Source organism: Pongo pygmaeus, chromosome 16 (assembly GCF_028885625.2).
Source record: "Pongo pygmaeus isolate AG05252 chromosome 16, NHGRI_mPonPyg2-v2.0_pri, whole genome shotgun sequence".
Classification (NCBI taxonomy): domain Eukaryota; kingdom Metazoa; phylum Chordata; class Mammalia; order Primates; family Hominidae; genus Pongo; species Pongo pygmaeus.
This window is the reverse complement of record NC_072389.2, coordinates 45,541,133-45,663,028: the sequence shown is the minus strand read 5'-3', so window position 1 is coordinate 45,663,028 and position 121,896 is coordinate 45,541,133. Positions and strand designations below refer to the sequence as shown.

Below are 121,896 nucleotides of genomic sequence, written 5' to 3'. Positions count from 1 at the left end.
CCAGAAGGTCGCATTTGTCTCTCCTGTTCCTCTCCTCTCCTCTTCCCCCCACCCTCCTCCCCACACCACAGGTGTCCACTTGTGGCTGTCAGGATGCTCTACGGCCCAGCACCCATTTTCTGCCTCGGAGGAGAGTAGCCAATAAATTAACCACATCAAGAGCACTATCTGTCTCACACTCCTCCAGGGCAGGAACTGGTAAAAGTCAGCTGGGCTCAATTGGGTTCTTTGCAAATGAATGAAAGAACTGAGGAAGGAGAATGTTTGCAAATACCCCTGACTACAACGCCACCTACCCTTCCTCTAACTTCGCTTTCCTATTCCTTCTTCTCTCTACCCCTACTTTCCATAAGCCTTCCTCCTTTCCTCCCTCCCATTTGGGAGGCAGACAGACCTGGGTTGGACACTTTGGGCAGGTTATTTATCCTCTCTGTGCCAGTTTCCATGTCTATAAAACAGGATGACCCCACCGGCACGCGGCTGTTGTGAAGATTAAATGGGGTGAGTACAGCAGCCGGCCCCAGTGTTCTCCAGGTTCTCCAGTTCGTGCTGCAGACCCCAGTTAGGGGGACTGATTAGCTGCTGTAGGTCTGGAGCCGCTAAAAGTCCCAGGCAAGGAGGAAAAAGAGGGTGCAGTAGGGGGGTCCTGAGGGGTCGGAAGCTCAGAGAAGGACCGACTCATTGGTAGAGGAAGTAAACCCAGAGGTCAAAGGGGCCCTGCCCAGAGGTAGCAGTGATATCCAGTGCTGGGCCAGACACAGTGTCCTGGCTTCTCCCTTGTCCCCACAGGCCTCTGAGGGGTCAGGTGTTCAACCAGCATCCAAAAGAACATCCACTGAGCCAGGTGCGGGGATGGGCCCTTTTATTCATTTTGTCTTCATTAATCCCCCCCTCTCCTAGCAATCTACATGAGATAGGTGTTTTTATTCCCACGACACATTGGAGAAAACAGAGGCTCTGAGAGATAGGCAGCTGGTGAGGAATAGGGCTGGGACTTGATCGGTCTAGGTAAAGTCCCCAGAGCCAAGGGGACTATGAAGAAGGACATCTGAGCCAGACAGGGGGTCAGGTAAGGCCTTCTGGAAGCAACATGGCCTGATGAGTCATAGTGGAGAGCCATAAGTGCCCGTAGAAGCCCCCTACCCCAAATACGGGAAATAGTGTTAGTTTTCCTCTCATAAGTCCAATCAGTAGCAAAGCTAGCGACAGGTAGCACCTGCAAGGGAGCCCTCCCTGCCTCCCTTCCTTGGGCCCCACCTCTTACCATAGCCTCAGGTCTCTAAAGTACAGCAGTTCCCACTGGGAGTGTGTGAAATAGGGCTAACAGAGAAGGCCCAGCTCTGGCCTTGCAACTCTCCCTTGGGCCTAGCAACTCCTGATGGGCCTGGGATCTCTGGAGAGCAATGGGGGCAATGGGCCATACTGAAGTCTGTCCTCTGCTCCTCCAACTGTATTCCTTCCACAACTTTCTTTGGACCTAAGTCAACAAGAGCCTGACCCTCACTCAACCTCCTTGCCTTCCTTCCTTGTAGTGCCAGAAAAAAATCTCCTTGCTCACATAACAATTTTCTTTTTCATTCGAAAATGGCCCGGGGCCAGGCGCGGTGGCTTATGCCTGTAAACCTAGCACTTTGGAGGGGCCGAGGTGGGCGGATCATCTGAGGTCAGGAGTTCGAAACCAGCCTGGCCAACATGGTGAAACCCCATCTCTACTAAAAATACAAAAATTAGCCAGGTGGGGTGGCGCGTGCCTGTAATCATCCCAGCTACTTGGGAGGCTGAGGCAATCGCTTGAACCCGGGAGGTGCAGGTTGCAGTGAGCCGAGATGGTGCTACTGCACTCCAGCCTGGGTGACAGATCGAGACTCCATCTCAAAAAAAAAAAAAGAAAGAAAATGCTCTGGGGGACCTTCTCATTCAACTCTTATTGAATAAGAGGAGGAGGATCCTGTATCTCCTACCCACCTACTTTTTTAGGGAATAATCCATGTAGGTATGCTCTGGACGTGAGGCCATTCCTAACTGGGCTTGCCCTGTGGTGACATCCCAGAATCTGAGTCTGTGATCTGGTATAGCCTATTAGAAAGCCCCCAAAGTCTCCATGGAATGGCAACGGCCCACTGGACCAGCCCAACCAAGTTATACCTTACTTTCTCTATCTACAGGCTGCCTCTCCTTACATGGGAAGACAGACATCGAGGAGATCTGCTGGGCCCACAGGAGCTCCAAGGGAAATCACAGAAATGCTCGCCTTATATATAAAACTGCTTTATTAAAAATTCAGCTATTAGGAAAACAAAGCCCTTACAAGGGTTCTATCAAAAAGTACAAATTTTAAATAAATGCATCAAAAAAATGGCAGCCAGATATACCAGCCACAGTCACAACCTCAAAGGCCTTGTGGGGAAGGAAGGGAGAATTAGGGAGGAGGTTCCGAGAACTCAAGGAAGAGGCTGGGCACAGGGGGTCTTTGGGTGCCTGCAGAGCTGGGTCCTGGAGCTACCAGGCAAGGACCCTGCTTCTGTTTTCCTTTCCCTGGAAAAATGTAAAGAACTGGCAGGTGTAGGAAATTTTGAGACTGGGGCAGAAAGGCACAAAAGTCATTTATAAGGTATGATTGCTCACTCTAGTCCTGAGGCACATGGGGTGGATAAATGGGGGATCAGAGCCACAGGGTCCCTGGCTCTGGTCATGCTTGCCCCTGGCTGGTACCATCTCTGAGTTTGGCCACAGGTTAAATTAAGGTAGACCAAGTGGACTGCATAATCCTGGCAGCCTGAGGTCTGGAGCCAGTCTTTAGATCAGATGTGTTGCTTCATTGGCAAACTGGTGTCTGCCCCCCAAGAGATCCCCCCAATGAGGAGCAGCAGGTCTCCTGCCTAGCCCTGTCCTCTGAGTCACTGTGGGTACCCACCCTGGACAAGGAACTTCTGAGGGCAGTCTCTGCCACCCAGGATCCTGAGAAGCCCCAAGCCCCAGAGCCAGAGTTTCTCCGAATGACAGGCAGAAGCACAGGAAGCTGGCGTTGAAACCAGTCCCCACCAGCTGCTGGCCCCACACCCATGGTCACTGCTGACACGCCTCCTTGGTGACATTAGGCAGTGGGTAGGCAAAGAGGGAGAAATCCAGGATATACTTAGGCAGCACATCCTGCAGCAGGGCCCGGGGGGCACTGCACAAGTGGTAATGCAGGCTTTCGGGGCTGGCTGGCCGGTACCAGGCCTGGCGAGCTGGAAATCGGACGTGGGGTGGTGCCCGTACCCACTCCAGCACCTGATTGGCATCAGCCTCCAGCCTCTCATAGGAGCCCACAAAGTCATAGTGCACGGCACAAGGCTGGCACAGGTGGTACACGGGCATCCAATGCTCATTCATGCGCTCAGGGTCCTCATCTACCAGGTATCTCAGGAACTCGGGGAATGTGACATCGTCGCCTGCAGGGCTGGGCCCCGCTCCAGCCCTGTACCGCCTCACTATTTCAGCCCCATAGCGTTGCTGGTACTCTCGGATCTCGCCAAACTTGTTGCGGTAGGCAGAGAGGAGGCGTTCCAAGGGGTCCCGCACAAACAGGAACTTAAAGTAGTGCTGCAGGCGGTAGCGAATCTCCTCAGGCCGCAGGTCTGCCAGGAACACCAGGTCACTGCGGTGGTCCATCTTGAGGCGGACGTCCACGCTGTCCAGGACGCCTGCCAGCACCTTCATCACCCGCTTCCAGTTAGAGCAGGCCACCTTGGGGACGTAGCAGTAGAGGAAGCGGTAACGGTCACTTACGAGGATGTGGCGCAGCAGGGTGCGCCGCTGCCCCACCGGCAAGTCCCAGGGGTCCCGGGGCATGCCTGGCTGTCCGCACACCGCCCGCAGGGTCCTGTTCCGGACGTCCTGCCGCACTTGCAAGTCCGCGTCCCCAGACCTCAGGGACAGGCCCCCAGGCTTGGGGGCTTTCCCGCGCCAGGCTGCGCCCTCGCGGCCGGGCGGGTGCAGGGGCAGGGGCTTCATCTCGGCCAGGATGCCCCGCTCGATCATGAGCAGCAGCCCGCTGGAGGCCACGATCACCGCGAACATCAGCATGGACGGCAGCAGCAGGGGCGGCCCCCCCAGCCCCGCCCGGGCCCTGCCCAGAGGGGCCCGCCTCAGCGCCCGGCCCAGGGGCTCGGCGCCATTTGGGGCCGCCAGCGGGGTCAGCGGGCGGGGGAACATGGTGCTCCCGGGGTGGGGGCCTGCGCGGGCCCGGCCGATCCGAGGGCGGCCTGGGAGGCGGGCTCGGGCTGGGGGCGGGAGCAGGGTCTGGGCCCGGAGCGAGTTGGGGAGGGGAGGGCAAGGGACAGCCCTGGCGCGTGTAGGGGTGGCCGGCTCCCGGGCTGCGGCGCCGAAGCGGGCGGCGGGCGGCGGGCGGCGGGCGCGGCGAGGGACCCGGGCCGGATGTCCCGCCCGGCCGCTCCCCACCCCCGGCCTCGCAGTGACACAGGCGCGGGGGCGGGCCCACGCCGGGGGCGGGGAGAGGGGCGGGCGCCCATGCGGGGCGCGGGCTTGGGAGGGCGCACGCGGACCCCTACCCGGAAGAGGGCGCCTGAGTCAGGGCCACCGCTGTCCTCTGGGCTTGGGGACAAAAGCTCCTGAGACCTCGAAGGCAGAAAAGACTCGAGGCTGCTCTCGTGCAGCGTGTGTTCTTAGGGAAGTGGACAAGGGGGATTCACCACAAACTCAGGCCTATCCTAGCCCTTCCTCCAGCAACGGGTCGAGAGGCAGGGAGGCGCGCAGCGCTCTCTCCGGGTCCAGACATGCCGGAGGCTGGTCTTTTCAACTGGAAGCGGAGTCCTCGGTGTGCTCCCCCTTGCCACCCTTACCTCCCTCCGTCCCGCAGGTCGTGGCCACTCCAGGAAGGAGAAGCAGAACTCTCAGACACTGACCAGGGTCTCCATGGTGACCCTTGTGTTTAGCAATACCTGGGGACTGTCTACAGTGCTTGTCCACTGGGTAATGCTGAAATGTCTGGAAATGGAGTCTCCCCTCCTCTGCCTTCTCCTCACTAGGCATGAGGCAGTCGGATAACTGGGCACTCTGGGGAGGGTCTGACATATTGGTCCGTCAGCTACTGGTGTGGCCAACACACATCTGGAAGGGTGAGGAGCTGGGGGCACAGAACAGCAGGGAAACAGCACGCAGTCTCCTTGCCTGGAGCTAAATGTGTGCTTCATGGCACCAGGCTGGTCACTTGGGCGGACAGCAGACCCGAAGTGCTTTGGATGTCAGCAACCACCATTTCCCACCGGGAACCCGGCTCAGCAGCCAGACTTCGTCCAGCTATGTGCTTGCTGCCTGCAGAGAGCCAGCGAGGCTCTGAAGCAGCAGAGGAATATGATTAGAGCCCAAGTGTACTGAGGACAGCGCCCACTAAGTGTTTGGTATTCATTATCTCCTTTAGTTGTTACAGCCACCCTGGCAGGGAGCTAGTGTGGACATTCCCTTTGTACAGCTGAAGTAACAGAGGCTCAGGGAAGATGTGACTCAGTATGGGTGGTTCTGAGTCTAAAACCTAAATTTCTAATCACGGCCCTTCAGAGATTAAAGGAGCATATCATGGAATGGCTAGAAGGGAGGAAGCAGCTGACTCGAGAGCAGACTGTACAGAGCAGGTGATGGAAAATAGAAGATACCAGTGGGAGAATGGAGCTACCAGTGATCAGATGAATTCAGAAGGGTGAGGGGACTTGAAGGATGAGGTGATACTAGAGGGCTCACTGATGACCCCACAATCCCAGCAACAGGAAAAGCACACAGGATGAGCCAGGGGAAGGAACGGTAAAGCCTTGCAGCCTTCCAGCTCTCCAGGGCAGGCTCTCCACATCTGATTGCCCAAGTGCACCTGCAGGCTACCACCTGTCCATTTGCTGCACCAGAAGTTTGTGTGAAGGTTCTGCCTTGTCTACGCTGCTCCTTGCTTCCAATAATCCTAAAGGTATACATTTCTGGTGATAGGATTTTCTATTAAAATCATATTTTCCAGTAAGTATGTCTTTTAAACCAGGAGAGGAAAAAAAGACCTTAGACCTTTAAAAATTTTTTGATAATGTGGCTACGTGTGCTCCCTTCTGTGTTACAGGGTAGTTTTCTGTGTTAGCAGTCAGGGTGAGGCAGGGGGAATCCTTGGGCCTGGTACTTATCTCCATACCAATTTCTTGTCTGTAAGATAAGGACAAGCTACCACTCGCCTCAAGGGAGTCTTGTGGACAGCACACTGAGGGCAGAGCTAGAAAAATCCATGGTGGTGTCTGTGCCACCAATAACTTCTGAAAAAATGTTCCTGCCCACATGCACCATGCCTTAGCAAAATGCAGAAGAGGGTTGGGGGCGTGCTGTGGCTCCCAGGAACCTCTATGGCCTTAGAGCTGCCCCACCTGGAACATGGTCAACACTGAGGCTTCCAGGCTGGGACCGGGGCTGGGCTGAAGCAGGGGTCAGCTGGCCGCAGACCCTTGGCCCCATGATATGGCCTTCATTTCCTCGGCAAGCAAGAAGCACCAGCTGTAAGACACTGAGGCCCTAGGACAGTGCTGGCCAGTTACCCAAGGTGATGAGGAGGGATGCTTTTTTTTTCTTTTCTGAGACAGGATCTCACTCTGTCACCCAGGCTGCAGTGGTATGATCACGGCTCACTGCAGCCTCGTGCTCTTGGGCTCAAGCAATCCTCCTACCTTAGCCTCCTGACTGAGACTATAGGCATGCACTGACATGCCGGGCTAATTTTTAAATTTTTTGAGACATGGCCTATGTTGCCTAGGCTGGTCTTAAACTCCTAGGCTCAAGTAACCCTCCCGCCTCTGCCTCCCAAAGCACTGGGATTACAGGCAGGAGCCACTGCATGAGGCCAGTGATAAGAAGGTATCTTTACCATGTACCTACTTGGGGACCAATTTCCAGGTCACTGGTCAGGTGAGGGCTGGCAACCGAAGTATTTCACACAGACCTAAGCAGGCAGCTGTGGCCACCACGAAATCAAGAAGTCAACTCCAAGTTCCCAGTCCCTCTGTCTCCTTTCCTCACTCTCTTTTCCCCCTGCTTCCCTGCCCTCTTTACTCATTGGCCTTGGTGAGCATCCATGCCACAGGGGTTAAGAGGGACCTCTGAAATAAGAATAGTGGGTCTCTCCACACCCACACACCAAAAGATGACAGGACACACAGGAAATGATCCTTTTCTAAATCAATACAATTTCTCAAATTTATTTTTTTCTTAAAGAAGTACTTCTAATCTCTGTCAAAAGGGAGGTGAGGAAAGGTCCTTCCTCCCTTGTAAACACTGAAATACAGATCTGGGAAACCAGGATCAACACACACAAAAAGTGCATTTTACAAAATATCAACTAAAATATATTTTACATGGATTATGCTTCCATTGAAGTTCTACCAGCTGCATTTTCAGGTTCGAAAAAATATTTCCACATCTAAGAGATTTCAAAAGCGTTTAAGTTCAGGGCAGCAGACCCTACCTCCTGGGAAGAGGGCCTTGGTCTCCTTTCCTGCTAGGTGAGGCTGGGCTCCTTGGCAGCAAGGGCCCAGAATGAGCAGGCTCCAAGGCTGGCTCTGCAGAGCCCCCACTGCCACTCTGCCAACCTCATTTACTGCCCCATCCTCCCAGACAGACACCTTCCTCCAAACAGCTTATTCAATATAAGGAGACCCAAGTCCCTTCCCTTCAGGTTTGGAATCAGGCTTCCCAAGCATAAATTCACCTCTGAAGCCTCCAGGCCTCACCCAAACCCAATGACCAATCAGGAGCAACTCATCTACTAAGGGACAGGGCATGGCAAGTCAGGGGAGCCCTCAGGGTTCATTTCCACCTCCCTCTGCAGCCCCTGCCCAGCTGTCCTCACCCAGTGCCACCTCCTCAGCCTGCTGGGTTCGTCTGCCCCTCTTCCCTAAGGGAAGACCCAGGGCTGCAGTTCTCAGCCCCAGCCCCTGCCCCCAGGGGTATGCCCTTGTGGAAGTGCTCAGCTAGCAGGTTCCCAGCGCCAGGCCCAAGCCACACTGCACTCCACTCCCTCTCCCACCATACTCCTCTTTGGTACAGATAGGAAATAACCAGGCTGCTCCAGCCCCCTCACAGAGTCTCAGGGCCAGGGCCAAGGCCTAGTCTCCACAAGGACAACAGGGGACTGAGCCTCTTAGTCTACTCTGGGGAGCAGCATGAGGTGAGAACAGGGCCTCTGGGCAACAGGAACAAACTAAAAATGCAAGTCCTTAGCTCCTAGAGCAAGTGGCTGCAGCTCAGCAGGTCTGTGGACTGATACAGTGTTGATTCTTGCTGGGATGTAAATTAGTGCAATCTACAAAAGACTAGGGAAAGGGTGGCAGGGCAAGGGGAGCCACAGCACTCCTTTGGTTTGATTTCAGGTGGGTGTGGCTTGAAGAATCATGTGTGAAGTTCTGCAAGAGGTTTCCTGGAACCTCCATGTGTAAGGCAAGAGGAAAAATCTTCAACAAATCAGGTAGCAATTTTCCTTGCCCCCTGCCCCCAACCCTCTCCCAGCACCCATCTTCCCTCCCAGACGTGACAAACCCCACAATGATCAGTTAACTTTCTGGGAAGCCAGACCCGCTGGGTGGCCCTCTCTGGGAGGTGGACAGGAGACTCCCACAAGTGGGCCACACCCATGACTGTGAGAGGTGGGTCAACTTGTCCCAGCACCAGTTGCTACTGCAGGGCAAAGGAGGAAAGCCAGAGAAAGGCCTCAAGTCTAGGAAGAGGAAGTCAATGCTCTGGAAGCCAGACTCTGGCTCTCTATGCCTCAAAGGAACAAGCTCAGAGCTGTGCTGGGATCTAGGAAAGCCTGGTCCCAGGCTGAAGGGGAAGCGGCGGATCACAGTGGGTGAGGTAAAGCTGGCCCCCACTCCCCCTTTGAGGGCCCGGGGGAGGCTACAGAAGGGCCTGTTGGGTCTGGTTCCTGAAAGACCTTGCCCCTCCTTCCCGCCCCCACCCTCCTTGGGCCCCATTTCCCTCAGGCTTGGCCCAGCCTCAAAGAAGACTTCTTCGGAAATCTCCACCCAGGGGAACCACAGAAGGTACCTTGGGCCAAGCTGAGAGTTCTGATGCTTTTCTTATACCCTGGCCTCCCCAGCTCCCTCCCCTGGAGCCCAGAACCCACAGGGGCCCCTGCCCTCCCCCCCAAGAAAACCACAGGCCAGCAAACTTAGGCCTCTGTGGCCCCCTAACCAAGTGCTGTGCTTCAAGCAGTGCCCCCTACCCCGAGCCTCACTTGCCCATGGGTAGCCCCAGCATGGGCATGAGGAGGCTACTGGGGGTTCTTAAGGATGCGCCCGTGGCGGAAGTCATAGACATGGCGGCAAAGGAACACCAGCTCAGGGTCCGTGTCCTCTGGCACTGTGCGGTGGGGTGGGGTGGAATAGTCTGCAGAGGGGGGAACCAGTGCTGTCTTTCGGCTGGGGAGACCTTCACCTCGGCGCTTGGCCATGGCACAGAACCTGTAGAGAGATACCATTCACTATCTTTACTCCAGCCACTTTTGCAGGAAGACCAATTCCTTTCCTCCCCTACCCTACGCTACCCTACCCAGAGAGCTAGGCTATCCTAGCTCCCCAAGGGGTGGTACTGTCTCTACCCATCCCAAGGGTGATGTCTGCTCTGCCAACCACCAGGCTATCTTCTCTCACTGGAGAACCACACTTGCCAGGGCCTCCCTCCATTCGCCTGCCAATTCGCCTAAATTTTTTCCAAGAGCACTAATGTTACCCCCCAACTCTGCTCCAACCATTCTACCTCAGTGTGGCAACACAATTGTTCTTCTTTCTTCCAAAAAATATCAGATGGTAGAGGCAGGCAATAAGGAAGTAAGTTCTGGGAGATTAGGCTCAGTGAGTAAGATCAGGTAGAGAGCAGAATGAGATCCTCTCGGGGAATTCCAAGCAGCCCCAAATATGCCTGGGGAGCCTGAGGGAAGAGGCCAGCCAGAGGGTGCAGGGAACCACCCACCTGCAGTACTCGGCAAAAGTCAGGACATAGCACTTCTCCTCAATGCAGGCCACACTGTTCTGGTCCTGATGTCGCGATGCAAAGACTTCATTCTGCAAGGGCTCAAAGGGAGACAGGTAGAGGTTGTTACCAGGGCTGGAAAGCACCTCATTCCCAGAGCAAGGCAGACATTAACCCCTCTGCTGGGTCTGCTGACCTGAGACGACTCCAGCAAGCTTCCCTGGAAATTCAGCCTAAGTATGCCTCACCTACTGCCTCCAGGCATTCCTCCTGAGTCCCTTCCAGGTCCCCTCCTTCTCCAGAAGAGCCAGGTATCTGCTCCAGCCCCTGATTGTCACTGACCTCCCAAACCCCAGCCCTGCCTAGTGTAGGAGAGGGGAAATGTTCTTCATCTTTCTAGTTAGATGGAAAGTCCCTGCAAGGGAAAGTGAAATAAAAGGTGAGCCCAGGGCACACACAGATGGCAGTCACCTCTTTTAGCACACAGCTTGGTGGAGAGCCTATGGGGTGTTAGGAGGCGTCTTTCCTCCCCTCCCCTCCCATACTACAGAAAATACCAAAAGTGACCAGGTATGCAGCTCCACCTCACCTTTCCTGTTGCCAGGAGAACACATCCACTTGCTCCCACTGGCACCTGCTACCTCAAGGGTTCCCTTTCTGTTCCTCTTTTTAAGACAAAGGTTATTATTCCCTTTGAAACATGAATTGGGGCGGTGTTGGGAAAAGAGAATAAATCCCGGGCCCTTTCCCAGGTTCTCTGGAGTCCAAAGTGACAAGCACAGGGATCTGACTACAGCCCATGGCTACCCTCCCCCTACCACGTCTTAGTGCCATAACCTTTCCCTCTGTCTCTCCTGCCCTCCCTGACCCATCTGCCAGGCAGCTCACCTCGTGCATGCTGGGACTGCGGCCTCCCTGTAAGTGCTCAGGTCTGTAATACCACAGGAGGCTCATCATCAGCTCTCCTGGGGGGACAACACAGTGGTTATGGCTTGAACTGGCAACCTGAGTTACTTAGACAGGCAGAGAGGCTGGCTGGCTGCCCTGGAGGTTCATCCAACCTCAATCCTGCAGGCTCCGGCAACCCATGTCCCCTGCCCCAGGCCAAGCATTCAGAGGCCTGGAATGCTGTTAGGCATGGAGGGAGAAGGGGGAGAAGGCACTGACAGGTGAGGTGGGGGGACAGGTGCCCAGGCTTTGCTGGCTGGAAAGGTTAATGAGCTGATCCAACCCAAGCCACAAGGTCACCCACAGCCCTCGGCAGCAGACAGACCCCAGCCGAGTGGAAGGCAGACTCTGTGCCAGGAACACGGGGAGACTCATGCCAGGTCAAACTCCAGGCAGGGGCCAATCTGGGGCCTACAGTTCTGCTGAAGGCAGCTGCCCCTTGGGTCCCCAGCCAGAGGGAGAGGTACCTGACTCGGGGTTCTCCCAGAGGGCAGAGATCTTGGCCACATAAGGTGTGGAGGTCTTTCGTGGGCCTGACTTGAGAAGGACAGTGTCCCGGACTCGGATTGTCTCCCCATGCCGCTCTACCGCCTGGTAGCTCTTTCGGATGGCTGGTTCCGGCTCATCCTAGGCAACAAACCAATGACACAAATAGGCTTGCAGGGCCACACTCAGAGTAAGGACAGAGAGAGGGAATGACATCCTTTCCACGATTTCCTCAAGGTAGTCAAACCCACTACCTTGGTTTTGTCAAACCACTATCCTTTTTTGGATGGGGCTGGGGAATTCTCATGGTTGGAGAAAGGATGAGAAAAGGGAACAGGTGTGGAAAAGTGGCCTGAAGCTTCTGGGGCTGAGCTCTGACCACCATACCCTTGACAGCTGACTCTCACTCCAAGCCCTCCAGTGCTGGGTAAGTGCTCATACTTCCTAATGGAACAAGTCTCGGTCTGAACCCTTAAACCACTGTTATAAGGGGCACAGCCTTTGACAAATTATTTAAAGTATTGCTAAGCCTCAGCTTCCACATCTGTAAAATGGGATTAATTATAGGAAGATGGGATATATACCACATAGGGTAGTGGTGAGGATTAAAGGGCATAATACTTACAAAATGCTTAGCTCAGTTCTGGCATCTAAGAAGTGCTCAATACATTTTATGTATTTATGTATGTATTTATTTTTAGAGACAGGGTCTCACTCTGTCACCCAGGCTGGAATGCAGTGGTGCAATCATAGTTCACTGCAGCCTCAACCTCCTGGACTCAAGTGATCCTCCTGCCTCAGCCTCTCAAGTAGCTGGGACTACAGATGCATGCTACCATGCCTGGCTAATTAAAAAAAATTTTTTTCTATAGAGACAGGATCTTGCTATGTTGCCCAGGTTGGTCTTGAACTCCTGAGCTCAAACAATCCTCCAGCATCAGCCTCTGAAAGCTCTGGGATTATATGCATGAGCCACCTTGCCCAGCCTCAATAAATTTTAGTTAATATTCTTTTTATTTTTAATTAATTAATTAATTACTTTTAAAAGCCAGGGTCTCACTCTGTCACCCAGACTGGAGTGCAGTGGTGCAATCAGCTCACTGCAGCCTTGAACTCCTGGACCTAAGCAATCCTTCCACTTCAGCCTCCCGGTGCACACCACCATGCCCGGCTAACTAATGTTTTTACTTTGTAGAGATGAGGTCTATATTGCTCAGGCTCGTCTCGAACTCCTGGCCTCATGCGATCTTACCACCTCCACCACCTAAAGTACTGGGATTACAGATGTGAGCCACCGCACTTGGCCTCTTTTCATCATCTGAGATGTTCTCTGTGTCACTAATTTTCTCTGCCCATTCCAACGTCCCCTATATAGACTTATCCAGAAAAGTTCTCCATTGAAAGTCCTCCATTTTACAATCCAGGGTGTAAGGGACAGAGTGAGCAGGGAGGGGAGGGGAAGACACTCACCGAGATGGCAGCCACCAGCTATGACTGTGTGTCTCCTGACCTTCCTGGGGTGTCTGGTACAGGATCAGTAGGGGGCTAGGGAAGCAAGCTGGGTGGGCCAGCATGACTGGTTCATGGGGTACAAGTAAACTGGAGTCCCTTGTCAGCTCTCAGAGTAGCTAGAACCAGGTGCTTCTAGCACCTACCTCACTGCAGGTCATGTGTCCCCACTGCCTCCCTCCCTCTCGTCATCAGCTAAGAGCTGGCACTTACCAAGACATACACAGCCCTCTCACAGGCAGCCCCAACAGGTACCCAGCCATTAGTGCGGCGGCGACGGCGGCGGCGAGGGCGTGGGCGCTGGACACGTGGCTGCTTGGGGTGGCTAGGCCTGCGGGCAGCCTTGCTCCTTGCAGTGTGCCTGCAGCTGGAGCCCGTGCGCAGACCTGACTTAGAACCGCTGGGAGGTTTGGCGCTCTGAGGGCACGCACGGGCTACTGTCTGGGGCTCCGAGGTGGGTGTCTGAAGATGGGGGACGGGCTCTGCTGCAGGTGGCACACTGGGTACAGGGCACCCCAGGAGTGGGTGGGCAGGTGAGGCTGGGTGGCCAGCTTCCGGGAGAGGAAATTCCAACTGGCCCAGGGATCTGCAGCCTTCTAGGAAAGGGAGAGAGTGGTCAGGACAGGACAAGCAGTGACCCCCATCACCCATCTGCTTTCAGAGCCTGCTCCTGTCTTAATTCTAAGTGTGCAACCAAAGGCCACTGAGGTGGCCAATGGGATCAGAGGCCTTTTTATGGTGGACTGTCAGAGTGACTCTCTAAGGGGACAGGGGTGTTTCCTCATCTTGGAGATTGGCCATCTCCCCTTTTAGTCTGAAAGAGAGGTGGTTGGAACATCCTTTTTAACTCCGAACTTTTTTTTTTTTGAGACAGAGTCTCGCTCTGTTGCCCAGGCTAGAGTGCAGTGGTGCTATCTTGGCTCACTGCAATCTCCTCCTCTCGGGTTCAAGCATTTCTCCTGCCTCAGCCTCCTGAGTAGCTGGGATTACAGGTGCCCACCACCACACCCAGCTAATTTTTTTGTATGTTTAGTAGAGATAGGGTTTCACCATGTTAGACAGGCTGGTCTCAACCTACTGAGCTCAGGCAATCTGCCCGCCTCAGCCTCCCAAAGTGCTAGGATTACAGGCATGAGCCGCCGCGCCTGGCCCTGATATTAATTTTCTAAGGCTTTCATAATGCTTGGGAATAGGTGTTCTGGAATCAGACGCCTGGGTTCTGCCACTTACTAGCCATGTGACTTCAGGCAAGTCACTCTGCCCCTCAGAGCAACTGGCTGGTTTTCTTACGAACACATTAACTCATTTCATCCTTACAAAAACCCTATGAGATGGGTATCATTACCCCCATTTTATAGTTAAGAAAACTGAGACACAGAGCAGTTACTGACTCGCCCGTAGTCACATGGCTAGGGAAGTGGGGGAGAACATTTCACTCCAGGCAGTCTAGCTTCGGAGTCTGTGCTCAATTACATGCCAAGCAGCCTCCCACATGTAAAGCACTCAGAACAGTGCCTGTTACATGGTGTTTACTGGTGTCCTTATTATTAGGGAGAGGGGATAAGGGTCTAGACTTGGGGAATGGCACAAAAAAAGAAGGAAAACCCCAAGCAGCAGCCCGTTCTCATGTCATAAGAACTCTAACTCAAGCCACAACCTGAAACAACCAGTCTGGCCAGGGCCAACTGGTCTATAAAGTTGTTTTATAGACCCCTACAAGAAAGGATGTCAGGGGAAGGGAGATCTGGAAGGTCCAGCCCTCACTTCCCCAGCAGCAGGGCAGACCTGCTGGCCAGCATGTCTCATTTCCACCCAGGAGGCAGGCAGGGAGCCTGAAGAGGCAGGTGACAATACCTCTACCAGTTTAGGGAAGAGAAATGATTCTGGGAGTGTCTCAACAGCTGGAGCATGGGCCTCTCAGGTGTCTGGGTCTTGTCCGGCAGGCAGACACCAAAGCTGTGGGTCCTCATCGCATTCCATCCATGTCAGGGAACTCTGCTTGTCTGTTCTCATGGTGTACCCTCTCTATCCACACCCAGCAAAGTGATGCTCAGTCTGGGCACTTCTCTTTTAAGGCCTCTATAGCCAGGGCAAAGCTGCCCTGTGCAGTAGGTACCACCTACTGAGCCTGGTACCTACCACCCTTCCCATGAATGCGGAACTTGGCCAGCATGCAGAGAGTACTGGTTTCTAGAAAGTAAGGAATTCTAGCTTTCCTCGAGGAGGGTAGAAGGGCCGTGAGAACAATTTGGTAAAAGTCCTAATTCCAGTATCTAACTTGCTCTTCAGAGTCTAAGAATGGGTATCCCAATGAGGAGAGAAGAGAGGCCTTCCTGTGGCCTGTACCCCTGCAATGCTACCTAACTGCCAGACCAAGAATCTCCATAGGTAGCCTGGGCAGAGCAAGGCTGTCCAGAGCTATACATGTTCTTGGGAATGCTCCTCGGCTTGGGGCACAGACTACAGGAGTTCTCACTTCTGAAAGCCCCCTACCTTCCAGTTAGCAGCCAGACCCCAAGGGAGACCCCCGCTCAGATCAACAGCCCAACCTCCTGGGATGCCATTTCTCTGAGACTCCCCAGTACATCTTGGGCCCAGGAAGCCTCACCTGCTGCAAAAGGCATTTTGTATGGGCAGCCGCCACAGGTAGTGCCAGCGCGGGTGACAGACAGGGGCAACACTCTGAAGATGCTGTAGCCATTCACTCCAGTGTCCTCGCTAGAGCAGTAGCGAGAGGAGCCCCAGGGAGGGTGCTGGAAAGGGGTGCCTGAGGGCACTGAGCTCGGAGCTAAGAGGAGCCCCTCCTCGTGAGGTGCAGCCACTGGGGACAGCTTGCCCTCAGGAAGCATGGGGCAGGGCGAGTAGCCCCCACACTGCAGCCCCTCTTGGCCACAGTACTGGTAGAAGCTGCCTAGTGCAGTGAGCTCAGGCCCAACACACAGGCCATTGTAGTCAGCGGGGTTGCCAGTCTTCGGCAGCGGCGACAGCTGAGGTGTGGGGAAAGAGGGCTGATGCAGTTCCTGCTTAGGGGCAGGTGACTCCTCGCCTGGGCGCCCAGGCTCCGGCTTCAGAGCTGCCTGTCCACCCATCAGCAGGGGCAGGTGAGGGCGCAGCCCCAAAGGGCTCTCCAGAGCCTTGCTCAGGGGCTGATGAGATGGCTGGACGGATGGCCCACAAGGAGTTGCAGATGGCCATGGCTCATCAGGGCAGCCTTGCCAGCCGGGTGGGCCTGCAGCCTCCCCAGAGCTGGCCCCCTGCCAAGCCTTGGGATAGTTCTTGCCATTGACCTTGGGCCACTTTGGCCTTGGGGCCTTGGGTGCTGGGGGCTCAGTGGAGCGCCCATCTACTTCTGCATGGGCACGAGGCAGTCGCAGGGGTAGCTCCCGCTCCTGGCTCAGTTTTAGGAAAGCAGCTGCGTTCAGGCTAGCCAGTCTCTTGGGAGCTGGGTCTCCATCTCGGCGGGGACCTTCATCTGGTGCTGGCTCTGGAGACAGGTCCCGACTTCCTCCTCCAAGGTCCCCCAGCCGGGGCCGCTTCTTGGAGGAGGACCAGCCCCCAGTAGCACGATCACGGTCACGGCTGCGGTGGGGATCCGCCGCTCGATTGCGGCGGGTGCCTGCCAGGCTGCTGGTGTCCTCTCGCTCCAGCAGCAGGTTATTGAGAGCTTCGGCATTGAGGGAGGCCAGGCGCCGCTTGCGGGGCTGGGCAAGGCCAGGGTCTTCACTGGATGGGGCCGGGCTGGGGGGCTTGGGCAGGTCAGGTGGTAGCTCATCAGCCTCATCTGCACTCCGGGGACCGGCCACATTCTCCAGGCGAGTCAGCAGTACTTTGCAGGCCTTGGGCTTCTCAGGAACCAATGGGCGCTTACGAAGTGGGTAGTTCTTGCGGCGCCCTGTAAGTTGACCTGGGCTCTCGGGCATGCCTGGCTCCACACCCTCAACCCCCTGCTCCATGTTGCTGTCTTCCATCTGCAGGGGCTCTCGGCGGCCAGTGGGGCCCGAACTCAACATGGGAAGGGACTTTCTCCGAGTGTGTGTCATGGAGTACTTCCAACCTGCAGGACAGAAGGTGGGCAATGAGAGAAGCCCTCTCTGGCCTGCTCCTGCCTGCTTTCTCTCCCACTGCAGCCTACCCAGCCCCAGGTGCAGTGATCCTGGCCTACAACTACCCTGTCTCCAGTATGGATTTTCCCGGGACTCCCTTTCCAGAGTGTGAAGGTGCAGTAGAATCAAGCTACCAGCAGCTGTGCAAGGACTGGTTCCTCCTCTTTCCTTTCAGCCTAGGGTATCTCTGAACTAAGCCCCCGAAGAGCCTAGGGAGCAATGCAGACCCCAGGGACAGGGGATAGGAGGAGCTGGTGGCAAAGCTCTTTGTTCTCTCCCCCTGTCCTTCTCTCACTAGATACTCATCACAGGATAGGAAGAGGCTCTGAAGACAGAGCCTCCCAAGATAGGGGACTGGGTGGTAGAAGTCCATTTATTCTTTCTTCTTTTTTTTTTTGAGAGACGGAGTCTTGCTGGAGTGCAGTGGCGAGATCTTGGCTCACTACAAGCTCCACCTCCCAGGTTCACGCCATTCTCCTGCCTCAGCCCCTCAGGTAGCTGGGACTACAGGTGCCCGCCACCACGCCCGGCTAAATTTTCTTTTGTATTTTTAGTAGAGAGGGGGTTTCACCGTGTTAGCCAGGATGGTCTCGATCTCCTGACCTCGTGATCTGCCTGCCTCGGCCTCCCAAAGTGCTGGGATTACAGGCGTGAGCCACCATCCCCGGCCAGGAGACCATCTATTCTTCCAAAAGTATAACCAAGGCATTAACAACCCCCTCCCCAAACGCAGGGCTTCTGAGGTTGGCCACAGGAGGACAAGAAGACAGACAGTGAAGAGTTGAGATGGGAACCTGCCTGCTGGGCCATGAAGGCAAAGTTCAGTCTCTGAGGACTCCTCCCCTGGCACATAAAGCAAGACCGCCACAACCTGGGTCTAGCTGGAAAAGCTCTATCAAGGGTGAAGGCCTGGCTTTGAGGGGCCTATGGTGGAGAAGTTTCAGCTTTGAGGGGCCCATGGTGGAGAGGTCTCAGCTTTGAGGGGCCCATGGTGGAGAAGTCTCATTTGAACTTTGGTTCAAATTCCAGGCAAGAGCAGCCCAAAGGGTGCCAGTACCCAGGGCAAGGGTAACAGTAAGGCCAGGATCAGCATATTCCTGGGGGTAGAGAAAACCCAGGGACTGTGCGTAGACCTGCCATACAGCTTTAAACCCCTGCCGGCCACAAAGAGTTGGGAAAAGAAAGTATCAAACAGAAGCACTAACACAGGAGACAAATGAGCTGCCTTGTTAGTTGTGCTTGGTTCTCCCTCTTTATAGGCAGGGGCAGGTTGCAAGAAGGTGGGGAAGAGTCTCAGGAAGCCCAGAGCCCCTGACAGAAAATGCATATGACCAGGCATCATCTCCTAACTTTGCTTGGCAAAACACTCCAACATATACCTGCAGCAGCCTGGGCCCCAGTGCTGAGTGAGAGGCCAGAGCTGGCTGTGCACTGGAAGCTGGCATGGCCAAGACAATGAAGAACTGCAGGGGGCGGTGGTCAGAGACTATGGAACTGTTCACTTCCTACCACTCAACCCAAAGCACAGGGGCTGGCAAGTAAGGTGCCAGACAAGTTCTGTCCCTCGCCAGGCACTCCTGCGACCCATCCCCACCCAGCAGACCCAGGTTTTTCAGCTTAATTTCCCCACTTCTATTGCTGTTCACACTCATTCTACAGAGGAACTGAGAGCAGTCCCTGCTGGGCCAGGATTTAACCCTGAAAGTCTCAAGCCTGAGGGCTCCCAGGGATTCCTAAATCTTTCCCTGTTAGCTCCCATGGCCTTGGGCCAGTGGGTGGGGTCACTGGACACCTCCTCTCCAGAGACTTGCTGCATTAATTGAGAAAGAGTGCTCAGAAAACCAGGCTGAGGGTGGTGTGGGCAACCTTCACCCCTGAGAAAGGACATGGAAAACTGGAAAGGAGAGGCAGCGTGCCAGCTTTGCTCTGGCCACGTGCGGGGACTTGCCACTGCTCAGAGACCAGGCCCCGGGCAAGATAGAGTCACAGAAGGCAAACCCATTCATTCCTGAAGCACAGACGGAGAGCTCCTAAAAAATCCCAGGCATCTGCTAGGCTCCATAAGTCTCTTTCCTGCTTCTAATCAGGGTGACCACCCGTCCCTGTCTGCTCAGCAGGCTTATTGGCAATGCCGGGCGTGGTGGCTCATGCCCATAATCCCCACACTTTGGGAGGCCCAGGCGGATGGATCATGATGTCAGGAGATCAAGACCATCCTGGCTAATACAGTGAAACCCTGTCTCTACTAAAAATACAAAAAAAAAATTTAGCCGGGCGTGCTGGCATGAGCCTGTAGTCCCAGCTACTTGGGAGGCTGAAGCAGGAGAATCACTTGAACCCAGGAGGTGGAGGTTGCAGTGAGCCAAGATCGTGCCACTGCACTCCAGCCTGGGCGACAGAGTGAGACTCCATCTCAAAACAACAACAACAACAACAAAATCCCATTTCTTATAACCCACAGGCCCTTCTCTCATATCCAGGCACCCCTGTGCTGGAGGTGGAGGGGCATGCTACGAGAAGCAGCAGAAGCACATCAGTATTTCCTAGGGAGCCCAGGTCCAGCCCTCCCCAACTCCCAAAGGGCCTGGAAGTGATGGATAAGTGAACAGACCATGCATTTGAGCAAGGGCCAAAGCCCCTCCACAGGCCCCAAGTTACCAGAGGGGCTGGGCCTGGGAACGGCTGGGAGCCAAGGTGGAGATCACCTGGGCTTGTCGTCTTTGAGGATAAGGACACAGTACAGAGTGAGGAGAAGGCGGTTAGGAAAGACAGCACAGGGAGGTGCCGTCAGGCCTGGCTACTGGAAGCGTTCTTAGCAGGGGGATGATTGGCCACCCCTGACCTCCAGCTGGCTGGGAGACTGGCTGCATGGGCAGATGGTCCTCAGATCTTGGGACAGTTGTCCCCACTCAGTCTTCCCCTCTCAACACACAGAGGTCCCAAGCAGAGAGAGGTGGGAAGGGAGTCAGTGCCCAGAACCTTTGAGAATCTGTTCCCTGTGGACTAATCTTGCTCTTTAACCTCTCATTCAGCTTTCCAGTCCCTCAGGGACACCCACTACTCCCCTGGGGGGTAGGGTGCTGACGATCCCGGGAAGCCTCTGAATCACAGGGTGCGAGTCACATTTCCAAATCGAGCAGAACAGCCTCCTGCTAGCCTCCCTAAAATCTGCCAAATCCCCTGTCACTCGCTAAAAACACCCAAGGCCATCAAAAGCACATCGCAATACAGCTCCCAGCTTTCCTGTGGTGCAAAGTCCAGCCACTCAGCATCCTAAGGAGAGGCTGGGGTCTCCGCTGCCTGCCTCTCGCTGCACTCCATTCTGGGGAGAGCATGTGTGAGTCATGCTTTGAAGTCAGACGAAGAAGCAAGAAGCTCGGCTGCAACTTTTTCCCTGGGGTGGGGCTGGGTGGAGGGGCTACAAGCCTGCCAGGGCCCCTCCAACCCACAAGGGATGGCCCAGCTGCAGGGCTGGTTGGGGAGAGGGGATCCCAGCAAAGTAGTAGGCTTGGTTCCCCTCTCCCAGCCCCGCCAATCCTCCTGCTGCCCCTCCCACTTATGCAGTAGCCACCCAGAAACTTCCAACCACTGCTAGGGGACAAGGTGCGCTGGGATCTCTCAGCACTATCCCCTCCTCTCTGGGAAGCTGTGTCCTCCCAGACACGGGTGGTCCATGCCCTCTTGGGAAGGTCTCTAGGAGGGATTCCCAGGGCACTTTCTTGACACTAAAAGATGTCAAGAAAGCTCTCACTGGAGAAAACCAGTCTGATTGTCCCTAGCTCTGACACAGCTGCCAGGAAGGATAGTGGCTGGCTGGTGGGCATCCAGGCCAAAGACCCAGAGAACCACAGGTTGAATCCCAAATCCTCAGAAGTGTACTCTAAAGGCAGTAAACAGGCCACCTTCACCTCAGGGGCATCAGGATCTCAAAATCGAGGGGGAGGTCAGGCCCAGCTAAACTGTCACAGTAGGGTCTGGGTGTAGTCATCTCCACAGAAGCAGAAAGGGACAGACAGATGCCCTGCTCTGGCCCTCAAGCTGCAGCAGCACCATACACCAACCCCACCAGCATGAGCAGAGCACAACCAAGGTGCTTCATGCTGGGCTGAAGGTTCAAGGGAGAGTCAGAGGCCCAGGGGAGCATGGGGTGCTGGCACTGCTCTGGGGAAACAAGGGTGAGGGCCTGGAAGGGCAGGTCACAGCCCAGATCACTCCCACAAGCAGAGGCTGCCTGGGGCAGGAAGTGGCCCTCAGTTGTGGTTGCTGCTCTCCCCTTACCCACCCAGCTCTGGGTTGCACCCCGCACACCATCCTGAGGGTTTCAGGACTACACTTTAAATTTTGCTTTTCAGACTTCTTTGGTTTTTCTTTTTTGTTGTTTTTTGTTTTTGTCTGAGACAGGGTCTTGCTTTGTTGCTCAGGCTGGAGTGCAGTGGCGCAATCATGGCTCATGGTAGCCTCGAACTCCCAGACTCAAGTCATCCTTCCATCTCAGCCTCCCGAGTAACTGAGGCTGTAAGCGTGTGACACCATGCCCAGGTAATTTGGCAAAGACAGGCTGCAGGGGGTTGGGGGGGGCGGGGGTAGAGGGCCTCACTATGTTGTCCAGGCTGGTCTCAAACTCCTAGGCTCAAGTAATCTTTCCACCTTGGCCTCCCACAGTGCTGGGATTACAGGCATGAGCCACCACACCCAGCCCGGTTTATTTTTAATGAGAGGGAGGGATTCAGGGGAGCCTTAGATAAGGGCAGATCAGGTCATCTGGGTGAGGGCTGGGAAGGACCCTGCACCATTAGAAGCCACCTCCTTCCAATTACAGATAAAACCACAACTGGAGCTGAGTTAAGCATTGTCCTCCTCTGCATTCTCCCTTGGAATAACCCCTCCCATCCATGAAAGGAATAAAACACTTGTCATGAGCACTGAATTTCTTGAATCTTCTATCAGAGAAGAAATGTGGCAAGAGCACAAAACTAGGCTCCTTTTCACTTAAAGTTAGTTGCTGTTACTTTATGGAGAAACAGGTGAAGCTGCTGAAATTCTTATGGTAAAGCCAGGTAAAGACACAGCTGGTAGTGAATCTCTTAAAGAGCTGGTAAAGCAGAAAGAACCAAAGCATTGAGTCAGGCAGACCTAGATTTAAATGCTCTGTCCCTCCTGAGCAATGTATTTAACTTTTCCAAACTCCAGATCCCTCATCTAAGATGGATATACCAAAAAGAGTCTTCCCTAGGAGCGGTGGTAAGCAGAGGCAGGCAGGTCAACCTCCCCCATCCTTCCAACCCGACAGAGGGCAGCTGGCCCTGGCTGGCCATTCCCCACAGCAGGAGCCCGGGACAGATTCCTCCTACCCCAGTGAGAAATCTGAAAACCCAAGCTTGCACCTGAACTTTGCTCTGCCACTATTCCACTAAAAACACCTAAGTGCCCACCCCAAGGGAAGATAATGATGATGACACTCCTCCTTTTCCCTTGCAGGACCCAGTGTGGGGTGAGTTGTGGGGGGTTCAGTTTACAACTCAGCAAGAGGGCCGGGTGTAGTCATCTCCACAGAAGCAGAAAGGGACAGACAGATGCCCTTGCTCTGGCCCTCAAGCTGCAGCAGCACCATACACCAACCCCACCAGCACGAGCAGAGCACAACCAAGGTGCTTCATGCCGGGCTGAAGGTTCAAGGGAGAGTCAGAGGCCCAGGGGAGCACGGGGTGCTGGCATTGCTCTGGGGAAACAAGGGTGAGGGCCTGGAAGGGCAGGTCACAGCCCAGATCACTCCCACGAGCAGAGGCTGCCTGGGGAAGGAAGCGGCCCTCAGTTGTGGGCCACAACTGAGCAAGAGGGCCGGGGCAGAAACTATCCCAACAGACCCTGAACAACAGCTCTGTGCCTCTAAGAAATACTCAACTCTACAGGGAAAGGCCAAGCTCCTCAGATGCTAACGGCAGGGTTAGACCCACAACGTGAGGTCAGAAGGTGTGTGTCCTGCCTATCTGTGCCACCTGAATGAGGCTTCAGTGCAGGCACCCATGCAGAGCAGAAGTCTCACCTCCACAACACAAAGTTGCAAGGAGCACTGTCCTCAAAGAGAGAGAGAGCAGGCGCCTCAGCCACCAGCCCTGCCTCCTCAGTGCCCATTCAGCCTCACTTGCTGCGGGCACTCAATTCATTCTGCAACCAGACTGGCAGCCTAAAAACACCTGGGCAAGAAGCACGAAGTGCAGCTCAAAGGAATTGGCCTGATCCATCTGGACACAGGCTTGCTTTTAGACTGCCCTCGGGTCTGGTGGCAGGGGCTGAGGACAAGAGAAACAAGAGTACACCTCCCATATCTAGAAGTTGCTATACAACACACAGATCCCTGAGTGAGGAGAGTGGGCAAGAGCATCGTGTTTTAATCATACCAGTGTTCTGCCTTACGAACTTTAACCTGACAAATTGGAAGGTAATCACATGCAATAAAAAACTAGTCTTTAGAGGCTTTCTTAAAAGGCACATGTCCCTACTTTAGGCAATGTGCCTTCCCCCAGCTTCTTCCCAGTACACAACTCATGTGTGCATAAGGTAGACCTGCATCCACAGGTGCTAGCCCAGCTAAGCCTGCCCCTCATTCTCAGGCACACAGCACCTCTTGTGACCTTTGCCCATTCAACCAACATTTGCTGGCCCCCCACAGCAGAGGGAGACCCATGTGGGGCTGGAAGCCACTTCATGCCACTGCTAATCCTGTGTGGCCTTAGTCAACGGCTTGAACTCTGAGCCTTGGTTTCCTTGTCTACACAGCAAGGTTGCTGTGAGGATTAAGTTAAAGAAGAATGTGTGTAAAGTGCCTAGCAGAGTTCCTGGAATACAGTAGGTTCTCAATACAAGCTCATTTGTTTTCTCTTTCCCCTACAAGCACCAGACTAAGTGCTGGAAAAAAATGCAAAAGACTAAGAGTTGCAGCATGGGCTGGTAGGAAGACAGAACAAGATAGTGTGACAAGGGCTATAATGGACTGCTCAGAGCTTGGCTGAGGGGTCCCCCCAAGGCAGCTTCTCAGAGGGTACATATGACCCTTAGACACTTACTGAGGGCCTACTTTATGCCACGTGTACCGTGGGAACAAAAGCCCAGTAGGGAGTGGGCAGCACTCTGAGAAATTCATTTCATAAATGTTTGGATGCAGGATGGGGTGACAAACAAAAGCTAAAGTCTTTTTTTTTTTTGAGATGGAGTTTATGCTCTTGTTGCCCAGGCTGGAGTGCAATGGCGCGATCTTGGCTCACTGCAACCTCTGCCTCCTGGGTTCAAGTGATTCTCCTGCCTCAGCAGGAGTATCCCGAGTAGCTGGGATTACAGTCGCCCACCACCACGACCAGCTAATTTTTGTATTTTTAGCAGAGACGGGTTTTCACCATGTTGGCCAGGCTGGTCTCAAACTCCTGACCTCAAGTGATCTGCCTGCCTCGGATTCCCAAAGTGTTAGGATTACAAATGTGAGCCACTGCGCCTGGCCCAAAAGCTAAAGTCTTAAAGCAGGGAACAAATGCAACTTTTCCCAGACTCGCCCCTATTGGCTCCATGTAGGATGACTCCAGGCAGGGGTTGGGGGGCACCCCTTAACTCTGGGCTAAGGCTCCCTCAGACCCTCCCATCCAGATGCCACACTGCCCAGGATCAGCCAGAGGCAAACCTACACCTGCAACAAGACCCATTTGCTCTGAGCAGCTAACAATGTGGGAGAAATAAAACAGGAATAAAACAGGGGACAGGGCACCCCAAAGCTCAGCAACAGGCCTCAGCAGAACCAGGGAAAACCTTGTGCTACTGATGCACCATTCTTCAAAAAACATGAATAGCTCACCAGCCTTCTCCAAGCACCTGCCCAGGAATGGCAAAGAACGTGTGTTGGTTCAACCACCAGGACATTACATGGACCAACAACTTTGATTTCTAAAATGGCTTGCCAAGACTACAGGTGCTAGCTCTAGTCCTGAACAGAAACTAGCCAGCCAGGCCAAGATGGAGCTCTGCCTCCAGCCTCCTCAGCAGAGCACTAACCTCCTGAATGAACCAGCTGTGAGGAACAAGATCCAAGACCAGGCCTCCCCCACACTCCACTAGCAGGAGCAGAATCGCAAGGCAGATACTATCAGAGTTATGGGCACCCTACCCAAATATCCCTCACTTAACTAGTTAAGTGGCTAGTGCCACCTCCAATAGGATGCCAGCCCTATGGGGACAGGTAGGCTCTGCCTTCCTTAACAGTAAATCCCACCCACATGACTTAATCAGAGCTTAGTAAGAATAAATGAAGATCTGGCTGCCCACCTGCCCCACCCGGTGTAAAATCTTTATCCTAGACTTAGAGCACCACTTGGAGCTCAAGACAAGAGCCCTCTGACCTCCAAACTCTCCTCCATCCCCAGGAGTCCACTGTGCATCTTCAATTTAATCCACAGTGCAACAAGGTTACAATAGGAAATCTCTTGTATTTTCATGGCACAACCCTCCTTCATTACCATCAATTTTCATTTTCTTTTCTTTTTTTTTTTTTTTGAGACAGGGTCTTGCTCTGTCACCCAGGCTGTAGTAGTAGTGCAGTGGCACAATTATAGCTCACTGTAGCCTCGAATTCCTGGGCTCAAACAATCCTCCTACCTCAGCCTCCCGAGTAGTTGGGACTATAGGCCCACACCACCATGCCTGGCTAATTTTTAAATTTATTTTTATTTTTGTAGAGACAAAGTCTCACTATGTTGCCCAGGCTGGTCTCAAAGTCCTAGCCTCAAGTGATCTTCCCATTTCAGCATCCCAAAGTGCTGGGATTACAGGCATGAGTCACCATGCCTGGCCTCATCCTCTTTCTTCTCTCTCCCAAGTTGCCCAGCTACCTCTGGAAAGCATTCCACTGGCTGTGGCTGCCCCTAAACCACTAAGCAAGTGAATATAGTACTACAGACACTTCTATCTAGGCAAAGAATGTCACAGATAGGTGAAATCAGGAGCAAAGAACTAAAGTTAGCATTATCAGTCCCCAGACGCCCTAAGTGTGCAGGGTTGGAAATTTCTGATTCACTGCAGAGGTGACTACTGTAAAAGGATGGTCAATGTTTGTCAAGCACTCACTATGCACCTGGCAAGGTCCTAAGATAAGCACACTACATTCACTATCTCATTTATCTTCCCAACAGCCTTATGAGCTAGTTGTTACCATTTCATCCTAACAAGGAAAAAAAACAGGGACAAAGTCAAAAGGAAGGCTGGGCGCGGTGGCTCATGCCTGTAATCCCAGCACTTTGGGAGGCCGAGGTGGGTGGATCACCTGAGGTTGGGAGTTCAAGGCCAGCCTGACAAACATGGAGAAAATGCAAAAATTAGCCAGGCGTGGTGGCACATGCCTGTAATCCCAGCTACCTGGAAGGCAGAGGTTGCGGTGAGCCGAGATCACATCATTGCACTCCAGCCTGGGCAAGAGTGAAACTCCGTCTCAAAAAAAAAAAAAAAAAAAAGAGTTAAAAGGAGATGGTGGGTGGGTGTGGTGGCTCACACCTGTAACCTATAATCCCTGTGCTGTGGGAGGCCAGGAGGTAAGAGACCAGCCTGGGCAATACAGTGAGACCCTGTCTCTACAAAAATAAAAAATTAGTCGGGCATGGTGGTGTGTGCCTGTAGTCCCAGCTACTTAGGAGGCTGAGGTGGGAGGATTGCTTGAGCGTGGTAGGTGGAGGCTGTAATGAACCATGATCATGCTATTGTATTCTGGACTCGGTGACAGAGCTGGCTCTTAAAAAATAAAATGTTGCTAGGATTGAGGACAGAGGAGGCGATCCCAGCATCTACACCAAGGCCCACACTTCCTGCACTGCAACACACTGCCTCTACTTAGGGCATCACAGGACGGCTGCTGGATCACAGACCAAGATGCAAGATAACTTGCACGTTCAGTTTTATTTTTCTGTGCTTTAATTATTGGCATTACCACACATTATTAGTTTTCCCACCACAGAGGAACTGAAGATGTACTCCAATTAAATGGCATCTATGGGCTAGAACGTAAATACAATTAAAAAAATTTTTTTTGAAAGAAACTTTTTTTTTTTTTGAGATGGAGTCTTGCTCTGTCATCCAGGCTAGAGTGCAGTGGCGCGATCTCGGCTCACTGCAACCTCCACCTCCCGGGTTCAAGTGATTCTCTGCCTCAGCCTCCTGAGTTGCTGGGACTACAGGTGCACACCACCATGCCCGGCTAATTTTTGTATTTTTAGTAGAGACGGGGTTTCACCATGTTGGCCAGGATGGTCTCGATCTCCTGACCTCGTGATCCGCTTGCCTCCCAAAGTGCTGGGATTATAGGTGTGAGCCACCGCACCTGGCTGAAACAAACATTTTATATCCTAGAAAAAGGTGGGATGCTAAGAAGTCTGGGCTAAATAAATGAATAAATGAGAGAGCTTCAAAGATACAATGTCCTGATTTTATAGTAAATCCAGAAAAAGGTAACCCCCAACCATGCATCTACCCAATATCTCTTGTCTCAGGTGAAATTCCCTTCCTCCAGCCCAGACTGCAATGAAGACTAAAAACTGGTCATCATGCTCTAAACTGTCATCTTAACATGCAAAGACATATTAACTGCCCCTTGTCTACCTCCCTCTGGGCCAAATAAATTCAAGTCCTTTCAATTTCTCTGGAGATCATCTCTCAGTTATTCAATCATTTTTATTTTTATTTTTATTTATTTATTTATTTATTTAGGAGACAGAGTCTTGCTCTGTCGCCCAGACTGGAGTGCACTGGTGCGATCTGCAACCTCTGCCTCCTGGGTTCAAGCAATTCTCCTGCCTCAGCCTCCTGAGTAGCTGGAATTACAGGTGTATGCTACCACGCCCCGCTCACTTTTGTATTTTTAGTAGAGACGGGGTTTCAGCATGTTGGCCAGGCTGGTCTTGAACTCCTGACCTCAAGTGATCCACCCGCCTCAGCCTCCCAAAGTGCTGGGATTAAAGGTGTGAGCCACGGCACCTGGCCTCAATCATTTTTATAATTCTTTTTTACATTCTAGCCAATGTGGAAACCCCTCCAGGCACAAAGCAGGAGACACCCCTCACTACTGAGGAAGGCCCTGCTGGCCCTGACTATGGTGGAAACGTGACTTCACCCCCCCTTCTGGCATACTTGTTAGGATCTCCTGGCATCAAGCGGCACCCTAATAATACCTTTCCCACGATTTCTACATAGGTCCTCTAAAAAACAGTAATTCACCTTTAAACCACCTGGCCACATGAGAATGTGATTAACAATTATTCCTAAACATTGTGGACAGGTAACCAGAGTTGGAGAAGGGTCTGTGTGGGCTGCCCCTCTCCACTGCACGCAGGAAGCTGAAAAAGCTGCACCGATGGAGGCTAGGAGTCCTCAAAAGGCATTGGAGATGGAATAAAAGTAGGAGCCATCAACACCACTCCAGGTGAGATCCCTGGGGTCAAGAGAATGGCAGAAAGACAGGTCCCATTCTCTTTACCCAAAGACAGGAGGTCAAAGCACCTCTTTTCCCCAAACCCACTGGAAAAGGAACACATGCAAGAAAAAATATTGAGACCCAAGTTCCTGCCTGACATTGATAACATGACTAAGAAAAGTCACCTGTTTTTTTTCATTCAGCTAACTTGGTCATAGTGCTTAGAAATAAGTTCCCAATTCAAATCAGCAAGGCTGAGAGACAACCCCCTTTTTTTTCTCCTGGTGGATTGGGCCTGCAGAGGATCTTAAAGACAATGTTATTTTTTTGTGTTGGGGGGACACTGAGTCAAGTGAATAGCCATCCTTGCAGGTGTTTCCCACTGGGAAAAATGAAATCTGATGACCCCACTCCCACCCACAGGGACACAACACAAAGTCCTGGATGTGACTGTACTCCAGGGCCTGCTTACCAAGTCACCTGGGGCAGGACACCAACACCCCTGTTGGAACCCCAGGGCTGGGCGGGTGTTCAGTGAGGGTGCTTGTCAGGCCGTCTGGCCCTGAGCAGACCATATGCAGCCTCACTGCTGCTGGTGCTCTTTCTCCTCCTCCTTTTTAGCCATTTGACTGCTCATTAGTGGCAGTACCAGGAGGTGGGCAGGGGAACATAAAGGAGCTGAAATTCAAACCAGCCCATTTTACACCAGTTAGGTGCCTCCCATAAAACCGGGCAAGATTTCATCATCCAAGACCTCCCTGTCCTCTGTCCTGTGGAGGTCTAAGCAGCCTGAGGGGTCAGGAGCTACACAATCTCCAGACCCCAGGATCAGGAGCCTCTACCTCTAATTATCATGAGCTCTTGACTGCACATGGTATTTTCTGTCACTTCAGGGTTAACAGGCATTTCCAGCCATGAGCTGGCCCATCAAGTCAAGGCCAGGAAACCTGCAGAGCGGGAGTGCTGGGGCTGCCCTCAGAACCGAAGCACACTCTCCTTGTCCCTCCAAAGTCCCCAGCACAATGGCAAGTTCACAAAGGAAGTGAGCCTTTCCAGACTGTGCTAGCAAATTCCCATAAATACTTGGGTCGGGGTAGTACTGCTTATGTAAAATGCTTCCCCATTGAGAGATGCTGCTTTATTTACATTCTTCACAACCCATTCATAAAAAGGAGGCCCTTTAATGTCGGGGCTGTTCGTATAATGCTCCATAAACTCGGCAGCTTCGCCTGGCAGCCTTAGTTCAACACAGGCTACTTCTCAACTCCAGAGACTTTTTTTTCTTAAGGTTTTTTTTCTCCTTAATGACTCACCTTGCGACAGGGTACCGAGGCCAGATGTTGCCGGAGCAAGGCCAAGAGGAATAAGAACAGATAAAATGAAAACACACAAGTCCTCCTGGATGCTGGAACAGAGAGGTGAGGAGGAATGAAAATAATTTTGAAAATTCCCCATAGAACTCCAATTTGAAGTACGTATGCTAGGAGGCTGAATTCCTTCCAGGTTTACTAAAACTTCCTTTCTGGATGTCAAATGCTCCCCAACTTATACCTCTAACCAGAGAAGGTGTGAAAGGATTTTTTTTTTTTTTTTTAACCCAAAAGGAGCTCTCTCTCCTTTTTTTTTTAATTTGCACTGGGGATGAATAAATAAACAGAAATTTTCTGTTTCTTGATAGAAGTGTTTCAGGGGCTGCTGGCTCCAGAAGGGGCACAATTTGCTCAGAGTGAAGAAACTCAGGCAATCCCCAGAAAGAGAGGAAGGACTGTGTTCTAGGACACACAGCAAACACAGCTGAGGAGCTGAGAAGAGAGCCCAGGAGATGCATTCTGAGGTAGATTTTCTCCTGCTACAGTAGAAGGAGGAGAGAAGTAGTAGGGATTTTTTTTTTTTTAATTGACGGGGGAGCGGTCTGCATTGCCATGGCAACTGTGAGGGGTGGCCTTCCCGCGTAGAAGGGAAATGCTGGTCCATTAATCATCAAACTGGGGCACAAAAGGGAGGTTTGGGGGAAAGAGGATGGATGCAGAATGTATTTTTTCACTATCTAGCCTCTAACCAGTCACCAGTCCTCTTTCCCGTTTCCCCCATGGTCCAGGGTTGATGGTGAACAAAAACAGAAGCCTGAGAGAGCAGGGATTGTAGCTTTCCTTTATGAGGGGTCCAATGTGGGGCTGATTGTGCCTCTTATGTTGGTGATACCCCCATAAACACTTCTTCCAAACCAGCCCCAAAAGTCCCATCTATGGGCCAGACCCAGGAGTATTTTTCTTTTCTGTGCTCAGAATTGTGTTTTCTCCCTCATTTGCACCCGGTTTGAAAAGAGATAAAACATATGGATTCATTTAGCATGAACAACAAGGAAAACTGCATAAGAGCAGCAAAGCCGGATAGAAAGAATGGTGGTCCGGTGAGGGAGGAGGAAAACAGGATTACAGCCCTTTTCCAATGTCTATATGGTATCACATAAGCAATCCATAGGACTCTTCACCAGCAGAAATATCAGAAACAGCAGTTAAATTTCCCATTTACAGCACCCCAAACATGCCCTATCCATATGCCTTTGACAGAAAGGTCTGGAAACCTCCAAGGACTCCAATATAAGCATTTCTGGAGAAGATGAAAGGAAGGTCTCCCCCTTGTTCCTGCCTAACTCAGCAACCAACCACATTTATTCACTCAACAAAAATGATGTGCACAGCACTATACAAGAAATACCAGAATATTCACACACACCCACTCACACACACACACACACACACAGGTTTAACACTCATATTGTTCCTGTCCTTAAGAAACTTCCAAACTACAAAACCACTCAAGAGGATACCACGTTAGAAAATCCAGAGTCATGAGCTCAGGCGTGGATGACTACGTTGGCCTGGAGTGGTCTGAGCAACAACCAGACTAAGGACAAGTGGGATTCGAGGGGGAGTAAAGGAAGGGGAGCGGCAGCAGAGAAGATTGCAGGAAGAAAAAATGTGCATGGTATGGCTAGGGAAGAGCTGGAGGGAACACTGTCTAGGGTCAGACTGCAGGGAATGGGGAGCCATTGCAAGTCTGTGAGAAGGGGAGTGACACCACGAAGCTGTGTTTTAGGAAGAATGACCTGGTAACTGCATACAGACTGGATCAGAAGGGCCAAAGGAAGCAGGAGGGAAAGGAAGGCTATAACAACAACACAGGCCTGACTTGGGGACAGCAGGGCAACAGAAAGGAAGAAAGAGGGAGATATCAAAAAGAACGTAATCACTGGCTAAACTCTCCGGAGCAAACCCTCCTTAACACCAGATCTGACCGGGGTGAGTCTCCTGCCAGGTAAGAGCCCTACCAAAGAGGGAAATGCTATTTGGGCAACTCCCCTTCATATTCCAGTGGCCAGACCACGTCATCCCCTTCTGACTGCCACCAAAAGAAATCACATGCCGTGTAGCCTCACAGAAGGCACAAAGGCCTTGAGATTCATCATCACTCTCTGGATTTTAGACATGCAATTAAATTATCTCAGAACAAACTTTAGCCTCCTGAGTGAGGTAATACCTCCCTTTCTCACAAGCCTCAGCTCCATCCAGGCTGGGGTCTAGATCATTCTAGGGAGGTGGCCATGAATAAACTCCCATGCCCATGCTACCCCTCTGACGAGGCAGACAAGCAGCTTTCCCAGGTGGGATTACAGCCAACCACAGTTGAGAGCGGCTTCTAACCAGCCCTACCTGAGGTGGGACTCGAACTCAGATTCTCAGGAAAATCCACATTCTAAAACAGCCTGAGTTTCCCTGTCCTTATGATCCCAACTCTTCTTTTGGGTGTGGGGTTCACACGGAGGGCATGGGAGCTCTGAATGAGTTTTTACAAGCAGGTAAACAACATCCAGCTCACAGCTGGTCACCGGTGGAGTTGGAGGCACTCACAGCTTAAGCCAGTGGTTCCTAAGGGTCCTCCAAGCTGGCCAAGGACAGTGGTGCCCCTCCAAGACATGTGGTCCCTCTGGGCCTTTTTTCTCCTTTTTTTTGTGTGGAAGACAGCGAGGTGAAGAGAGTAGGGAGGAAAGTCTCAGGTGGCACAAAGTAAAAGGACTGGAAACCTTTTTATTTCATTATTAAATTCCTGCCTGGATTTATAAACTCAGCTTCTCATTTCTCTAAGTGGGTACCTTCGTGGTAAGGAAAAGTGCTGGAGGCAGCTGCGGAGGGCTGGCGGGAGCCCACGGAGGGGGGGTGTCTCTTGTCCTAATCAAACTAGTCTTCTGCACTTCTAACACTGTCGACAATGGGCGACTAGGAGATGTCCCAGGTGGGGTTAGACTTCTGCCTGTAGGCAGACTCTGCCTGTTGAAATACCCCTCATTCTTGACAGGCTCTACAGCGGCTCACCGGGTCTGTCGCCTCGGTGAGTAGCAACCCCGTCGCCACCAGCCAAGGCACATCATGAGCATACACCCCCACCCCTGCCCCTCGGCCCCCGGCAAGTAGACCCCACTTCCCAGAGCCTCGAGGCCAACAGCGAGCGGCTAGAGCGGCAAGCCAGTGCCGCAGCTCCTCCCGGCGGGCGCCCCGGCCCCCGCAGTCCCCGGGGCAGAGTCCGGCCCCGTCGCCCGCCCCTCGGAGTGGGTGCCTCGGACCCGCTCCCCTCCCCGACGCCACCACCTGCGCCCGCTCCGGCGCCGCCTTTGTCCGGCGCTTCACCGCCAAGCGAGCCCCTCGGGCCCGACCTGACCCGGCCCCCAGCCCCAGAAGAGAGGCGGCGGAGCGAGCAGGGCAAGACCAGGCCGGGCCGCGAGCACAGGGTCCCACTGTCACTTGGAGGCGGTCTGACAACTTCGATTGCCCCCGCCCCACCTCGGACTCGGCCGCCGCCCCGCAAGGTCCCCGCAGGGCCTCCCGCGGCCCACACTCGCTTTTCGAACCGGTCCCCTTCCGTCTTCGGCGCCTCCCTTCCTCTCAGCCCGATCGAGTCGGGTCTATACTACTCCCCCCCCGCCGCCCCCGGCCCGGCGCGGCCCTCATCCCCTACCCCCCATCCAGCAATAACCGGTCAGCTCCCAGCGCGGGAGGGCGCCCCCCACCCTGAGCGGGCGATCCCGCGGCGCCGCCCCCGGCCGCGGCCCCTTGCCTCGGGGACCGCGATGGGGGAGGGGGCGCGGCGGGGGCCTCGCCGCCCGCGCACTCGGAGGCGAGCCGGCTCCGCGGCGGCGAGGAAAGACCGGCGTCCTCCCGCCCTCCGCAGCTCGGGACACCCGCGCCGCCGCCGCCCGGCCGAGCTGCCACCCTGCGGCCGCCACCCACCCCGCCCCCGGCCTGCAAGGCGGGCGGCCCCCGGGGGCTGTCACCTCGAGGCGCGCCGCGTTCCCCGATGGCGGGACCGTGGTGCCGGACCCAGGGGAGGGAGGTGGCGCGAGCGGGCGGGCGGCCGCACCTGCTTCGCGTCGTCCGTCCGTCCGTCCCTTCCCGGGCTGGCGGGGGCGGTGGCGCTGCGCGCTCGGTGGGGCGCGCTGACGGGCGGCCGGTCCTCTCCCCCTTCGCTCCTCTGCCTACCTCGCTCGCTTCCTCCCTCCGGCTCGCCCCTTCCCCCTCCTCGACCCCGGCCCCTGACTCACCAGAACGGGCGGCGCGGACGGCGCGGCTCTGGGCGCCCGCAGGCCCCGGCCGGGCTGGAATCCGGCGGCTGGAACCCCCCGGGGGCGCTCAATTCCCGGGCTCCACGCTGCTGCGTCAGCGCCTCCTCCTGGGGGCCGGGGCCGGGCGGGCGGAGCGGGGACCGCGGCCGGGCGGGGCCGTCGGGGGGGGCGGGCGCGCCTGGCCGGGGCGGGCGGACGGCTGGGGCCGGACGGGCGGGGCAGGCAGCCGGACGGGCGGGCGGCGGGGGCCGGGCTCCGGGATCCGCTACGCCGCTCGCGGTTCCCCCACAAACTCCCCGAGAGCGGAGCCTCCGCCGCCCTCCTTCCTGCTTCCTCGTCTCCAGCCAATCAGCAGCGCGCCCCTCGGCCAGCTCCGCCAATCAGCCGCCCCGCCCTGCGCTGGCTCCGCCAGCCAATCCGGCCCTCGGCTCCCCCTCCCGGTCTCTGACCAATCAGAACCGTGGGTCGGTCGTCCCAACGCAGGGGGCAGCACGAGGCGGCCGGGGGAGGCGGTGCGGGGAGTGGTGGGGCCTGGGGGGAGGGGTGCGGTGCCAAGGGTGGTGGCAAGGGGTGATTTTCTTTGCCGGCTTCTTGGATTTTTCTCTTCGTCTTCAGAACCTGAGTCCGTATCCCACGGTGACTCGACCCCAATCCCCCAGCTGCTAGCCCCCCGGAAAAATCTTATCTCCCCCCGCCCTGGCCATCACCCCTCCGCATCCCCTTTCCCCCAAATCCTCCCCAGCACGCGCTGGAGAAAACTGCGGGCCGAGGAACACCCCATCCTCGCCGGAGGCTGCTGCCCGCAGGGCAAAGCTTCGGGAAGACCAGCCGAAAATCAAGCGAGAACAACCCCCCCTTTCCTGCAGAAAGGGCCCCAGACTCCTGCAAAAGGGCCCCGACTGCTGAGAAGCCCCTCCCGCCCTTGCCTCATCTTTCCGACTTCCCTGCCTGCCACGTCTCCTTTCCTTTCCAGCAAGGTCGGTCCTGGCTCGGTAACCCCTCACCCGCATCTCTTTTTCCTCTTTCTGCCCTTCACCTACCGCCCCCAACCCCAGCTCCTAATTCACCCTCTTCAGAAGCAGAGTGTGGAGCCCTCATCCATTTCCAGCTGACAGCAGAGCCTGGTCTGTGAGTCCTTGACACCCACACACCCTCTTCCACCACCGCGGGGAACATCAGAGCTCTCCGGGGGAGGGAGAAAGGGGCGGGCAGCCTGACAGGAGCGGCTGGACTCCCTCCCTCGCGTCCCCAAGCTACGGGAGAACCAAGTGTAGACACTTACCTGGCTTCCCCTAGTCACCGAATGCTGTGGCTCCGTCTCTCACCCCCACAGACGTGCCTTCCCAAGCCCGAGCACGCTCGCGGGGTCAGTGGGGTGGGTGGGCACAGCGGGCTGAGGTCACAGAGAGAGATGGGAAGTCCCTGTTAGGTGCGGGAAGGAGCTGTGTCTTGGGCACCTGGTGGTGCCAGAGCCCGCCTAGGACTTCACTTCACTAAGCCCGGGATATGCACACAGTAGGTTCTCGAGAAATGCTGAGTTCACCCCTGAACAAAGCCTCATTCCCAATTCAGGCGGGGGAGGGGAGCTTTAGGAGGTAAAAGGAGCAGCGGCAGAAAGGGTAGTGTCAAGTCACCAGAGCGCTGGAGCAGCCCAGGGAGGGGCTGGGCCCCAGGAACGCCTTGGGCAGAGAGAGGCACCCAGAGTGCTGAGGCTGCCCAGGCAAGCAAGGAAAACCCAGCCTTGGAGTGTGGCCCAGGGGCTTCGGAGGGGCGCCTCCTGCACCACACACAGCGCCCAGCCTTTCGTAGACCTTGGGACTCCAGCGCTCACCCAGGCAGCCTTTTAAGACAATCAGGGTTGCTAGCCAATATGGCTGGGAAACAACCTCCCCCAGAAGCAGTTCCCCATCTGCCTCCAGCGCTGTCCAGGGGGCCCAGACTGTCTTAGCTGTTTGGGGGGACACATTTAAAGGAGGGACCTCCTCAGCAGGGAAAGTGTGTGAATGGAAGCTAAAAGCTAAAACTGTGGCACGGAGATATCTTGAAGGTCCAGGTTCTCCCACTGCCACTTCTCCCACCTCCCACCCTTGGGGAAAGCAAAACCCCCAAAGCTGTAAAAGTAGGACACTGAAAGATTTCTCCCCTTCCTGGACAGGACAGAGGTTCCCGGCAGCGCCCGCCCAACACACACCAGGCCAGCCCTACTCCCCACCTCACAGAATTACCCCTCTCCCTGTCCCAGTCTGTCCCATAGGCAAATTAACCCCATGGTGGCCCCCACTCGTCAGAGATTGGTGGTGGAGGGTACAGCAGTGGTGGCCACGGGAGCAGAGCCATGCTACAGGCCAAGTCAGAAGAGAGGCCGGGTTCCTGTCTGCAGCCCAGGCGGCGCTGACCTTGGCAGCCACTTCAGGCCTGATAATGGGCAGGGATGGAGGCCGGGAAGGCCAGAAGAGGAATGTACCTGGTGGCAGGGAAGGAGACCCAAGTGGCAGGAAGCCCACGTTCAGCCGAGGAAATGGTAGCAGGACGAGGTGGCAGGATTGGGTGTCTTCCTGGTGTTGGCATTAGGGGGCCCTGGGGTGAGCAGGGGAGAGTTGTCTTATCTGGGGTCTCGGTGGGAGGGAAAGGAAGGAATACCGACTGGAGAGGAGGCAGAGTAGTCATGACAGCCCACCCCCAAGTGCTTGCCTGGCCGCTGGAGGAGTTCTCCCCTCAGAGCCTCCAGTGTGGGTGGCTGTGTCCGCTGCCCCAGGAGGCTCTGACTGAGTGGGCTATGGTGTGGGGACACAGGCTGGCTAAAGGCACTAAGTGTTCCTCCTGTGCCAGCTCACTGAGCCACCTCTGTCCCCCCTTCCTCCCTATTGCTTGTTAAAACAAGCCAGCAAAGAATAAGCAGGGGCTACACCCTGCCTGTACCCCAAAGGGACCTTTTGGCCTCTCCTAGCCTCCTTCACCCAACTTTCAGGGACCTCTGCAACTGGGCCTCCTTCTTTCCCAGTCCAAAGCCCTTCCACAGCTGGAAAGGGCTCCACCTCTTCCTCCTTCCTTCGGTCCTGTAACCTTTCCTGAGTGAATGCTGCCCCCACCCCACTTCACTGGGCAGCTGTGCCAACACCTGAGGCCCATCACCTTTCCTCTCCCTGGTATGTTTGGCAGCCCAGAGGTCTCCCACTGAAAAAAGGGTTTGGCACTTGGTGTAGAAAGAGGAATGGGTCCATCGGGTCTCCGGAGTCTTCCCCTGGCGGCTGCCAGGCAGGGGCTCTCTCTCCCCAGAGACCTCCAGACCCATCGGGAAGGGTTAACTGCCTCAGAGGGAGATGCCCTAGAGGAAAACATCCAGGGCCAGAGAGACCACACGGCGCACCCCTCCCCCACCACACACAACCAGACTGACAGCCGGGACAGACTGGCTGCTCCGTCATCTCCAGCCCAGCCCCAGCACCTCCCCGCTACTGCCCGCTGCAGTCCCCGAAAACCGCCTGGCCTGAGATCCAACCACCTGGCACCAGGCAGGGCAACCCAACGGCAGTGCAGTCCCTGCAGTGGTGGCAGTGACCACTTTCTCCTCCCTCCAGCCCCTGCCCAGGTCCCACCTTCTTTCCTGGAAGTGGGGCAGCCCCTGTCCCAACCCCCAGAGCACCTGAAGTCTAGGTCCCCACAACACTTACTGAGCCACCTGGCTCCTCAGCCCCACCGGACGAACTGAATGGCACAGCTCTTTGGGGGAGGGACACCAAGGCAACAATTAAATGCTGCAGCAGCACTTGCCCCCTCCCCCATCATAGAAAGCCCCGGGGGGTGGGGGAATAAAGAAAGCTGGACTTTTATAGTCCTTTTGCTGTGACCCACTCCCTCTTAAAGGGATTGGAACACCTCTCCTTAAAGGGATCTCCAGAAATTATTTGCCCCCCCAGGCTAATCCTAGTGCAGAAGTCTGGTCTTTACCTGCGGGGGCCGTCTTCCCTAGGGATGAGGAGGTAGAAGTGCTCTTCCTGACTCTTGAGCTGGAGGGGCAAGGTACCCTCCTACCACCAAGGAGCCAGCTGTTGAACGCCCAGTAAGGAACAGGACTTCTCCCTCCCCTAAAGGCACCTACCGCCCGGGCCTTGGGGGTGGGGAGGTCCCGGTGAGGTAGGGACTGTGTGGGACTCAGTCTCCACACAAGAAGGAACAAGGGGGCTGCATGCGCTCAGACTTTGGGGAACACATGTCCATGGCGCTGTGTCCAAAACCCCCATCTGCCTAGCGCTAGCCTCCAGATTGCCGGCCAGGGGACGTCTTTGCAGTCTGCCTCTCCCCGTAAAAGCTGTTTCTGCATTCTTCTTCCCGCCCTCTGAATCCCGTTTCCTACCCTCTTTGGGGCCCCATGCCTTTCTCTTGGGGTGCATTCTCTGCCCCTCACCCCAGTCGCCTCCTCCGCAACCCCAACAACTGCGGACTACATCCTATTTCAGGCTCTCTCCAGACCTAATCGGAGTGTCCCCGGGGTCCTTCTCACCCCGCCCACACCCCCGACTACCGTCAAGTGGTGGGGGATGGGCAGCCCCCCGGCTCCTGGGAGCCCCGCAGAGTCGCATCTTAGCCCTTGGGCTCACTTGGTCCCCAGTCTCACCCTGCCTTTGGGACTGCAGAGTTCAAGGAGGGGGTGAGTGTAAGTCGGGGAGGAGGTGTCCGAGGGCACTCCAGCCTGAGAGAGGGACAGAGTCGGAAGCGGGCACTCACTGAAGTCACCCCCCTCTACCCCTCCTCCCTTCGCTGGGGGAGGGTCGACGCTGCCGGTGGGGAGAGGTTCCCCGGCGCTCAGGAGCCCTCCAAGGCCCCCACCCCTACCACTCCCTGGAGGAAAGACTCCCCCAAGGGCTGGAGCTCCAAGCCCTCCCCCCGGCAGCTGCGGCAGCCTCTGGCTGAGGTCAGGCTCCACCTCCTTTCTCCAGAGGGAGACCGCGGAGGGTTGTTTGTTGTTGGGGTGTGAGAGAGAGAAGGTTCGAGATCACCTGGCCCGGTGGGCACGGCTCCGGAGCGGGAGCGGGAGCTGGGCCGGATGGGCCGGCTTGGGCAGGAGCCCGCTGCAAGGGCGAAGGACTCCCCTCGCCCACCCCCAACCCCGGCTCCGAGCCAGCGGCCCGGGCGCCCCCTCATCGCGCCCCGGCCCGGCTCTCCGGCCCGCGTGGGGTGCCAGGACGCCCCAGTCAGAGGGCCTGCCTTAGGGTTACCACAGGGAGCCAGGCTTTCCTGCTCTCCAGGAGCCTGCAGTCGGAGGCTGGGATGGGCTGGGGCTAGAGAGACAAGTAGACAGAAAACAGAGTGATAACTTTATGACAGCAACACGTAATGGCTGCTGAGGAGGAGGGAAGGCTGCCAGGGTCTGTCCCTGGCAAGGGGCTGGGGTGAGGTTCGGGGACGTTCCGAGAAGGGGCTAAGCCGAGAGCGGAGCCTGAAGGAGCAGGCACTCTTCGGGCAGGCTGCCATAGGTAGGGGAAAGATGAGGACACCCCAAGCGCCCAGTACCAGTTTCAGCAAAGGTGCAGAGCTGTGGTATAGGGGTGAGGCAGCAAATGAGGCTGGAGAAGTGGGTAGGGCCACCTAAGCTTTGTAAACCCTGCCAAGGAGCTCTGTCCCAAAGGCGTTGGAGAACATAGAAGGATTTTGAGGAAAGGAAGCTTCTGATCTGAGATCCGAGAGGCGAGTTGGGGGAGCAGCACGCGGGGTGTGAGTTCAGGCAGGAGGATCTTGCAACTCAGTTCCCTCGCAGTGCTCACCTGCTCCAGGGACGTCTGACCTTGGGTCTCGCCCTCCCTCCCAGGTGGGTGTTGGGCGGAAAGGGTCTGCCCTGGGGGAAAGAGAGCCCTCTTTTAGCGCTGTCCACAACCCCAGCCGCTCCTGCCTGCCGCCAACCAGGAGCTCTACCATCTCTTTCCCCGGAGAAGAAATGGAGAGACCCCCATCCTCCATCTCTTCCCTCACTCGCTAATATAGGCAGCCCTCCCAGAATCCATGTCGTTTCCGGAGCAGCAACAAGAAAGACAAACATGGGGACGAGCTTCGCTTTACCTTCCAGGTGCTTTTTCCCCCACCCCACTGGAGACAAACTGGCGGTGCACATTTCTCATAAAAACCATATAGGAACAGGGGCAAACGACATCCTATATTGGTTTCTCATTCTCACCCCAATCTCAGTAGGTATATGCAATTACTATCGCCATTTCACGAATTAGGAAATTGAGGCTTAGAGCCATTAATGCCTGGCCTGAGCCACACAGGCAGGGCTTATACCCTAGCCGGAATTGTACCACTTGCCCAAGCCCCCAACACTGACTTCTGCAAGCTTGTAGAGGCTGACCCCACTGGAATTCCGAGGCCAGGGATGGCCAAGTTCAATAGGAAGGGGTGTGAGGGTGTCAGTGAAGCCTCATGCTACAACCCTGCCCTTTCCTGTGAGCCTCTTCCCATGACACCAGGAAGCAGATTCCCTGGGGCTTTTCTTTGGGGTCTCCAGCATAGGTTGTGCCCATTCATATTTGTTTATGGATCTCCCAGACTCCTCCAGAATCCTCATCCTCAGAGTCCAAGCCTGACTTCCTGGAAAGGTCTCCCGAAACTCAGGTGAAACTCTCCTGAAGCTCAAGTCCACCTGCTGCCCTGAACTCTATGGACTCCAAGTTGTCTCCTCCTCACACTTTCCTGACCATCTGCTGCTTTGCCCGTAAGTCTTTATTTATAAGATTATAAACCCCTGGAGGGCAGGCCTATGGCTTTAACATCCTCTTTATGGCTTCCTGTGTGTCTAGCACAGTCCTGGCCCCAAGGAAGGATGGCATTCTAGGTCTCTCATAACCTGGCCCCAGGACATACAGCCCTCTACGTCTCCCCTTGCACAGGCACACTTAGGGCTCCCAAACTAGTAGCCTTTGAGCAAAAGTAAGCAGGCAGACAAGTTCTATTTGTCTATGGGGCTTTCAAAAAAGATTAAAATTAGGGGCCAATGCTGAAATTTTTGGAGATTCAAAATAAAAATCCAGGTTTACAGTTTCTCTTGAAAAGAATCAGAAGATTTGCTACTGTTGGCGCACATTTTCACTTGCAACAATAGGTTGGTACTAAGTAGCAAATGTAGTCTGTATGGGGTAGGCATGCTCCAGTTTACCATACTCCCATGTGGAGCATTTACGGGACCTGAACCCTGAAGGTTTTCAGGTGTGTGATCCTTGCCCTGCATTGCGGCCACAGAGACACGGATGGGTGTCGTGGTGCAGGCCTTTGCAATGTCTAGTTCCCTTGAACCTACTCAGAGGGCCCTGTTGCATTCTCATGCCAGTCTCTAATAGTACCTTCATTATTGCCCCAGGAGCAGATGTTTACTGAGCACACTCCAAGATCCATGGGCCCAGGCTGGAGATGAAAAGGGAAATTAAACATGGTCCAGAGTTTGTGGGCTCTTCTAGGTAACTCCTGAGAACATGGCATGATACCTGGCAAATAGCAGTTGCCTAATAATGCTTGGTGAACTGAATAGTAAACAATTGGTAAATAGAAACTGAATGGATAAATACACAGAGAGGGGAGAATTACTCCAAGAAACATGACATTTCTGTGATGATCTAGGTTTGGGTTGCTTGGGACCTCAGCTTCCAGGGTCACCTCCTTTACTGTTACCAGAACACTTGTCTGCTCAGATATCAACTTGGAGTATGACTTCTCCCCTGAGGAACTCCCAACGCTGTGGACTGGAAGACCAGGGGTGCATCCACTATGTTGGTTCCTTTATTCCAGATGTGCAGACCCCTGGGAAGATGAGGAAATCCAGATCTGGAATGGGCAGTGTATTGAGAGCCTCCAAAGCCGGCAGGAGGTCCAGAGGGGGCAGGTGTCTTACAGAAGGCGTGAACAGGCACTCAACATACGTTTCTTTATTTAACCCTCAAGAACTCTGGTAGGTAAATGCACTCTCAAATTTACAAACAAATGAGGAAACTGAGACCTGGAGAATCTAAGTAACTGCCCAAGATCACATAGGCTTCGAGTGGCTCCAAAACCTTTGCTTTTTTTTTCGTACGGCATTTAACAGATAAAATAGAGGTCTAACCCTTTATATGTCTAAAAGCTTTCTTCTTTCTACATTTCACATAGCGTAGTGGTTAAGAATGAAGACTTTCTGAGTACATTCCTGGCTCTACAGCTTCTTAAAACATATAAAGTACTTAGAATAGCACCTGATGTAGCCACAAGTGCCCCCAGAACATTAGCAATTGTGAATCTATTTCATCATGCCCAAATCTGGCCATGCCTGAAGCCTGCCCCACTTCCATACTGGAATCAGTCTTCCATCTCTGTTTTGTACTCCTTGTCTCCCATCTGGAGCTCTGACAATGTAGTGCCTGTGGCTGTATTCTGTCCACCCAGCAGTGGGCCCCACTCTGGCTTCAGTCAGACAGGATGGCTCCCTTTGCTGGGTTTGGAGGAGAGGCCAGCCCCTCTTCCTATGGCTTCTCCATTCCATCCTCCCAAGGCCAGGGCCCTAGCCATTTCCCTCTTTGGGAAAGATTCTCTGTGGCATCCCTAATCACATTCCTCAAGGTGAGGTAGTTCCATCTCCTACAGGCTCCCAGCCACAGCCACTGACCTCTCTAGTCTTGCAAAACTCAGAGCAGAGGAGAGAATCACCTGTGGTTCTTTTGCCATCTTCACTTAGCCTCAGTGAACCCACAGCAAGAGCCAGGACCAGCCCTTTCCAGCAGACACCCTCTGGGGGGACTACAGTCTGGGCCACAAGTATGGTGTTAACCAACCACGGTGCCACCTGTGCTCTGCACCGTGCAGGCACCAAGAAGACTTGGGAGGCCATGCAGATAGCATTGCTTCTGACCTAGGAAAGCTACTCCACCTAGCAGAGGCGTGATCCTCAGAAACTGAAGAGCACATCAAAGAGTGTATGACCTAAGCAAGACTGGGCCAGATGATTAGTAACTGGAAAAGTGACATCAAGACTTAGATATGATAAGCCAAGCGCAGTGGCTCACACCTGTAATTCCAGCACTTTGGGAGGCCGAGGTGGGCGGATCACTTGAGGCCAGGAGTTCAAGACCAGTCTGGCCAATGTAGCAGAACCCTGTCTCTACAGGTGTGGTGACACGCATCTGTAGTTCCAGCTACTCGGGAGGCTGAGGCATAAGAATCGCTTGAACCTCGGGGGTGGAGATTGCAGTGAGCCAAGATCAAACTACTGCACTCCAACCTGGGTGATGGAGTGAGAATCTATCTCAAAAAAAAAAAAGAAAAAAGAAAAAAAAAGACTTAGATATGAGAGGCCTGACAATTTTCCCCCATGATTTGTGAATATTATACTATATTTAAAAATCTAATAAGGGCATTTATAAAAATTACACTTAGTTATATGGACAACAACTCTTCTTTGTTGAAAGGGATTATGGGAAATCAGCAATTGCCTTCTTCATTGCTTCCCTCTGTCAGGGTGTATTCTGTGACAGGTAATGTTCCTGGAGAGATTCCATGAGTTAGGCCCTGTGTTAAGCTCTTTACACATACTCTTTTTTTTTTTTTTTGAGATGGAGTGTCGCTCTGTAGCCCAGGCTGGAGTGTAGTGGTGTGATTCGGCTCACTGCAAGCTCCACCTTCCAAGTTCACGCCATTCTCCTGCCTCAGCTTCCCAAGCAGCTGGGACTACAGGCGCCTGCCACCATGCCCAGCTAATTTTTTGTATTTTTAGTAGAGACAGAGTTTCACCATGTTAGCCAGGCTGGTCTCAATCTCCTGACCTCGTGATCTGCCTCCCAAAGTGCTGGGATTACAGGTGTGAGCCACTGTGCCCGGCCTACACATACTCTTAATCCCCAGCCAGTCTTATGAAAAAGATAATGTTATTATTCTCATTTTACTAATGAGAAAACTGAGGCATAGAGAGGTTTGGTAACTTCCTAGGGTCACATTAATAATAGTGGAGCCGGCTGGGCGCGGTGGCTCACGCCCGTAATCCCAGGTCTCAGGGAGGCAGAGGCGGGAGGATAGCTTGAGCCCAGGAGTTCGAGACCTGTCTGGGCAATAAAGCGAGACCCTGTTCTCCACAAAAAAGAAGAAAAAAAAAAAAGACCAAAAAAAAAAAAAAGCGTAATAATAGTGGAGCCAGGGTTTAGATCCCAGCCTTGTCACTTTTAATGATTTCTCCATCACTTCTTCCTAAATAAGCTTCCCCAAACAACTCTCTACTCTTATGTTTTCCAAATGTCTGTTAGCAACTCATTCGAATTTTACAAATGAAGTTGCTGTGAGCAACATTCATCTCACTGTTAGATTGGGGGCAAAATGTTGCAAGTCGATTGTCACATTTCTTTATAAAAAGATATTCCTTTGGCAAAGCTGTTATCAAAAGTACCCTTTCCCTGCCTTCTGCACTCTCTTTGACACTGAAACATCAATGTGGTCTTTCAAGAACATCAGATACACTTCAGCCAACTTCCAACTACAAGCAAACTCAGTGTTCTCCCAATGTTTCCACTGTGGGGTAAAGGCACTGGCAGTTTTAAGAGTCAAGAACCTTGGACTCAGCCTTGGCACCTCCCTCTCCCTCCTGAGCCGCCACCCATAGCTAATCCATCACTACAGCCTGTCATTTACTGGAGTCTCCAGCCTCGAATCTCCACCCACCTCTGTGACCAACCACAGCCCGGCCTCCCGCATCCACCCTGCCCCAGTCAGAGGGCTCTCAGTCAGAGGGATCTTTACGAAATAGACTGCTTCATAGCACTCTCCTGCTTAAACCCTTCCGTGACTCCTGCTTACACTCAGGATAAAGATCCAAATCTGGAACTGACTATTGTTGCCGCCCCAGCCAGGAGGCTCTCTGATCTCATCTCTCGGGCTCAGTCACACTCCGCAACCTGCGATGCTCTTTTCCTAGCAAGCCTGGCAAGCTGGTGATTCCTGGCTAAGACCTGCCTCCCTGGCTAGGCTAGGGTGAAAACCACATCTGCGTCTCCCTGGGTCCTACTGATTCCCCATGGCCCACAGGGTACCTGCACATGATAGGTTCTCAGTAACAGCTACTTAGTGATGAATGAATGGCAGAGAAATCAAGCCTTGCCCTGTGCCTCAGTGGCTCTGCAGCCTGACTGCTCTGCCAGGTGGCCACGGCGCTAGACTTCCATATTAGCTTAGAAAACTACCTCTTGCAGCCACACTGCGTGCCAGGCTCTGCCTCCCTACCTTTAAACACACTCATCCTGACCCAGTTTGCCTGTTTTCAGGAGTGATCACCAACATTTGTACTTTTTGTGACTTGTACATATTTTTGTTATAAAATTTCCTGACCTGATTCATTCAACAAGTGGACAACAATTGGTTATGGGTTTGACAAGGCAGACTCATTGAAATCTGGAGGCATAAAAGTTACAGTTCTGGCTTCGGCAGTCCAGATGGCTTACCCAAGAAGCTAGAGGCTGCGGCCCCAGAACTCTGTTCTTTTAGCTGCCACTAAAAAGATGGAAGAATTTAGTTCAAGGTGAAGCCTTGAGATTTCCCCCTGCCCACTCCTGCCCTCCCCACTCCAAGGCCGCCCTTGATGTTTTATTTAAATCTGATTTCATCTAGATAAGCTTGGTGGAGGGCGAAGGAAAGAAGTTATCCTCCCTGCAGCCTGCCCCCGCCCCCTGCTTTGCATTCATTATGCAAGTATTTATTTGAAGGGAGAGGGCCTCCACTGAGCCAAGTGCAAAGTGCTGGGGATACGGCAGCAAACCGGAGACAGGTGGGTGTGTAGGTGGGTTAATGCTCATGCTGGGTCTTAAAGAATGGGTAACATTAAAATTGGAGTAATTGAGATGTCTCATAGTTTTTATGTCTATCTCCCCAACTAACTCATAAACTTTTTTGGCCCCATACTGTTACTAGTCTTTGAATCCTTGGCACCCTGGGACATAATGGTCCCTCAGCAAATGCCAGTTCTTAACTGAGCAGGGGATTGGTGGATGTGGGGGCAGGTCACTCCAGTGGGCTGATCCTGGGGTGTGCCAGCTGGGGGACAGGTGCCTGAGTGAGGAGGCTGGCCATGCCAGAGCATCCACTGGCAAGGAATGGAGTGGTGGGCCACAGGGGCTTGGCAGACCCTCTGAGGCACAGAGAGATGAAGTTTCCATAGGGCAGCAGAGAAATGAGTTGTATGGCTGTTCCTGGTGAGTGGGCAGGCTGGGCGGAGGGATGGGGCTTATCAGAGGAGCTTGTAGTGTAAGATGGCTGAGCCCACAGGAGTGGCCGTAGGGAGTTTCCAGCCTTGGGGATGAGCGGAATGCAGAATTGGGACTGGGCTGGGTCCTCATTACTGAGGGAAACACTGTTGGGATCCACACAATGTGAGCTCTGAGGCAGCTGCAGATGTCCCAGGCAGGGCTGAGGAGCCTGCATTTCTCTGCCCGATCCTTCTTTGGGGAGGCCTCACAGTCAGCCTACAGAGAGATTGTCTTGTTGCCCCTATTGGCAACAGGCTCCACATTCTGGGGCACTTCCAGGGCTCTTGCCCCACCCCCCACAGCTTCTCTCCAGGCTCAGGAGTCCCGAACAGGAGGTTGCAGCCCCCTTGGAGGTGTGGGTGATCAGGTGGGAGGGCACAAAAATTGCAGTACAAAGGTCTCTGACAGCCTGGAGGGCCAGTGAATGGGGCACCCGGATGTGTGTGGCCAGGTTCCAAGCACCTGGGCAGCCTGGCCATGGAAGGAGAAGACTACGGAGGGCCACTACTTGCTCCTTCACTCTGAAGCCAAGCAGCCTCCCAGGGAGGGAGGGTACCAGGGGAGAGGAGGTCCCAAAGGCCAGCCTGTTTCACAACCACCTGCTTCTCCAGCCTCAAAGGACCGTAGGATATACTTTGCCCAGAGGTACCTGGGAGGGAGGGGCTGGGAAGAGGTACAAGGGGACCTGGGACTGGCTGGATCTCAATATCTAGGTGGTGATTCTGAACTGCTGCCAGCTCTGGGCCTTGGAAGCGGTCTTAGGAAGGGAGAGCAGATCTCAGCTCTCTCAAGCAGTCACAAGCAGCAGTCGTATAAAACCCACAAACAGTCCAGTCTTTTTTTTTTTGACACGGAGTCTCACTCTGTCACCCAGGCTGGAGTGCAGTGGCCAAATCTCGGCTCACTGCAACCTCCGTCTCCCAGGTTCAAGCAATTCTCCTGCCTCAGCCTCCTGAGTAGCTGGCATTACAGGCGTGTGCCACCACATCCAGCCAATTTTTGTATTTTTAGTAAAGATGGGGTTTCACCATGTTGGCCCGGCTGGTCTCAAACTCCTGACCTCAGGTGATCTGCCCGCCTCAGCCTCCCAAAGTGCTGGGATTATAGGCATGAGCCACTGTGCCTGGCAGTCCAGTCTTAATTAGCAACCTTGGACTGGTCCGACTCCCACCCTTCCACTCTGGGCCACTGGTGGGCTTCTGGAAAGAAAGGAGGGGCTGGGCAGGATGCAGGCCATTTATGAAGGACATCAAGTCTTCCTTCGCTACCCTTTTCTCATTTCAGGTTCCTCTTTCCCCCTATTTTAAAACTTAATATATCTTATAGTAAAGTTATCTTAATTTATCTTATAGTAAATTTCATTTAACTATTCTACTTCAACAAGTAAAGAGACCTACTGTATGCCCAGCCCTGGCCAGCCTGGCAGCATCAGACAAGACTCAAATATGAACTAAGGGATTTTGCTACTCTATTCCTGTAAATAGAAAGAATTTGCGGGAGGGGGCAGGTTGTCCTGAAAACACATGTCCTTGTAGAGGTTGCCTCTTGGGAACCCAGGCAGATGTGCAAGGGGACTCTCAAGGCAGGCCAGGCAGGCAGCCCCCAGCACTGGGCTTATCTCCCACAAGCAGCTGTGTGTTCATGCTCCTTGCCTCTGCTCCTGCAGCGTGTCTGACAGCCTCTCTGAAAGTGTGTGCAGAGGTATGCGTGTCCATGTGCATGCTCACCCATGTTTGCTCCTGGACGGGCACAAGGCACAAGCTGTGTGTCTGAATGGATTTGGATCTGAAGCTGTGTCTCTCTCTGCCAGCGCGAGCATAGCCCTAGTCTTGCTTCCTTCCTTCCTTCTCCTGCCAGCAAGGGCAGCCCTCTGTACTTCCGCCACTGATCCACTGGCCACCTTTGAGGAGCGGAGGAACTGCCTGTGCTGAGATATTCCTGGGCCTGGAATATCTTTTTTTCTTCAAGAAAATTCCCACTTATCTATCCGGCCCTTACTCTCTCATGTCTTCCAGGGCAAAACTGGAGCATCCGGCTGCCTGGCAGGGTAAATGGAAACATAATTGTTGCTCTCTGAGGCTGGTCTGTGCTAAATCATTACCATCTCCCCAGCCCATCGCCCAGTGCATGGGTCTTAGTAGCTTGCCTATAAAGGTTTGTTCAACATGTGGTTTATGGGCCTGGCTGGGGAAGCAGCGATGCACAGATGCACACTCTTGCCATCTGACTTCTCTCCCTTGCTGAAAATAAGCTCATGGGGTTGGGCCTGGGGCTGGCATTCAACTTTTGCCCCAAGTCACCTCTGGTGGCATCATTCTAATAGACCCACAACTACTTTGGAAAACAGTTTTGTATTATCTAGTAAGGTTGATCAGGTGCATAGCCTACAACAGATAAATTATATTCCTGGGACTATGACTTGAGGAACACTTGCACATCTGTATCAGAAGATACCCACAGGAATGGTTTTTTCTTTTTGAGACAGTGTATCGCTCTGTCACCCAGGCTGGAGTGCAATGGTGCGATCTCAGCTCACTGCAACCTCTGCCTCCCAGGTTCTAGCTATTCTTGTGCTGCAGCCTCTAGAGTAGCTGGGATTACAGGCATCTGCCACCACACCCGGCTAATTTTTGTATTTTTAGTAGAGACGGGGTTTCACCATGTTGGCCAGGCTTGTTTCGAACTCCTGACCTCAGGTGATCCGCCCGCCTCGGCCTCCCAAAGTGCTGGGATTACAGGTATAAGCCACCGCGTCTGGCCAGGAATGTTTTAGAATAGCCCCAAACTGGAAACAGCCCAAATGTCCATCGACAGTAGAATGGACAATTAAATTGTTGTATTTCCACATTATGGAATACTACACAAGAAAGAAAATGGAAGAGATTACAGTCCTGCTCATTAACATGAATGAAGCTGGGCACCGTGGCTCACACTTGTAATCCCAGCACTTTGGGAGGCTGAAGCAGGAGGATGGCTTGAGCTCAGGAGACCAGCCTGGGCAACATAGTGAGACCCTGTCTCTATAAACATTTAAGAAAATTAAAAAAAAAAAAAAATAGCCGGACTGGGCCTTCAATCCCAGCTACTGAAGAGGCTGAAGTGGGAGAATCACTTGAGCCCGGGAGGTCAAGGCTGCAGTTAGTCATGACTGTGCTGCTGCACTCCAGCCTGGGTGACAAAGTGAGGCCCTGTCTCAAAAACAATAAAAAATTTAAAAGAGCTGAGCATGGAGGCCACTTTGGGAGGCTGAGGCAGGCAGATCCCTTAAGCCCAGGAGTCTGAGACCAGCCTGGGCAACATGATGAAACCCCATCTCTACAAAAAATACAAAAAAATTAGTTGAGCTTTATGGCAAACCCCTGTAATCCCAGTTACCTAGGAGGCCCAGGAGGGAAGATGGCTTGAGCCCAGAAGCTTGAGGCTATAGTGAGCCGTGATCATGAACAGAGTGAGACCCTGTTTCAAAACAAAATGAAAAACAAAGAAACAAACAAACAAAAAAACAAGAAAACAAAAACTATACAATGATGAGCCAAAAAGCAAGACATGGAAGAATATATATATATAGTATGAGTCCAGCTATAGAAAGTTTGAAATCAGGCAACCTAAACAATATTGTTCAGGGATCTATACAGAGGCAGGAAGCCATTGAGAAAGGTAAGGGGAGGATGATCACCAAATTCAGGATGGTGGCTCCCCTGGGGAGAATATGTCAAGGAGGGGCACATGGGCTTGGAATATTCTCTTCATTGACCTGCGTGTTGGGTACACAGGAGGTTGTTTTGTTATTTTTCACACTGCATATGTGCATGTATGTACTCCCCCATATATACCATGCATTTCACACAAAAACACAAAGGCTATGTGGCTCTGCTTTGCCCCTTTTCCCTTCCAGCTCCCATTCTGGTCCTCAGCTAGCAGAGGAGGGTCAGGGTCTTTTAGCACAGCTTCCTTTTGTCTCTGAGTGGGTCAGAGGAGTATGGGGGTGAGGGCCTCCCTTCTGCGGCTGGGCTCTGGCCACTCTAGGGTGGGAAGGCCTGGAGAAAACAGGGCCAGGCAAAGCCGGCTGGCCCTGCTGTTTCTGCCAATGCTGGGATTAGGCCAGGGCTCTGGCCCACCTGTCATTTCACTCATTCAGCATGAACATAGACACTGAGCACTTACTGTGAGCCCCGGGTGCTATTGGGAGAGTTCAGATAAGTGAGAGAGGGTCTTTGACCTCAAAGATCTTATAGTATACTCAGAGAGGACCACATACACAAGTAACAGTATACCAGCAAAATGTGAGCTAAGTGTCATGTGACTACTCATCTACTCTTTCAATAAACATTTGTTGTGCACCTATTACATGCCAGGAACTGTGCTAGATGGTGATCATGTAAAGACAGTCAAATCACAGTCCTAGCTCTCAGATTCATAGCCTGCCTAATGCTGGGAAAACTGGAATAAACAACTGTGTGGCAAGCCCATCAGTGCAGATATGCCCAGGGAGAAGGAGGAAGGGTACCCACCCAGGATGGATGAGATGGAGACAGAGGAGTGAGGGAAGGTTGGAGAAGAGAGGTCTTCCTGAAGGAGGCAGGCCCTGGCCTGAGGCTTTAGAGATGAGGAAGCAAGAGAAAGGTTGAATGGCTGGAAGGACTTCCAGAGCTGCCCCAGACCAAAGGCACAGGGATGAGAACTATGGCAGTGAGGACTCCTTGCAACAAGAACACGAACATTCAGCAGGGAAGGAGGGAAGCAGCAGAAGGGGAAGGCCCAGGGGGATTAGAGTCATATTTGCCTTGCCAAGCCTTAGATCTTTTAGGTGCTGGGAGCCACTGAATTTGCGGGGAGCTTGATAGTTCACTGGTTCAGTGTAGAGGAAGGGTTGAGGTGCATGGCCTGGAAGAAGGGAGGCAAGTTGGCAGGATGTTAAGCTCCAAGAAGTATTTAAGAGATACCAGGCTCGCCTCTGAGAGTGGGTGGGTGGTGGGTGAGGGAAAGAGGCCGAATTCTGGAATGGCCCCCTGCAAGAGTAACCAAGTGGCACACACAGGGAGAGAGCTCCCACTTGGCACTAGTGTGGCTGTAGGCTCTGGGTACCAAGTGTGGGCAGGGGTTGGAGACAGCCAGGAATGTGAATGGGGCTCTGCACCACCTGATTTCAGGGCTCCCAAACACTGGCCCGTGGACAGGGCTGGCCCGAGGAAGTGAAAAAAGTATGGGCATAACTTCTCATAAATCAAATGTATGCACTTTAAAGAACTATCCTTGGGCCGGGCATGGTGGCTCATGCCTGGAATTCCAGCACTTTGGGAGGCCGAGGCGGGCGGATCATGAGGTCAAGAGTTTGAGACCAGCCTGGCTAATATGGTGAAACCCCATCTCTACTAAAAATACAAAAATTAGCTGGGCATGGTGGTGTGCACCTGTAGTCCCAGTTACTCAGGAGGCTGAGGCAGAAGAATCACTAGAACCCGGCAGGCGGAGGTTGCAGTCAGCTGAGATTGTGCCACTGTACTCCAGCATGGGCGACAGAGCGCAAGATTCCGTCTTAAAAACAAAAACAAAAACTATCCTTAAAAGTGCTTACAATTAAATCAATAAGTAAGCATGTCATTTAGAGGTATGAAGTGAATTATCGAAAGAAGCCCCTTAAAGATTCAAAAGCGGTTTTTTTCCTGGGAGTGGGAATGGGGATAGGAGGGACAGGGGACTTTTATTTTTTTAAATAAGCTTTTAAAAACTGTAGTACTTTTTAAAACCATGAACATAAAGCATATACAAAAATTTAAGGGCTGGGCGCACTGGCTCAACGCCTATAATCCCAACACTTTGGGAAGTGGAGGCGGGAGGATCACTTGAACCCAGGAGTTGAGCCCAGCCTGGACAACATGGTGAAAGCCCGGCTCTACAAAAAATACAAAAATTAGTCTGGCATGGTGGTGCACACCTCTAGTCCCAGCTACTGGGGGGTTGGGGGTGTGGCAAGGGGGAGGGCTGAGGCCAGAGGATCTCTTGAGCCAGGGAGATAGAGGCTGCAGTAAGCTGAGATCACGCCACTGCACTGGGTGACAGAGTGAGATCCTGTCTCAAAAATAAATAAATAAATAAATAAAAAATCCTGGCCTAGCTGGGCACGGTGGCTCATGCCTGTAATCCCAGCACTTTGGGAGGCTGAGGCCGGTGGATCAGTTGAGGCCAAGGATTTGAGACCAGCCTGGCCAACATGGTGAAACCCCGTCTCTACTAAAAATACAAAAATTAGCCAGGCATTGTGGCACATGCCTGTAATCCCAGCTATTTGGGAGGCTAAGGCACGAGAATCGCTTGAACCCAAGATGCGGAGGTTGCAGTGAGCTGGGATCGCGCCACTGCACTCCAGCCTGGATGACAAAGTGAGACTCCGTCTTAAAAAAAAAAAAAAAAAAGGCCGGTGGGGCGCGGTGGCTCACGCATGTAATCCCAGCACTTTGGGAGGCCGAGGTGAGCAGATCATGAGGTTGGGAGATCGAGACCATCCTGGCTAACACGGTGAAACCCCCGTCTCTACTAAAAATACAAAAAATTAGCCGGGCATGGTGGCGGACGCTTGTAGTCCCAGCTACTCGAGAGGCTGAGGCAGGAGAATGGCGTGAACCCGGGAGGCGGAGCTTGCAGTGAGCCAAGATTGCGCCACTGCACTCCAGCTTGGGCGACAGAGCGAGACTCCGTCTCAAAAAAAAAAAAAAGCCTTGTATGAAATGATGGTAATAGAGGATAGGCTTCCCCCAACCCCTCTTCCCTTTAATGTCCTTATTGGCTAAAACAAAACGTCGTTGAGTCCTGAAATCCCAAACTGGGGGCCTTGAACCCCAGGCAAAGGCCAGATAGGCGGGCTCCGCGCGTTTGCAACCCAACCCCGCAGGCAGCCGGCAGGGGTCAGGCGAGCTCCACGCGACACCCGAGCTGCGTCTGGCGAGCCAGTGCTACGCTCCAAGAAGCGCGTTGCCTCGAGGGAGAGGGTCAGATGAAGGACTCTGGACCTGCCCTAGGCTGGGGGTCGCGACAGATGACCACCTGGGTCTTAGGTCCCAGCTCCCACCCGGCAGGCAGGGGACTGGGAACCTCTCTCCAGACCGCGCGGTGCGTTTACACCAGGTCTGGTCCCATCCCACCGAGGGCAACTCACCTTACTGGTCTTCTGAAAGGGGGCCCTGCGCGAAACCTTGCCTCCTGCACTCGGTTGTGCAAGGATCAAGGATCTCAGACTTGAGAGGGTTACATGGGCAAGGGATTGTTATCACTAGATTATATGGATTTAGAATTAGGACTTAGGCTCCTGGGGAAGCCTGCTTTAGGACCCAGATGGTGGTTGTAGAAGATTGCCTTGTAGAATCACCCTTGGGGATGTGATTAGGTCTGGGGCAGGATCTAGGAACCTGCATTTATTCCAGGTTGCCAAATTCTGATAAGGGGTGTGCTCAAACCACGCTAAAAAAACATCCCAAGGTTCTGTTGCCCTCCCACAGGGCAGGCAGCATCAACAGCAGCGGGCTGCCCTGATAGTGTGACCTGCCTAAAATTGGAGTGGAATAAGAGCCAGCCGCAGGAAGGAGCAGTGCTGGCAGCTGGTGCTGCAGATTTGCCCAATGCATGTAGGAAACCAAACACGCCCACAAGAACCAAAGTAGACGTGCCCCTTGTTCTTCCATTTACCACTCAGGCTGCATGGTTCATTTTGTTTTTTTGCTTTTAATTTTAAAACATTTATTTTGCTTCACATATAGAACCAGGAAAGAAATCACCTCCCCAAGTCGACAGGGCTTAGATAGACTGGATGAAGCGCCCCATTTTGCCACATTGTCTCCAGGCTGGTCTCTCCAGCCACACATTAAGCCAGCAAGATGGCCCTTTTAGTCACATTCATCTCCAACACAGCAGGGAGCAAGACAAGGAAGTGAAAGGGATGGCCTATGAGCCCAGGATCTTGCCCTCAGGATGGGACTGAACTGGGGTTGGTGAGGAGCCCACCCCACCTGTCTCAAGCCTCAGGCTAGGAACAGCACTTGGCTGCAGGCCAGGACCAAAAGCCAGGATAGGCGCTGAGAGCCAAGAAAACCAGTTCCCTCTTTTCAGAACTCAGAAGGGGTGGAACAACCCAGACCCATTCCCTTCTCAGATCACACTCTATCCAGACTGCTGTACAGTGGGCCCCAAAGCTGGAATTCTCAGAACACCCCCATTTTTGCCACTAGCAGATCTGGATTCTAATTCGTTTTGACCTTGAGAAAGTCAAATTGTATTGATCTTTTTAAAAACATAGGGGCAGTTTTCAGAAATCTATAAGCTTCCTTCTAGCTGTAAGAACTTAGCACTCTGGGCTCCCTGCTTCCTTTAAAACTCACTGGGAGATCTGGGAAAGGGAGGCTGAGACCTCTATCCTAAGGGCTGATTTTACCTTCCTGTCCCTCATGAAAGAACGGGCTGGAGGACAGGAATAGGACCTGGACCAGCCACTCTCCAAGGACACAAGCTGGATCTAGACAGGAAGCAGCGGCAAGTAGATTGCTTCTCCCCAGATAGGTTTGCTTCACAATATATTTAATACAAAATGGCGGCAGCCACTGTGCAGTTATAACAAAATTAGCCATAGGGTATCTGGAGAAATGTACACAGGCAGCCTCAGCTGGAGTCAGGCGAGCCAACTCTGGCCTGCTCGGGTAGGGCCTATGCCTGCTGCCCAGTCAGCTATGGGTGGTCACATGGCCAGGACTGGATGGTGCCCGTGGCAGGGTGGTGCACAAGGACTCAGAGGTGCTGTACAGGAGGAGCCAGTCTTCCAACATCACACAAAAGCACGCTGTCCTCTGCTCTGCCCCCCTGCAGACTCAGCAGCATGTGTGTTCATTTATTTTATTATTATTTTTTGAGACAGAGTCTCACTCTGTTGCCCAGGCTGGAGTGCAATGGCGCAATCTCAGCTCCTGCAACCTCTGCCTCCTGCGTTCAAGCGATTCTCCTGCCTCAGTCTTCCGAGTAACTGGGATTACAGGCGCGTGCCACCAGGCCTGGCTAATTTTTGCATTTTTAGTAGAGACGAGGTTTCACATGTTGGTCGTCAGGCTGGTCTCGAACTCCTGACCTTGTGATCTGCCCGCCTCGGCCTCCCAAAGTGCTGGGATTACAGACGTGAGCCACCATGCCCGGCCTATTATTTTTTGAGACAGAGTCTCGCTCTGTCGCCCAAGCTGGAGTGCAGTGGTGTGATCTTGGCTCACTGCAAACTCCACCTCCCGGGTTCAAGCAGTTCTCTGCCTCAGCCTCCTGAGTAGCTGCAATTACAGGCGACTGCCACCACACCTGGCTAATTTTTGTATTTTTAGTAGAGACGAGGTTTTACCATCTTGGCCAGGCTGGTCTTGAACTCCTGAACTCGTGATCCACCTGCCTCGGCCTCCCAAAGTGTTGGGATTACAGGCGTGAACCACTGCGCCCAGCCTATTTTTCTTTCCTTTTTTGAGACAGAGTCTCGCTCTATGGCCCAGGCTGGAGTGCAGCGGTGTCATATTGGCTCATTGCAACCTCCACCTCCCGGGTTCAAGTGATTCTCCTGCCTCAGCCTCCTGAGTAGCTGGGATTACAGACGTGCACCACCACTCCTGGCTAATTTTTGTATTTTTAGTAGAGATGGGGTTTCACCACGTTGGCCAGGCTGGTCTTGAACTCCTGAGTGCAAGTGATCCACCTGCCTTGGCCTCCCAAAGTGCTGGGATTATAGGCACACACCACCCTGCCTGGCCAAGCAAGCATATGTGTTCATAAGCTGCTAGGAGCTGATACCTCTAGAAACTGGAAGAAACAAGGGCCAGGTTTTTTTTGTTTTGTTTTTTGAAGAGTTTTGCTCTTGTTGCCCAGGCTGGAGTGCAATGGCACAATCTCGGCTCACTGCAACCTCCGTCTCCTGGGTTCAAGTGATTCTCCTGCCTCAGCCTTCTGAAGTAGCTGGGATTACAGGCACCCACCACCATGCCCAACTAATTTTTTTCTATTTTTAGTTGGGATGAGGTTTCCACATGTTGGCCAGGCTGGTCTTGAACTCCTGACCTCAGGTGATCCACCCACCTCGGCCTCCTGAAGTGCTGGGATGACAAGCGTGAGCCACCACGCCTGGCTAGGGTAGGTTTATTATTTTTTTCCCCCAGAAAAGAGACTGAAAGTTGAATTTGCCTTATCCAAAATGCTTGGAAGCAGAAGTGTTTCAGATTTTAGGATTAGGGATACTTAACCTGTACCAAGTTCCAGTTCATGGAGAGGGGCCATGATTCTGCTGTGCTTGAGCAGAGAGATCTCCCTGCCAGAGGCTCACCCAAGAGAAAGAGGTGGGTACCTGCATGCCCCCAGGTGCCTATCCTGGGAGGTGGGCTCAGAAGTTAGAGAGCAAGGGCACAGAGTCACCAAAACCTGTCCCAACAATCCCCAGACAATATGCCTCCTGCTGAATCCCTTTTAAATCACAGAACACTAGTCGTGGCACAGGCCCGGCTGTGAGGCCCATGATGCTTGGGAGCTGTTGTGGAGAAGTCAACCTCATCCAGAGGCCAGAGGGCTGACAAGAGCAGCTGGGCAGGAGGGCCTGCTGTGGGCAGGATGGGAAAGCCGCCACATCTCTACTTCCCAAGAAAGGCCACTAGGTGCAGGAAACGGGGGCGAAGGGTCTCAGGACTAGTGAAAGTCTGCATTGAAGGCTCTGCCGATGACCAGCCGCCTCACCTCGCTGGTCCCAGCCCCTATCTCATACAGCTTGGCATCTCGAAGAAAGCGGCCCATGGGAAAGTCATTGATGTAGCCATTGCCACCTGCAACCAGGGTTTGGGCAGAGAAGAAAGGAAGTGATTGACAGTGGGCAAAACAAAGAAAGCAAACAGAATGCCAAGTATATAGAAACAGGCCACAGGAGGAGAAGGTGATTAAAGAAAAGCAGCAAAAGGTAGCAAGAGGGAGGGGTGTGGGGAATACACTAGTCCTTCCTTATCCTTGGGGGATACATTCCAAGACCCCAGTGGATGCCTGAAACCGTAGATAGTACCAAACCCCATATATATGTTGTTTTTTTCCCTATACATACATACTTATGAGAAAGTTTAATTTATGAGCTAGGCATAGTAAGAGATCAACAATAATAACAAATACTAAAATAGAACTATTATGACATGCCAGCATCACTACTCTTGCAATTTGGGGCCACTGAGCAAAATAATAAGAGTTACTTGAACACAGGCACTCTGATATCAGGACAGCTGATTGGATACCCTAGGTGACTACTAATGGGCAGGTAGCCCACATAGCATAAATAGGCTGCACAAAGGGACAATTCACGTACCAAACATGACAGAGCAGCATGGAACAACACTTCAAGCTATTCAGGATGGCGTGGATTTTAAACTTATGAACTATTTCTAGAAATTTCTATTTAGCTTTTTTTTTTTTTTTTTTTTTTTGAGAAGGAGTCATGCTCTGTTGCCTAGGCTGGAGTGCAGTGGCATGATCTTGGCTCTCTGCAACCTCCGCCTCCAAGGTTCAAGTGATTCTCCTGCCTCAGCCTCCTGAGTAGCTGGGATTACAGGCGCGCACCACCGCACCCAGCTAATTTTTGTATTTTAGTAGAGATGGGGTTTCACCACATTGGTCAGGCTGGTCTCAAACTCCTGACCTCAGGTGATCCACCTGCCTCGGCCTCCCAAAGTGCTGGGATTACAGGTGTGAGCCACCGCGCCCGGCCTTTTTTTTTTTTTTTTTTTCCGAGACGGAGTTTCACTCTTGTCACTCAGGCTGGAGTGCAATGGTGCAATTTCCGGTCACTGCAACCTCCGCCTCCTGGGTTCAAGTGATTCTCCAGCCTCAGCCTTCCAAATAGCTGGGATTACAGGCTCCTGCCACCACACTCGGCTAATTTTTTTTTTTTATATTTTTAGTAGAGACGGGGTTTCACCATGTTGGCCAGGCTGGTCTCGAACTCCTGATCTCAGGTGATTCACCGGTCGCAGCCTCCTAAAGTGCTGGAATTACAGGTGTGAGCCACTGTGCCCAGCCAGACATTTTTTTTCTTTTTTTTGAGATGGAATCTTGCTCTGTCACCCAGGCTGGAGTGCAACGGCATGATCTCAGCTCACTGCAACCTCTGCCTCCCGAGTTGCAGCGATTCTCCTGCCTCAGCCTCCCAAGTAGCTGGGATTACAGGCATGCATCACCACGCCTGGTTAATTTTTGTATCTTCAGGAGAGACGGGGTTTCACCATGTTGGCCAGGATGGTCTCAAACTCCTGACCTCAGGTGATCTGCCCATCTCAGCCTCCCAAAGTGCTGGGATTATTGGTGTGAGCCACCGTACCCAGACCCATTTAGTATATTTGGACCTTGGTTGACCACACTAACTGAAACTGTGGAAAGAAAAGCCGAGGAGAAGAGGGGACTACTGTACCTTGTTGGGGGTAGGGTGGGCAAGAGGTTGTGGCTGAAAGGCCACCCAGAATGCTAAGGTTACCAGACAAAGAAAGAGGGGTGCCACTGACAGGCATGGCAAATGGGGATGAGAGGACGCCGGCATAGCAGCTCAAGGATTCAAACCTCAGCTGCTTGGCTTGAGTCTGTGCTCTTAACCACCACACAGCATGGAAACAAGCATGGTCTACCTCTGAGACATCTCCCTTTCCCATTTCCTAGCGTCTATGAGGCAGGGAGGATGAGTGGGGGGTGTTGCCGAAGGCAGCAGCAACTCCTGGCATCTAGCAGTTTTCTCATTTGCTTTCCATTTCCTCCTCGTAACTGGGACAGAAAGAGCCCGAAGGTCCCAGCTCAGCTGGGCCTAGCATAAGCACATAGTGAGGAGTGGAGAAGTGGAGAGGAAACTGCTTTTTTTTTTTTTTTGAGACAGCCTCTCGCTCTGTCACCTAGGCTGGAGTGCAATGGTGCAATCTTGGTTCACTGCAACCTCTGCCTCCCGGGTTCAAGCGATTCTCCTGCCTCAGCCTCCCAAGTAGCTGGGATTACAGGCATGCATCATCATGCCCGGCATGGGGTTTCACCATGTTGGCCAGGCTGGTTTTGAACTCCTGACCTCAGGTGATCCGCCTACCTCGGCCTCCCAAAGTGCTGGGATTATAGGTGTGAGCCACCACGCCCGCCCCGAAACTGCTTTCTGAAGCAGCCACAGGCCCTAGGAGTGAGGGAGCCCTGGGAGTGGGAAGTGGGGATCACTCACCAAAACACTGAATGCCGTCCAGGGCTACCTGTGTGGCACACTCAGCTGAGTAAAGGATCACACCTGCACAGTCCTACGGGAGGAAGCTCAGGTCAGCTGGGCCCTGCGAGGCACGCAGACAGTAAGTCCCAGCAGCTGGCCCACTGCCCCCGCCTCTCCCCGACTGAGGCTGGCCCTCACCTTAGCAGTGCAATGGCCCTCATCGCAGGCCTTGGCGACATTGTAGACATACTGCCGACACGCCATGAGGCGGGTGTACATGTCAGCCATCTTCCCCTGCATCAACTGGGCACAAAGGGATGTCACAGGTCAACATGCTGGAACACTCTCAGTTACCAAAAGCAGGTCAGCAACGGCAACAAGACAGCCAAAGATGAGGAAGCAGGGGCATGGAGAGGAGATGGGATTTACCCAGGATGATGGAGATGGAGGCAGCTGTGGGAGTTAGGGCCAGAGAGTGGCTGTTCAACAGCCCGCATTACACCCTGAAGTGGCCATCACTGCCTCCGAAAGGCATGGCTCCCAAGGCACCATTTACTCCAGCTTATTACCTTCCAGCAGCTTCTTCGGACCAGAAGGTCTAACTACAAATAGCAACCTCTTTCCCTTCTGCCCCCACAACCTGCACGCTTTGCTCTCCAACCTTACAATGTCTAGTTCATCCACCTCGCACAGGAATCGAGGTGGCAATGTGGTGAACTTCCTGATGACTTCCAGAGTCAGGCTGCATGCTGAGGAAGCCTGCATTCCAACCAGTCAAGCTCAATTTGCTAGAGGAGACAGTAAATATCCATGGTGCCCACCTCACTTCCTCTCTCTTTTCAAAGAAAACTTTAGCCCAGTCGAAGAGTACGTGTCAGCAAAAGCACTCGGCTCACCTGGAAGTGGCCGATCTTCTGGCCAAAGGCTTCCCTCACGTGCAGGTAGGGAATGGTGTGGTCCAGGACCGCTTGCATGAGCCTGTCAAAAAGGAGAAAGGCCCCGTGGGCACCTCCTCATCCCACCACCGGGTGTGGTGGCAAAATGCTAGCGTGGGAAGGCCAGAATCCCAGGGAGGAGAAAAGCAACTTCAGGAAGTCTTGCCACAGTTACGGCACTGATTGACCAGAGGTGCAGGGGCGTGACAGCCCAGGTGTCGTTTCACAGCCGAGTAAGCCACCCTGCTCCTCAGGCCTTTTGTCTGTTACTTAATGATATTTCCCTGCTGTGGGAAGAAATTCAACATGGGAGAAGGAGGTTCCTTTTGTCTCCCAGGAGAATGCAGGGCCAGGAGGCAGCTCCCTTTGGCCCTGCAAGGGGAAGGCTGCTGCTGCTCATGATGGGTCACCTGCTGAGGAGGCCGACAGAGCCCAGCTTCCCCCAAGCCTCACACTTACCCGAGAGGCCCCCCGGCCAGCACCAGCCGTTCCAGGTCCAGCCCACTCATCAGCACGTAGACACCCTTATTCTCATGGCCCAGGATGTTGGCAGCTGCCAGGATAAGTGCTGGTCAGAGGGAGAGAGCTGTCCACAGCCTCCTCACTTTTATCAAAGGTACTAGATTTGGAAACATGGCTCTCAAGTAAGGCACTAAAATATGTCACTTGACCTTTATTCAACTAAGGTTCCAGGTGAAAGAAAAGGATCAAGTGAACCCCTTCCAGTCAGAAGTGGAGCTGCCAGGACTCCCACCCCATCCACGAGGCCAACCACAAAGCCCAGGGTTGTTAGATCTTTCCCTTCCCTCTCTGGACTCCCTTGGATGGGAAAGAAGAAAAGTTAATTGGTCTAGAAGTCACCCAATCCCTCCCTGACTGTTTCTACACAGGCACCTATAAAGAAACCAGAGAATTACTCTTTCCCCCAGGTGGAGTCAGCTCTGGTCCAATGTCACCTCCCTGCAGGGTAGTCCATGAAAGCTTCTTTGTCCAGGAGACAGGCCATTCAGAGCTAGAGACAGAAGCTGCTGAGCACCTCTCCACCCAGTAAAGCCAGGAGACTGGATGGCCTTGGGAGGTGTGGGCAGGAAAACGAGTTGACACTACTGACCTGCCTTTAATGCTAGCTGAATTTTTTCCTGTCAACAAAGAAGGAGCTGCACAGCTCCCCCTCCCTGGATGCTCCCTGTAATTAAAGCACACTTTTTTGGGCTGTCGGTGATAGGCATGGTACATGGCTGAGGCAGACAGCAAACCTAACTGTTGATCAAATCCATGCCCCTGGCCAGGCACAGTGGCTCAGGCCTATAATCCTGGCACTTTGGGAGGCTGAGACGGGTGGATCACCTGAGGTCAGGAGTTCGAGAGCAGCCTGGCCAACATGGTGAAACCCCATCTGTCTCTACTAAAAATACAAAATTAGCTGGGTGGTGTGTGCCTGTCATCCCAGCTACTCAGAAGGCTGAGACAGGAGAATCACTTGAACCCAGGGGGCGGAGGGTGCGTGAACCAAGATGGCGCCATTGCACTCCAGCCCTGGGCAACAAGAGCGACACTCCATCTCAAGAAAACAAAAAAAAATTAGCTGGGCAGGGTGGCGCATGCCTGTAATCCCAGCTACTCGGGAGGCTGAGGCAGGAGAATCACTAGAGCCCAGGAGGTGGAGGCTGCCGTGAGCTGAGATCACGCCACTGCACTCTAGCCTGGGCAACAGAGCCAAGACTCCTTCTCAAAAAAAAAAACAAACAAACAAACAAAAAAAAACCCCAAACAACAAATCCATGCCCCTGGTCTGGTTAGTACATGATGGCTGTGCTGGCTTTCCCACAGTGCTCCACCATGTCACATTTCAGTTACACCTCGGGGGAGAAAATACTCATACTCAAACAGAACTGTCTTCTCTCTACTGAGTCTGGCTTCCATCAGTGGATTCAGATGTTTTGTTTTGTTTTTTTTCTTAGCATCATTAATGCTAAAAATGAATAACTCATTTTTAAAATATTTTACAAAAACGTGAGTTAATGAGTTACTCACATGCAGTGGATGGGCGAAAGTACAGGAAGACTGCAGGACATCAGTGGGAAAGGGTAGGTCTGACCCTTCTCCTCCGGCTACTGAGTACAGACCCTACGTGGAGTGTGTGATGTCAGTCAGGCATGCCGCTGCAGGGCCCTGGCCAGGAAGGAGCGCTGTCCAGCAGCCCCAGTTCACAGCCTAGCCACATGTCACTGAAGCACTAACAATGCCAAGCCTCTCTAACCCAGAGGCTTTCTCAACTTGAGAACAGCCAGATCAGCCTGGAAGGGAGTCAGGAGAGGGGCTCCCCGATTCTCGCTGCTACTTACCAGGAACCTTGCAGTCTTCAAAGATTAGCTCACAGGTGTTAGAGCCCCGCATCCCCAGCTTGTCCAGCTTCTTAGAGGTGCTAAAGCCAGGCATACCCTTTACAGGAAACAAAAGGTGATCCTGGTTACAGAATAACCCCAAGGGGGCCTGGTAAAGTAAAGGCCCCTGGGAAGAAGGCACCCACCTTCCTATTGAGTCCCTGTACCTGCACAGCATGGCAGCATCCTAGTCCTATGCTCCCCCCAGGACCTTCCGGTGCTAACGCCCCAGATTGATCCCAGCCTCCTCTGCCACTAGCTTGTGTTCTCCCCAGTTCTCATGGGGACAGTTCTTTCTCAATGATATGCTCAGTTCCCTGAGCCCTCCTGACCCCTCTGGCCTTATTTCCCTCCCCCAGGGGACATTACTTCCAAGACACTGTCACCAGCCCGGTCAATTCCCTTATTCTCCGTTGTTCTCCTGTCTGTACCCAAAGGGATCCCACTAGGACTGAACTGAGCCCTCTGTGCTTTGACCTGGACTACTGGGTTGCAGCACATTTTGGCAAGTGCCCAGCAAAGTGCTGGCACATGCTGCCTTCAGCCTGTAATGAGGGTGGCATCACACAACCTTGAGATTTCCAATCTCAGCCAGGTCCCTACTGCTCCAACCCTAGACAGCTACTTTCCCCCTCTCTATGGAGGGTACCGCAAACCTTTACAATACTCGTTCATGAAACTCTCTGTCAACTCCCCCACCCGTGGCCCCAGCCTTCACAGGGCCTCTGGCTTCCTCCTTATGATCGTTAGGCAGGTGGTTCCTGCACCATCACCTGTAACCCATCCTTCTCTCTTCTGCCCCCACTCACCATTGTGTTCTGCCCACTCATTCCCACACTTTTCAATTTCTCCCTCTATTTTCTTTTTTCTTCCCTTTTTTTCCTTCTGACCAAAAAATCTGCTCAGTTCTCTCATTTCTAAAAACAAACCCAAACTCCTAACTTTTCATTTGAACTCCTGCTCTGCTTCCTTCTTGCTTCTGTTGTCAAGGTTGTTGCAGGGGCAGTCTCCACTTGCATCCCACCCACACCTCAGTCTCCCATGGCCACACTCATCAGGTCCACCAATGGTACCCTGACTGTCATGTCCTGACCTCCTTTTAGTCCTCCCCTTTCTAGATCTCTTTGTGTGGCCTGGTGCTGAGGACGGCTCCACCGTCTTCAGAAGTGACCCATCTGCCCTGGACTTCCTGGACTTTTGGTCACCCTCCTTGCAGTCTGCTTCCTGCCTCACCCCCACCTCTGGGGGCCTTGCAGAGCACACAACACTGATTCCATTTGAGATCAGTGAAGGGGCTATCTCTGGTACCACTGTCAGGAGGCAGAAGCCTCCCTGGCCCTGCACCCACCTATACTCACCTTCTCCACAATGAAGGCTGTGATGCCCCTAGAAGCTGGCACAGCAGCCAGATCTGTCTTGGCATAGACAATCAGGACGTCAGCATCAGGGCCATTAGTGATCCAGAACTTGTTGCCATTCAGGATATAGTGATTTCCTAAGGGCAGGATGTTGGCTATTTGCTCAAGCCATCTTGGCCTGTCTCAGCCAGGCCATAGACCTTCTGCTGAGCAAGAAGCTGTCCACCTTTGAGAAAGTTCTGGAAACCCAGCAGGGGCCACCCCCAATTGTTGCTCCCTCACCCTGATAATGTCTGTACCTCTGCCCATTTTGGCTCCCAAGTTGAAAGTGGCCTCACCTTTCTTTTCCGCTTTGAGCTTCATAGAGACAACATCAGAGCCTGCATTGGGCTCACTCATGGCCAGGGCTCCGATGTACTCACCACTGATCAGCTGCAAGGAAAACCCCCAACAGGCCTTGTTACAACCTCGGAGTACCCTAGAGCAGCTCACTGGTACTGCTTCTTCCTGTCCACATTACACCCCTTCAAATTTCTCTCTCAGACCAGGGTATCGGTAAAGTTCTAGAAGTCTCTTCTAAGCCCAATAGCTACAAGGCTGAAAATGCCTCTCCTTTTTCCATTCCTATTGCAAAGGAAGCTAGTCCTACTCTTCCATTTCTTAGAGTTCTCTTCAAATGTTGTCTGTCTGTTGTTCAATGCAAGGGTTCTGGTCCTATTTTTATTATTTTTGGCTCAAGTATTTTAAAGCAATCCATGGCCCCTTCCTAACCACATTTGGTTCATGGCAGCATGCTACAGAAAGCAGGTCTGACTGGCCCCCAAGGGGAGAGGGTATCTTATAGTTGGTGGTTGCACTGTGAGATTAGCGTGTATTACATTTCCATTTCCTCACCTTCGGGAGATACTTCTCTTTCTGGGCCTCATTCCCATTGCGTACAAGCTGGTTGATGCAGAGGTTGGAGTGGGCACCGTAACTGAGCCCCACTGCTCCAGAAGCTCGGGATATCTCCTCCATCACCAGCACATGCTCCAGGTAGCCCAGGCCAGAGCCGCCATACTGAACTGTGAGTGGTGTGGTACAAGGGAGTGGAAAACGCAGCCCAGATTAAATCGGGACATTCATTAAGAATCTCACATTGGATGGCAGAAGGGAAGCACCTTGTAGCACCTATTCCAAATTCTCTCTAGCAACAAGAATAAGCTGATACCACAGACCTGCTTACAAGCTCACTGGACTGGTTTTGCCTGCTGGTGCTAATCAGCTGAGGGGTGATTCAGAAGGCAATCATTGCAACTCCTGCTTTATCCCAGACAGACTTCTTGATGAAGTGAACAACCTGAGCACCCACTACTCAGAAAGTTACAGAAATGCAGAGGCAGATGAATAAATGAAGAAAGAGGGCCTGGAGAAAAACAAAGGCATTGGGGTGGAGGTGGTGTCCAAAGTACCAAGAACAGATACAAAGCCAGAGGATCTGATATGTCTGCAAAAGGCCTAAGGAAGATGAGATTTTATAGCATAAGGCTGAACCCAAAAGAAGCAGGACTGGAGGCCGGGCATGGGGCTCACGCCTGTAATCCCAGCACTTTGGGAGGCCGAAGCGGGCAGATCACGAGGTCAGGAGATCAAGACCATCCTGGCTAACACGGTGAAACCCTGTCTCTACTAAAAATACAAAAAATTAGCTGGGCATGGTGGCGGGCGCCTGTAGTCCCAGCTACTCGGGAGGCTGAGGCAGGAGAATGGTGTGAACCCGGGAGGTGAAGCTTGCAGAGAGCCAAGATCGCGCCACTGCACTCCAGCCTGGGCGACAGAGTGAGACTCTGTGTCAAAAAAAAAAAAAAGAAAGAAGAGCAGGACTGGTGACAGGACAGGAGAGCCACAGCCTCAGGGACAATCTTGAGGTGAGCTGTGCAGCAGAGGGCAGATGAGATGCTGGCAGAGAATTTCAGAACTCCTCATAAAATATACGGTTTTTCCTTGGCAGCAGATCCAAACTCAAAGTGGCTGAGACACCTGATACCACCCCCAGCCCTGCTGGGGTCAAGCCTAGCAAGGTCCTATACACATGTTCACTCTGACCAATAAGTCAGGCTCGTCCTAGGCTCTAAGGAAACCTTGACCTGCCCCTACAACTGCAGGAAGGAAAGCCTGAAGGCAGGTGACATTAGAAACAGCCACGATGACATCATGCAGAAACCAGAACTTGTAACCAGCTTTCTTTTTCAGGTTCCCTTAAAGAGTTTTCATCTGATTTCTTTTCTTTTTTTTTTTCAAGAGGCGGGCTCTCACTCTCTTATCCAGGCTGGGGTGCAATGGTGTAATCATGGCTTACTGCAGCCTTGAACTCCTGGGCTCAAGCGATCCTCCTGCCTTGGCCTCCCGAGTCGCTTGGATTATAGGAGCCCACTACCACACCTGGCCATGTTCATCTGATTTCTAACTGCCTCTTTCTTCCGTAAAATACAATCTGATTCAGAAGCATATTGTCTGCAGGGAATGGGGTGCATAAACCCCCAAAACACAATAGGAGAGTCTTGCTTATGAGTACTCAGCAGCCTTTCCCCCAATGCTTTTACATTAAGATGGTTTCAATTAATCTTCAAATGGTTTCATTTTATGAAAGGTGATATAACTTTCTAGGATGTAAGGAGAAGTATATTGGGTTCCACTCATACTCTCATGCCCAGAGTGAATACAGGCCCAAGCAGGCTGGGCTTTCTTTTTTTTTTTGAAACGGAGTTTTACTCGGTTGCCCAGGCTGGAGTGCAGTGGCATGATCTCAGCTCACTGCAACCTCCGCCTCCCAGGTTCAAGCAATTCTCCTGCCTCAGCCTCCCGAGTAGCTGGGATTACAGGGATGTACCACCATGCCCAGCTAATTTTGTATTTTTAGTAGAGACAGAGTTTCTCCATGTTGGTCAGGCTGGTCTCGAGCTCACGACCTCAGGTGATCCACCTGCCTCGGCCTCCCAAAGTGCTGGGATTACAGGTGTGAGCAACTGCGCCTGGCCTAGGCTCATCTCTTTACCGGGCACTGCAAGCCAGTCTGGGCCTCTTTCAGAGGTTAATAATATCCAAACCAGAGCCTGCCAGCTCCCTGCCTTCTCCCTCCGGACAGCCTATTAAACACATCATCTGGCCACCTCACCTGGAAGCCCAGATAGACATCTCTCTCCCCTGCCCAGCCGCCACCCTACTCCCCCTGCCATCTGCTCCCAAATGAGCTCCAAGGTTTAAGCAGAAGAGGACACAGGCAGTCCCTGCTGGGACACACCTGCCCAGAGTGTTCCTGCCGAGAGGCCACTGGTAGGACAAAGCTTATAGGGATTAGGGGAGGCAGTAAGACTGAGGTACTATGAAGACAACCACTTGACCCAGAGTTTTCTAAACTTCCCAAATCACCTGGGTGAGCCTATTAAGTATGCAGAGTTCAAGAGTTGGACTGATCCTGATCCAAGTGAGCCACAATGACCTAATTAATCCCTCTGCCTTCTCCACATCACTGTCTAATAAATTAGAAGAGTGTCCTGTTCTCTGGGCTGACAATCAATGGGTGCTTTCACAGGTCCAAAAGATGCAGTTCTGGGTTTCTTTAAGCACAATCTTTCCCTTCCCTTCCTGCTTCTTTTGGGAACTGTCTTAAAGGGCACATAAGAAAAGTTCTTTTTAGGGAAAGACACTATACTCACCAGGGGCTGTGATGCCCAATACGCCCAGGTTCCCCAGCTGCTTCCAAAATTCCTGCCAACAGAATGGAGTGGAGTGGAATGAGTGTTGAGGGGAAGGCAGCCAGTCACATGTGGCTGGAACAATGAGACCCAAACACTTCAGAGAGAGGGGCTGCATTCTTAGGCTTAGGCTTAGAGGCTTCATTTACCAGAAAACTGTGTGAGCTCTTCCAGGCAGCAGTGCAGCTCAGCCCCACTCCCTGACTGCCCCCCACTGCCCGGGCCACCCAACTCACTCGCAGGTTCTTGAACTCATTGCTGCGATCAATCTCCTGGGCCTTGGGGGCCAGGTGCTCCTGAAGGAACTTAGCCATGGTCTGACGAAGCTAATAGGAGAGAGGTAAACAGATGCCACTGCAGACAGCATCTCCACTACCCAGGCACATTCAAGAGAAAAGGCCACAAGTAACTTCCCCAAACAGCATCAGACTGAAACTGAGAGGCCTCAGTAGTTTATGCCTCCTCAGAGATGATCTTCACCCCTCTTTCTTAAGGTCTTCAGCCTAGACAGCTTGATGGTGATTTTTAAAACGTCACACCCTATGTAAAAATCATTCCATTGGTTTCCACTGTACTTAGAATAAAACACAAGCTTCTCACCCAGGCATACTAGGCCCTGCAGGAGCTGACCCCAGCTGACTCTCCTAGCTTCCCCATCACCTTCCCACCTCTCACCCTCTGTGCTCCAGCTGCATTCCAGGCAGCCTCCAGATCTCAACAGTTATCAGGCTCTTTGAAGCCCCTTAACCTTTGGGTCTGATTACCCAAAGAGATTAGAAACTCCTCTTGGCGGCTGGGCATGGTGGCTCATGCCTGTAATCCCAGCACTTTGGGAGGCCGAGGCAGAAGGATCACCTGAGGTTGGGAGTTTGAGACCAGCCTGACCAACATGGAGAAACTCTGTCTCTACTAAAAATACAAAATTAGCCAGGCGTGGTGGTGCATGCCTGTAATCCCAGCTACCTGGGAGGCTGAGGCAGGAGAATCACTTGAACCCGGGAGGCGGACGTTGTGGTGAGCGGAGATCACGCCATTACACTCCAGCCTGGGCAACAAGAGTGAAACTCCGTCTCAAAAAAAAAAAAGAAAAGAAACTCCTCTTGCCAGGAAAGCTTGAGAACAGGGATTGAACCCTTTCCGCCTGAGGTGGTTCACAGAAGCTCTGAGCGCTCGCTGGATATAAACATAAACTACGGAGTTGCTGGGAGGCTCATACCTCTGCTAACTCCATCCAGCTTCCAAGTGAAGCCTCAGGAAGGACTCTGGTTCTGCTCCATTTGTAAATACTTCTTTGTCTTCTTTTCTATTTTTTATGAGATGGGGGTCTGGCTATGTTGCTCAGGCTGATCTCAAACCCCTGAGCTCAAACAATCCTCCCACCTCGGCCTCCCAAGGTGCTAGGATTACAGGTGTGAGCCACGGCGCCTGGCCTCCAACTACTTCTTTCAAGTACTTGTTCAACTTTTGTGTTTTGACCTAATGGGCTGAAGAGCGACAGGAGAGCTCACTGTGGCTTTTTAAAACCCCCAAACTGTTTACACAAAAAAGACTCCCTGGTGATTACGATGATCACCCAGGTGTGAGAAGCATACCTCAGACTGTTCAGGTGTAAGTGACCTACATACAGATTGAGGGCCCTTGTGCCACAAGCGGTAGGTAGCCTGGCTAATCCTCCACCAAAACACCATCAGTCTCCCAGGAGCTCTCCCAGCCTCGACTCCTCCTCTCTACTTCCAGCAGTGCTGTCCCACGGTCTCAAATCTTCACTCCACAGACGTAAGGCTGAGGTCAGAGGACTGGGCCCGAGGTCGGAGGCCCCGCGTCCCGCCCCCGCGCTGGCGCTCCCAACGGCCCACGGGCAAAAGCCAAGGCTGGGTGGGCGCTGGGCCGATGGGGACCAGGCAGGAAGGAGGCCTTGGGGCCAGGAAGGGTGTCAGTCTCCTCACCTGCCTCTGCTCCTCGCTTAGCCCGTTGATTGCATCGTCCACGGGCAAAAGCGAGTGGGCCCGCTGGGAAACGAAGCCGGCAGGCGGCGGCCGCATCCTCCAGCTCGCCACACGCCACCCCAGCAGCCGAGTCGCAGTCGCCATCTCTGCCCTGCACGAAGAGCCAGCGCTGCAACTGAGCCAGCTCTTAGCTCCACCAATCCAGGCTTCGCAGCCTTGCAAACCGGCGAGAGGGTGGGTCTGCAGCAGCCAATCACCTTAGGCGGCCCGCCGAGGGCGGTGCTGCCCTTGGACCGCACCCGAGCCAATCAACCGTGATCGCCTGCCAGCTTCCAGCTAGTGCAACAGCCGCAGGCCGAGTGGCCCTGCCCCCAGCGCTGGAAATGCTGGCGTGCTGCCTAGGATGAGTGTTTTTAGGGGGGTAGAAGAGCAAGTGTTTTTTTCTTTTTATCTCCCTGCGTTGAAATAGCAGCCTCTAACTGCGGAAATCTCTCTGTGGGAAGGCAGAGTGTGGAAACAGCAATCAGAAAACTGCCCACGTGCCCAGTAAATTGGTCAAGCATCTCTGGAATAATTAAGATCGGAAAAGTAGTGCTTGCTCTAATGTGCACACTGATTATAACTGAGTACATCTTGCTTTATTATATAACAAGGTTTGTAGATTTAGATTCATGTTTTATGGGAAAGGGGTTATTAAGGAGTAGCTGCTTTCTAGATTGGAGATGCCCCTCGATTTACAGTGGGGTTACTTCTCGATAAACCCATCATAAATGGAAAATATCGTAAGTCAAAAATGCACTTTAAAAATACACTTAGGCCGGGCATGATGGCTCACGCCTGTAATCCCAGTACTTTGGGAGGCCGAGGCGGGCGAGTCACCTGAGGCCGAGAGTTTTAGACCAGCCTGGCCAACATGGAGAAATCCTGTCTCTACTACAAATACAAAAATTAGCTGGGCGTTGTGGCGCATGACTGTAATCCCAGCTACTCAGGAGGTTGAGGCAGGAGAATCGCTTGAACCCGGGAGGTGAAAGTTGCGGTGAGCTGAGATCGTGCCATTGCACTCCGGCCTGGGCAACAAGAGCGAAACTCCGTCTCAAAACAAAAAACAAAAAAAACACCTAACCTACCAAACATCATAGCTTAGACTAGTGGACCTTAAATGTACTTAGAACACTTATAATAGCTTATAACTGGGCACAATCATGTAACACAAAGCATATTTTATAAGACAGTGTTAGATATCATTTATTGAATATTGTACAGTTTCTATTGAATGTCTATCACTTTCACACCATCATAAAGTTGAAAAATCTTAAGTTGAACTATTGTAAGTTGGGGACCATTTGTATTTAATATGTGTTAAATATTAAATAGTACATATTTACGTATTATACTATATATTAAATAAGATGTATTAAATAGGCTGGGCATGGCGGCTCATGCCTGTAATCCTAGGACTTTGGGAGCTTAGGTGGGAAGATCACTCGAGGCCAGGAGTCCAAGACCATCCTGTGAAACATAGGGAGGACTTGTCTCCACAAAAAATTTGAGAAAACAAACAACAACAAAAGATGTATTAAATAGTAAATAATATATATTTAATACACCATAAGAATAGCAGTCAGGACTTAGAAACACGGGTTCGGGACACAGGGAAAGGAAGAGTGGTGAGGGGAAAGAGGAGAGCCCAAGGAATTCTCTATCCCCTCCCCACTTGGTCTATTTTCCTCCTCCATGTTGTGTCAATGTTCTTTATTTTTTAAATTTAATTAATTAATTAGAGATGGGGCCGGGGTGGAGGTGAGCGGTCTCACTATGTTGCCCAAGCTGATCTTGAACTCCTGGGCTCGTGTGATCCTCCTGTCTTGGCCTCCCAAAGTGCTAGGATTATAGGCATGAGCCACGGAACCCAGCCAAGTCAATGCTCTTGAACAACTCATCACAGGTTGGTACACTGAGTCCAGGAGTCTATGCAATCCCACTACATAGCTGTGGGATTTTCGGCAAGTTTCTTACATCTTTTCAGTCGCTGTTTCATCATCTTTAAAACGAAAACGATACCAACCAACTTTAAGGCTATTATGAGGAATAAAGGAGATTGCATACTTAATGATTCAGCACAGTACTTGGCACATTGCTCTCATTTTTAGATCATTCATACCACATCCAACTTTCCTGCACCCATTCCTCAGCTTCTAACTCACCCCCTCACCATAATTTGAAGTCCTACTGAGAAGTTAACACCCGATCATAGCACTGCTTTTTTGTTGTTGTTGTTGTTTGAGACGGAGTCTCGCTCTGTCGCCCAGGCTGGAGTGCGGTGGCGCCATCTCGACTCACTGCCAGCTCCGCCTCCCAGGTTCACGCCATTCTCCTGCCTCAACCTCCCGAGTAGCTGGGACTACAGGTGCCTGCCACCACGCCCGGCTAATTTTTTGTACTTTTAGTAGAGACGGGGTTTCACCATGTTAGCCAGGATGATCTCGATCTCCTGACCTCATGATCCGCCCACTTTGGCCTCCCAAAGTGCTGGGATTACAGCGTGAGCCACCGTGCCTGGCTGCTTTTTTTTTTTTAAATCAGGTTGAAATTAATTTTTTTTTTTTTTTTTGAGACTGGATCTCTGTCACCTAGGCTGGAGTACAGTGGCACAATCATGGCTTACTGCCATGACTGGACTCAAGCAATCCTCTGGCCTCAGCCTGCCAAGTAGATGGGACTACAGGCACATGTCACCGGCCTAATATATATATCTATACACATATACATACACATATATATATGTATGTATATTGTAGAGATGAGGGTCTCACTATGTTACCCAGGCTGGTCTCAAATTCCTGGCCTCAAGCAATCCTCCTGCCTTGGCCTCCCAAACTGCTTGGATTACAGGCATGAGCCACTGTAGCAGCCCACCTTTATTAGTTTCTTGAATATTCCAGTGTTTTATGTAAATACAAGCAATTATGAATATATATTCTTCTTACACTTAACAATGTATCTTGGAGATCTTGGCATATCACTATGTTAAGAGCATCCTCTTTTTTCTTTTTTTAAAGACTATTCCATTGTATAGATACAACTTAGTTTTTCTTCTTATGAATGAGGTGGAGGATTTTTTCATACCGAAAGCCCTTATTTTTCTGTGGACTGTCAGATCATGTCCTTTGCCTATTTATGTGTTGCACTGTTGGCACTTTTCTTAACTCAAACCTACAATAAATGTGTAGGTTCACTGGAAAAGAATCAGGTCTGAGAGGAAAGACTTTGAGCTTGTTTTGGGCACAATTATGTTTGAAGTGCTTTTGAGTCATCTTAAGAGGTAATGTGGGCCAGGCATGGTGGCTCACGCCTGTAATTCCAACATTCTGGGAGGCTGAGGCAGTAGGATCACTTGAGGTCAGGAGTTCGAGACCAGCCTGAGCAACACAATAAGACTGGTCTCTACAAAAAATTTTAAAAATTAGCCAGTGGTGGTGGGTTGTGCTTGTAGTCTCAGCTTCTTGAGAGACTGAGACAGGAAGATGGTTTGAACCCAGGAGTTTGAGGTCACAGTGTGTAATGATCAGGCCACTGTACTCCAGTCTAGGCAACAGAACAAAACCCTGTCTCTAAAAAAAATTAAAAACAAAAAATAAATAAAAAGATTAACAAAATTAAACTGGGTGCTGTGGTACATACCTGTAATCCCAGCTACTCAGGTGGCCAATGCAGTAGGATTGCTTGAGCCCAGGGGTTGGAGTCTAGTCTGGGCAACATAGCAAGACCCTATCTCCTAAAATTAAAAAAAAGATTTTAAACATTGATAAACCGCTAGCAAGACTTATCAAGAAAAAAAGAGAAATTGCAAATGTCTGATATCAAGAATTAAAAAGGGGACAGCTCTCAAATCCTACACATATGAAAAAGATAAGGATATTTTGAGCAATTTGTGCTAATACATTTGATAATGTAGATGAAACAGACAAATCAAACTGACACAAACTGACATAATAGAAAATCTTAATAGTCGTATATCTACTAAATAAATTGAAATCCACAATGAAAAATTTTCCGTGAAGAAAACTCCAAGCCTAAATGACTTCACTAATGAATTCTTCCAAATCCTTAAGTAAGAAATATGGGTATAGGCCGGGTGCAGTGGCTCATGCCTGTAATCCCAGCACTTTGGGAGGCCGAGGTGGGAGGATCATGAGGTCAGGAGTTCAAGACCAGCCTGGCCAACATAGTGAAACCCCATCTCTACTAAAAATACAAAAAATTAGCCGGGCATGGTGGCGGGAGACTATAATCCCAGCTACACGGGAGGCTGAGGCAGTAGAATCGCTTGAACCTGGGAGGCAGAGGTTGCAGTGAGCGCGGAGATCATGCCACATCACTCCAGCCTGGGCGACAGAGCAAGACTCCGTCTCAAACAAAAAAAAAAAAAAAAAAAAAAAGAAAAAGAAAAAAAAATATGGGTATAAACCTAAGAGAGAATAAATAAGAAATAATACCCGGTGGCTCAGCCTGTAATCCCATCACTTTGGGAGGCCGAGGCGGGCAGATCACAAGGTCAGGAGATTGAGACCATCCTGTGAATGGTGAAACCCCGTCTCTACTAAAAATACAAAAACAGACAAACAAAAAAAATTAGCCGGGGGTGGTGGCGGGCGCCTGTGGTCCCAGCTACTCGGGAGGCTGAGGTGGGAGAATGCCGTGAACCCGGGAGGTGGAACTTGCAGTGAGCCAAGATTGCACCACTGCACTCCAGCCTGGGCGACAGAGCGAGACTCCGTCTCAAAAAAAAAAAAAAAAAAAGAAATAATACCAAACTTATTATTTCAACTCATTTTATGAGGCCAATATAATCCTGATACCAAAAATCTTACAAGAAACATTACAAAAGAAGGCTAGGCACGGTGGCTCACGCCTGTAATCCCAGCACTTTGGGAGGCCAAGGTGGGCCGATCACGAGGTCAGGAGATCGAGACCATCCTGGCTAACACGATGAAACCCCGTCTCTACTAAAAATACAAAAAATTAGTCAGGTGTGGTGGCGGGCGCCTGTAGTCCCAGCTACTTGGGAAGCTGAGGCAGGAGAATGGCGTGAACCCGGGAGGAGGAGCTTGCAGTGAGCCAAGATTGCACCACTGCACTCCAGCCTGGGCGACAGAGCAAGACTCCGATTTCATACGATACAAAAGATTAGAGGTAGATAATAAACCTTAATATGAAAGGTGAACAATAAAGCTTTGAGCAACAAAGTAAGGTAAAAATTGAACCAATCAAAGTAAAAACATAAAATACTGTATGTTCTCTCCTATAAGTGGGAGTTGAGTACATTGAGTACACACAGACACAAAGAAGGGAACAACAGACACTGGGGCCTACTCAAGGGTGGAGAGTGGGTGGAGAGTGAGGATCAGAAAACTACCTATCGGGTTCCATGCTTGTCACCTGGGTGACAGGCAGTTTACCTATGTAAGGAAACTGCACATGTACCCCTGAACATAAAAGTTGAAAAAACAAAGTAAAAACATGTTCATACAGGCCAGGTGTGGTATATAATTACATCCGTAATTCCAGCACTTTGGAAGGCCAAGGTGGGCGGATCACCTAAGGTCAGGAGTTTGAGACCAGCCTGGTCAACTTGATGAGACCTCATTTTTGCAAAAATACAAAAATTAGCCAGGCAAGGTAGTGTGCACCTGTAGTCCCAGCTACTCAGGAGGCTGAGGCAGGAGAATCATTTGAACCTGGGAGGCGAAGTGGCAGTGAACCAAGATCGCAACACTGTACTCCAGCCTGGGCCACAGAGCAAGACTGTCTTAAAAAAAAAAAAAAAAAGAACAGAAAAAACCAAACATGTTCATATTGTTATAAATAAATGGGAGGGAGAAGGAAGAAATTCTCCTTACAGAAGAATTCCACACAATATAGACAGGTAGATAGTTCTCACACCCCTTGAGAGTGGGCTGGAATTAGTGATGACTTCTAAAGAGAGTATGGAAGGAGTATAATAGTAAGTTTACAGTGGAGAAACCCAGCTAACACTGCCTTAACCAAGTGATCAAAGTTAATATCACTAGCAACAAGTCAAGTTGATATTATATACCTGTAATATTGTGTACGGAGTTGGTTCCTTCTGGTGGGTTCTTGGTGTCGCTGACTTTAAAAATGAAGCTGTAGACCTTCGTGGTATTACAGCTCTTAAAGGTGGCATGGAACCAAAGAGTGAGCAGCAGCAAGATTTATTGTGAAGAGCAAAGGAACAAAGCTTCCACAACCTGGATGGGGAGCCAAGCTGATTGACGCTGCTGGCTGGGGTTAGGGGGTGGTGGTGGGGGGGGGGGGAGGCGGGTGGTCAGCTTTTATTCCCTTATTTGTCCCCGCCCAGATCCTGCTGATTGATCCATTTTACAGAGCACTGATTGGTCCATTTTACTGTGTGCTGATTGGCCCATTTTGCAAGGTGCTGATTGGCGCATTTTACAAACCTCTAGCTAGCTACAGAGCACTGATTGGTGCGTTTTAAAATCCTCTTGTAAGACAGAAAAGTTCTCCAAGTCCCCACCCGACCCAGAAGTCCTGCTGGCTTCACCTCTCAATATGATGCATTGAGTACACTTTACATATGTGGTATTCTTCCCTAAAACACATAACCACAGTCTAATCATCCAAAAAAAAAAAAAAATCACAAATCCAAATTGAGGGATATTCTACAAAATATCTGACCGCTACTCCTTGAAACTGTCAAGGTCATGAAAAACAGAAACAGATTGAGAAACTGTCATTGACCAGGGAAGACTAAGGAGACATAATAACTAATGACAAAATACAATATGGCATCCTGGACGAGATCCTAAAACAGAAAAACTACATTAGTAGACAGACCAATGAAATCCAAATAAAGACCACGGTTTAGTTAATAATGATCTACTGATGCTGGTTTCTTAGTTTTGACAAATGTGCCATGGTATTGTGAGATGTTAACATTAGGGGAAGCTGGGAAAGGGGTATATGGGAATTCTCTGGACTATCTTTGCAACTTTTCCATAAATCTAAAATTATCCCCAAATATATAAATTATTACTTTCTTTCGAGACAGGGTGTCACTCTGTAGCCTAGGCTGGAATGCAGTTGAGATAGATCAGGTAGGATGGTCACAGCCTCACTTAAAGCGGAACAAGATACTTGCCAAACAGACGGAGAGAACAGCTCAACGCTGCACAACCCGCATCAGGAACTCGTGGTCAGAACATCCTGCTGCAAGGAGGAAAAAGAGTAAAAGGGGAAAAATCCTCGAGCTTGCACAGGCACAGAAACCCTTGGTCAGTGTCTTTAGGTTGACCTATACTCATTTTAACAGTAAAAACACACCCCGGGATGGAGAATTACAATGCTAATGAGACATGCAATGTATATACTGGCATGTATAGCAATAGTGTGTGCTCATCCAGAAGACCTTCCACAACATGCTTAACAGCAACACTCATTCCCACCGTTTAATGAATAATTATATAAGCTTCTCATAAAGGTGATTTCCCCAGTGTAGGATGGGGCTGTCTCATTCTCAAGTAGCCCTCTCTGGCCCAGCTATCAAGAGTGTACTTTCACTTTGCAATAAACTACTTTGCCCACTTTTACTTTGGATTTGCTCTCAAATTCTTTTGTGCACCAAAGTCAAGAACCTGAACCGGCCCACCAACAACACAGTGGAGCTTTCACAGCTCACTGCAGCCTCGTTCTCCCTGGCTTAAGCAATACCCTCACCTAAGCCTCCAGAGTAGCTGGGACAACAGGTGTTCACCATCGCGTCTGGCTAATTAAAAAAATTTTTGGTAGAGAAGAGGTCTTGCTATGTTGCCCAGGCTGGTCTTGAACTCCTGAACTCAAGTACTCCTCCAGCCCCAGTCTTCCAAAGTGCTGGGATTACAGGCATGAGCCACTGTGTCTGGCCAAAATATATATTTCAAAAAAGACTGACTAAACCTCCAACTCTCATACATTGTTGTGGTGGTATAAACAGGTACATTTATTTTGGAAAACTGAGTTGCTTACCCTCCGACTCAGCAGTTCTATTCTTGGGTATCTATCCAAGAGAAACCAGTGCAGTTTTATTAATAGCCTAAACAGAGAAACAAATGTCCACTAGCCAGAGAATACTGATACATTCAACAATACAAATTATAGAGACATGTTGAGCTAAAGAAACCAAACATAAGAGTACATACTCGGCTGGGTGCGGTGGCTCAAACCTGTAATCCTGGCACTCTGGGAGGCCAGGAGTTCAAGATCAGCCTGGGCAACATAGTGAGAGCCCCCAGCTCTACCAAAAATTTAAAAATTAGCGAGGTGTGGTAGCATTCACCTGTAGTACTAGCTACTCAGTTGGCTGAGCCCAGAAATTCGAGGTTACAGTGAGCTATTATTGTGCCTCTGAACTCCGGCCTGGGCAACAGAGCAAGATGCTTTTTTTTTTTTTTTTTTTTTGAGTCAGGAGTATCACCGTGTTGCCCAGGCTGGTCAAGAACTTCTGGCCTAAAGCTATACTCTGGCCTTGGTCCGTCTCTTAAAAAAAAAAAAAAGGGAGCTGGGCTTGGTGGCTCAAGCCTGTAATCCCAGCGCCTTGGGAGGCCGAGGCAGGCGGATCGTATGAGCTGAGGTGTTTGAGAACAGCCTGGGCAATATGGCAAGACCTCATCTCTACAAAAAATACAAAAATTAGCTGGGTGTGGTGGTGTGCGCCTGTAGTCCCAGTTACTTGGGGGGCTGAGGCAGGAGGATCACTTGAGCCCAGGAGGTCAAGGCTGCAGTGAGCCAAGATGGCACCACTGCATTCCAGCCTGGATGACAGAAACCCTCTCTCTCTCTCAAAAAAAGTATATACTATGAGTCCATTTATATGAAATTCTTGAAAGGACAATACTAATTGATGTGATTTTGTAGAGTAGTGCTCACTTCCACAGCAGCAACAGTAACTTATGAACCTGTACACTTAAGGTTAGTGCACTTTAAGCCTCAAATTAAAAAAAAAAAAACTGGTTAAAGTTTGCCATTTCAACCATTTTATTTATTTATTTATTTATTTATTTAGAGATGGAGTCTTGCTCTTGTCACCCAGGCTGGAGTGCAGTGGCATGATCTTGGCTTACTGCAACCTCCGCCTCCCGGGTTCAAGCGATTCTCCTGCCTCAGCCACCCAAGTAGCTGGGACTATAGGCACATGCCACCACAACCGGCTAATTTTTGTATTTTTAGTAGAGATAGGGTTTCACCATGTTGGCCAGGCCACTCAAACTCCTGATCTTAGGTGATCCACCCGCCTTGGCCTCCCAAAGTGCTGGGATTACAAGTGTGAGCCACCACGCCCGGCCTCAACCATTTTAAAGTGTACAATTCAGTGGCATTAGGTATATGTACAATGTTATGCAACCACCACCACTTTCCATTTCCAGAACGTTATCATCCCAAAGAGAAACTCCCCTCCCCTCCTGCTCAGTCCCTGGTAATCTATATTCTACTTTGGATGGATTTGCCTACTGTAGCTACATCACATTAGTGTTTCTGTGTACTTTGAAGCCAGATTGGCAGAGAAAGAAAAATGGTAAGGAAACAGCTTCTTGAGATATTTGGCTGTGAATATAGTGTATGTGGTAGCTGGAGGGGGTAAGGGTGGGGTTTTGGCTTTATGTTTTAAGATGGTTGTAATTTGAACTTAAGAGTCAAAGTTGAGAGTTCCCAGGTCAGAAGGAAGCTGAATAACTGAGGCCTGCAAAGGCATGGTAAGATCAGCGACTGTGTTTTGGGGTGAGGAGAAGGGGGCACTGGAATAGAAGTTTGGGGCAAATTTACGAAGGGAATTTTTTGCCAGGATAAGTTTTAAACTTTAATAATATCACCGCCAGGATTTGAGTACCTTTGCCAGGCACTGGGTTAGGTACTGGACATAATTCTCTTTTATAACCACCCAGCAAGACAGGTATTATTGGTATGAACTTATTCATACTTTTTTTTTTTTGAGACAGAGTCTTGTTCTGTCGCCCAGGCTGGAGTGCAACGGTGCCATCTCGGCTCACCGCAACCTCTGCCTTTCGGGTTCAAGAGATTCTCCTGCCTCAGCCTCCCGAGTAGCTGGGACTACAAGCGCGTGCCACCACACCCAGCTAATTTTTGTATTTTTAGTAGAGACAGGGTTTCACCATGATGGTCAGGCTGATCTCCAACTCCTGACATCGTGATCCACTCACTTCAGCCTCCCGAAGTGTCAGGATTACAGGCATGAGCCACCGCACCCAGCCTGTTCATACCAGTTTTATTGGTATGAACTTAGTTTGAGAGAATTTGCCAAAGACCAGTTTTTAGTGGATAGGCTCAAAATATTTGAAACATAACCAACTTTGTGAATGTCTGTATGAGAAGGCAAACAATTTTGGCCCTTTAAGCTCACGTTGGAGTGTTACTGGCTTCACTGAGTATCTCTGGGCAGCCTTAAAGATGCTGAAGGGTGGGGGTGGGAGGGTTTGGTGAAGAAATTAGGAGGTGCAGAAAGAACAGGAGACAGCCAAAGTCAGCCTAATTTGGTTAAGAAAAAAATTTGGCCATGCCTTTGGTAAACCAGTGGGGAGGCCTGTCATGGACTTCAGGCCATGTACTAAAGGATCTATTGGACCAGGCCTAGGATTGGCTGTGCAAAGCAAACAGCAGGCAGATAATCATGCTTAAGAGTGCAGGGAGGGCTGGGCGTGGTGGCTCACGCCTGTAATCCCAGCATTTTGGGAGGCTGAGGCGGGTGGCTTACTTGACGTCAGGAGTTAGAGACCAGCCTGGCCAACTGGGCAAAACCCCACCCGACTCTATTAAAAATACAACAATGGCAGGGTGTGTTGGCTCAGCACTTTGGGAGGCTGAGGCGGGTAATCACTTAAGGTCAGGAGTTGGCCAACATGGGGAAACCACGCCTCTACTAAAAATACAAAAATTAGCTGGGTGGGGTGCCTGTAATCCCAGCTACTCAGGAGAATTGCTTGAACCCAGGCAGTGGAGGTTGTGGTGGGCAGAGATCGCACCACTGTGCTGGGCGATAGAGTAAGCAAGACTCTGTCTCAAAAAAAAAAAAAAAAGGCCGAGTGCAGTGGCTCATACCTGTAACCCCAGCACTTTGGGAGGTCAAGGCGGGCGGATCATGAGGTCAGTAGATCGAGACCATCCTGGCTAACATGGTGAAACCCCATCTCTACTAAAAATACTAAAAATTAGCGGGGCGTGGTGACACGCCCCTGTAGTCCCAGCTACTTGGGAGGCTGAGGCAGGAGAATTGCTTAAACCCGGGAGGCGGAGGTCGCAGTGAGCCGAGATCACGCCACTGCACTCCAGCCTAGGCAACAGAGTGAGACTCTGTCTCAAAAAAAATAATAATAAAATACAAAAAAATAGTGCAGGGAAAACACGCGCCGCAAGTGGTCACAGACCTGGTGAAACCACTGCTACAAATGGGCAACACCCTCAGGAGACTAGCCAATGCTCTTGGGAGACAGAGGGACTAGCCACATGACTCTTAAAGAGTAGCAGAAAAATATTCTAGATTAAGTCAGAATATCTTGGACTTGTTAACTAAGTTAGTTCAATAATGATCAACTGACATATCTAGGTTAAAAGGCTATTTTCATTCCTCAATGTTACAGTCAGAATATTTACAGAAGTATTTATTTTCATTCCTCAATGTTACAGTCAGAATATTTACAGAAGTATTTATTTTAAAAGTAGGCTTAAAAAAAAAGTAATTTAGATTAAAAGATCCAAGGTGTATTGTTTCATGTAGGTGTTACTGCTACCTATACTTTCACCCCATTTATTAAGCCCAAAACACTTCAAAAGCAACTTCAGGTTCATAAATTAATAAGAAGGTACAGAAGCCCAACCAGGATGGGACAGAATGTGTTTCAGGTTAGAAGGGGACAGCATGGCTCCTCAATGATGTCTTGTATGGAATACTTGTGCTCCACTGTAATGAAGATTTTCTTCCTGAAAATCTGAATGTGACCTTTTAGATCCTCTGGTTGTTGGTCTAGTCTCCCGATTGTAATGGTGTGCTGGAGTCAGGTGGTTGACTAGAAGGTCAATCCAAGCTCCTAGGCTCCCCTCTCTTATAGGCCTCAATTATCCACCTGTGAGGCTCAGGAGGGCTGACCAATCTGAAGGTTGGGAAAACTTGCTTAAATGAGGAATTGCCATTTCAGCATAAACTGTCCTTAAGTCTACTGTAGAAATTGTTTTCATTCTGCAGATGGTTGAGTCCCAGAAGATCATGGCCAAGATGATGTCCTAAGTGGCTTCCTCTGAGATTTTATGCCCAAGAGGGACCCATCTGGCCACTTGCTTCTTCTTACATTTCTAATAGCTGCTCCATTTCCTTAAGGGCTGTTGTTAAATCATTTACTTGATTGTTGCATAAAGTCTGCTGTTCTAGGAATCGGACTCTTTCCTCTTTCATCTCCAGCTTTACCTTTAAGGCCTGCATGGAAAGACATTCCAAAAGAAAACAACACATACACAAAACTCTTGACTAACAGGAAACACAATTCCCACATCAGAACATTATGCTCCTATTCCACTAAGGAAGACCATTGGAGTATCAACAGACTGTATCTCTATTTTAGATTTTGTTTCTACGTGCTGGTTTTAGGAATTGTCCCTCTAGTAGTAGAGAGGGACTAGACTCCTGTATCTAAACTGGAACAATGAAATCCTCTACATTTGGTACAATATCCCATGATTCATCCAAGCAATCTGAAGCAGTCCAGACCAAAGAATCTGTGTTTACTATAGGTCTCCTCCTTAAGTTATCAAGTTTCCATAGAATGGATTACATATAGTTCTCAATTCCCAACTCTGAGCAACCTACTGTGTTACACATTGCCTCATGCCTTGGCGATGTGAACATTTGTAAGAAGCCTCGGTAACAGAAAAAAAAAATTAGTGGAAAAAACTGCTAAAATCCAAATGAAGACTTGGAATATAGTTAATAGTAATGTACTGATGTTGGTCACTTTTTTAAAAAATTTTTTTCCTGCCGGGCGCAGTGGCTCACACCTGTAATCCCAGCATTTTGGGAAGCCGAGGCAGGCACATCACCTGAGGTCAGGAGTTCGAGACCAGCCTGGCCAACACAGTGAAACCCCATCTCTACTAAAAATATAAAAATTAGCCAGTCATGGTCACAAACACCTGTAATCCCAGCTACTTGGGAGGCTGAGGCAAGAAAATCGCTTGAACCCGGGAGGCGGAGGTTGCAGTGAGCCAAGATCACGCCATTGCACTCCGGCCTGGGGGACAAGAGTGAGACTTTATCTCCTTGCCCCCCTGGGCCCAAGTGGTCTTCTCGCCTCAGCCTCCTGAGCAGCTGGGACTACAGGTATGCACCACCCACACCTGGCTATTTTCTAAATTTTATTTTGTAGAGATGGGGTCTCGCTATGTTTCCCAGGCTGGTCTCAAACTCCTGGCTTCAAGTAATCCTTCCACCTCAGCCTCCCAAAGTGCTGGGATTATAGGTGTGAGCCACCATACCTGGCTGATTTCTTAGTTTTGACAAATGTACCAGGATAATGTAAGATGTTACTATTGGGGGCGGAGGAGGGAGTGCATCAAGAAGAATAGCTAATGGATGCTGGGCTCAATACCTAGGTGATGGGATGATCTGTGCAGCAAACCACCATGGCACACGTTTACCTGTGTAACAAGCCCACACACCCTGTACATGTACCCCTGAACTTAAAAGTTGAAAAAAAAAAAAAACCACGTTACTATCAGGGTAAATTTTCTGTATTATCTTTGTAACTTTCCTATAAATCTAAAATTATTTAGAAAGTTTATTAAAAATAAATAGAAAAACAGGAAAGAAAGACCCCACCATAAATCTACCTATCATGGTAGGAAATGGTCAGGGTGATGTCTGCCTCTCACCTGTAACTCCTCCATCTGCTTTTTGGCTGTTTCGTTAAAAACCTTCAGCTCCTCTTGCAAAGTTTCTAACAGCAACTAAGAGGAAAGCACAATGTAGTAAACAAATCTTCATATAAAACCAGACTTGCATTAGATGATGGCTAACATCCTTTCCACACAGTTCTCAACAAAGGAGTCAGGAGAGAAATTTGATAAAGTATAGAACAGAAGAACCAGAAAGCTCTCTCTACAGGTTTACCTATTATGTGTTTTAAATTTTCAATTCAGACTCACTTATATTTGTAAGCACAAAGCTACCTTTCCAGTAAAATATGCTATTTTGAGTACACGTTCCATTTCTCTTTTCTACCATCACAGATAATTAAAGGCTGTTTCTTGGAGTTTACGGAACATATAGCAGAGACCTTCTTAGATTTACAGAGCCCCACAGTCACTCAGCCCCTGTGCCCTTTCACACCCATGCCCTCACCATAGAGTCCATGTGATCAGTAGTGGATTCTTGTCCTGATGCCAGGGTCTCACTGCCTAAAGCTGATGGATACAACAAAGTCAATCTCACTTAGGGAACTACACACCTTAAACAAAAGAAAATAAAAACCCGCTGTGGACAAGTACAGAAATATTCATGAGGGGAATTTCTCTTAAGTGTCTCATCCTGGACTTTCTCCTAAGTTTTCACCTTGGCATGGTCACCCATATCTGCCCTGCAAAACTGTATTTTATCTCCTTTCAATCTAGGTTTTGATATGGCCAAAAATTCAGTATACTTTCTCCTTAGGTCAGTGGACAATTTGTCCAAAGGAAATGTATAGGTTGGATTTTTTTTGGTTTTGTTCATAATTCACAAAGCTACTTTTAAGAGCCTTTCAGGCCTTAAAAAATTATTACTTTTGATAATATCACATGCATGTAATAAAATCATACAAAATATTTATGGTGTTGGATGTGGTGGTGCACACCTGTAGTCCCAGTTATTTGGGACGATTGCTTGAGCCCAGGAGTTGGAGGCCAGCCTGGGCAACACAGCGAGATCCCATCTCAAAATAACAAACAATTTTAAATTTAAAAACATATATATTTATGGTGACTATAAAGAATATCCTATGCCGGGCATGGTGACTCATGTCTGTAATCCCAGCACTCTGGGAGGCTGAGGCAGGCAGATCACTTGAGGTCAGGAGTTTGAGACCAGCCTGGCCAACATGGCAAAACCCCATCTCTACTAAAAATACAAAAATTAGCTGGGTGTGGTGGCACACGCCTGTAATCCCAGCTACTTGGAAGGCTGAGGCAGGAGAATCACTTGAACCCAGGAGGGGGAGGTTTCAGTTAGCCGAAATCACACCTCTGCACTTCAGCCTGGGCAATGGAATGAGACTCCATCGCCAAAAAAAAAAAAAAAAAAAAAAAATCCTCAACTGTAACCTAAAGATTAACCAGTAACATTCAAAGTCAGTATTCCTTAATACAAAAAGGCCTGGGCCCCTTTCCTGGGCATTCTCTGGCTCTTTGACTCAGTCTGAGGCCCTCTTACAGTCTTTGGGCAATTCCTTCTTCTGTTTTCTTTGCTACAGATTCTGCTCTCTGGGGGACAGGGTCAGAATAGTAGTCATATTTTAGTCACTGTAATTCTGATGATTAACCAGGTTTAAGAATGCTTGAAATAGTATTTTCTTTCTTTTCGCATTTGGGATTACTAGTATGCTTGAAAAGAAGAGCATGTTCAAACAAAATGTTCCTTTCAAGCACACTAGTAACTTTCCCAAATAGGAAGAGACAGAAAATGTTCTCCCTTGAAAGGAACAAAATATTTCTCATCTATTTGCAAGGTCATACCTGTTGGCACTAAATGAATGGCATAAAGTGTTCAGGTAAGAAAGAGATAACCCTCTCTCTATAATCATCTGAAATCCTGTTGGCCAGGCAAAAATCAACATCACATGAAAACAAACAGAAGCTCCCCAAAATCTTTAGGGCTTTACGAAAGTAACCCCTGCACATACTGGGCCAGCTTATGCCATGCTGCCAAGATCAACCCCAGAAGTGGCACATGCACCGATTCTTTCAAAGGAGGCTAGCTGTGTGCTGTCTCTTACCTGGATCGAGGCCCTTGCTCTCCAAAATTGCCAAACAGTTGTCCCGAAACTTCTCCAGCAGCTCTACCTTCTGGGTCAGGTCCTTCAGCTCTACCTATTGGAACACCACACAGACAGATCAGGAACTGTCCCACTCCTTAGCACAGACAGATCAGGAACTGTCCCACTCCCTAGGGGTGGTTGCCCTTTCTTGCCCTTGCTCTTGGACAGCCACAGCAAAAGCCTGGCTTTTTTTTCCTGCCCTTGGGCATCTGTGCATTAACAAGCTTGCTCATCCAAGGGGCCACCCATCAGGATTCCATGTGGATCACCCAGTGGCAGCTGGTAACAGCTCTGGTGGGTCTCTTACCTGAGTTTCAGTCAACTTCTGGTGCAACTGCTTGTTGACGGCTTCTAACAGCTGGTTCTTGTCCTTCAGCTCTTCCTCTGATTTTTGCTTACTCAGTGGTTTGTAGCTGTAATAATAGTTGTACTTACATGAAAAGATATAAGCGTTAAGAGTATGGCCCACACCAGGCGCGGTAGCTCATGCCTGTAATCCCAGCACTTTGGGAGGCTGAGGCAGGCAGATCACCTGAGGTCGGGAAATCGAGACCAGCCTGACCAAGATAGAGAAACTCTGTCTCTACTAAAAATACAAAAGATTAGTCGGGCGTGGTGGCGCATGCCTGTAATCCCAGGTATTTGGGAGGCTGAGGCAGGATAATCGCTTGAACCCAGGAGGTGGAGGTTGTGGTGAGCTGAGATTGCGCCATTGCACTCCAGCCTGGGCGGCAACAAGAGCAAAACTCCGTCTAAAAAAAAAAAGAAAGAAAAATACGGCCTACAGAGTTACACAAACACGTCCCATTCTATCCTGGCTATTACATAGTGGTATATGACCTTCAGTGAGTTGCATAACCTCCCTGAGGCCCTGTTTCCTCATTTTTGAAATCAGGACAATACCCACATCTCATAGTATTATTATTATGAATAATAAGAGAGAAAACACATGTGCATTTCTTAGCCCAGTAGCTGGGCTAATATCTAATAAAACAATCTAATCTTAGTTTATCATCTAATAAACTCTAATATCACCAATTGTTGGGAGCAGGCCCCCCAAAATCTGGCCATAAACTGGCCCCAAAACTGGCCATAAACAAAATCTCTGCAGCACTGTAACATGTTCATAAAGGCCCTAACGCTCACGCTGGAAGGTTGTGGGTTTACGGGAATGAGGGCTAGGAACACCTGGCCTGCCAAGGGCGGAGAACTGCTTAAAGGCTTTTTTTTTTTTTTTTTTGAGATGGAGTCTCACTCTGTTGCCCAGGCTGGAGTGCAGTGGCGTGATCTCGGCTCACTGCAAGCTCCACCTCCTGGGTTCACACCATTCTCCTGCCTCAGCCTCCTGAGTAGCTGGGACTACAGGCGCCCGCCACCACGCCCAGCTAATTTTTTGTATTTTTAGTAGAGACAGTGTTTCACCGTGTTAACCAGGATGGTCTCCTGACCTTGTGATCCTCCTGCCTCAGCCTCCCAAAATGCTGGGATTACAGGCGTGAGCCACCGCGCCCAGCCCTTAAAGGCATTCTTAAGCCACAAACAATAGCATGAGCGATCTGTGTCTTAAGGGCATGTTCCTGCTGCAGTTAACTAGCCCAACGTATTCCTTTAATTCAGCCCATCCATTTCCCATAAGGGATACTTTTAGTTAATTTACTATCTATAGAAACAATGCTAATGACTGGTTTGCTGTTAATAAATATGTGGGCAAATCTCTGTTTGGGGCTTTCAGCTCTGAAGGCTGTGAGACCCCTGATTTCCCACTTCACACCTCTATATTTCCGTGTGTCTTTAATTCCTCTAGCGCCGCTGGGTTAGGGTCTCCCCGACCAAGCTGGTCTTGGCAACCAATATTAGAGTTTTTTCTTAAAGTTCTCAGTCTTTTTTGCTAGTATTTTGTCTTCAAAACTTTTTTATTTTTGTAAGTCAGAGTCTTGCTCTGTCACCCTGGCTGGAATGCAATGACGTGATCTTGGCTCACTGCAATCTCTGCCTCCGGGGATGAAGTGATCCTCCTGCCTCAGCCTCCTGAGTAGCTGGGATTACAGACATGCACCACCACGCCTGGCTAATTTTTGTATTTTTAGTAGAGATGGGGTCTCATCATGTTTCCCAAGCTGGACTCGAACTCCTGACCTCAGGTGATCCACCCACCTTGGCCTCCCAAAGTGTTGGTGTGATTACAGGTGTGAGCTGGTGTGCCCTGCTGTCTTCAAAACTTTTAAGATATGCCCAAATAATAGATCTGGAACTAAAACCTATTTGTACAGACTTTTCAGCTTATTATTTCTATTTCTGATAGTGCAAAACTTCCAAACTAGCCTCAAAGATGAGACATGAATCCTTCTCCAGGTTTTCACCACCACCATCACCAGAATCTTCATCTTGAGATCACTAACTACATACACCCAGCCCTTCCTCTCCTGAAGGCTTTACCCTCCTGTTGATGGGCCATAGCTAAGTGTGATTTCCAATCAGCAGTGGTCCTGGCGTGGAGTCCAAAAAGCTCTTGCTTGAGACACAAGATAGTAGCACCAGTGATTCTTGCACTGACAATGGTTCTTACACCTAGCTGTGCCTCACCCTGAAAATTCCACTCAGGTTCCTGAGGTGGAACCCAGACCCTAATACAGTAAACAAGTCCCACGAATGATTCCGATGCAGAACCAAGGATTGAGATCCACTACCCTAGAATAGTGGCCAAGTTGATTTACCCTGATGCTCACCCTTTTCTGACATTCCTTCTGGTGGCAGTGTCAGTAGCTTTCATTTGCCTAGGAGGGCAGAAACAAATAAATGAATCAGAGACTCATAGTACTGTTAAGTGTGCTGTGAACAGGCAGAACAAACAGCTTGAGTTTCTGAGGAAAGAACCAGACATACAAGGCAAATGGCACAAGCTTAAGAGCTCTGAGGGACTATGCACTACTGCTTCAGCACAGACTATTGAAAAGGCTTATTAGTAGCAAAGGGGCATGCCCCCGACCACCCTAACAACCTGACAGAGCTGCTCCTCTCAAGATGGCATGGCTATCTCATGTCAACCTCACTCACCTGGAACTGAATGCTGGCTAGGGACACACACACACACACACTAGGGCTGGACTGTGTGGTCAGATCAGCAACCTAGGAAAACAACTAGTCCCCACCCTGCATGACTACCCCTCAGGGTTGGTGTATGACTACAGTGCTGCCACTTGTACGCTCAGAGCAAGCGATGAAAGAGGAAAGAACACCTCTTATAACTCTGGCTGTGTCTCTTCAGAAAGATCAACACAGAGGGTTCTGGCACACAGCTCAGCAATGCTGCACTGCTCTGGGCCACTGACTGAAGGCCAATTGTTCAGGAGACTTGTGTTTCCCAAAACTCTGTTTTCTAATTCTTTGTATTGAGCAATTTCTAGGAAGATGTTCTAAATGGATACTAATGATCTGTTCTCACCCATTCTCTCGTCTCAGTTTGGTGATTTTTGTAACATCATTCTCTGGACCTCCTGAATGAAGCTGTTTGGAAACATCGACTTCTTTGGACCTAACAGGTAAGAGACTCTTAGAAGTGGCCCGAGTTTGTGTGTCTGCAAAGGAAAATGAGAGGTAAAACTTCTGGCATCATGACCCGACAGTTGCAACCCTGTAACAAACAGAGCTCCATTCAAAGTTGTCATAAATCTTTATTTTACTTTATTTTAAAAAATATTATTTATTTTTTGAGACAGAGTCTTGCTCTGTGGCCCAGGCTAGAGTACAGTGGTGTGATCTTGGCTCACTGCAACCTCCACCCCTTGGGTTCAAACGATTCTCCTGCCTCAGCCTCCCGAGTAGCTGGACTACAGGCACCTAAAATATGTTTTAAAATTTAAAAAATAGAGACAGGGTCTCACTATGTTGCCCAGCCTGGTCTCGAACTCCTGGGCTCAAGCAATCCTCCTGCCTTGGCCTCCCTGGTGTGAGCCACGATGCCTGGCCAAATCTTTATTTTCATTCTGGCAAATTTCAACATGTGAAGATTAATTCAAAAGAATAAAACTTCCAGGCTAATTGGCAATAAAAACCAAAATTCTTTAAATGTGACAGTACAGCATGTTTGAGGGTAGCCAAAAGTTTCATTGAACTGAAAGGTGTAGGCTATAAAAGTGAACATGGAGATGGACACCAGCAGATAGCAGGCTGGAAGTTAGCAGGTAAAACATGGTTGAATCCTTGTACCATCTCATTAAGCTCCTCCAAGCACTCTGCACACTCTCCTAAGGCATGACTGAGCTGCTCTGAGTTTTTTTAAACCGTTACTTCGTTGTTTTTACCAGAATGTCTTCCTAACCATTCTAAGACATCTTTGTGTCCCCAACACCTAGGAAAGTATCTGGCATATGAACAGGGGTTCAATAACTGCTTGTTGAATAAATGAAACACTTTACAGTTCCATGGGTTGTTTCACAGACCATCTCTAAACCACCTGTCTGGTCCCTTCCTCTTCCATGCTGCCTGCCTCTACCACTAGCCCTTTTGTTTACCCTTCGTTAAGTTTAGAGTTTCCCTATTAGGCATTCCAATCTGATCTTCTTGCCAGATAACCAGAGAAATGGCCCTGCCATAACACTCTTCTTCCCCAAAGGAGAGCATTTTCCTCTAACCTTGTGCCAGCCCCGCAACCACACAATCTATCATTTGTGTTCCACGGCAAATTCAAGTAACTTATCTGGAGTTAAGCACCCCCACCCTCACATGCAGGCTTTTCTGGACTTACTCTCACTTTGTTCACTATAAAATGGCCCCTTTAAGTTTGACCTAACTTAAGAGCCATTACAATCAAATCAAACTGAAGAAATGCAGTACAAATGAAGTATTAAAAGGGTTCTTTTGGAGGTGTCTGTCTGAAGAAAAAGGTAACCTTGGAGGAATATCATCTTCTCCTCTCTCAAGTATTAGTAAGTTATAAACAATAACAAATCTACTCCATGTAAAATGGAGTTAACAGTCAATTGATCAAAATTAACACTCTTCACTGACTAGAATTGGTTCCAATAATTCGTATTTGCTAAAATCTAAGGATTGCATCGTAGGAAAAATTTAGTAGGATTTAACAAAGCTGTCTCCTAGAAATGGGAGACACTGGGAGAGGAACTGGATGGCTGGTGTCAAGGAAGGGAAGGAAACTTGTTTATCATTGTATATGGTTTTCCACCTTTTTGTTTTATTACTTATCCAGCCCATGATCAAAATCAAAACAAAAATCCTGGGAGGCAGCCTAAAAATGTGAAACTGTTCTAGTTACATACGATCATAAAGCTGGGACAGAGATAGAAATCAAAGAGATGAACACTTCCAACTTGGCTGAGAGAGCTAGTCACTGCCCACTAACTGAGAGGCACTGCATCTAAGGGAATAACACAGCAGCTGAGACCTGGCTCCAGTTCTTTCAGCAACTCCTAGTCCCCGCTGGTGCCAGGATTACCATTCAGGTGTTCTGAGGCAACACAAGACAACAAACAACCCATTAAGCCTTTGGAGAAAAGCCTATTATTTACTTCAGGGCTCAATCTTTTTTTTTTTGAGACGCAGTCTCGCTCCGTCCCCCATGCTGGAGTGCAGTGGCGCAATCTCGGCTCACTGCAAGCTCCGTCTCCCGGGTTCATGCCATTCTCCTGCCTCAGCCTCCCAAGTAGCTGGGACTACAGGCGCCCGCCACCACGCCCGGCTAATTTTTTGTATTTTTTAGTAGAGACGGGGTTTCACCGTGTTAGCCAGGATGGTCTCGATCTCCTGACCTCGTGATCTGCCCACCTCGCCCTTCCAAAGTGCTGGGATTACAGGCGTGAGCCACCGCGCCTGGCCACTTCAGAGCTCCATCTTGCCAAGGTTTATGTACCAGCTGAGTGGAATCATCTGGGAAGGGATCATAAATAGCTACTCCATAATCTCCCACAACAGTTTTCTGATGTCTGAAGCTTACTCTGTACTATAATCTCTAGATTAGGCAGTTCCCCGACTGCAGACCCCATGAGATGACTTTCAACCACAAGCAAAGCAACACAAAGCAGATGGCAAAGCAACTAAAAACTATTTTTAATCATGTCTCTTTCTTCGCCCAAGTTTCTCAAATACTGTGCCTAGGTCTAACCCCTCTCTCCCACTTCACTCAACAAACGTGTATTGAGAATGTGGTAATGAGAAACACGGTGCAGATATAAAGGTGAACAAAGAACCCTAAGTATCCCACTTCTCAAATGAGTCTCCTCTTTCCTCCCTGAAAACAAACCCAATCCCTCAAGATAGCCCAAGTCTGGAAATAAGACGATAACCGATTAGAAGGGGATTCCTAGCTTAATGGGAATAACATTGTACAATAACCAACAACTTGAATCTAACTGATGAATACAGTACACATGCGGGCAGAAAAATGCAGAGCGCGTCTAAAATCCTATCACATGGCCCTTCCCCTAACTCCCATCATAAACCTACATAAGCCTGGTTATAGGGGGCTCGCAGATTTTCAGGGCCGACGGGACGCCCTTACCCGTGCCCGCGCCACCCATTCGATCTCCACACTCCCGAGACCATCCCAGGCCAGGCCGCAGTGCCCCGGGCGTGGCGTGGACACTCACCTGCGGGCTGGCCGCAGCTCAGCGCAGAGGGGGGCTGCAGGCTATACACTGTCTTAACCACACTGGTCATCGTAACGAGGCGGCACGGCTGAACCCTGGAAGGTACAGGATGAATGTTACCCAGCGCTGGGCCACTGGGCCCGAGAGAGTGGAGGGCCTGGGGATAGCGCGACTCGACAGGCCCCGGCTCGGGGTTGGAAAAGAGAAAATCCTCCTTTCCCAGCTCATTCCATCCTCCTCCCATCCAGCCCAGTCCCTCGACCCGGGAAAGCCGAACCCAGGAGCCCGCCGGTCCTGCCCGCAGTCCTTGTCGCTCTGGTTCAAAAGATGCCCTGCAGCAACTGTCGTGCCACCGGCTAGGTCTGCCGCCTCGGTTTCAAATAGAAACTTCCGGTAGCTGGGCGGAAGTGGATGGGAATCGCACTCTGTAGACAGCCATGTTGTACGGAAAACTCTGTCCTGGGGCGGGGCTTCGGGAGCCGCCATACTGTACGGAAGGTTCGCTCAGAGGCCACAGCCAGACCTAGCGAAAGGTGTTGGAGCCCCCAGGTCTGGGCAGAGGAGGAGGGTGATGCAGTTTGTAGGCTTGAATGGAGCTAATGAGCTACCAGCGTCATATTCCGGGATGGAGACGCAAACGTGGCGACATTTAGGGTCCGTGTCACAATCCTCTTTATTTAGTTTGGGATTGTTAGGGATATTGCCAGGAGCACAGGTTATTTGGATGAAAACTACACGTTACAGGTGGAGAGTGGCAGGTGAGGCTTGAAGAAAAGGACCTATGGGCTGAGATACCCGAGGCACCTACCTGAGGTCCTAATTTTAATAGCACTTATCCAGATTTTCAGTAGCGATTCAAAGCTACTCCCAATAAACAGGGTAGCTTTCATTACTAAATGCACTAGCTCATTCATTTCATCTGGCATTTATTGAGTACCTGCTGATTACCCAACAGTGTTCTCAGTGGGTGGGAGGGAATGAGGCAGGGCAAATATCAAGATTGACTTTGGCTCTGCCCTCCTGGAGTTTACAACTTAGAAAACAGACAGTGAACAAATAATCACATAAATAAATATATATTTACGGATTGTGTTGAAATTGTGAAGAAGGCTGGGCACAGTGGCTCACAGCTGTAATTACAGCACTTTGGGAGGTGGAGGCGGGTGAATTGCTTGAGTCCAGGAGTTTGAGACCAGCCTGGGCAACATGGTGCAACCCCGTCTCTACAAAAAATACAAAAATTAGCCAGGCGTCGTGGCATGCTCCTGTAGTCCCAGCTACCCTGGAGGCTGAGGTGGGGGGATTGTGTGACCCTGGGTGGGGCAGAGGTTGCAGTGAGCTGAGATCGCGCCACTGCACTTCACCCTGGGTGACAGAGCGTGATCTCAAAAATCAAACCAAAACACACACACGCACACACACACACACACAGAAGAAAAAGTACAAAATCGGCCGGACGCGGTGCTCACACCTGTAATCCCAGCACTTTAGGAGGCCGAGGCGGGCGGATCACGAGGTCAGGAGATCGAGACCATCCTGGCTAACACGGTGAAACCCCGTCTCTACTAAAAATACGAAAAATTAACCGGGCGTGGTGGCAGGCACCTGTAGTCCCAGCTACTCCTCGGGAGGCTGAGGCAGGAGAATGGCGGGAACCCGGGAGGCGGAGCTTGCAGTGAGCCGAGATCGGGCCACTGCACTCCAGCCTGGGCGACAGAGCGAGACTCCGTCTCAAAAAAAAAAAAAAAAAAAAAAAAAAAAGCACAAAATCGTATAAGATAGAAAAGCAGGGAAACTTAGATTATATTGGGGGCTCAGGGAAGACCTCTCTGAGATGATGTTTGATTAAGGAAGCAGAGGGAGTTAATCTCATCAGGGAAAGGGGAAAATGCAAAGTCCCAAGGCAGAAATGGGTTCTTCTATAGGCACAGAAAGATAGGAAGAGAGTGGTACAGATAAAGCTGGAGAAATAAGAAGTAAAAAGACAGATTTTACAGGTCAAGGTATAGAGATTAGATTTTATCTAAAAGTAATGGAAAGCCACTGAAGTATTATAGCAGGAGAGTGTCATCCAATTTATATTTTATTTTATTATTATTTTTTGAGACAGGGTCTCACTCTGTTGCCCAGGCTGGAGTGCAATCATAGTTCACTGCAACCTTGAACTCCTGGGCTCAGGAGATCCTCCCACCTCAGCCTCCTGAGTAGCTAAGAATAAAGGTGCCTGCCACCAGACCCAGCTAATTTTTGTAGAGATGGGGTCTTGCTATGTTGCCCAGGCTGGTCTTAAACCCCTGGCCTCAAATGATCCTCCCACTTCAGCCTCCCAAAGTGTTGGAATTACAGGCATGAGCCACTGTACCTGGCTCAATTTGTATATATTTTTTATATATATATTCTTTTCTTTCTTTTTTTTTTTTTTTGGAGACGGAGTCTCTGTTGCCCAGGCTGGAGTGCAGTGGCACGATCTTGGCTCACTGCAACCTCCGCCTCCTGAGTTAAAGCGATTCTCCAGCCTCAGTCTCCCGAGTAGCTGGGTCTACAGGTGCCACCACCACACTTGGGTAATTTTTTATATTTTTAGTAGAGACGGGGTTTCACCATGTTGGCCAGGCTGGTCTCAAACTCCTGACCTCAGGTGATCTGCCCGCTTCGGCCTCCCAAAGTGCTGGGATTACAGGCGTGAGCCACCACGCCCAGTCCTTTTTCTTTTCGAATAATTGGGCTTGAATAATTGTGTGGATAGAGTCACTATTTTCTGCTGGGGGAGATTGAGAGTTGGGTTTTGAATGTGGAAAACCTCGACATATCTTTGAGGCATTCCGGTGGAGCGGTCAAGTAGGCAATTGGAAATACAGGCCTTGAGCCCAGAAGAGAGCCTGGATTGGAGATACACCCTTGGGAGTTATTGACATATGAATGTACTTAAAATCTTGATATTTAGGAGTTCGAGACCAGCCTGGCCAACATGATGAAACCCCGTCTCTGCTAAAAATACAAAAAAATGGCCAGGCGCAGTGGCTCACACCTGTAATCCCAGCACTTTGGGAGGCTGAGGTGGGATCACTTAAGGCCAGAAATTTGAAACCAGCCTGGCCAACATGGTGAAACTCCATCTCTACTAAAAATACAAAAAATTAGCCAGGCATGGTGGTGCATGCCTGTAATCCCAACTACTTGGGAGGCTGAGGCAGGAGAATGACTTGAACCTCGGAGGTGGAGGTTGCAGTGAGCCGAGATGGTGCCACTGTACTCCAGCCTGGGTGACAGAGCGAGACTCTGTCTCAAACAAAATAAAATAAAAAATAAAATAAAACCTTGATATTTGATGAGCTCAAGAGAAGAAGTGTGCAGAGAGCCTTTGGGCCAAGGAGAGGGACACCAGCATTTAGAAGTTGCAATGGTAATAAGGTGCTTGCCAAGAAACCTGATAAAGAAGTGCCAGAGAGGTGAGAAGAAAACAAAAAAATGGCGGTGTTCCAAAATCCAAGGAGGAAGTGGCAAGCTGCTGAAGGAAGGAGTGGTGAACTATTGAAAATAGTTGAAAGGGCAAGCAGAATGAGAACGAAAAGCATCCAATGAATTTAGCAACAGAGAAGTCATGATGAGTCTAGCAAGAGGAACGCTGGTGGAGCGTTTGGAGTGGCAGTCACACGGGCATGTGTTGAAGAGTATATGGGAGATGAGGAAGCAGAGATGGCAGAACTCCAGGAGTCTGTTGCAAAAAGAGTAGAGCAACTGGGCAGTAATTGGAGATAGGTTATGGGGGTCAAAGGAAGCTTTCCTTAAAGCTGTGGATATGTGTGCTGATAGGAATGAGCCAGCAGAACAGAGGGAAAGGATACTCAGGAGCAAGGAAGAAGGAAGGTGGGATCCAGAGTAGCATCTTTAAATTCCTTTATTCATGCGCCCCCACAAAATAAAAAAAATAAAAAAACCCTCTTACCTGTTTTCACTTGATACCTAAAATTTAAGTTTACTTTTATTTTTTTAGAGGCAGGATCTTGCTATATCACCCATGCTAGAGTGCAGTGGCTATTCACAGGTGTGATCATAGATAGCGTACTGTAGCCTTGAACTTCTGGACTCAAGCCATCCTCTCACTTCAGCCTCCTGAGTAGCCAAGACTGTAGGCATGCACCATCTCACCTGGCTTAAATTTTTTTCATAACTTTAAATCATTGTAAAGGACATACTTTCTGCCTGTTGTATATTGTGTATACTTTTTTTCTTTTTTTTTGAGATAAAGTCTCGCTTGGTTGCCCAGGCTGGAGTGCAGTTGTGCGATCATAGCTCACTGCAGCCTTCAACTCTTGGGCTCAAGTGATCTTCCTGCCTCAGCCTCCCAAGTAGTTGGGGCTATAGGCACGTGCCACCGTGCCTGGCTAATTTTAAAATTTTTTTTGTGGAGATGAGGTCTTGCTATGTTGCCCAGGCTGGTTGGGAGCTCCTGGCCTCAACTGATTCTCCCACCTTGGCCTCCCAAAGTGCTGAGATTACAGGCATGAGCCACCCACCTGGTCATATTGTGCATACTTTGTATTCATTTCTTTTCTTTTTCTTTTGAGATGGAGTCTCATTCTTTTGCCCAGGCTGGAGTGCAGTGGTGCCATCTCGGCTCATTGCAACCTCTGTCTCCCGTACTCAAGCGATTCTCCTGCCTCAGCCTCCTGAGTAGCTGGGATTACAGGCATGCACCACCACGCCAGGCTAATTTTTGTATTTTTAGCAGAGACAGGGTTTCACCATGTTGGCCAGGGTGGTCTCGAACTCCTGACCTCAGGTGATCCGCCCGCCTCAGCCTCCCAAAGTGTTGGGATTACAGGCATGAGCCACTGCGCCTAGCCCTTTGTATTCATTTCTAAAATTCTTTCTCTTGGTGTTTTTTGGATAATTTCTATTGTTATGTCTTCAAGTGCACTACTGTTTTTTCTGCAATGTCTAAACTGTTGTTAATTCCATTCAGTGATTTTTCATCTCAGACTTTTTTTTAAATTTTAACAACACTTTTAAATTCTTTATTTTGGAATCGTTATAATTGACAGGAAGTTACAATGATAGTACAGGGAGGCCCTTTGGACTCTTTACCCAGTTTCCCCCAATGGTTTTGTTTCAGTACAATTTTAACAGCTTTATTGAGATATAATTAACATTCCATAGACCACATATTTTAAGTGTACAATTTGATAAGTTTAGAAATTACATATACCTGTGAAACCATCACCACAATTAAGATAATAAACACACCCGTCATCCCCAAATCATTCCTCCTTCCCCATGGTACTTCTTCCCATCCTCCTCTTTCTGCCTACCCCACCCACCCCATCATCTCAGACATTTTAGTTTTCATCTCTAAAATTCAAAGTGGGTATTTAAAAATATCTTCCTAGTCTCTACTTAGTACATATGGAATACAGTTATAATAATTCTTGTAGTGTCCTTGTCTAATTCTCACATAGGTGTCAGCTGTGGTGGTTTCAACTGATTTTTCTCCTTATGATGGGTTATAGTTTGCATGACTGGTAATTTTTTATTGGAAAACCAGGCAATGTGAATTTTACGTTTTTGGGTGCTCGTTAATTTTGGATTTCTGTAAATGTTCTTGGGCTTTGTTCTGGGATACAGTTCAGTTACTTAGAAACAGCTTGATTCCTGAATTCAGGGCTTGCTTTTGAGATTTGTTAGGTAGGATTCAGCAATGTTTAAACTAGGGCTAATGAATCCCCACTACAAGGCAAGGCCCTTCTGAGAGCTCTGACCAATGCTCCATAAATTTGAGGTTTTCTGATCTGGCTGATGGGGACAGGCACTGTCCAGGCTCTGTGTGACTTCTGGCTACTGTTCCGGCCCATTGTTTGGGGTGATTCTTTCCTTTGTCTCAAGTGGTTTCCTTACACTTATATGATGAATCATGCTCTGTGGAACACTGAAGGGGGGCCCTTTGCAGATCCCCAGAATTCTCTATATATCCACTTTTCTCCTCTCCAGTACCCTGTCCTGAGCACTCTAGCCAGCTTGGCTGCTCCACACTCCCAGCTATCCCCTCACCCCAGAGTCACTTGCTTTGCCTGGGTTCTCCCTCCATGAAATACATCCTCTCAAGCAGTAAGCTGGGCAACCGAGGGGTTCTCCTTGTTTGTTTCTTACCTCTGAGGGATCACTGTCTTTTGTTACCTCATGTCCAGTGCCTTGAAACTCATTATTTCATGTATTTTCTGTTTGGTTGGTTGTTTCAGGCAGGAGGGTAAACTTGGCCCCTGCTCCTCCATCTTGGCTGGAAAGGGAAGTTGTATCTGTATTTTCAGTCTGTTTTTTTTTTTTTTTCTGAGACTCTGTTGCCCAGGATGGAGTGCAGTGGTGCAATCTCGGCTCACTGCAAGCTCTGCCTCCCGGGTTCACGCCATTCTCCTGCCTCAGCCTCCTGTAGTAGCTGGGACTACAGGCGCCCGCCACCATGCCCGGCTAATTTTTTGTATTTTTAGTAGAGACGAGGTTTCACCGTGTTAGCCAGGATGGTCTCGATCTCCTGACCTCGTGATCTGCCCACCTAGGCCTCCCAAAGTGTTGGGATTACAGGCGTGAGCCACCACGCCCAGCCTTCAGTCTGTTTTTGTTCAAACTGTGGAGCTGCAGATTAAAGTTATTCCATTTTAGGGAAAATGTCCACCATACATCCTACTTGCAAAGACTATCCTCTCTGTCAAACCTGTGAACCAATTCTGACCTTCTAACAGAAAAAGTCTGATTTTATTTTTCCATTCAAATCAATGTGGTTAATATGTATCCTGTGTCAACCATCTCACTTTCAGTTTGAATTCTTCTTTATTTCTTTTTTTTAGAGTTAAGGTCTCGCTCTGTTGCCAGGCTGGAGTGCCATAAGGTGATTATGGCTCACTGTAACCTCGAACTCCAGAGTTCAAGTGATCCTCTTGCCTCAGCCTCTGCAGTAGCTGGGTCTACAGGCGCATATCACCATGCCCAGCTAATTTTTATTTTTATTTTATTATTTATTTTTGAGATGGAGTCTCGCTCTGTCACCCAGGCTGGAGTGCAATGGCACGATCTTGGCTCACTGCAACCTCTGCCTCCTGGGTTCAAGCAATTGTCCTTCCTCAGCCTCCTGAGTAGCTGGGACTACAGGCGTGTGCCACCACGCCCAGCTAAGTTTTGTATTTTTAGTAGAGACGGGGTTTTGCCGTGTTGGCCAGGCTGGTCTTGAACTCCTGACCTCAGATGATCCACCTGCCTCGGCCTCCCAGAGTGCTGGGATTACAGGCGTTAGCCACCGTGCCCGGCCCATGCCCAGCTAATTTTTAAAATTATTTTTTGTAGATATGGGATCTTGCTAGTTGCCCAAGCTGGTTTCAAACTCCTGGCCTCAAGCCATCCTCCCACTTCAGCCTTTCAAAACACTGGGATTACAGGCATGAGCCACTGTGTCTCACCTGAAGTTGAATTATTTAAAATAATTTTTATTATTTTTTCTTTTTTAATATATATTTATATATTTTATAATATAACATGTCAATGAATTTGAATTCTTAAATGAAGAAGGCACAGAACTGAGCCACAGGGCTGCCCCTGTGAACCTTCTCAAAGAAACTCTCCAGGCTTTGCTCTTTCGAGGACTTCCTCAAGCAGAGCATTCTCAAGTAGCCCTTTTATTTGTTTTTTACAGCGCAGAGCAAGGTGCCAGAGCAGGATTCAGAATGAGGGAGGGGAGGCAACTGGGAAAGTGGAAGTTGGGAAGGACAGCTGTCAGGCCTGTGGCTTCTTCTTAGGCTCACCAATATGAGGAGGGGAACATATGGAGAAGGCGGCTCTGGAAACGGATTACTTTAAAACTATCTGTGTCCACCTACCTTCTAGAAAGTCTTCATGTCCTTGCAGGGGAGTGCAAACCCTCGTGCGAAGGCCTCTGACACCAAGTGTGAGAAACCATCGATGGAGCCATTACTGCTTCCTTCATTGTAGTAGAAGGGATGGGGAGAGGAGCAGGCAGGAGCGGGGGTAGGTAAGTTGGGGCTCTGGTGCCTTGAAGGTGAGGAAATTTCTATTTGAAGGTTTCAGTTTTCTTCATGAAGAATGTATTTTTTTTTTTTTTTTGGTCCACTGAGGGGTGGGGGAAGGTGAGATATTTGAGGAAGGTGGAGAAAATATAAAAGAGTCAATACAAATAATCAAAACTAGTAGCTAGAATGAATACTAGCTAGGCAGAGCTGAGGGTCCAGTTAAGATAGGTGGTCATGAATTCAAATCTACATCAATCTGCTCAGCTGTGTGATTTTCTTTAGCAATATTAAAGCTCTTGTTTGTTTGATGGTTGTGGATTTGGTAAAATGCTGATCTTTCCCCTATATTGAGAGAAATATGAGTAATCACAAAGAGGCCTGATAATAGTTATGAGAAATTTATCAAGGCCCTTCCAGGGTTCCTATGCATAGGGTGGCTTTGGATGGCCAGACATTTACCTAGCACACAGTGGCTTTCTTTTGTTTCTCATATTCCTGGTGACTTGAGCTACCATTTCTTCTCCTAAGCATAAATACCTGCAGACCTTAGTTACAGTCATCCCTGTGAACAAGGGTGAGGGTAGAAAGGGTGAGGAATGTCTGTCTTTCCTATCACCAGGTAAATGGGATCTTGATGCTTGGCATGGGGTCCCAAGAGCTTGCCATTACCCATGTGTATTATCAAAAAATGAGATAATGCCACCGTCAAAGAAAAGATCAGGGCCGGGTGTAGTGGGTCACACCTGTAATTCCAGCACTTTGGGAGGCCGAGGCGGGCGGATCACAAGGTCAGGAGATCGAGACCATCCTGGCTAACACAATGAAACTCCGTCTTTACTAAAAATACAAAAAATTAGTCAGGTGTGGTGGCAGGCACCTGTAGTCCCAACCACTCGGGAGGCTGGGGCAGGAGAATGGCGTGAACCTGGGAGGCAGAGCTTGCAGTGAGCCAAGATCGTGCCACTGCACTGCAGCCTGGGCGACAGAGCAAGACTCTGTCTCAAAAAAAAAAAAAAAAATGTCTCAAGCTGGAATATTGCCCGCATATCACGGTATGGGATATGCTATATATCAGTAAAATCTGAGATTCAGCCAATAAAATCAATCTGTCTAACACTGTCACTCTAAAAGTCCTCAAATCACCACAGCCATGGAAGGATGGTTTTCCCATGGTGACAGACTATATCAAGTTTATATATATATACATATATATTTTTTTGAGATGGAGTCTCGCTCCGTTGCCCAGGCTGGAGTGCAGTGGCGCAATCTCGGCTCTCTGCAAGCTCTGCCTCCCGGGTTCACACCATTCTCCTGCCTCAGCCTCCTGAGTGGCTGGGACTACAGGCGCCCGCCACCACGCCTGGCTAATTTTTGTATTTTTAGTAGAGATGGGGTTTCACCGTGTTAGCCAGGATGGTCTCTATCTCCTGACCTCGTGATCTGCCCGCCTCGGCCTCCCAAAGTGCTGGGATTACAGGTGTGAGCCACAACACCCGGCCTGTTTTTTTTTTTTTTTGAGACAGTGTCTTGCTCTGTCATCCAGGCTGGAGTGCAGTGGCACGATCTCGGCTCACTTCAACCTCTGCATCCCAGGTTCAAATGATTTTCCTGCCTCAGCCTCCTGGGTAGCTAGGACTACAGGCATCCCCCACCACGCCCAACTAATTTTTGTATTTTTAGTAGAGGTGGGGTTTCACCATGTTGGCCAGGCTGGTCTCAAACTCCTAACCTCTAGTGATCCGCCTGCCTCAGCTTCCCAAAGTGCTGGGATTACAGGCATGAACCATCACGTCCGGCCTCAAGTTATATTTTAATAGCACACAGGATACATACTTGTCCTCAGAATGTGAGTTCAAGGATCAGTGGCACAAATAGGGGAAATGACCTCAAGTTCCAAATGTTAATGTAATTCTATTAGAGTGTCTGAGTGGGGAGAAATCATTTCTTGAATTTTGCAGGGCAAGCATGAGTGCTTTGACTCATTTTCGTATGCCTCACAGCATGCTTGTAAGCCATGTCTCCAGGGCCATACACTCATTGTAAGTGCCCCTAATGATAATAAAGTGAAGGATCTGCTGCAACTCAAAGGAAATTGAAAGTGCTTTAAGTTCCACATTCCAAAGTCAGGGCTAGAGAGGCAGGCTGGATTTCCTGCTGATGTGGATTGCCTGCTGTTGGTTTGGGCCATTCTAGGTATAAGGTAATGTTTTAGATTACTGCTGGGTTCTTCTGGGCCTGGCAACATAAAGAACAAATCTAATCAATGCATCAGCTGCTATGGCTCATTCACCTTCCTGAAGTGTTGTGTGGCCACAGCCTGCAAGAACGTGACCTGGAAATCCCCAAGTAGGGCTCTCGGGTGTGCCCAAATCCCTCATGCCCGCCCATCCACCCCTGTGCATTCTGACATTTCAGTGGTTGTGTTCAGGCAAAGTGTCTTCTGCTCATGCTTGGGAGGAAGAATTCCCTTGACCTCCCTGTGGCTCATTGTCCCTGAAGATACCAGGGCTCTCTCAGCCTGGAGGCATGATAACAGAGGGACACCATCATCAGAGAAACCAGGGCTGATGAGCAGCTCTAGGTCAGAGAGGCCGAATGCTACCTGGACATGAAGAGAGAGGTCCCAGCAGACCCCCCGGGGACAGGTTCAAATTAGGTTCCCGCTTCCCCTTCCTGGTGTCAGGAGTTACTCATCTTGATTTACTTATCTTGCAAAGGGGCCAAGGTATCCTGCTGTACCTGCCTACTGTCTTCTGTCTCTTCCACAACTCCCATGTCTCTTTTTGGTTTCTGCTCCACTTCTCATGGGCTACTTGGTGTAGGAAGTAGGTCTCAATAATAAAAAAAACTAAATAAAACAAAAACATCATCTGATTTGCCTCCAGCTCTGCCACAGACTATTTGGCCCTGGAACAATCCCTTCCCTTTCCTGATACTCCTCTGTAAAACAGCCTGGATCATTAGGTTTCATATTACATTCTGTGAAGCTGCCAGGAGACTGAGGGGTTCCCCAGGTACCCCGAGAGGCTGCAGTGGAAAGAGAGGCTGAGCTGACTCCACCCCCAACACCCAGCGCCCACCAGAGTAGCTGCTTTTTACCTGTTTTATATATTGTTTTTCCACACAGAGCTTCTTTGAAGAAAGAGTCCTGAGGCTACAAAATTTGAAAACTGCTGGGACAAATGATCGCCAAGGCCCCTTCCAGTCTGAGATGCTTGGTCTTCTGAAGCCCAGCTCAAGTTTTTCCTCCTCCAGAAAGCCTTTCTTGTTACCCAGTCCTGGGTACTTGAGCTCCAACAATAATGATGATGGCAGGCATATGGTGCCGTCGGTGAGCCATCCGATGCCTGCGTGTGTATATAAGCTGTCTCCCCAGCTAGAAGGTGAGCTCTTTGAGGGTGGTGTTCAATTTTTCTTCCACACCTCTGTCCCCTTGTAATACCATATGCAAAGCAGGTGTTCAATAAACATGTTGATGACACCTGGTGTCATGAGCTCTTACATGGGATAAAACTTCCCCACCAGACTCTGCTTTGGGAAGGAGGAACCAGCCTTTGGTTTGCTTAACGCTCCACAGAGAGACTTGTCCTTAAAAAGCCGGAGACCCTGACCTGGGAAGCAGCTTCAGACTCATACACTTTCCAAAGGGCAGGTCTGAGTTCCTGCCTTGATTGGATTTGGCTTCACCTCTTCTGCCCCTCAGTACCTCTTCTGGTGGGGCCTCTTATACACTGTGGCTGTAGAAGAGGCACGGTCCTGAAGCCTGGGAATCAGGTCAGCCAGGATGCCCCAGGGCCAGCAGACATCTCAGCCAGATTCCAGGGGGAGGCACAGGGGAGATGGAGAGGAACTCCTGGGTTTTTTTGGAATACAGCTCTCTCAGGAAGTGGAGGCCCAAAGAGGGTGGCTGGGTTCAGTCAGAGACACCAGAGAAAGCAGATTGGAGGAGGGTGCTAGAGGTGAAAGAACAAGACAGCCATATGCCAATGTCCCCAAGGCAGGTAGCCAAGGGGAAACTGGAGGTTGTAGTGGGGAATGAAACCGCTCTGCCATTTAGTGGCTAAGTGACCCTGAGGTCAGTTCATCTTACCTAGTCTCAATGTCTTTACCTATAAATTGGGGGCAAAAGAACCTGACCAATGTCAGGCTACCCTGTAGTGAAGTAGTGAGATAGATTCCAAGGAGACTAAAATGTGCAGAGATGGAAAGGATTATTACTGTTTATTAACACAGGAGAGCACAGGCACAGGAACCTGCTTCCAAAGTGGGACTGTCCCGTAATTGAGAGACGCTCCGAGGCTGACCATCCTCCTTCTCCTGCTGCACACCCAGCAGCCATCTATGGCTGGATTTGGAGAATTTCTGGTCAAACCGGTGAGTATGAGGAGAGCAGGGCAGTTGGGGAGAGAGGTCCCAGCCCAATTCTGCTCAGAGAAGCTCCCAAAAGAGAGGGAAGTGTCCTGATGAAGAGCCCATGAAAGGAGTGACACCCAGGAGGCTGTGGAGATTCCTGCGGGCTCCTCTGGTAAGTAAGGAACCCTGACAAGATCCCTAGGATGGGGGTCCCTTAGTCTCACTGAAGTTCTTGTAACTTGGGATGGGCGCCAGGTCAGCCTCCTCTGATACCCGAAGCTACACATCTGGCCTTCCCCACTTCTAGAGGAGGGGTCTTAGATGGTGCTGTGGGGGCAGACAAGCCCTCAGCAGGTCGCAAGCAGGTCCCCTCCAAAACCCCTCCTGCTGGAATCCTCCAGATGTGAGGAGTAGGAGCAGACAGATCAAGGCTGGGACATCTGGCAGGGTTTAACATCCACAGCTGGAGGGTGAGACCTCTCCCTGTGGATCTGGAGAAATACCTTCGGGCTCCAGCCTATTGCTGCCCTTGCCTTGTCATCCCTGACAGGGTTCCGCGCCCTGTCCGGCCTCCCCGGGTCCCCCTCAGCTGCTATAGCCTGATGTGTGGGTGCTGGGCCTGCGCAGCCAAACATCTGGCAGGTCTGGCTGGCTATTGGGCAGCACCACAGGGCTGCCATCCCCTGGCCCCCCTCGGCCCTTCCAGGACAAGCTGCTCTGATGGGAAGCGGGCAATGATGGGTCATACACTGTCTCCCTCAGCGCCAGCCACAGGGTGTCCCGCTTCCCATTGAGCTGGCCTCGCTCAAGGACTGGCTGCCCAGTGTCATCCAGGTCATCTGGGGACACACCCACGGAATCTGGTACACGGGCACTGGGCTCAGAGGTGCTTAGGCAGGTCTCATCAGAGACGCTGAGCCCCTCCAGGGTGCTGGCTGAGGAACAGAAGCCATCAGGAGGATCTGCAGCCTTGGCCTTAGGGGAGTGGGCTGGGGCTTCCGGTGAGGCCGGCAGGGGCTCAGCCTCCTCCCCTTGGGAGTCCTGCCTGGCCCGGGTTTTGGGGCTGGGGCCAGCCTGCTTATAGGGGGAGGAGGTCTGCAGGGCAGGGCACTGGCTGAAGACTGCCTGGTGGTCCAGCAGCAGCTCCCTTGGGGAGGCAGGGGCTGGTGGGGGCCGGGAACAGCAGGGACCATCATGGAGCTGCAGATCCTCAGAGAGTACTGAGGGCCGGTGGGACAGCTTGCTGGTGGCTGTGCTGGTGTCAAAGCTGGGGCTCCGACGCCGCGCCAGGGGCTGTAGCTCATATTGCTCTGAGCAGGACCCGGGCATCCCTCCCACTGACCCTGGTCGTGGGCGGCCTGCCTTCTCCCCACCAGGGTCCCCAGTACCAGCATCCCATGGCAGGTGGGCACAGGGCCAGAGGATCTGCCCACAGTTCTTCTCTGGCCCAAAGAAACAGCAGAGAGATTGGAAGAAGAAGCTGGCAAAGCCACAACTGACGCATTTGACCATCATGAGGATGATGCCCAGCTTGCGATAGAGCAGCACTGTGGCGGGCAGCATGAGCACGCCTGCCGCAAATAGGGCTGCAGCCCCCACGGCTGTGGCGCAGCTGGTCTGGCGCAGAGAGAAGGCCACACGGCTCAGGCGGTCAGGGTGTGGGCACAGGTGATAGGAGATGCAGTAGTTGACAGTGAAGTCCACTGAGAGGCCCACTGAGGCAGAGAGAAACAGGGCCTCGGCAGTGTTGAGCTGCCACTCGAGGAGAACCAGGAGTCCTACAGTGAGCAGCACGGTGCCTGCCACAGCTGCCACGGAGAACAGGCTGAGGGGAACATTCCAGGTGCCCAGGAGCAGTGTGGCAAAGGCAAGCGCCAAAGCCAGGCCCAGCACCACAGCAGGCTCAGTGCTCAGGCTGTGCTGCAGGCTATACAGCTCTAGACGGCTAGTGAACCAACCCCGGCGGAGGCCTGGAGGTGCCATGCCCAGCTCCGCTGCCAGCCAGTGGCTGACTTCATTGTAGAAGAGTTGGGTCTGGTTGTAGTCCGGACTATTCCGGAAGTTGGTCTGGAATTGCAGGACCAGGGCGGCCAGGCTGCCATGGGCATCAAAGCGGAGTCCCAGGTCCTGGGTGCCATCGGGGCCTTGCTCCAGAGCCATCATTTTCAGGCAGTGCAGGAAAAACTGGGGGGCCCAGGGGAAGTCCGAGTGGCCGCAGCAGAGGTCAGGCCCCAGGCGGCCGCAGCCGGGGCTCTCCATCCAGCGCTGGAGGGTCTCCACGAAACACAGCGTGGGCCAGCCTTCCTGCAGGGTGTCGAAGAAGCTCTGATTCCGGGCCCGGTGGCAGAGTGCCAGCAGCCAGCGCTGGGCCTCAGGGCCGCTGGCCGAGAAGGCAGGGTCCCTCACCAGGCTGCTGTTGCTACGAGGGTCCAGAGGGTCGCCAGTGTCCACAGGCAGGACGCCCCACACCAAAACCACGGGCATGTGGCCGCCCTCGCCCTGCGGCAGCTGCTCGAACAGGAACAGCTGGCGATACTCCGCGTCGAAGCGCTCGAAGGGGTGGCTGGGCCGGAAGACCTGGCCGCCCGGCGGCGGCAGCGTGGGCAGCTGCAGGCGGGGGCTGACTCCGGCGATGTAGGCGCCCCCTGCCGCCAGTGCTGCGAACCAGCAGATCCAGATGTAGCGGAACTTGATGACGCCGCAGGGCAGCAGGCGCTGGAAGAGCAGACGCGAGGTGCCGGCCGCCGCTCTCCGCAGGCCGCGGAGCCGCCGGTGCAGCGCCAGCAGTAGCCGCCGGGGCGCGCTGCCCTCCCACCGGCCCCGCGCCCGGCGCGCACAGCCGCGCGCCAGGTAGCGCTCGTGGAGCACGGCGGAGGCGGGCAGCCAGACCAGCGTGAGCGCCAGGTGCACCAGCACAGCCGTGCCCATGAACAGGGCGAGGCAGCGAACGGCCGGCAGGCGGCTCAGGTAGCTGGCGTAGAAGGCCGCGCTCGTGGTGAGGCCGGAGACCAGCAGCAGGTAGCCGAAGTGGTGCATGGTGCGGCCCACGCGCTGCGCCAGCCCCCCCGAAGGCAGCTGGCTCTTGCTGAGGCGCCACAGGTCGAAGAAGATGAGCGTGTGGTTGGCGGAGACGCTGCTCAGCAGGAGGAGGGCTGCCAGATTGACGAAGGGGAAGTAGGCCATGCGGAAGGCCACCTGGTAAAGGAAGAAGGCCACCAGCAGTGAGCCCAGCACCCCCAGCAGCACCATGAGCGTGAGGAAGAGTGAGCGCAGGTACAGGGCGATGCCGAAGAAGATGGCAACCAGAGCCAGCAAGGGGTACACCGTGTCCTGGACCAGGAAGTGCCTCAGCAGCTCCTGTTTGAGGCCCAGGTCCATGCCAGTGACAGAGGTGTAGTTGTCAGCGAGCCCCCAGGGGGTGGCCAGCCGGTCCAGGTAGATGTCCATGAGGGAAGCACCCTTTGGGGTGGGCAGGAAGAGCAAGCTGTACTTGAGGGAGGGCACCTGGTAGTCAGTGGTCTGGGGACTCAGAAAGTCCCTGTCAAGCAGAAAGTGCAGGAGTTGGTAGATGGCACTACTCTGGGAGCACTTGGTGGGAACCTGGGCACAGCGTGGGGACTTGTTCTGCCCGGGTCCCAGACAAGAGGGCACCAGGGTACCACTGTGGTAGTAGAGGGCACAGGTCCGAAGCAGGGCCAGTGTGCGGGCTGCGTCAGCTTGGGTAGTGTCCAGGCAGGAGGAGCGGTTGGAGAGCACAGCCAGATAGTTGCCCAGGGACCAGCTGGGGCAGCACTGGTTGGCTGCTGTCCGCAGGCACAGAGCCCCGAAGCTGGTATGGGAGCGGATCTGTAGGGCACACGAAGGAGGAGAGAGCTCAGGGGCAGCCCAAGGGCCCAGGTTTTCCCAGTCCTATACAAGGCTCTCTCACCTCCTTTCACACTACAGGGCAGGCGCAGAGAGGGATCTTGACAGCCTGGTGAGACCGGCTTGTCTCCCAGCTGCCTTTGGCTCCTGGCCCAGGTGCCAGCAGCTACTTCTTGACTTCATCAAAGAGGAGCCTCAGGGATGCCGCCCGAGGCTTTAGCCTGAGAGGCCCTGCTCTAAGGGCCCCTGTAGGTCACACACTCCAACTCCGCGTAAAAGTGGAGGTAGCAGCCACAGATAGAACAGGGCCAAGGGTCCAAGGAGCTGAAGCAAGCAATAGGAAGAGTGGAGGCCAAAACATTCCAGGTTCAGGGTCACTGCCAAACCCCAGCTCCCGTCTGTCCACTGCACCGCTTAAACCCTCTTAGGGCCAGGGCTGTTTCTTTTTCAAATTTCATGCCTCCTTTTTTCTCCTTTCCTGTTGTTGACATCACAACAGCTGATGTAGTACAGAGAGCACTGGCCTGGGAGTCAGAGGCCCTTGCTCTGCCACTAACTGGCTGCGTAACCTTGGGCCTGAGATCATGGTGACAACACAGTAATACTTATTGAGAGATTACTATTGCCAGTGATTATGCTGTATTTTTTCAAATTCTATCTCATTTAACTGTCACAACATCCCTGTGAGGAAAGTACGTTTATCATCCCCATTTAACGCTTATGGAGCCTGAGGGACTGAGACATTAAGAAACATGCCTGAAGTCACACAGCAAGACAGCCTTAGAGCTGGCCTTGAATTCAGACATCTGACTCTGTAACACATGTTCTTAACCAGTCTTTTGGTACTTAGGATATCCTCGTGTGAAGTGGGGGGCTGGGCTACTGCGTGGTTTTCACACCATTTTTAGCAGCAAACCTTTCTTCAGATGTTATTGTGTATGATTCTCCAGTTAGCATAATTGGATTGGCACTGCTCAGGTTGATGGGGGCTGAGGCCTTGAAGCCCACAGTCTCAGCTCCCTGGGCCAGGGCCTCCTCACCCGCTCTGGAAGGCCCTTTCAGGACCTTTTGGAAACCTGCAGTCCCTGCATGGGCTCGCTTCCACCACTTCTATCTTGGCTCTTCTAAAAACAGCCGACTCTTCTTTTCCCACCCCAACCTGGAGCCTCTCAGCAGGGTTGGAATAATTTTCTAAGCAGGGAATGCTCTTCCCCAGTCCACCCCCTGGCAGTCCTGGCTCAGCTGTATTTCCTTGGGATCAGTTCCCTCATGTCCTTAGTTCCCCCCAAACCCCTGGCACCTCCCCCACCAGCTCACCTGGTCCTGTTCCATGCGACACATGGAATGGATGGCATGCAGGTTCCATAGGCTGCCCGAGGAGGTGGACATGAACACCAGCTTTGCATAGCTCTTCTCTGCAACATACCCCCGCAACCCAAAGCTCAGTCCTTTGGCCCCAGGTCCTGCATCCTCCAAAGGGAAGATGCTTACCCAGGGCCACATGAGGTTCAGATTCTCAGGCATCTCAAGCCTGTGCATGGACTGCCTGATCCTGTCCCTGTGCCTCACCCCCAACCCAGCTTGACCCTGTCTGGCTGGAGCATCTGAGAACTCCCTTATCCCAGCTGTAACCCGGCTTCCTTGGCTTGACTGTGGCCAGCTGGCCACCTTCCCTTTCTGTCTGCCCAGATTTGTTCTCGGCCTGCCTGTCCTACTAGGTGGGGTGGGGACCACTATTAAAACCAGGAACTGGCCAGGCTGCAGCTTACCAGGGGGGCCACAGAAGAAGTTCTCTTGCCTTCTGTCCTCCAGGGGCTCCACCATTCTCCGAGACCGGACAACGCTCTCCTGGACACTGCCTCTGGGTGCAGGCCTCAGAGTGTTGTGGGAGCTCGAGCTGAAGTGGACAGAATATCTATGCCAGGCACCATTAGGGTTGGAAGACTCAGAGGAGGCCAGAGACCACTCCCCAGGGAGCCCTGGCAAGCCCCTCTGACCTGCCTTGGGGTGGGTCACCCAATGTCCCCTTCCTGGAGATCTCATTCTTCCCTCTGCCACCCACAGTGAAAAGATGAGAGCCTGTTACCTGTTCAGCTCAAGGTCTGGGGAAAGGAAAAGCAGCTTCCTGGGGCCTGTGAGGGCTTGTAGTGCTCTCCAGACCACTAACTTGCTCCCAATGTCTGTGTCCCGTGGCTCAAAGCCCTGCAGGGAGGAGAGTGGAGAAGAACAAGTGGGCAGGGTAGGAGTTCTCCATCTCGGTGCTTCTCAGCTCTGCCCCTTTGACTCCTCAGAGCAGGGAAGGCCAGCCCGCCTGCCTGAATTGTAGATGTGAATCTGAACTTTATACCATCTCCCCAACTCTCTCTGGAGGTCAAGAGCCTACCATGGCTACCCTATCCCCAGGCCACCATGGCTACCCTACCTCCAACTTTCTGCCCCAGGCTGGGTCAAGGTGGCCAGGCCTGGGGACCCTGTCCCACCCCTTGGTTCCTCACCAGCAAAGGCTTGGAGAAGTCAGGCAGCCGGGCCCCCAACAGTCCAGCCAGGGTGCAGAGGAAGATGACAGCCAGACACAGCATCAGCACGGCCACTGGCCACTCAGCAATCAGCTGGGAATAGCTGGGAAAGAGGGAGGAGTCCACATGAGTTGGGTGTGGCAGCAACGGGTGCTGAGCTCAGGCTCCACCCAGAAGGGGTGCTAGGTAGAGCAGAGAGCACGTGGAACAGGGCTAAACTGGGCACCAGCCTGGTCACCCCTAGAGGTCCAGGGAAGGCCCAGGCCTACCTCTTTGGCATCTGGAAGGCTCGTTCCTGCCTGTGGAAGAGAAGAAAAGATGCTTGCTTGCCAGAGTCCTCTTGCAGGGCATGTGTTGGGGGTGGAGGTGGGGTGGGAGTGGGTAGGTGAGGGATAACCGATGGTATTAACCCTTTTAGTGCTTTGTCACTCCCAAGTTCCAACCCTTACTTCCTGTTGCATCCGGTTGCCTCCTAAGAAAGGAGTCTAGAGCCCCGGCAGTCTGCCCCACTCTTAAGCCCTACCGCATTTTCCAGTGGCAGCTGGCAGGCTGCTGGACCTCTCCTTACCTGACACTGACCACATGGTGCTGCACAGCGGGTGGCTTCCAGGTCCCATCACGCTGTGAGGGGGCTGGAGAAGGGCTGAGGCTGGAGCCATGGGAGCAGAGAGCTGCCCGATCCCCAAGTCCTGGCAGGGAACTGCCCCCCGGGTATTCCTGCAGTGCCTGGGGATAGGTGAAGTGGGCAGGGGCCAAGGGGCTGGATGGACCCACAGGCTGGAGGGTGGAAGTTGTTGGTGGGGGTCCTGAAGAGCTGGAAGGGTCCTCCAGGGGGCAGCTGTGGAGGGAGCAGCTTCTCTCTGGGCTTGCCTCAGGGGCCACAGCCTTGGTCTGGGTGCTAGGAAGAGAGGAGACAGGGGAGATTGGGGTGGGGGATGGTGGTGGGCCACCCCATGCCCCAGCATTATTCAGTTCAGTAAGACAAGACAAGGGGACAGGGACTCAGGGTTGATTAGTAGTGCTGGGGGAGAAGTGAGAGGTGAGGAGGCCAGGGGCTCGAAGTCTGCGCCCTCAGCATACCTCATGGAGACCATTCTCTCATTCACTCATTTTCCACACTCTCAAAAAACAATTGGCAGGCTGCTACATGCTAGGCCCTGTGCTAGACACCGAATGTGCTTTCACATATATGATTTTTTTTTTTTTTTTGTGACGGAGTCTCGCTTTGTCACCCAGGCTGGAGTGCAGTGGCGCTATCTCAGTTCACTGCAAGCTCCGCCTCCTGAATTCAAGCCATTCTCCTGCCTCAGCCTCCTGAGTAGCTGGGATTACAGGCACCTGCCACCATGACTGGCTAATTTTTTTTGTATTTTCAGTAGAGACGGGGTTTCATCGTGTTAGCCAGGATGGTCTCGATCTCCTCACCTCGTGATCCGCCCGCCTCGGCCTCCCAAAGTGCTGGCATTACAGGCATGAGCCACCGCGCCCGGCCGATCTTACTCACTCCTTACAAAAACCTCACAGAGGAGGTATTTTCTTCAACTGATAGATTTGAAAACAGGCTCAGTGACAGATGAGAGCTGGTGCTCGAACCCAGTTCTTCCGACTTGCAGTCCTGTGCTCTTTCTGCTGCAGTCGTCTGCTCTTTCTCTTGCCAGACAGATTATTGAGCACGTGCTGCACTCCTATTCCCATCTTAGAGCCTTGGAACTTTCTCTTCCCTCTGCCTGGGTTGCTCTCTCCCCCTGATAATTGCATGTCCCTCTTTTTTATTCTGGTCTTGTTTCAACTAGTACTTCCTCAGAGAAGCCTTTCCTGACTACTCTCTCTAAAATAGTCACCCACCAGCTCTCAATCTCCCTATCTTGCTTTATATTTTTTTCATAGCACTTGTTGCAATTGAATATTATATTATAGAGTCATTACATTTATTGCCTGTCTTTCATGTGGAATGTGAGTGCTGGGAGAACAGGGGCCTGTTGCATTTGTTCATCTCCATATCGCCAGTGCCTTGGTAGTGCCTTGCACACAGAAGGCGTCCTGGAAATGTTTGTTGAATGAGTGCTAGGCTGGCTGCTAATAGTGGTGCTAGGATGAAGAAGACCCGGTCCTTGCCTTCTAGGCACTCACAGTAGTTGGGAGGTATTAACAGACCAACATGTTGAATGCTGTGAGTGGGGAAGTCACAGAGGGCTAAGGGAGCTCAGAGAGGGCCCAACTTTGACAGGGGGTGGGGTGGTCAGGGAAAGTTTGTGGAAGCAACTGCTATCCTTCCACCTACCCTGTCATGGGCCATGCACGGAGCAGAAGATTTGCTTTGTAAGGATGTGCACAGTTGGGAGAGGGAGTTGGGACACCCCCTCACCCCAAGGAACTTGTCAGAAAAGAGTTAGCAATAGAGTCTTCTCCCAAAATTACTCATAAGGGCAATACTCTGTGCATGTGTGCAGCCCCACTCCTTGGGTATAGGGAGAGGTGGAGTCTCAACCCCAGTGGCAGGATTGCAGACCCAGATTAGGAAAAGATGGCTACAGAACAGAGTGCCCAGGGCCATGGGGGGTTCCCAGAGGGGTTCTGGACTGGTCAGCCTTGCAGAGCCCTGTCTTCTTCTCCCCTGCCTCTGCCTGGCTCACCCAGCCTGCTCACCAGAGTTTGTGTAGCTCCCAAGGAGAGCCAGATCTATGCGGAGCCAACCCTGGCTTCCAGTCCTGGCTGCTGCACTGCTGAAGGGGCTGTGAGCTGCAGTCCCAGCCTCAGTGACAGATGGGCATTGCCCACAGAGGCTGAGTTCAGCCCAGAGACTGAGGAGAGGAACTAGGAAGGAAAAACATGCTCTTTCTTTCTTTCCCAGAAGGATGGCAGGCTGGCCCAGCAGTCCAGGAGAGAATGACCCTCATGCTGAGGGTGAAATGGGGGAGCAGTGGAGGTGGGCTCCTGACTCGAACACCCTTTGGCTCTGGGGCCTTGGGAAAGACACACAATTCTTGGAGAATTGGCATCCTTGTCTATTGAAGATATGAGATAATGCCCACCTCTTGGGTTTGGTGTGGGAATTAACTGATGTAACATACGTGAGGTTCCTGGCACAGGGTCTGTCATGAGGAAGACATGTTTGCTTTCCTGCCCCTTCCCACGGTCAGTGAGGCAGGGAGCATATATTTTAGAAGTGTGTTTGTATTTACAATTTTTCCTCTTTTGGCACCTCAGATAATGTGTCTCCATTTTAGAACTTCTCACACCTTGAGAATCTCACTACCTATATAAATACTTCCCTTTTTGTTATCCAAAAGCTGCATTAAAATTTGATCTCATGATTTTAATCACTGATACTTATTTTTTACAAACTCAACATTTAGGAAAATAGGAATTTGACCAAAGTTGTTCTAAAGCAAGACCTCAGATGACTCCATAAAGTTAATAACGTTAAGCAGCCAGTGTCCTGGCAGATAAAAGACTCTGTAGGCCAATCCCTGTGGGCCAGTGAGAAGGTGGATACATGGCCTAGGTTGTGTGTGTAAGTGTGGACATAGACTTCTTTAAGATGTTAAATTCTGCAGGTTTTTCTTAAGCACTGCCCTGTGCTTTAGCATTGTCCTTTCTCCTAGAGGCCTGAAGATGACCCATCAGCCTTGGTCTCCCTCTTCAGAGCAGAGCTTGCCTTCTAGAGGTCAGGAGAGGGGCAGCCTGGGTGAAGGTGGGGGGCCTGTTCCAGCTGCCCATGGCCTTAGATAACTGATCACTGGGCTTGTCTTAGGAGCCAGGGCCCCATTTGGAGTGTCGGTTTCTTTTGCATTAGGGGAAGCCAGCATTCCAGAGGATACTGGAGAAGAGTGGGTGCACTCTTGGTTACCCAGTTTGCTAAAACCTCCCAAGTCCACCCTTTTCCTTAGCTGGCTCTTGTTCAAGGGGGATCTTAGCCTCCACCACTGGTTTGCTTCTGCTGGAGTCTCCCTGGCCCCAGCTCCTTGCCTTTAACTCCTACTATTCCTCTTCAGGGACCTAGGATCAGCTGCCCCCAATCTCACCCTTCCTGACTGTGCCCACCATTATCAATGTGGCAGAATTTGAAACCTTCCATATTCTGACTGCTGTACAGCCAGGCCTTTTCTTCAAACCTCCCATGAGAAAAACCGACCTCCACTCTTCTCAGAATAAAAGCTTTCTCTTGTCACCTCCTGCTGCCCTCTGCTCTCAGGAGGCTCAGTAAAATAGAGTTAAGCACCCCAGGACTACACAGGGGTTTTTTATTCTCACTCCCTCAGTTCCATGGCCCTCACTGGGATGAGTAACTTCCAGGGTTGCCTGCCTGGGCCTGCAGGCCTGTACGCCAAGTGAGTAGGGCAGGCGGGGATGGAAAGTGGGGATGCAGGCCTCACTTAAGAGGCCAGCATCCCAGCAATCAGGGCCTGGCTGACAGGCTCCCAGACACAGAGACCAAACCTGGAAGCCCCATAAGGGGCAAATGTGTATTGCATTAACTATGCCCCCAAGCCCACGGATACACAGCCACGTGAACATCAATGTGATCCCACAGAGTGGCTAGGACAGATGGGGGAGCAGCTCATATCACTAGGAAAATAAAAAGGTAATTTTAAAAACACAAAGTGTGAACTATTTCAAATTCCTCTCTAGCCAGTGTGTGTGTACATGCGCATGTTGTGTGTGTGAGTTATTCACTGTGTATCTATCCCCAGAGTGCTACTCAGCTCAGCAGGAGCATTTTTGTGTTTCTTGAATCACATAAGCAAGTCCCTATGCCCGATTAGTGTCCATGGTCTCTGGAGAAGTCCAGAGAGGGGCCAGAGGCCCCAGGGAGTTTCTGGAAGAGAGCAAGTGAATCCTATGCCCAGGGGAAATGAGACTGGACACGGCTGATCCTTGGCAAGATATCTGAGACAGCAAATGACTCTCCTGCCCCTTCTAGGGATGCTTCTGGCCCCAGGCCCTCGCTCTGTCCTGTCACTGCTCCATCCCTGGTCTCTTTGATCAGGCCGTAGTCCCAGGCAGGTCCCTGGTCTGGTGAATACACCCATCCTGTGTCTCACCTTCTTGAAGGCTTTGTGACTTTCAGACTGAAGAGTGGCTAAATCTATCCAGGCTAATGTGTTAACAATAAAGGGAAGAAAACATTTCTCTCTACTTGTGGGGCTTTCTCTCCCTCTGGGGTACAGAATGTACATTTTAACTGGGGTAGTCTGGAGACGATGTGTCCACTTCTGCTATTGCTATCAAGGAATGCCTTTTATTTCAGTCAGGCAGGAAAGAGGCAGTGTCATGTCAGAGGAGGGATTCTGGGGGCGGCAGAGCCAGGCAGGGCATAGAAATTGCGCCATATTGCTACCTAGCTGGGCTGTTCCCTCACACATATGGTGGTGGAAGGGAGAAGAGAGGTACTGAGATCTGGGCCCTCAGCAGGAAGGTGTCCCTCCTGTCCCACCAGTCTGGGGCTCCTTCAGGGGTAGTACAGGCCAGCAGCCTGAGAACCAAATCCTTCCCATTTTAGCGGCTCCAGCCAGTGTGGCTGCCACATGCAGGGACTGGAACCCACACGTGCACAGCTGGGGGCCATGCAGGGCAGGCAAGCGACTGATGGTGACAAAGACAGTCCCTGACGTGCCTGCCGAATGTCTGCCTTCCCCAGGACACCCGCCTTGGCGAGCCTCCCATCCACGATTCACGCACACCTTCATGCACACTGGCACGCTGAAACCCGGACTGAGGTTACTGCGGGCTTGGGGCTTCCGGAGAAGACGCAGGGGCAGGGCCTAGAAGGAGGGGCCGGAGGAGCCAGGGAGTCCTGGCCTTAGAGGAGGGGTAGGAGCCGTGGGTGGGGCAGGTTCCCTAAGCGGGGAGGGCGATGGGGGCTGACACTAGGGGGTGTCAGGGAGCGAGGAAATTGACCCGGCAGGATGAGGGCGTGGCGAGCGGGGCCTGGAGCTTGGCGATCCCGGGAAGGGGCTCCGGGAGGGTCTGGGGAATGAATGGGGGAACATATGGCGGCTACTGGGGATACCTGGGGCGGGGAGGGTCTGGGAGGGTCTGTGATTCGGATCTGCGGAGCGGTCCGCCCTACCTGTCCGGGGAGCCGCCGTCTGGGGCCAAGGGCTCCCCCTCGGGCCGTTGCTCCCCTTCTGGACCCGGGCCGGGAGCCGGACCGCTGCCGCCGCCGCCGCTGCTGCTGCTGTCACCGTCCATGCCCGTGGGCGGCACCGCTGTCCGGGCGCTGGTGCTGAAGCCGCGGCGGCGGCGGCGGCGGCGGCGGCGGCGGGAGGCTCGTGCGCATGCGTCGGCTCTGAGCGGGCCGGTCGCTGGGCGGGGCGAGGAGAAGCCCAGCCAATGGGGGCGGCGCCGCGGCCGGAGCGGAGCGCCCTGTCTCTAAGATCGCTGGGCTGCGGGTGTGAGCGCCCCTCTGCTCCCGCCAGGCCTGAGAGCCGCTGTTGGAATCCGGCCGTGCAACCCTTCCTAGCGGCCTCGGCCTTCCCGTAAGGAACCAGGGAGCGCGACACATGCAGAGATCCTCACAAATCGAAACGCAGACCCTTCCAGCCGGATAGAGGGCGAGCTCCACGCCCGCACTTCACCACGCTGGACGCCCCGGGTCGAGAGGCGGGCGGCTTCAGGCCTGCGAGGTTCCCGGCTCGCTCAGCCTTCCCCTCCCCTCCCCAGTGGGGCGAGGCATCAGGTTGGGTCTTTCTTCCCATCCTTCTGGACTTCGACTTGGACCTGGGTGTGCACCCCTTAGATGTGGAGCCCTGACTCCGTTATTCAAGTGCGCAGTCTGGTGAAGGAGGTGGGGGAAGAAGAGAGGCACTCAGATCATCCCCAGCTCCTTCTCTTTCTTTTTTAAGATTTAAAAGGTTTATAAAGCACACAAATCACAGTAAGCTAAGGTTAATTTTTGATTCAGGGGGTACATATGCAGGTTTGTTATAAGGGTATATTGAGTGATCCCAGATCCTTTTTTATAGTCACCGCTACCCTCCCCCCCCACCTCAGCCTGGGAGGTGCCCAATAGCCACTGACTCCAGGGCACTGGGAGGTGCCCAATAGCCACTGACTCCAGTGCCACCTCCCCCACCAGGGAGTAGCTGTGAGTAGAGCACATTTGGGTATGATGGACTGTGGACAGGCCTGGCTAAGGGGTCTAGAACTAGAATAGATATTGGCAGTGTGAGAAGCCTGGGGGGCTGGGAGTGGAGAGGATCCCGGATGTGGGATTTGACTAGGCAGAAAGGGTTTTACAGCAAGCAGGCTGTTCAGGGCCTGGTTACTTGTGCAGAGAAAGGCCTTGGTTGAAGACATGGGGCTGAGGAGAGAGTCAGGAACACTTGGACTATAGGTATCCCTAAAATGTGTGCCAATGCCAGTCTGTGTAAGACACAGGTCATAAGGAATGGGGCGGAAGAATCTAGAGGTGTAGAAGTGTGGGGTATGCCCTGAATAGCTTATAGTTTGGTTGGAGAGATAAAGGGCCAGCCCATAAATTGCTGCCAATAGGCAAGATATGGTGAGGCCCATGAGGTGGTTGATACCATCTCTTCTCTGCAGCTTGCTGCAGAGAAGGGGACAGTATGCAAAGAGGAAGGACCTCTTTCTTCCTAATAGGCCTTAGGGAAGGCTTCTTGGAGATGGTGAGGCTTCAGCAGGAAGGTGTCCCTCCTGTCCCACCAGTCTGGGGCTCCTTCAGGGGTGGTACAGGCCAGAGGCCTGAGCACCAAATCCTTCCCATCTTAGCGGCTCCAGACAGTGTGGCTGCCACGTGCAGGGACTGGAACCCACACGTGCATAGCTGGGGGCCATGCAGGGCAGGCAAGCAACTGACTGGCTTGGAAGAAAGGCTAGGCTTTGAAATGTGGAGGTAGGAGAGAGGGAAGGCATTCCTGACCTGGGGTGGGGGCATTCTTCCTTACCTGTGCAAACAAAGGTAAGGGGGCTGGAAAGTTCAGTGTACTTTAAGGGAATGGTGAGAAACCATCTGGATTGGAGGGAGGCTTCTGGTCTGTAGAGTGAGGCATGCAAGCTGCAACCTTGGAAGGCCCACCAGATCTGGATGTGCAGGATGGCATAGAGGTAATGAGGCCACACTTGAGGTCCCTCGATGGGAGGGGACAGGAGTGAAAAGGAAAGGAGAGGTGACCTTACACAGCCATTTATAGTGAGCACCATGGCGTTAAGCTTCTGAGAATGCCAGGATGGTTGCCCCATCTTCACAACTAGGGAGCTTGGAAACAACTGGGTCCTCTGACAGCCAGGATGGATACGAAGGAAGACAGGCTCTTTAAAGAATGTGGCCTCTAGGAGGCTGTTTATTAGGAAGAGAAGATTGTGGTTTAGGCCTCATTCCAGGTCAGCTGGGCAATTCTCTCAGGCTTGCCATCTTGTGTCCTGTTTTCTTCTACTTCCTCAGTGATGTGGACCAGGGGGTGGGTGCCCTGGGCCATGGCCAGGGGGAGGCCCACAGGGCCCTGGACCATGGCCAGGGGGTGGCCCGCAGGGCCCTGGGCCATGGCCGGGGGGTGGCCCGCAGGGCCCTGGGCCATGGCCGGGGGGTGGCCCGCAGGGCCCTGGGCCATGGCCGGGGGGTGGCCCGCAGGGCCCTGGGCCATGGCCGGGGGGTGGCCCGCAGTGACCTGGAGGATGGCCATGCCCCCCACCGTGGCGGTGCCCCTGTGGAAAGTCAAATGAACAATGTCAGAGTCAGAGGTCAGGGCTAAGCTTACCTGAGATCAGCTCTCCCTCACTCCACTTCCCTGGAGGACTCAGGATTTCTAGGCAAGTAAGGAGTTGCAGTGGAGGGCTGGGGGCATGGGTAGCATGTCCCGTGCCTTTTGTCTTGGTGAGGCCAGAGCACTGAGCAGATAAAAGGCAAGCAACCTAGATTTATTGGTTTCTATTCTTTGAGCCAAGATATGACTCCCACTCCCTGGACCTCGATTTATTTTATTTGCAACTAAGAAGCAGAATTATTTCATCTCCTTTCTCTCACCCAGGAACCCTTGCAGAGTGATTAGAGGCTTTACCATGCTAGGAACTGCAGGCTCATTGTACTTAGGAGCAAGGGTGAGGCTGGAGGAGGCTACAGAAGAGCTCTTTGAAGGCCAGGGGCAGGGGGAGATAGGAGGCTGGGTCAGGGGAGATGAAAGAGCTGAGGAGGGGAAGAAGGAAGACAGTTGAGGATGAGAAGACACGGAGGGTACGAGGTGGCAAGGTGAGGATGTATATATTCTTTTTAAAGGTAGCGTGTGTGTGTGTGTGTACAGGGTGTGTGCCGTATTTATATAAAATAGCTATGTTTGTGTACATGTGCGTGGGTGGGTTCATATTCAAGCTTGCTATGTACACAGATACGTGCATGGAGTGCATGGTTCTGTGTACATGAGTATGTGTGAGCTCATACCTTTTCCTGAGCGGATGCCAGACCCAAGAAATCAGGAAGAATAGAAAGTAAAGTCAAAGCTTTTCTGCCTCAGTCAGAAGAGGCCTGGAAAAAGTGTGGTTTAACCTTCCATCTTGGCTGGAATCATTCCTGAAGCCCCAAGGCCAGGGGAGTTTTGTTTTGTTTTTTTTTTTTTACCTCTTGCCACAAGCCCAGGGGGCGGGTAAGAGACACCACCTTGCTTCTGTGGTAGGGGACTGGGGGTCTGGGGCCCTGTGGAGCAGGGTGGGGCTATGCTCCCACTGTCCAGGCTGGATAACTCCCCGGTCTCCTTCTGCCTCCTAGGGCTTGATTAGGGCTTGGTACCAGTGGGGAAGAGGCAGGCTCCAGGGCTGGGTGCTTTCCTGTGACCATGGTAGAGCAGCCCCTGCCCCATCCAGGCTCAGTGATGCCTGGAAACAGCCACTTCCCACCCCACCTGCCTCTCCGATTATGGCTCTTTTGTTTGGGGGTTGGCACACAGACCCAGGCCTAGGAACTGAGTCTGCTGGTGGTAGCCAGTGGGTGAGAAGAGGTGGAGGAAAGGCAGTCTCCTTTCTCTGGCAGGAGTAGGTCCTAGGGGCCTCATAGTGTGGTTGGAGTTTGGGAGCAAGCCAGCTATCCAGCGAGGCTGTGGGGGTAGCCAGGAAAGCAGAAAAGCGTAGAACAGGCGGGGAAGCAGCAGGAGAGAGGATGGGCTGCTAGGGCAGGGAGGGGACGTGAGGAAAGGAGAGAGACAGATGGGAAAACAGAGGAGAGAACGCCAAGAAGGCTGCAGCCAGCAGGGGGTGGAGGAGTGCAGCGCTGCCCACCCCACCCCCACTCCACGGGGCTGCTACCTGAGCTTGCTCCCTTCTTTTCATTTGGGGGAAGTGGTGGCTGCTCCCTGAGGGTCTAGGAAGGAGGCTGGGGGTCTGGAGGACATGACAGTGGGAGGAAAAAGGGGAGAACATTGGGGGAACTTTCCTACCTTCGGACCTGTGGGAAAGGAAGGGAAAAAAAGAAGCAGCTTTGGTCATTTGGTTCTGCAGTAAAAAAGAAACCTATCTTCTCCCTGGCACTAAGGATTTTGTGCCCACACCCCTACCCCAACAGGGCCTCTCAGACGTGGTCACTTGCCTGACAATCATTTCTTCATTCATTCTCTCAGCAAAGATAC

At 51.3% G+C, this 121,896-nt stretch overlaps 6 protein-coding genes across 20 annotated transcripts in view; 1 reads left to right on the top strand and 5 right to left on the bottom strand.

Moving 5' to 3' along the window:
* Positions 1 to 2,252: 2,252 nt before the first annotated feature.
* On the bottom strand, positions 2,253 to 4,445 carry CHST14 (carbohydrate sulfotransferase 14). The gene has a single exon (XM_054450266.2). It carries the CDS (start codon positions 4,195 to 4,197, stop codon positions 3,067 to 3,069), a length of 1,131 nt encoding a protein of 376 aa, XP_054306241.1. The 5' UTR covers positions 4,198 to 4,445; the 3' UTR covers positions 2,253 to 3,066.
* A 2,740-nt stretch (positions 4,446 to 7,185) lies between these two features.
* BAHD1 (bromo adjacent homology domain containing 1) lies at positions 7,186 to 37,884 on the bottom strand. 10 transcript variants are annotated; one of them, XM_054450246.2, is made up of 9 exons: positions 37,759 to 37,884; positions 36,552 to 36,664; positions 35,370 to 35,480; positions 15,539 to 16,984; positions 13,144 to 13,526; positions 11,403 to 11,562; positions 10,876 to 10,952; positions 9,988 to 10,088; positions 7,186 to 9,479 (listed from the first exon to the last, which is right to left on the bottom strand). In XM_054450246.2, exons 4-9 carry the CDS (start codon positions 16,968 to 16,970, stop codon positions 9,290 to 9,292), a joined length of 2,343 nt encoding a protein of 780 aa, XP_054306221.1. In that variant the 5' UTR covers positions 16,971 to 16,984; positions 35,370 to 35,480; positions 36,552 to 36,664; positions 37,759 to 37,884; the 3' UTR covers positions 7,186 to 9,289. The 10 variants fall into 10 exon arrangements, with proteins under 10 accessions (XP_054306221.1, XP_054306227.1, XP_054306230.1 ...); XM_054450252.2 differs by having other exon boundaries at positions 9,988 to 10,079; XM_054450255.2 differs by having other exon boundaries at positions 9,988 to 10,079; positions 13,144 to 13,523.
* Positions 37,885 to 39,414: 1,530 nt separating this feature from the next.
* IVD (isovaleryl-CoA dehydrogenase) lies at positions 39,415 to 70,080 on the bottom strand. 5 transcript variants are annotated; one of them, XM_054450264.2, is made up of 13 exons: positions 69,888 to 70,079; positions 68,178 to 68,267; positions 67,903 to 67,954; positions 65,102 to 65,271; positions 64,546 to 64,639; positions 64,208 to 64,344; positions 62,811 to 62,907; positions 60,925 to 61,018; positions 60,427 to 60,508; positions 59,729 to 59,833; positions 59,549 to 59,621; positions 51,120 to 51,210; positions 39,806 to 39,920 (listed from the first exon to the last, which is right to left on the bottom strand). In XM_054450264.2, the coding sequence occupies exons 1-13, from the start codon at positions 70,029 to 70,031 to the stop codon at positions 39,806 to 39,808; spliced, it is 1,344 nt and encodes a 447-aa protein (XP_054306239.1). In that variant the 5' UTR covers positions 70,032 to 70,079. The 5 variants fall into 5 exon arrangements, with proteins under 5 accessions (XP_054306232.1, XP_054306239.1, XP_054306237.1 ...); XM_054450257.2 differs by lacking the exon at positions 51,120 to 51,210 and having other exon boundaries at positions 39,415 to 39,920; positions 69,888 to 70,080; XM_054450262.2 differs by lacking the exon at positions 39,806 to 39,920 and having other exon boundaries at positions 49,876 to 51,861.
* Positions 70,081 to 81,552: 11,472 nt separating this feature from the next.
* KNSTRN (kinetochore localized astrin (SPAG5) binding protein) lies at positions 81,553 to 93,233 on the bottom strand. The gene is made up of 9 exons (XM_054450245.2): positions 92,855 to 93,233; positions 92,578 to 92,672; positions 89,418 to 89,550; positions 88,702 to 88,749; positions 86,283 to 86,388; positions 85,934 to 86,027; positions 84,307 to 84,368; positions 83,838 to 83,912; positions 81,553 to 82,386 (listed from the first exon to the last, which is right to left on the bottom strand). The coding sequence occupies exons 1-9, from the start codon at positions 93,061 to 93,063 to the stop codon at positions 82,258 to 82,260; spliced, it is 951 nt and encodes a 316-aa protein (XP_054306220.1). The 5' UTR covers positions 93,064 to 93,233; the 3' UTR covers positions 81,553 to 82,257.
* An 11,560-nt stretch (positions 93,234 to 104,793) lies between these two features.
* DISP2 (dispatched RND transporter family member 2) lies at positions 104,794 to 117,530 on the bottom strand. The gene is made up of 8 exons (XM_054450243.2): positions 117,396 to 117,530; positions 111,891 to 112,220; positions 111,592 to 111,621; positions 111,302 to 111,425; positions 110,893 to 111,008; positions 110,576 to 110,703; positions 110,124 to 110,221; positions 104,794 to 108,788 (listed from the first exon to the last, which is right to left on the bottom strand). Exons 1-8 carry the CDS (start codon positions 117,515 to 117,517, stop codon positions 105,528 to 105,530), a joined length of 4,209 nt encoding a protein of 1,402 aa, XP_054306218.1. The 5' UTR covers positions 117,518 to 117,530; the 3' UTR covers positions 104,794 to 105,527.
* Positions 117,531 to 120,443: 2,913 nt separating this feature from the next.
* The window catches only part of CCDC9B (coiled-coil domain containing 9B), a 24,183-nt gene continuing 22,730 nt past the window's right edge, over positions 120,444 to 121,896 (top strand). Inside the window, exon 1 of one of the 2 annotated variants that reach the window (XM_054451706.2) lies at positions 120,444 to 120,530. In XM_054451706.2, the coding sequence (XP_054307681.1) occupies positions 120,459 to 120,530 (72 nt within the window). In that variant the 5' untranslated portion in view covers positions 120,444 to 120,458. The remainder of the gene's footprint in view (positions 120,531 to 121,896) is intronic. The other variant, XM_054451705.2, reaches the window with a different exon arrangement.

Coding starts and splice junctions, on each gene's coding strand:
- CHST14 (XM_054450266.2), bottom strand. CDS start 4,197: ATGTTCCCCCGCCCGCTGACCCCGCTGGCGGCCCCAAATGGCGCCGAG.
- BAHD1 (XM_054450246.2), bottom strand. CDS start 16,970: ATGACACACACTCGGAGAAAGTCCCTTCCCATGTTGAGTTCGGGCCCC. Junction 11,563..13,143: donor AGAGGGCTGTGTATGTCTTG/GTAAGTGCCAGC, acceptor TTTGTTGCCTAG/GATGAGCCGGAACCAGCCAT. Junction 10,089..10,875: donor GCAGTCCCAGCATGCACGAG/GTGAGCTGCCTG, acceptor TCTCCCTTTGAG/CCCTTGCAGAATGAAGTCTT.
- IVD (XM_054450257.2), bottom strand. CDS start 70,031: ATGGCGACTGCGACTCGGCTGCTGGGGTGGCGTGTGGCGAGCTGGAGG. Junction 59,834..60,426: donor AGAAGATCGGCCACTTCCAG/GTGAGCCGAGTG, acceptor CTTTGTGCCCAG/TTGATGCAGGGGAAGATGGC. Junction 59,622..59,728: donor AGGGCCATTGCACTGCTAAG/GTGAGGGCCAGC, acceptor TTCCTCCCGTAG/GACTGTGCAGGTGTGATCCT.
- KNSTRN (XM_054450245.2), bottom strand. CDS start 93,063: ATGGCGGCTCCCGAAGCCCCGCCCCAGGACAGAGTTTTCCGTACAACA. Junction 88,750..89,417: donor AAACTGAGACGAGAGAATGG/GTGAGAACAGAT, acceptor CTGCCCTCCTAG/GCAAATGAAAGCTACTGACA. Junction 84,369..85,933: donor GAGCAAGGGCCTCGATCCAG/GTAAGAGACAGC, acceptor TGTATCCATCAG/CTTTAGGCAGTGAGACCCTG.
- DISP2 (XM_054450243.2), bottom strand. CDS start 117,517: ATGGACGGTGACAGCAGCAGCAGCGGCGGCGGCGGCAGCGGTCCGGCT. Junction 110,222..110,575: donor CTTCTTCTGTGGCCCCCCTG/GTAAGCTGCAGC, acceptor GGTATGTTGCAG/AGAAGAGCTATGCAAAGCTG. Junction 108,789..110,123: donor GTCGCATGGAACAGGACCAG/GTGAGCTGGTGG, acceptor TGTGCCCTACAG/ATCCGCTCCCATACCAGCTT.